General features: G+C 39.3%; 1 protein-coding gene across 8 annotated transcripts; it reads left to right on the top strand.

The window, feature by feature from the left end:
* Positions 1-47,767: 47,767 nt before the first annotated feature.
* Positions 47,768-122,379, top strand: st18 (ST18 C2H2C-type zinc finger transcription factor). 8 transcript variants are annotated; one of them, XM_034182508.1, is made up of 22 exons: positions 47,768-47,867; positions 59,377-59,492; positions 74,729-74,774; positions 75,562-75,592; positions 78,392-78,579; positions 82,545-83,258; positions 85,288-85,422; positions 86,060-86,150; positions 86,233-86,325; positions 89,254-89,462; positions 89,634-89,833; positions 94,398-94,640; positions 102,368-102,477; positions 103,079-103,141; positions 103,432-103,500; positions 103,731-103,793; positions 106,793-106,873; positions 113,973-114,194; positions 114,341-114,429; positions 118,798-118,901; positions 119,002-119,148; positions 119,248-122,379. In XM_034182508.1, exons 3-22 carry the CDS (start codon positions 74,729-74,731, stop codon positions 119,386-119,388), a joined length of 3,039 nt encoding a protein of 1,012 aa, XP_034038399.1. In that variant the 5' UTR covers positions 47,768-47,867; positions 59,377-59,492; the 3' UTR covers positions 119,389-122,379. The 8 variants fall into 8 exon arrangements, with proteins under 8 accessions (XP_034038399.1, XP_034038403.1, XP_034038402.1 ...); XM_034182512.1 differs by lacking the exon at positions 47,768-47,867 and adding an exon at positions 48,487-48,710 and having other exon boundaries at positions 89,670-89,833; XM_034182511.1 differs by lacking the exon at positions 47,768-47,867 and adding an exon at positions 48,487-48,710 and having other exon boundaries at positions 102,371-102,477; positions 119,005-119,148.
* The last annotated feature ends 5,404 nt before the right edge of the window (positions 122,380-127,783 follow it).

The raw sequence follows: 127,783 nt of genomic DNA, 5'->3' as shown, positions 1-127,783 counted from the left end.
CTCTCCGCCGAGCGCTCTCTACCATGTGGGTCTAGGGGTGTTTTAACAATGTTTAGCTCTATTTTCTCCATTTAGCATAAGCCTGTTGTCACATTTGGATGGCTCCTTCATAAATTGATGGTGTGATTCCTACAATTTCGGGACAGGCCTGAATGACAAAATATGCAACACAACATTCGATACCGAGGTGGCTGGCAAGCACCAGCCATGTGCACTGGACAGGCTCTTAGTGTAAATGTTTACAACCCCCCACTGAGCTCAGTGCTGCCGAGAGTCACTCTCATCCTGCTGAATGGATTTAAGATTTGCCATGTGTAGTCTCTAGCTTCTATCATTAAAACTACCTTTGAATTGAGAAACTTCTTTCTGCAAACACTTGCATGTTTAACTTAGCGCTTTATCACTGATTTTTCAAGTGATGCACTGTAATGTGCTTTGCATTGTTTTTTTCCCCCTTTTGCAACATTTTAAAAGAATAAATACAGATTGTAATAAGTGTTGATACAGTAGCTCCATAATATGACACATATCACAATTAGTGAATGTTTTAACTTTAAAGAAATTATTCTTTAGTATAAATTGAAATCTGTGATATGTTTCCTATTTTTACATGTTGTAAATTGTGGTTATATAAATTATGAAGAGGTTATTTCTTCAGTGCATTAGTAGACTTTTCATGGTTAAAAAATACGATTCGATACAAACTTCTCGATTCACGATGCATCATTAGACCCTTAGGATATAATGATACTCCACAGGATGTGTTGCAGTTATTTTCAGAATTGAGACCTTGTACCAGCTCATTAAAATCTCTTTGAACGCTATCATGCAAAAAGCTTCAAAAGTAGCTGTAACTTTTTTATGCTCCTTGCATGCTTTCAATGTAAATATACTGCGATAATTATGTAATGGCAGGTAATTTATTGCAGCTTTCAAATGGAAACCAGTGGAATTCAAAGAGACATTGTAATGGCTTTTCTTTGCTTGTCAACACATGCTGGAGGCTCTAAATCAAGGTTTAGACCAGTATATGTGAAATATCAAAATGGTGACAGCGATGACTCCCAAAGAATGGCATCCAGTCTCAGATCTTGCTCTTTGTTACCGATATCTTCTGTATTTGAAGATAACCCACAAGTTGTATTCGATTTCCCCCCCAGTATCAAAGATACTGAGGTGCCACAAATAAACAAGCATTATTTGTCGAGTTAATATATGCATGAACTTCAAGTGATGGATAAATGAAAATAAACAGGAGAAAGCCTTTAACATTTATATTTACAAAATCTAAATGGAATGAGTGTGTTGAAGAGCAGCCAAGAGGCATTAAGGCTGAAACTGCAAACCAAGGAGGAAATCGACTTAATGCCGTCACATTTCTTCCCTATTCATGCCAAAGAAAAGGGTTAGGAGAAGAGATTAGGTTATATATCTGCTGTCAGGCACTGAAGAGACCAAGCAGAGAACTTCACCTAAACAGAATGATGATCAAACAGACATGCTTTAACAGACATGCTTCATAATCTCATCCATTATTGTCCCCCCCCTCGTGCCTCGACTTCAGGTTCAGTCGAAAATCATAGACAGGGGCAGATTAAACGTGTGATGAAATGTCTGTGAAATATATGAGAATCCACAATAGGGAGGATGGTTGATTTTCTGCCCACATGACGTACATAATCACTATTAGTAACACATATTCACATAAATATGATCATTCGAAATTTAAACACATTTTTATCGGGTTCATATTGAAAATCTTTTGCCATCTGATGGCACAGTTTTATGGATAATTACCACCATAGAGATAATGCGGCGTATGAAAGAGAAGCTTTGAGGCTTCTCCGCTCACTGGGAGGAGAGTGCGTAGGTTTTGTTGTGCGGCTGAGCCGTACCCAAAAGGCAAATGTGTGGAAAGTTTGGTGACAAGCATCCAGGCGTGGGGTTAACAAGATTGCATCTGGTGGAGTAGAGAGTGCAGGATGGAGCTGAACCACTTATTTTCCAGGGCAAACTGTTTTCACAACACCCTCAGTAATCCTACCCCAAAAATAGATGCAACTATTTGATATAATTATTCAAATGGTCCAAATCCCTTTTTTTTGTTTGTTTTAACTGTAGCACATAACCACTATTTTTGAATTCAACACAAAATGGAAAAGAATCCAGTCGACATCTACACGTCGTCGTCTTATTTTGGTAATCTGGCTGCTTCCTGACAAGTAAATAATCAATAGAAATAGTTGTGAAGTGTCTGGAAATAGATGGACGATTTAAAGTGTAACCAACAGCCGTGTATTCTGCAGCTGCACTGCAGTGTTGGGGAAATGACACCAGCTTTGATGGGTTGTATAGCTTTTGAGATGAGCCTTTTTATGCCGCTTGCAGTTCCATTATGGCTTTGTTCGAAAGCTTGTTTACCTGCTGATAACATACACTGGTGGATTCAGGAGCACCGATCCAAAATCTGCTGCCAAAGTCACTCAAGTCTCATTGTACTGCAGGAGGGGAAGAATGAAATGTTTACGCGGAGAGGGGAATGCAAATGCTAAATGTGAAATCAAACTATGGGACCAATAAGGGATCAGAATAACTTTGCCAGGTTTTATTTTTAGCCCAGTTGCAATGCTAGATCTGTGGAACACTCTTCAGTTTAGCCTCTGTGCATCTGTTTGCTTCGATTTTGCTCGACAGAAGCTGAAAATGTACTTTTTTTGCAAATTCAAAGCAACTTCAGTGTAAACCTGCTTTACCGATACCTGTTAACGATACTAAAAGTCGATTCTAAAATGTGATTTATTGATTTATTTTATTTTTTAAAAACTGGTCTCAGGTCAAAGTAATAGCCCTTTGGTTTGGATATTGAAGAGGATTTGCTAGACCTCTGTTTAGCTGTGCATCCCTACGCAGGCAGGTCTCCAGGGGGCCAGCAGGGCCCCACAGACGGGCAACTAGGGGGCCAGGTGACCCTGTCTCTGAGGTTAGCAGGAAACACTAAAGAGGGATGGGCAGAGAGCTGAGGAGCCACTGAGTGCGAGTGTGCGAGGCTGGTGATGGCAGCTGTCAATGGTTTGGATGGAGAAGCAGACAGATTGTGCGTTCTGTTGGTGCAGCCAGTTCGCCACCTGGCAGGCTTTTCCTTGTTAGAACTTCTTGCTGTTTCTGTTCTCATCAGAGAAATGTTTTTCCTCTTATCCTCTGTGTTCCGGCAAAGTTAAATTTGTCAAACCGCTTAAGGATGTTTAGTGAAAATGCAATTGTTTAAAAAGTGCGTGCTGTTTTGCACCACTATGTGCAATACAAAACTCATTGAGAATAGCTAGAAAATACTTAATAAGAATTCATTTTTACTGCACGTAGAAAAGAGAGGCAACGCTTTGTGTGATACGGGTAACGGCTTACACCAAGTCTGCTTTTTGTGGACGTGCGTATATGTTTTAAGGGGCAGGATTTGCTTATATATATATATATATATATATATATATATATATATATATATATATATATATATATATATATATATATAAAATAATAATCTGTAACTTTGAAATCCCATCACAGCCGTAAATACTGCTCCATGTTGTTCAGTTGTTAAGAAAAATGCAAACCGTGAACAGCTTAAAAGTGCATTTAAAAATTACATTTGGCAGCCAGTGCTTGTTCCAACAGGATTAAAAAAAAAGTCTTTCATTTGATATAAATATATGCAAAGAGACTGGTGTGGTGATCTGTGTGCCAGAGGTGGCGTGTTACTCTGGATATTCTGGCTTCGGCCTGTAAGGGACATAAATTAACATGAATTAACACATGCATGCAATAAGAAATAATTAATTCAAGTTATCAGTCACCTCTTCCATTCCAGGAATCTGATTGACAAGATAAAGTAATGTGCAAACTGCTTTTCAAAGCTAACAGCCTGGAGCACCCCTCCTATTAGTTAGTCATTCCCTCAGTATCACACCCGGAATCTGTCATTTCACAATTTTCTCCTATAATGCATATGTGCCGCTCTCACCACTTCACTACGGCAACTGCCATCTAACAAGTTGACACAGAGAACGATACAATTCACGTCCAGTATTCGGTTCCATATACAGCAAGCATCTAAGGCAGACGGGTCAAGAATATGGTACATTCTGTTCTCGCATAAAAATTGCTTTTCCAGGACTGTAGTCAATGATAGAACTCCCGTGATATTGCTTGAATGTCTTCATAATTTAATATTCATGGGTATGTGGTGATAATTAATGTTTATTATCGAAATATTTTTAAAGCTTTTCTTCTTGTAGCTTCATAAAGAATACCAAAAAGTATCGTAGAAAATAACATTCTCAAATGTTGAAATTTGAGAAGCTGCGACAAAAAATATTTGTTTGTATGCATTTAACACAATTTCTAAGTATTAGCATGTATGCTGGTGGATTCCAAATTTGGGTATTAGTACTTATGCAATATAAGATTTGAAATTATGCACATTTGAAAGAAAATTTTACAGCAGTGTACTATGTGTTTTCTATCAACCTTCAGCAAAACTTTGGCATACAATTTCAAATAACTTGAACTACATGAAAATAAGTGACATAATTTCATGATTTTCATAACCGAGTGATAATTTGGTCACAAGATGATACACGGATGCGCAAGACATGCTTGTGTGAGGAATTTAAATGTACTTCTTTGAAATATCACAATGTGCAAGTAACACTATATCCTGAAATACCCATAAATCTAGTGTAGCAGGATGCTAGCTTCTGTTCTATGGCTGGTTTTGTTAACTTTTTTTCCTGATACATAGGAATTTTTAAAACTTTCATTTACTCCATCTGATTTTTTTTAATGTTTATATGGATTAAGAAATTCAAGTAAGCATTTACTTGCAGCAAACACTTGACAGCAAGATCTGCAGCGCTAGTTAGTGTCTGAATTTTGGCTAGCGTAAAGCTGAAAAGACAAGATGGCATTGTCACATGACCATATGTCAAGAAGAAGATTGTTGCCATTACCAAAAAGGACAAACTTAACCAACATTGTAAGAAAGAAAGAAAACACTGAAATAAGGTTTGTGTACTCGTATTTCATGAGGTATACATGTCTGTGTGTTTCAGCTGTAAACATGCTCCTCATGGGAACTTTGTCTTAACAGAAATATTATCATGTCATTTTTTTTCTGGCACTTTAAAAACATTGCATTGCCTTGCTTCTAACCCTCTTTAGTTGTTACCATAGTAGCAATATGTAGCCATATGTAATAAATAAATAAATAGCCTGATGCTACGCTTATTCTCTTTCGTGATACCTGTGTGTGTGTGTGTGTGTGTGTGTGTGTGTGTGTGTGTGTGTGTGTGTGTGTGTGTGTGTGTGTGTGTGTGTGTGTGTATATATATATATATAGCTTTGCTAAAGCAAAGTCTTAAGAACAAGTCCTACAATGTGTAAACTAGCATCTTGTTCAGTATAACCTGATGCTCTGTGCTAAGCTTATGTTCTCTTGTGTGCTTTTTCTGGGTTTTTTCTATGATACTTTTAAAATGTTAGTTTATTCCAAATGATTTTTTTTTCTTAATGTATTTGTTTTTAAAAGCTATTGTTCACTTAGATCAAACTCTTCAGAGCAAGCCCTGTAGCCCGTAAGCTAGTTAGCACATGGATTTTGGCTAGCATAGTGATAATGAGTTACATTTAGAGTTTTTTGAGAGATTTTTTTGTAGATTGAGAGAGTTTATACTTTATATTTTTTAACACTGGAAAAAACACACGTAATTCTGTCTGCTTTTGTGATGTTTTGCGTAAAAAAAAACAGGAAATGTTGCGTGTTAAGAAGTGCAACTCAATATACAATATATATGAGTCACCAAAGTCTCTCATTCTGACTATAAGCAACATTTTTATGTTCATAAATACTGAAATATTTATCAAAGTAGTCAGTCGATTGATTTGTTTTATGTTTCTATCAAAGGTGAAGTGTTGAGCTAAAAACATGATGTAATGAGTCTTCTGTTACAGTTTCATCAACTACAGATGTGCAGGTGTCATTGTTCTTATTTTAATCTGTAGTTTAGTTTTTTCCTTCTTCAATAGAATTTGATTGTGGAGTTCTGTTTTTAAAACTCCAACTTAGGAGACCAAACTGACTGGCCAAACTGAGGATATATATATATATATATATATATAATACAGGTGATGGGATGCCCAAGCCGGATATAGTAAGTGAACATACACTTTAAATGAATTCCCCAAACTTTATTGGTAAATTTGTTGTCCAAACCTGTTAAATCCATCAGATTTAAATCCGAATCAATAAATAACAACAATAAATAACAATTGCCTTAATATATTGACAACTGATAACGCTATGCTAGATCGTTTTATAACCTGCAACAAAGACATTTATTAAAAAAAAAAAATAAACATTTTTATTTTAAGAAAACAAAAGTCTGCCTTGTATTATGTTTCAAACCCAATAAATGTGAAGACTGAGTATTTTAACCACTGGAACACGGGCCAGTTTAGGATTTGGAAAATCAGTTATCTATATCTACCAAACAGTCATTGATTTTGCACCTTATTGATATTTTTTAAGCAGGAATACTTAAATTATAATGCACTGATTTTTATTTTTGTTTATTTATTTATTGATTACCTAGAATGGAATATAGATATTGCTACATGAGAACCCTCTCTTAAAAAAATTAATAAAAAAAAAATTAAACTAACTTTTTTAAAACATTGCAACATAAGTAATTTTTGCTCTTAGGAGAAGTACTATCTGTTCTAATGAGTTTCCATTTAGTTACTATGGCAAAATAGGTTTGCTTCATCCACACCGCTTTCTCCATTCATTGGTTATTTTGCTAGCAGGATTACTCAAAATATAATAAATGGATTTTCACGAAACAGTGTATACTCGTACTTTGAGCTTGGCCTGGAAATGTAGATAGTATTTCATGTTGCTGTCAATCCACTGGAATGGGCAAGGACTTTTAAAAATAAATCTTTAACATCGCATCGTAGGATGTTTTGGACTTTGGTAACCTTGGCGGAGGTTTTACCAATCATAAGTGTCCATCTATTTTTTCTCTGGCAAGTATGTTGTATATTTACCCACATTTTTTTTTTTTTTTTTTTTTTGTAAATAGGATTATACAAAATATAATCCTACTTAAAGAACAAACAAACAAACAAATCCCAAATATTCTGTGAAAAAAACGTGAATATGGCATGAAACAGATGTCATTTTAGGGTGGTTCAAAAAGGAACATGTTACTGCCACACCAGTAAAAGGAAAAATGCTCAGTATTATGTTGTAAATTGATAAGTATCATGTTTTAACACAATAATCAGCATCATGTTGTAATGTAATAAATCTGTATGTCATAATGACATGAGAATGTCTTGTATATAGAAGGCACTCAAAGAGCGCATACTTCCGCCAAATCCATATATTGATTAAAACCTCTTATGGATGCTTGATCCAAAATATCTGCCAGATCAAATTCAAAATAAAACCCCACATTTTCTGGGACATTATCCATCTGCTCACCAAATGTCCTCAACATTCTGTCAAAACTGTTTGAGTTAAATGTTGCTATCTGCCAAACATTCTTCTCTGTCTTCCAGAACTTATTCCAGATTACCTCCAAAACTGAATCACTTGGTTCCTGGAACATTATCTATATCATCTGCAAATTTCATCAATATCCTCTCACAATTTTTTTTTTAGTTAAATGTTGCTATCTGACAAACATTCTTCTCAGTCTTCCAGAATTTATTCCAGATTACCTCCAAAACTGAATCACTTGTTTCCTGGACCATTACCTAGCTCATCTCCAAATTTCATCAATATCCTCTCACAATTTTTTGAGTTAAATGTTGCTATCTGACAAACATTCTTCTCAGTTTTCCAGAATTTATTCCAGATTACCTCCAAAACTGAGTCACTTGTTTCCTGGACCATTATCTAGCTCATCTCCAAATTTCATCAATATCATCTCACAATTTCTTGAGTTAAATGTTGATATCTGCCAAACATTCTTCTCAGTTTTCCAGAATGTATTCCAGATTACCTCCAAAACCAAGTCACTTTTTTTCCTGGAACATTATTTATCTGCTCATCAAATTTCATAACCATCCTCTCACAATATTTTTGGAGCTAAATGTTGCTATCTGTCAAACATTCTTCTCAGTCTTCCAGAATATATTCAAGAGTACCCCCAAAACTGAGTTACCTTTTTTTCTGGAACATTATCCATTTGCTCAGTAAATTTCTTCAGCTTCCTCACAATATTTTTTGGAGTTAAATGTTGATATCTGCCAAACATTCTTCTCTGTTTTCAAGAAGATATTCCACATTGCCTCCAAAACCAAGTCACTTTTTTTCCTGGAACATTATTTATGTGCTCATCAAATTTCATCACCATCCTCTCACAATATTTTCAGAGCTAAATGTTGCTATCTATCAATCAATCAATCAATTTTATTTATATAGCGCCAAATCACAACAAACAGTTGCCCCAATGCGCTTTATATTGTAAGGCAAGGCCATACAATAATTATGTAAAAACCCCAATGGTCAAAACGACCCCCTGTGAGCAAGCACTTGGCGACAGTGGAAAGGAAAAACTCCCTTTTAACAGGAAGAAACCTCCAGCAGAACCAGGCTCAGGGAGGGGCAGTCTTCTGCTGGGACTGGTTGGGGCTGAGGGAGAGAACCAGGAAAAAGACATGCTGTGGAGGGGTGCAGAGATCAATCACTAATGATTAAATGCAGAGTGGTGCATACAGAGCAAAAAGAGAAAGAAACAGTGCATCATGGGAACTCCCCAGCAGTCTAAGTCTATAGCAGCATAACTAAGGGATGGTTCAGGGTCACCCGATCCAGCCCTAACTATAAGCTTTAGCAAAAAGGAAAGTTTTAAGCCTAATCTTAAAAGTAGAGAGGGTGTCTGTCTCCCTGATCTGAATTGGGAGCTGGTTCCACAGGAGAGGAGCCTGAAAGCTGAAGACTCTGCCTCCCATTCTACTCTTACAAACCCTAGGAACTACAAGTAAGCCTGCAGTCTGAGAGCGAAGCGCTCTATTGGGGTGATATGGTACTATGAGGTCCCTAAGATAAGATGGGACCTGATTATTCAAAACCTTATAACTAAGAAGAAGAATTTTAAATTCTATTCTAGAATTAACAGGAAGCCAATGAAGAGAGGCCAATATGGGTGAGATATGCTCTCTCCTTCTAGTCCCCGTCAGTACTCTAGCTGCAGCATTTTGAATTAACTGAAGGCTTTTCAGGGAACTTTTAGGACAACCTGATAATAATGAATTACAATAGTCCAGCCTAGAGGAAATAAATGCATGAATTAGTTTTTCAGCATCACTCTGAGACAAGACCTTTCTAATTTTAGAGATATTGCGTAAATGCAAAAAAGCAGTCTTACATATTTGTTTAATATGCGCTTTGAATGACATATCCTGATCAAAAATGACTCCAAGATTTCTCACAGTATTACTAGAGGTCAGGGTAATGCCATCCAGAGTAAGGATCTGGTTAGACACCATGTTTCTAAGATTTGTGGGGCCAAGTACAATAACTTCAGTTTTATCTGAGTTTAAAAGCAGGAAATTAGAGGTCATCCATGTCCTTATGTCTGTAAGACAATCCTGCAGTTTAGCTAATTGGTGTGTGTCCTCTGGCTTCATGGATAGATAAAGCTGGGTATCATCTGCGTAACAATGAAAATTTAAGCAATGCCGTCTAATAATACTGCCTAAGGGAAGCATGTATAAAGTGAATAAAATTGGTCCTAGCACAGAACCTTGTGGAACTCCATAATTAACCTTAGTCTGTGAAGAAGATTCCCCATTTACATGAACAAATTGTAATCTATTAGATAAATATGATTCAAACCACCGCAGCACAGTGCCTTTAATACCTATGGCATGCTCTAATCTCTGTAATAAAATTTTATGGCCAACAGTATCAAAAGCAGCACTGAGGTCTAACAGAACAAGCACAGAGATGAGTCCACTGTCTGAGGCCATAAGAAGATCATTTGTAACCTTCACTAATGCTGTTTCTGTACTATGATGAATTCTAAAACCTGACTGAAACTCTTCAAATAGACCATTCCTCTGCAGATGATCAGTTAGCTGTTTTACAACTACCCTTTCAAGAATTTTTGAGAGAAAAGGAAGGTTGGAGATTGGCCTATAATTAGCTAAGATAGCTGGGTCAAGTGATGGCTTTTTAAGTAATGGTTTAATTACTGCCACCTTAAAAGCCTGTGGTACATAGCCAACTAATAAAGATAGATTGATCATATCTATCAAACATTCTTGTCAGTCTTCCAGAATATATTCAAGAGTACCCCCAAAACTGAGTTACTTTTTCTCTGGAACATTATCCATTTGCTTAGTAAATATCTTCAGCATCCTCACAATATTTTTGAGCTAAATGTTGCTATCTGCCAAATATTCTTCTCAATCTTCGAGAATAGATTCAAGATTATCTCCAAAACTGAATCGCTTGTGTCCTGGAACATTATTTAGCTCATCTCCAAATTTCATCAATATCCTCTCACAATTTTTTTTAGTTAAATGTTGCTATCTGACAAACATTCTTCTCAGTTTTCCAGAATTTATTCCAGATTACCTCCAAAACTGAGTCACTTTTTTTCCTGGAACATTATCTGTCTGCTCATCAAATTTCATTACCATCCTCTCACACATTTTGAGTTAAATGTTGCTGTCTGACAAACATTCTTCTCAGTCTTCCAGAATATATTCCAGACCACCTCCAAATTTGAGTCATCTTTTTCCTGGAACGTTATCCATTTGCTCAGTAAATTTCTTCAGTTTCCTCACAACTTTTTGAGTTAAATTTTGCTATCTGCCAAATATTCTTCTCAATCTTCCAGAATATATTCCAGATTATCTCCAAAACTGAATCGCTTGTTTCCTGGACCATTATCTAGCTCATCTCCAAATTTCATCAATATCCTCTCACACATTTTTTGAGTTAAATGTTGCTATCTGACAAACATTCTTCTCAGTTTTCCAGAATTTATTCCAGATTACCTCCAAAACTGAGTCACTTGTTTCCTGGACCATTATCTAGCTCATCTCCAAATTTCATCAATATCATCTCACAATTTTTTGAGTTAAAAATCTCTATCTGTCAAACATTCTTCTCAGTTTTCCAGAATTTATTCCAGATTACCTCCAAAACTGAGTCACTTTTTTTCCTGGAACATTATCTGTCTGCTCATCAAATTTTATCACCATCATCTCACACATTTTTGAGTTAAATGTTGCTGTCTGACAAACATTCTTCTCAGTCTTCCAGAATATATTCCAGAACACCTCCAAATTTGAGTCACTTTTTTCCTGGAACATTATCCATTTGCTCAGTAAATTTCTTCAGCTTCCTCACAATATTTTTGGAGTTAAATGTTGATATCTGCCAAACATTCTTCTCTGTCTTCAAGAAGATATTCCACATTGCCTCCAAAACCGAGTCACTTTTTTCCTGGACCATTATTTATCTGCTCATCAAATTTCATAACCATCCTCTCACAATAATTTTGGAGCTAAATGTTGCTACCTGTCAAACATTCTTCTCAGTCTTCCAGAATATATTCAAGAGTACCCCCAAAACTGAGTTACCTTTTTTCTGGAACATTATCCATTTGCTCAGTAAATTTCTTCAGCTTCCTCACAATATTTTTGGAGTTAAATGTTGCTATCTGCCAAATATTCTTCTCAATATTCCAGAATAGATTCCAGATTATCTCCAAAACTGAATCGCTTGTTTCCTGGAACATTATTTAGCTCATCTCCAAATTTCATCAATATCCTCTCACATGTTTTTTGTGTTAAATGTTGCTATCTGACAAACATTCTTCTCAGTTTTCCAGAATTTATTCCAGATTACCTCCAAAATTGAGTCACTTTTTTTCCTGGAACGTTATCTGTCTGCTCATCAAATTTCATTACCATCCTCTCACACATTTTGAGTTAAATGTTGCTGTCTGACAAACATTCTTCTCAGTCTTCCAGAATATATTCCAGACCACCTCCAAATTTTAGTCACTTTTTTCCTGGAACATTATCCATTTGCTCAGTAAATTTCTTCAGTTTCCTCACAACTTTTTGAGTTAAATGTTGCTATCTGTCAAACATTCTTGTCAGTCTTCCAGAATATATTCAAGAGTATCCCCAAAACTGAGTTACTTTTTCTCTGGAACATTATCCATTTGCTTAGTAAATATCTTCAGCATCCTCACAATATTTGTTTGAGCTAAATGTTGCTAACTGCCAAATATTCTTCTCAGTCTTCCAGAATATATTCCAGATTATCTCCAAAACTGAATCACTTGTTTCCTGGAACATTATCTAGCTCATCTCCAAATTTCATCAATATCCTCTCACAATTTGTTTGTGTTAAATGTTGCTATCTATCAAACATTCTTCTCAGTCTTTCAGAATATATTCAAGAGTACCCCCAAAACTGAGTTACTTTTTTTTCTAGAACATTACCCATTTACTCAGTAAATTTGTTCAGCATCCTCACAGTATTTTTTTGAGCTAAATGTTGCTATCTGCCAAATATTCTTCTCAATCTTCCAGAATATATTCCAAATTATCTCTAAAACTGAATCGCTTATTTCCTGGAACATTATCTAGCTCATCTCCAAACTTCATCAATATCCTCTCAATTTTTTTAAGATAAATGTTGATATCTGCCAAATAATCTTCTCAATCTTCCAGAATATATTCCAGATTATCTCCAAAACTGAATCGCTTTTTTCCTGAAACATTATCTAGCTCATCTCCAAATTTCATCAATATCCTCTCACACATTTTTGAGTTAAATGTTGCTGTCTGACAAACATTCTTCTCAGTCTTCCAGAATATATTCCAGACCACCTCCAAATTTGAGCCACTTTTTTCCTGGAACATTATCCATTTGCTCAGTAAATTTCTTCCAGTCTTCCAGAATATATTCAAGAGTACCCCCAAAACTGAGTTACTTTTTCTCTGGAACATTATCCATTTGCTTAGTAAGTATCTTCAGCATCCTCACAATATTTTTTTGAGCTAAATGTTGCTATCTGACAAATATTCTTCTCAGTTTTCCAGAATTTATTCCAGATTACCTCCAAACCTGAGTCACTTTTTTCCTGGAACATTATCTGTCTGCTCATCAAATTTCATTACCATCCTCTCACACATTTTGAGTTAAATGTTGCTGTCTGACAAACATTCTTCTCAGTCTTCCAGAATATATTCCAGACCACCTCCAAATTTAAGTCACGTTTTTCCTGGAACATTATCCATTTGCTCAGTAAATTTCTTCAGTTTACTCACAACTTTTTGAGTTAAATGTTGCTCTGTCAAACATTCTTCTCAGTCTTCCAGAATATATTCAAGACTACCCCCAAAACTGAGTTACTTTTTTCTGGAACATTACCCATTTGCTCAGTAAATTTCTTCAGCATCCTCACAATATTTTATGAGCTAAATTTTGCTATCTGCCAAATATTCTTCTCAATCTTCCAGAATATATTCCAGATTATCTCCAAAACTGAATCGCTTGTTTCCTGGAACATTATCTAGCTCATCTCCAAATTTCATCAATATCCTCTCACAATGTTTTGAGCTAAATGTTGCTATCTGCCAAATATTCTTCTCAATCTTCCAGAATATATTCCAGATTATCTCCAAAACTGAATCGCTTTTTCCTGGAGCATTATCTAGCTCATCTTCAAATTTCATCAATATCCTCTCACAATTTGTTGAGTTAAATGTTGCTATCTGACAAACATTCTTCTCAGTTTTCCAGAATTTATTCCAGATTACCTCCAAAACTGAGTCACTTTTTTTCCTGGAACATTATCTGTCTGCTCATCAAATTTCATCACCATCCTCTCACACATTTTTGAGTTAAATGTTGCTGTCTGACAAACATTCTTCTCAGTCTTCCAGAATATATTCCAGACCACCTCCAAATCTGAGTCACTTTTTTCCTGGAACATTATCCATTTGCTCAGTAAATTTCCTCAGCTTCCTCACAATATTTTTGGAGTTTAATGTTGATATCTGCCAAACATTCTTCTCTGTCTTGAAGAAGATATTCCACATTGCCTCCAAAACCGAGTCACTTTTTTCCTGGAACATTATTTATCTGCTAATCAAATTTCATCACCATCCTCTCACAATATTTTCAGAGCTAAATGTTGCTATCTATCAAACATTCTTGTCAGCCTTCCAGAATATATTCAAGAGTACCCCCAAAACTGAGCTACTTTTTTCTGGAACATTACCCATTTGCTCAGTAAATTTCTTCAGCATCCTCACAATATTTTATGAGCTAAATGTTGCTATCTGCCAAATATTCTTCTCAATCTTCCAGAATATATTCCAGATTATCTCCAAAACTGAATCGCTTTTTTCCTGGAACATTATCTATCTCATCTCCAAATTTCATCAATATCCTCTCACAATTTTTTTAGTTAAATGTTGCTATCTGACAAACATTCTTCTCAGTTTTCCAGAATTTATTCCTGATTACCTCTAAAACTGAGTCACTTTTTTTCCCTGGAACATTATCTGTCTGCTCATCAAAGTTCATTACCATCCTCTCACACATTTGTGAGTTAAATGTTGCTGTCTGGCTAACATTCTTCTCAGTCTTCCAGAATATATTCCAGACCACCTCCAAATTTGAGTCACTTTTTTCTTGGAACATTATCCATTTGCTCAGTAAATTTCTTCAGCTTCCTCACCATATTTTTGGAGTTAAATGTTGATATCTGCCAAACATTCTTCTCTGTCTTCAAGAAGATATTCCAGATTGCTTCCAAAACCGAGTCACTTTTTTCCTAGAACATTATTTATCTGCTCATCAAATTTAATCACCATCCTCTCCCAATATTTTTGGAGTTAAATGTTGCTATCTATCAAACATTCTTCTCAGTCTTCCAGAATATATTCAAGAGTACCCCCAAAACTGAGTTACTTTTTTTCTGAAACATTATCCATTTGCTCAGTAAATATCTTCAGCATCCTCACAATATTTTTTGAGCTAAATGTTGCTATCTCCCAAATATTCTTCTCAATCTTCCAGAACATATTCCCGATTACCTCCAAAACGGAGTCACTTTTTTTTTTCCTGGAACAGTACCTGTCTGCTCACCAAATTGAATTGAAATCCATTTGTACATTTTTGAGTTATCCTGCTCACAGACAAACAAACGCTGATGAAAACATCACATCTTGGCAGAGGTGATAACATAAAGTTTCATCTTATAAGGAGATACTGAGCAATTTGTATTCTGATGTGGCAGCAATATGCCATGTAGACTGTAGGACTTTACAAAAAAAGGATTTAACAGGAAAATTGTGTTATGGTGCTATTATTCATTTAACTTTAAAAGGTATTCAATTGTCAAACCTCAAACTCCAATAAAAACTACCAAGATGTTTACAATATATGAGCATGCTATATCCAGAGTAACTCTAATTTGGCAGGAAAGAGAAAGAAAGAAAAAATAGGACCAAAGAGTTGGATAGTGTGCACAAAAGTTGTTCTGTTGCCTGTGAGTGCGGTGTCAGCCGGTCCCGGCCCCTGCGGCCCTCACCGGGTGCTGTGCAGGCCTGACTGCAGCCCAGGACATGGCCTCGTTTGTTCACGGTCCCCCCTCTCTGAAAAGAGTTATGCTGTGTGTTTTGAATAGACAGCGTTTTTCTTTGTGCGCCCGATCAAAACACAGGCCAAAGTTAGTCAGCAAGTTGCATAGCTCCTGCATTCTAATTCTTTGAGCTTCTTTTATACCAAGTTCGGTGCAATGTTTTACACAGTGTTCGAGCTGAATGGGACGCTGGAGGTAGGCACCTTTATTTTTGTTCCCTCCCTCCGGAGCTACAAAACAGAAGGAGGTCGAATTCAACATTGTAATCAGATATTAGTCATTCACGCCAATGTGTTGGGTTAAAAACTCGGCAATAACAAACAATGTGACAGAACACGGCGTGGTGAAATATTTATGTGCTTTTTATCTGATCTATTTCCTAACCACAAGGTGTTTTTGCCTGTGAATCCCTGGCACTTTTCAAATTACCTGAAGGCAAATGCTATATAGATTTATACAAGTTATTTACAACAACAGCCAAGCCATTCCTCTGCGAACTAGGCTGCAGATCAAAGGATTGTTTTGATCTCTACTTAGCATATTTGTTTAACCTAGTCAGTGATTCTGAAAAGTGCACAAGCTTTTCGGTGATATGCAGAGCACCCTTTATCCGTCTTTTTTCTTCTGTTAGCTGTGGATTTAAGTACTTTCTGTATTTAGGAGACAACTGGATTTGCCAGCTTTTGAAATTTAGTTGCCCACTGCTAGCAGTCTTGGCACTCAGAAATAGATAACTAGGTATGTTCCTCTGCTAATCCTTATCGGCCTTGTAATAGCATTTGCGGACTGTACAGCACTCAATTAGGGCATAATGTGCTATTTTTATTTCCTTTAAGTTGGATTAAATGTGAAAACGTGTTTTTTTTTGTTTTTTTTTTTGGTTTTGTTTTTTCGCTTTCCAGTTACAGTTCGCTGCAAAAAGTATTGTAAAGGTTTCAATCAGTAGCGGTCTCTCGCCGCAGGATTGCAAAGTGTCAGGAGGAAAACAATGTCCAAGCGCTTGGTAGAGAAAGATGCCAGGGCAATCAGGAAAAATTTTCTGGAATGCTTAAGAGAATGCATATGCACACAATGCCCTAATTCTCTCTTACTTTGGGTTTGGAAAAAGATGAGCCCAGGTTTTTTGAGAGCCAAGTAAAAAAAAAAAAAAAAAAAAGGGGGGGGGCAGATGGCTCACAAGAGGGATAAACCTGGGAAGTCATGCTGTAAATGTGTTTTACAGAAAACAATGAAAGGAGCGGACAAAGCGATTGTGGCAAAGTCCTTTGGATAATAGAAAAGCAGCTCTCTAAGGTCCAGGACCATGGAGAAGCCGGATGAGCCGTCCGAGGGGAGTAAGGAGCCGAGCTTTTCCAAGTGCACCTGTGACGCTGCCCCCCGACTCAGCAGGAAGCCACAAGGTAAAAAGCATTTTCTTACCGGAACTCCATTCATATTCGTCTTTTTGTATTTTTAAAAATGTTATTAATGCAGTGGACTGTTTTGTTTTTTGTTTGTTTTGGGTTTTGTATTTTTGTTTTTTCCATTTGACTCTCTGCCCTGCCATATCCGGTGAACAAACAAACCACATTGTTGGGCAGGAGAATTCCTATTGAGGGAAAGTGTGTCTCAGATGATACAGTGTTGCCAGAAAAAGACAAAGCAAAAAATAGCAAACACAAAAACAGTCACAGGTGCATGGGAAAAAGAGAGAAGCGAGTGAATGGTCACCGCGGCCCCCAGGAGGTCTTTCAGTGTTAGCCAGTGGGTGGACTTCTGACAAGGACGTTGGTGAGCAGCCAGGTGGAGCGTGTAACTGAGAATGCTCCTGTTTATTCTTTTCACATGCTAATGCAGCTCCTGTGTGACTTTAATGCTGCAAAACTTTTACTTGGAGTTTTTTTCGTTATTGTTTCAAATACTTGTTCTTATATCACATCAGTGCACTAATTCAAAGGCGGCACAGTTTTTGTTGTAGATGTTTGGGATGGTTCCAGAGGTAGAGATACGCTCACTTTACTTGACATAAAGAAAGATTTTACTCAGTGCCAGCACAAAGATTTGGCTTTTAAATTCTTGGATTGGACATATCAGTAAATTGTGTGTTATTGTGTAATTATCAAAACTGTTTTGCAAAATTAAAGTGGATGGTTGGTGTTGCTATAAGCATATGAAGGCTCCAGCCCAGTCTCATGTTTTTTTTTTTTTTTTTTGTGATACCATCAGGAAATGCGTCACATTTTCATGACACGGTTAGATTTCAGTCACTTTTTTTTAACCCTAACCATACAGTAGTGTTCAGAATAATAGTAGTGCTATGTGACTAAAAAGATTAATCCAGGTTTTGAGTATATTTCTTATTGTTACATGGGAAACAAGGTACCAGTAGATTCAGTAGATTCTCACAAATCCAACAAGACCAAGTATTCATGATATGCACACTCTTAAGGCTATGAAATTGGGCTATTAGTAAAAAAAAAAGTAGAAAAGGGGGTGTTCACAATAATAGTAGTGTGGCATTCAGTCAGTGAGTTCGTCAATTTTGTGGAACAAACAGGTGTGAATCAGGTGTCCCCTATTTAAGGATGAAGCCAGGACCTGTTGAACATGCTTTTCTCTTTGAAAGCCTGAGGAAAATGGGACGTTCAAGACACTGTTCAGAAGAACAGCGTAGTTTGATTAAAAAGTTGACTGGAGAGGGGAAAACCTATACGCAGGTGCAAAAAATTATAGGCTGTTCATCTACAATGATCTCCAATGCTTTAAAATGGACCAAAAAACCAGAGACGCATGGAAGAAAATGGAAAACAACCATCAAAATGGATAGAAGAATAACCAGAATGGCAAAGGCTCACCCATTGATCAGCTCCAGGATGATCAAAGACAGTCTGGAGTTACCTGTAAGTGCTGTGACAGTTAGAAGACGCCTGTGTGAAGCTAAATTATTTGCAAGAATCCCCCGCAGAGTCCCTCTGTTAAATAAAAGACATGTGCAGAAGAGGTTACAATTTGCCAAAGAACACATCAACTGGCCTAAAGAGAAATGGAGGAATATTTTGTGGACTGATGAGAGTAAAATTGTTCTTTTTGGGTCCAAGGGCTGCAGACAGTTTGTGAGACGACCCCCAAACTCTGAATTCAAGCCACAGTTCACAGTGAAGACAGTGAAGCATGGTGGTGCAAGCATCATGATATGGGCATGTTTCTCCTACTATGGTGTTGGGCCTATATATCGCATACCAGGTATCATGGATCAGTTTGGATATGTCAAAATACTTGAAGAGGTCATGTCGCCTTATGCTGAAGAGGACATGCCCTTGAAATGGGTGTTTCAACAAGACAATGACCCCAAGCACACTAGTAAACGAGCAAAATCTTGGTTCCAAACCAACAAAATTAATGCCTCGCAGATGTGAAGAAATCATGAAAAACTGTGGTTATACAACTAAATACTAGTTTAGTGATTCATGGGATTGCTAAAATAGCAGTTTGAACATAATAGCTTTGAGTTTGTAGCGTCAACAGCAGATGCTACTATTATTGTGAACACCCCCTTTTCTATTTTTTTTACTAATAGCCCAATTTCATAGCCTTAAGAGTGTGCATATCATGAATACTTGATCTTGTTGGATTTGTGAGAATCTACTGAATCTACTGGTACCTTGTTTCCCATGTAACAATAAGAAATATACTCAAAACCTGGATTAATCTTTTTAGTCACATAGCACTACTATTATTCTGAACACTACTGTATAACCCCAATGACCGCCCTCCTCCGTATCGCCCCAAATTTTGTGATACTATTGTGAAATAATTTCATGTAATATCAATTCAAAACTAATATTTAATTCAAAACTAATAGATTAAATCACTTTTTGTGATGCCATCACGAATTTGGCATGAGATCGGGTTGCAAAGTTCACACTGTGAGTCGAGGCGACAAATAAAATACTCCACAAAAACACGTATAGAACACTTTTTTGTTATAATTATGGTTTATTTATTTGACTTTTAGGTCATGTGAAGTCTATTAGTCTGCATCTCTTACAATTAAATGTGTGGTCTGTTTTGTTTCTTTTCCAAAATTCATCAAATTTTATTTGTGTTGATATTTTGTAATTATAATGTGCTTTTATTTCTAAGGTACATTGAAAATTACAGCTGATATTGCTAGCTGTTATTACTGGTAAAGTATTTATTTTGGATTTTGGATGATTCCATGATAGATATAACTACCGCGTTGCTTGTGGGGATCCATGAGTTATAGATTGGGTAGTGTGTATAAAATAGGTAGCTGACATTTTTCAAGGGTGGTAAGAAATCATGCACATTTTCTATAATGATTTTAACTGAAAGTGCAGGAAATTAAAATGAGAAAGTTTTGTGAATACCTGTATTTATTATGTGGCACATTTAGTTAATGTCATGTTTACAAATGGCAAATTTGAGATGTTCCTTTGCTCAGAGCTTGTCTGGTTACCATGGACTGATTAATGGTGATATCAATGTCCATTGTTCACTGTTGTTGTTGCTGTTAATATCCCTAATTTCTCCAAAAAAATATTAGTCCTATCAACTTTCTGTTTTTGTGGCATTCATCCTTGACCTAAAATACATAAGCATACCAAACAGCAAACGTCAGCTCTCCCCAGTTTCTCCACGATCAAAGTTATACTCACGTATACAGAGGCCACTTGGCTTTTAACATATAGATGAGTTTGCTCTGTGACATCTTGCAAATATGAAGGAGATATGTGTTATGCACAGTTTGTGAATGAGGAAAAACTTCATATATTATTCATATATTTTGATTTTTTTTTTTTTGCACTCTTGAATCTGACTGCCATTGCGCTCTTTCAGTGTTAGAATTAAACCTGATTTCTCAGATGCCCAGCAACCTTGCAAATTATATATATATATATATATATATATATTATATCCAGAGATCTTCCCAATATGATTTCTGGTGGCCTAACAGTCTGGTGGTTAACAGATACGTAGTCACTGTTAGTAAGGCAGGTGGATGAGTGGATAAGGAGTTGGCTTGCCAATTTGTAGACCAGGGTTTGAATCCCACTCCTGCTATCTATTTGTGTCCTTGGACAAGACATTTAATCTACAATGTCTCAGTCTCAGTCACGGACTGTCCATATCGAACACCATGCTCGAACATAAGGATGCTCATTAGTGTAGATGGTACCAGAGCACCCTAGGCCAAAGATCGATGATCGATTTTGTGAAAGTATCATCTGATCTGAGGCTGCATGTTCTGGATACTCAGGTGAAGAGAGGGGCAGAGCTGTCAACTGATCACCATCTGGTGGTGATTTGGATCACAGGGTGGGGGAGGACTTTGGACAGACCTGGTAACTCCAAACGGATAGTGTGGGCAAACTGGGAACATCTGGAGGAGCCCACTGCCGACAGATCTTTAACTCACACCTCTGGCAGAACTTTTCTAACATCCCTGTGGAGGTTGGGAGCATTGAACCACAATGGGCAATGTTCCACGCTTCCATTGCTGAAGCTGCAGTGGGGAGCTGTGGCCTGAAGGTCTTGGGTGCCTCCAGGGGAACCCTCGAACACCGTGGTGGACACCGGTGGTCAGGGAAGCCATCTGACAGAAGGAAGAGTCCTTCCAGGATATGTTATCTTAGAGGACTCCGGAGGCAGTTGTAAGGTCCAAAGGGCAGCAGTCTCTGCTGTGGGGGAGGCAAAGCAGCGGGTGTGGGACGAGTTCGGAGCAGCCATGGAGAAGGTGCTTCTGACCGTGAGGCACCTCAGGAGGGGAAAACGGGGAACCATCCAAGCTGTCTACAGTAAGGATGGGACTCTGTTGAACTCAACTGAGGATGCAATCCAGCTCTGGAAGGAACACTTTGAGGAACTCCTGCATCAGACCGGAGAGCCCTCTATAGTAGAGGCAGAGCTGGAAGCTGATGGAGGATTATCATCAGTTTCCCTGGTGGAAGTCACTGAGGTAGTCATACAACTCCACAGTGGCAAGGCCCTGGGGGTTGATGAGATCCATCCAGAAATGCTGAAGGCTCTGGGTGTGGAGGGACTGTCTTGGATGAGACGTCTCTTCAACATTGCACTGAGGTCTGGGACAGTGCCTAAGGAGTGGCAAACTGGACTGGTAATCCCCATATTTAAAAAGGGGGACCAGAAAGGGCAATCGATCTCTGTACTCACAAAGTGAGAGCTGTGTACGGGTGCTCAGCAGTACGTCGGACCCGTTTACGGTGGGGGTTGGCCTCTGCCAGGGCTGCGCCTTGTCACCAATCCTGTTTGTAATATTCGTGGACAGGATATCGAGGCATAGTCGGGGGGACTTGTTTCCAGTTTGGTGAGCTCAGGGTCTCATCACTGCTTTTTGCAGATGATGTGGTCCTATTGGCTTCACTGGCCTGTGACCTCCAACACTCACTGGTTCAGTTTGCTGAGTGTGAAGCGGCTGGGATGTGGATCAGCACCGATGGATTGCATACTCCGGGTAGGGAATGCGGTCTTACCCCAAGTGAAGGAGTTGAAGTACCTTGGGGTCTTGTTCATGAGTGAGGGGACAATGGAGCATGAGATTGGCCTGAGAATCGATGCAGCAGGAGCGGCATTGCATTCGCTCTACTGTATTTTTGTGAAGAAAAGGGAGCTGAGCCAAAAGGCAAAGCTCTCGATCTACTGGTCAGCCTTTTTCCTACTTTCACATATGGTCATGAGGGTTGGGTCACCTGTGTTAGGTTGCCAATCTGGCCACTCTACCATACAAGCCTGATTGGTAGATTGTTGCACAGATAGTTGTCATTATGGAAGGTTCTCTTCTCTCCATAGAGGAATGCTGGAGCCCTGACAGAGTGAACACTGGGTTTTTGGTCACCTTTCTGACTAAGGCTCTTCTCCCCTGATCGCTCACTTTAGACGGGTGGCCAGCTCTAGGAAGAGTCCTGGTGGATCTGAACATCTTCCAATTATGGATGATGGAGGCCACTGTGCTTATTGGGACCTTCAAAGCAGTAGAAATGTGTCTGTACCCTTCCCCAGATTTGTGCCTCAAGACAATCCTGTCTCGGAGGTCTACAGACAGTTGTGTGTGCCTTTCCAATTATGTCCAATCAACTGAATTTACCCCAGGTGGACTCCAGTTAAGCTGTAGAAACATCTCAAGGATGATCAGTGGAAACAGGAGGCACCTGAGCTCAATTTTACACTTCATGGTAAAGGCTTTGAAGACTTATATACATTTCTTACTTTATATATATATATATCATCGTTGTTTCATTGTGAGGAAATGGCGGAATGATTTGGGCTTTTTTTACATCAGAATTTTTTCAGAAACTGTTAGAGACAAGCAGCTGGAAAGCATTCGAAAAATTTATCTGGCTTTCGGTGAAAATTTTACGGGCTTCACAGAGAATAAGGACTGTTACTACAGCTTTAAGGATGCCCCACAATGGCACATGGCGCGCCACGCTCCAAGCCGCCATCGAGAGGCAGAAAACACCACATCATTTCTAAATGGATGGCTGTGTGGAGCTGGGACCGTCGTGAGCAATTTCTCTGGTTATCACAAGAGCTGGGCATCAGCCATTTTCCAGCAGATTTCACTTTTAACAAGAGATTTTGTCATGGAAAGCTGCGCGGAGGCTTCGTGCGTCAGGACCGATTCGCTGATCGAGCGAGACAAAGGAACACCTCCGTTTCGGAGTGCCAGGGGACAAGTTGGGACATGACCAGCTCTCCACAATTTCTCTTACAGTCACTGGGCTGGTAAGCATTGAAAGCCGAGATAGGCATGTCCCAAAACATATGAATCAAATCCATATGGTTTTTGGAAAAAATAATAAGGTCGGATACTTTTCTAATAGACCTTGTGTGTGTGTATATATATATATATATATATATATATATATATATATATATATATACAGTGAGGAAAATAAGTATTTGAACACCCTGCGGTTTTGCAAGTTCTCCCACTTAGAAATCATGGAGGGGTCTGAAATTTTCATCTTTGGTGCATGTCCACTGTGAGAGACATAATCTAAAAAAAAAATCCGGAAATCACAATGTATGATTGTTTAATAATTTATTTGTATGTTACTGCTACAAATAAGTATTTGAACGCCTGTGAAAATCAGTGTTAATATTTGTTACAGTAGCCTTTGTTTGCAATTACAGAGGTCAAACGTTTCCTGCAGTTTTTCACCAGGTTTGCACACACTGCAGCAGGGATTTTGATCCACTCCTCCATACAGATCTTCTCCAAATCTTTCAGGTTTGGAGTTTCAGGTCCCTCCAAAGATTTTCTATTGAAAAAAAAAAAAAATATATATATATATATATATATATATGTGTGTGTGTGTGTGTGTGTGTGTGTGTGTGTGTGTGTGTGTGTGTGTGTAAATTTGAAAAAAATCTAAAAAAAAAGTTTTTTCACATTGTCATTATGGGATATTATGTGTAGAATTCTGAGGAAAAAAAATTAATTTACTACATTTTTGAATAAGGCTGTAACATAAAAAAATGTGGAAAAAGTAAAGCGTTGTGAATACTTTCCAGATGCAACGTAGCATGTAGTCCCCCTGTGTGTACCTTCTTCCACTTTTATATATCATCTGTGCTGCTCCTCCTTCTTAAAATAAGTGTTTATGACCGTCATTTCCATCCTTTTTGCAAAATCTATCACCATCTGCCCTTCCACATTTCTCTTCTTGATACCATATCTACCCAATACCTTCTGATCACCTCTGTTCCCTTCACCAACATGTCCACTGAAGTCCATTCCAATCACCACTGTTTCACCTGTGGGTACAGTCACTACCACCTCATCTATCTCACTCCAGAAAACTTCTTTCTTCTTTATCTTACAGCCTATATGTGGGTCTTATGCACTGATGACATTCATTATCACCCCAACAATTTCAAACTTCTCACTCATTACCCTGTCAAAGACTAGATTATCCTCTGACACACTTTTAATGTTCTTGCCCTTCAGAATAATCCCAACATTTTTTCTCAATTTATCCACACCATGAAACAACAGTTGGAACCCACCTCTGCCGCTCCTGGCCTTGCTTTCCTTCCATTTTGTCTCTTGTCCACAGAGTATATCTACAATTCTCCTCCCCATCATATCAGCCAACTCTTTCCCTTTAGCAGTCATCCTGCCAATATTCAAAGCCCCGACTCTCACTCCCACACTTCTAACTTCCTCTCCCACTGCCTCCAGATACATTCTCAGTCTCTTCTTGTTACTCTCCAACCAGCGGTAGCCCAATATCTTCTTACCCTGTTGGACAACAGCACTGTTGGCCATTGTTAACCTTAGCCATGACCACTCCAGTATGGAAATTCAATTTGTGTGTGTGTGTGTGTGTGTATGTGTATATATATATATATATATATATATATATTAGGATGCAACACTTCAGTGTCATTTTTAATGACATAAACAATACTTTGAATTTGCGATTTGTTTGCTTGCGATATATATATATATATATATATATATATATATATATATATATATATATGTGTGTGTGTGTGTGTGTGTGTGTGTGTGTGTGTGTGTGTGTGTGTGTGTGCAAATAAAAATGAATTGTAAAATAATGTGTAGTATTAACCCCCCTAAAAAAAAAACAATGTGGAACCGTATATAAGGAGTTCACCCGAGTTAAGACTGAAAGTCTGGAAATTTAAAATCAATGTTTAATTCTTAAAGAAATTCATGCAGAATGTAGTTAAAAGGTTGAATCTAACTTTGTTTAGATTTGTAAAAGCAACCAAATGAGGACAAACAAACAAAAAAACCAAACGAAACCCATGGCAAAGGCACGTGCTCTAATGAGTGCCTCTTTTAATTCATAGGGTAGTTCAGGAAGCACACTTCAAAACACATCCTAAAGCTTTCATCAGCCGTTCATGAGCCAGCCAAAAGTGCAACTTGGGAGCACAAAAGAGCGATATGGCCTCCCGCGATGGGTCTTTCTATACCTTGTAGTATGCGATCTGTAAATAGCTTCAAAGCCAATGCATCTGCCATCTACACTTCCTAGGAACTCTTCTGCATAACCATTAAAACAAGCTGTCTCAGAGGACATCGCTCGTATTTCAGCCTCAACCCTGAATTACTGTGTGTTCATTATAATTATAGGGGAGGAGTGTTGCCAGGCTAGCCTGCAGAATGCCAGGTGCACACTTCCATAATCTACCATTTGAAACAACTCAGAGCATTAACAACAGTATCTACATGCTATTCAGCCATTAGTTCACTTTGGCTTTCATGCTCGAACTCGCATCAGTCATTCAAGCAGTTTGTGTGCCGCGGCAGCAGACGAAGAAAGTGAAATACTTTGTGTTCCATTTTCCTAAGCCTGCTTAGGTTATGTGACTGAGCCATGCCGCTGTGTGAAATTTTATCCCGATACTGGCACTGTATCCTTGTGAGGGAGTCTTGTAAAATAGGTTTACTTAGCGCCTTTGCTGGCATTTTCCGAAGATAGCAAATGCACAAACACTGTCCATGATCGGATTAACTGTTCAACAAAATGATGTAACTCTTTGTCTTTCTTGTGTGGCATAGGTTTCTCCGCTTAAGTTTAGTGGTCACCCGAAATAGAAGAGGAACGCCTGAAATCCTGGAGTCTAATCATTACAAACCGATAGACGAGCTGCGGCGAATCGTGTGGCCCCGGAGGCAAATCAAAAGCGAAATTCAACAGATTCCTCCAGATCAAACTGCGCAAAATCCAACTCTTAATTACCACACTTTCTCATTTGTTCTGTGTTTAATTTTGTACTTTACCTGATGTTCCTCTGCAGCGCTGAGGCTCGGGATTTAAATTGCATGTGATAAGTGTGAAAGATTTTTTTAAGCATCCATATAGAGTATAAAGTGCGCTTTGCCAAGTACACAGTGAACAGGAATTTGCACCTGAGGACATCTAGCTGTACATCCAGAGTCACAAGGTGTGTCAAGACAAAATGTTAATTACGCAATTTACGAGCGAGATCAGCTGAAATATCGCCACCGATCTCACTTATTTACATTTTAATTACTACTATTACTTATTCTTATTTGTTTGGATGTGACCACAGGAAGCCCATTTCCTCCCCTGCACTAGAAAGAAGCAAAATGACTGTTTTCCACTGGAGGTTTAGATGCTTGTTTATCACTTTTAAATACCATCATCTTTGCTGAAATCCCCTCTCAAAAGAACCTTTCACTTGCTGGAATAAATTCAAATTAAAATTTAAATCCCTCTTTGCATTTCTTCAGCCTTTTTTTAAAATAGCTGCCTCCTTTTAGAAAGCTGTTTATGTAGTGATCTGTTCATAATCCAGTTTGTTTCTCAACAGCGAAAAACACAGAAATCGTATTATCACTATCTTGGAGAGATGATGCGAGAAATCAGGAAGTATAAATGTCTGGATCTGTGCAAGTTTTCAGTTACCAAAAGCCTTTTTTTTTTTTTTTTGCTAAAGTCGGCACTACAATTTGACTTGCAAATGTGTGTAAAAATATAAAGCACATTGTGCAAAGGTAACTCAGAAACAGGGACTTTTAGCAAAGCTACAAATATACTTTAAGCGTGCAGCAGAGTGTACGTGAACAGCGTGCCATGTGTGCGATTGAAAGATTGCTCGTCAAAAATGACTGACATGCAGGTACTGAAGTGAGATTTGTGTGGTTTCATATATACAGTGAGGAAAATAAGTATTTGAACACCCTGCGATTTTGCAAGTTCTCCCACTTAGAAATCATGGAGGGGTCTGAAATTTTCATCTTAGGTGCATGTCCACTATGAAAGACATAATCTAAAATCACAATGTATGATTTTTTTAATACTTTATTTGTATGTTACTGCTGCAAATACGTATTTGATCACCTATCAACCAGCAAGAATTCTGGCTCACACAGACCTGTTAATTTTTCTTTAAGAAGCCCTCTTATTCTGCACTCTTTACCTGTATTAATTGCACCTGTTTGAACTTGTTACCTGTATAAAAGACACCTGTTCACACACTCAATCAATCACACTCCAACCTGTCCACCATAGCCAAGACCAAAGAGCTGTCTAAGGAGGACCTGGTCAATGACCTGAAGAGAGCTGGGACCACAGTCACAAAGATTACATTAGTAACACATGATGCTGTCATGGTTTAAAATCCTGCAGGGCAGCAAGATCCCCCTGCTCAAGCCAGCACATGTCCAGGCCCGTTTGAAGTTCACAGTTCAGATCTGGAGTGGACAAAAATCCTTGCTGCAGTGTGTGCAAACGTGGTGAAAAACTACAGGAAACGTTTGACCTCTGTAATTGCAAACAAAGGCTACTGTACCAAATATTAACATTGATTTTCACAGGTGTTCAAACACTTATTTGCAGCAGTAACATACAAATAAATTATTTAAAAAAATCATACATTGTGATTTCCGGATTTTTTTTTTAGATTATGTCTCTCACAGTGGACATCAATCAATCAATCAATTTTATTTATATAGCGCCAAATCACAACAAACAGTTGCCCCAAGGCGCTTTATATTGTAAGGCAAGGCCATACAATAATTACGTAAAAACCCCAACGGTCAAAACGGCCCCCTGTGAGCAAGCACTTGGCGACAGTGGGAAGGAAAAACTCCCTTTTAACAGGAAGAAACCTCCAGCAGAACCAGGCTCAGGGAGGGGCAGTCTTCTGCTGGGACTGGTTGGGGCTGAGGGAGAGAACCAGGAAAAAGACATGCTGTGGAGGGGAGCAGAGATCAATCACTAATGATTAAATGCAGAGTGGTGCATACAGAGCAAAAAGAGAAAGAAACAGTGCATCATGGGAACCCCCCAGCAGTCTAAGTCTATAGCAGCATAACTAAGGGATGGTTCAGGGTCACCTGATCCAGCCCTAACTATAAGCTGTAGCAAAAAGGAAAGTTTTAAGCCTAATCGTAAAAGTAGAGAGGGTGTCTGTCTCCCTGATCTGAATTGGGAGCTGGTTCCACAGGAGAGGAGCCTGAAAGCTGAAGGCTCTGCCTCCCATTCCACTCTTACAAACCCTAGGAACTACAAGTAAGCCTGCAGTCTGAGAGCGAAGCGCTCTATTGGGGTGATATGGTACTATCACCATACATGCACCTAAGATGAAAATTTCAGACCCCTCCATGATTTCTAAGTGGGAGAACTTGCAAAATCGCAGGGTGTTCAAATACTTATTTTCCTCACTGTATATATATATATATATATATATATATATATATATATATATATATATATATATATATATATATATATATATCAGAAGATAAATCAATTTTTCTAAAATATGCAGTGCTTTTGGAAAACAATCCATCTCAAATGTAAAACGGCGCAGAAGAGGCCTTAGGGGAATTTAATTTACTGGAGCAAGATTGGATTCATTGTTTGGAAACACATCATAAAAGATCGAAACAAAAGAAAATCAATAACCCCGCCCCGTTAATCACTCCAAGCCAGCTACTCGTGCTGAAGAAGCTTACTTCATAATCAATGTCTTTGTTTTGCACAAAGGGCATTTGTGTTTTAGTTCACGACAGCAAGTATCTGCCGCAATCAAAAATTCATCCAAATTATGGATGTTGGGGTTTTTTCTGCTTTTGATTTCAAGTGCATATGTCTGAATACTTGAGCAGATTTTGGATTTTTATGTAAACTACTCTGGTAACATTTTATCGAGGAGAAAAACACCTCGTGAGTGACACTGTCAACATTTCTGATATGTCGTTGTGAAATATTATGCCGATTTGCTTGAGGCTAAATCGTCTTTTTTCATTTAGTGTGACAATCACCGATATCTGTTCCTACACATCTTGCGTTTGAGCCCCGTTTTACTCCTGAGACCAGACTAAATGCCTCTTGTTAGTTGTGTCTAGACATGCTATTACAGCCACCAAGGTCATTATCAAAGCACACATTACACACACCTGTTACCATTGTGTTGATGCTTTTTTTGGCTCAACATCCGCGCTTCTATCTGCCCTCTTATGGGCATGTCTGCTTCATTGTCTGCCTGCTCTAGTTGAAAAAATGGGGAGAGGGCAACCCCCCCACCCACCCCAACCTCCTCGCTTCCCCCTCAATGCTGTCCCAGAGATGCCAAGATCTGGTCCTAACCTCACACATCACAATGGCCTGTGAACCAATCAAGAGGCTTTAAAAAAAAAAAACCCAATCACAGTCTGTCATTGGAGGATGGTGGCCACTCACATCTGTTGTTAAGGCAGTTCATAAGTTGCATTTAAATGAATGCATTTTAAATTGGTTACAATCATCACTACTTTTGTATTTCATTGCCATCTTGATTATCTTTGCTGTTTATCATCATCATCACTACTTGTTCAGGTTTCCAAATCTCACACCCATACAGTAAAACAGCAAGCACCAGGACCCTAAAGACCTGGACAATTGTTGTCCTGCAAAGGGTTGAGCATCACCAGACACCTCTATCCAGAACTTCACCACTTGTCCCATGGGCACTGGAGGAGGTGCAACAGGCAGAAATGCCAAGCAGGATATTCCATGTGCCTGTATGTTTACAGATCCACTTCTGACTGCCAAGTCCAGGACGTCCGTGAAAGCCTGGATCTTAGTCTTGATCCAGGACAATTACAAACCCAGGCAGTCCAAGTCCTTCTCAACTGTTGCAATCAGGGTGTCCATTGATTCAGTGAAGATCACGGCATCAGCCACAAAGTCAAGGTAAATAAACCTGTATTTGCCGACAGAGACACAGAGACAGTCTCTGATCTCCACCGCCCTACCAAACATTCAGCTAGAACATATCAATGAAGTGCCAGAGGTCACATAGGAAGAATTCAGAGTTTCTGCTCCCACTCCACACTTCAGTGATAGTACCTGTTTATAGACCAGCTATAATTTCTTGCAGCTTCTTGAGGATCTCACAAATTTACAGGATGTCCTAGAGAGCAGACTGCTAAACCCAATCAAACATGGGTTTAGCAGTGTGGAAATGAACATAGGACTGCTAATCTTCATGCGTGTCATCAATGAGGATGCGGTCAATAGTTGTTTTCTTGTTTGTGATGCCAGACTGCTCCGATAACTGACTGGAAAGAAGTCCGTAGTGATAATGTTGGTCTCTCAGATTCTCAGACTGAGACCAAGATTGTTTGCAATGTCAGGAAACAACATCTCCACCAACCTGAAGGAGTTCAGCTCCAATACTGCAGATTATCATTATCGATACCTTTGTTCTTCTTCATCACCGTCATCATCATCATCATCATCATCATTGTTCTTTTTCTCCATCATCATTGTTTTTTTATCATCATCATCATTGTTCTTTTTCTCCATCATCATCATCATTGTTTTTTATCATCATCATTGTTCTTTTTCTCCATCATTATCATCATTGTTTTTTATCATCATCATTGTTCTTTTTCTCCATCATTATCATCATCATTTTTATCATCATCATCATCATCATCATTGTTCTTTTTCTCCATCATCATCATTTTTATCATCATTTTCATCATCATTGTTTTTATCATCATTATTGTTCTTTTTCTCCATCATCATCATCATCATTTTTATCATCATTTTCATCATCATTGTTTTTATCATCATTATTGTTCTTTTTCTCCATCATCATCATCATTTTTATCATCATCATCACCCCTCTTGCTTGCCTCTACTGGTGGTTGGCTCTCACTGCGGTATTGTATCACTTCCTGTTCCGGAGCACAGCGGTGTTTTTCTGTATCTGTTAGCTGTTTAATCTGCGCAGTTAGATTGATCTAGTTATCTAGATTACGATTTGTTTCCCAGTGTAATCTTTACGTGCCTTAACTAAAGCACTCCTTCTGCTGAATCACCTCTAAATTATTTACACATTATTCACTTTGCGTGTTTTTAGGAATCCGCTAGCTTAGCGTAGCTACTAGCGCTTAGCTGATTTAGCATGGCGGCTTCTCCTGTCTCTCCCGCACTTTTCTGCTCTGGGTGTGAAATGTTTAGTTATTCCTTGGCCTCCTTTAGCAGTAACGGTACTTGTAATAAGTGTCGCTTATTCGTAGCTTTGGAGGCCAGGCTGGGCGAATTGGAGACTCGGCTCCGCACCGTGGAAAATTCTACAGCTAGCCAGGCCCCTGTAGTCGGTGCGGACCAAGGTAGCTTGCCGCCGTTAGTTACCCCCTGGCAGATCCCGAGCAGCCGGGAAAGCAGGCTGACTGGGTGACTGTGAGGAGGAAGCGTAGCCCTAAACAGAAGCCCCGTGTACACCGCCAACCCGTTCACATCTCTAACCGTTTTTCCCCACTCGACGACACACCCGCCGAGGATCAAACTCTGGTTATTGGCGACTCTGTTTTGCGAAATGTGAAGTTAGCGACACCAGCAACCATAGTCAATTGTCTTCCGGGGGCCAGAGCAGGCGACATTGAAGGAAATTTGAAACTGCTGGCTAAGGCTAAGCGTAAATTTGGTAAGATTGTAATTCACGTCGGCAGTAATGACACCCGGTTACGCCAATCGGAGGTCACTAAAATTAACATTAAATCGGTGTGTAACTTTGCAAAAACAATGTCGGACTCTGTAGTTTTCTCTGGGCCCCTCCCCAATCAGACCGGGAGTGACATGTTTAGCCGCATGTTCTCCTTGAATTGCTGGCTGTCTGAGTGGTGTCCAAAAAATGAGGTGGGCTTCATAGATAATTGGCAAAGCTTCTGGGGAAAACCTGGTCTTGTTAGGAGAGACGGCATCCATCCCACTTTGGATGGAGCAGCTCTCATTTCTAAAAATCTGGCCAATTTTCTTAAATCCTCCAAACCGTGACTATCCAGGGTTGGGACCAGGAAGCAGAGTTGTAGTCTTACACACCTCTCTGCAGCTTCTCTCCCCCTGCCATCCCCTCATTACCCCATCCCCGTAGAGACGGTGCCTGCTCCCAGACTACCAATAACCAGCAAAAATCTATTTAAGCATAAAAATTCAAAAAGAAAAAATAATATAGCACCTTCAACTGCACCACAGACTAAAACAGTTAAATGTGGTCTATTAAACATTAGGTCTCTCTCTTCTAAGTCCCTGTTGGTAAATGATATAATAATTGATCAACATATTGATTTATTCTGCCTTACAGAAACCTGGTTACAGCAGGATGAATATGTTAGTTTAAATGAGTCAACACCCCCGAGTCACACTAACAGTCAGAATGCTCGTAGCACGGGCTGGGGCGGAGGATTAGCAGCAATCTTCCATTCCAGCTTATTAATTAATCAAAAACCCAGACAGAGCTTTAATTCATTTGAAAGCTTGACTTTTAGTCTTGTCCATCCAAATTGGAAGTCCCAAAAAACAGTTTTATTTGTTATTATCTATCGTCCACCTGGTTGTTACTGTGAGTTTCTCTGTGAATTTTCAGACCTTTTGTCTGACTTAGTGCTTAGCTCAGATAAGATAATTATAGTGGGCGATTTTAACATCCACACAGATGCTGAGAATGACAGCCTCAGCACTGCATTTAATCTATTATTAGACTCTATTGGCTTTGCTCAAAAAGTAAATGAGTCCACCCACCACTTTAATCATATCTTAGATCTTGTTCTGACTTATGGTATGGAAATAGAAGACTTAACAGTATTCCCTGAAAACTCCATTCTGTCTGATCTTTTCTTAATAACATTTACATTTACTCTGATGGACTACCCAGCAGTGGGGAATAAGTTTCATTACACTAGAAGTCTTTCAGAAAGCGCTGTAACTAGGTTTAAGGATATGATTCCTTCTTTATGTTCTCTAATGCCATATACCAACACAGTGCAGAGTAGCTACCTAAACTCTGTAAGTGAGATAGAGTATCTCGTCAATAGTTTTACATCCTCATTGAAGACAACTTTGGATGCTGTAGCTCCTCTAAAAAAGAGAGCTTTAAATCAGAAGTGCCTGACTCCGTGGTATAACTCACAAACTCGTAGCTTAAAGCAGATAACCCGTAAGTTGGAGAGGAAATGGCGTCTCACTAATTTAGAAGATCTTCACTTAGCCTGGAAAAAGAGTCTGTTGCTCTATAAAAAAGCCCTCCGTAAAGCTAGGACATCTTTCTACTCATCACTAATTGAAGAAAATAAGAACAACCCCAGGTTTCTTTTCAGCACTGTAGCCAGGCTGACAAAGAGTCAGAGCTCTATTGAGCTGAGTATTCCATTAATGTTAACTAGTAATGACTTCATGACTTTCTTTGCTAACAAAATTTTAACTATTAGAGAAAAAATTACTCATAACCATCCCAAAGACGTATCGTTATCTTTGGCTGCTTTCAGTGATGCCGGTATTTGGTTAGACTCTTTCTCTCCGATTGTTCTGTCTGAGTTATTTTCATTAGTTACTTCATCCAAACCATCAACATGTTTATTAGACCCCATTCCTACCAGGCTGCTCAAGGAAGCCCTACCATTATTTAATGCTTCGATCTTAAATATGATCAATCTATCTTTGTTAGTTGGCTATGTACCACAGGCTTTTAAGGTGGCAGTAATTAAACCATTACTTAAAAAGCCATCACTTGACCCAGCTATCTTAGCTAATTATAGGCCAATCTCCAACCTTCCTTTTCTCTCAAAAATTCTTGAAAGGGTAGTTGTAAAACAGCTAACTGATCATCTGCAGAGGAATGGTCTATTTGAAGAGTTTCAGTCAGGTTTTAGAATTCATCATAGTACAGAAACAGCATTAGTGAAGGTTACAAATGATCTTCTTATGGCCTCGGACAGTGGACTCATCTCTGTGCTTGTTCTGTTAGACCTCAGTGCTGGTTTTGATACTGTTGACCATAAAATTTTATTACAGAGATTAGAGCATGCCATAGGTATTAAAGGCACTGCGCTGAGGTGGTTTGAATCATATTTGTCTAATAGATTACAATTTGTTCATGTAAATGGGGAATCTTCTTCACAGACTAAAGTTAATTATGAAGTTCCACAAGGTTCTGTGCTAGGACCAATTTTATTCACTTTATACATGCTTCCCTTAGGCAGTATTATTAGACGGTATTGCTTAAATTTTCATTGTTACGCAGATGATACCCAGCTTTATCTATCCATGAAGCCAGAGGACACACACCAATTAACTAAACTGCAGGATTGTCTTACAGACATAAAGACATGGATGACCTCTAATTTCCTGCTTTTAAACTCAGATAAAACTGAAGTTATTGTACTTGGCCCCACAAATCTTAGAAACATGGTGTCTAACCAGATCCTTACTCTGGATGGCATTACCCTGACCTCTAGTAATACTGTGAGAAATCTTGGAGTCATTTTTGATCAGGATATGTTATTCAATGTGCATATTAAACAAATATGTAGGACTGCTTTTTTGCATTTACGCAATATCTCTAAAATCAGAAAGGTCTTGTCTCAGAGTGATGCTGAAAAACTAATTCATGCATTTATTTCCTCTAGGCTGGACTATTGTAATTCATTATTATCAGGTTGTCCTAAAAGTTCCCTAAAAAGCATTCAGTTAATTCAAAATGCTGCAGCTAGAGTACTGACGGGGACTAGAAGGAGAGAGCATATCTCACCCATATTGGCCTCTCTTCATTGGCTTCCTGTTAATTCTAGAATAGAATTTAAAATTCTTCTTCTTACTTATAAGGTTTTGAATAATCAGGTCCCATCTTATCTTAGGGACCTCGTAGTACCATATCACCACAATAGAGCGCTTCGCTCTCAGACTGCAGGCTTACTTGTAGTTCCTAGGGTTTGTAAGAGTAGAATGGGAGGCAGAGCCTTCAGCTTTCAGGCTCCTCTCCTGTGGAACCAGCTCCCAATTCAGATCAGGGAGACAGACACCCTCTCTACTTTTAAGATTAGGCTTAAAACTTTCCTTTTTGCTAAAGCTTATAGTTAGGGCTGGATCAGGTGACCCTGAACCATCCCTTAGTTATGCTGCTATAGACGTAGACTGCTGGGGGGTTCCCATGATGCACTGTTTCTTTCTCTTTTTGCTCTGTATGCACCACTCTGCATTTAATCATTAGTGATCGATCTCTGCTCCCCTCCACAGCATGTCTTTTTCCTGGTTCTCTCCCTCAGCCCCAACCAGTCCCAGCAGAAGACTGCCCCTCCCTGAGCCTGGTTCTGCTGGAGGTTTCTTCCTGTTAAAAGGGAGTTTTTCCTTCCCACTGTAGCCAAGTGCTTGCTCACAGGGGGTCGTTTTGACCGTTGGGGTTTTACATAATTATTGTATGGCCTTGCCTTACAATATAAAGCGCCTTGGGGCAACTGTTTGTTGTGATTTGGCGCTATATAAAAAAATTGATTGATTGATTGGTCTTCATCATCATCATTGTTCTTTTTCTCCATCATCATCATTGTTCTTTTTCTCCATCATCTTCATCATCATCATCATCATCTTTGTTCTTTTTCTCCATCATCTTCATCATCATCTTTGTTTTTTATCATCATCTTCATCATCATCATCATCTTTGTTTTTTATCATCTTCATCATCATCATCATCATCATCATCATCACTGTCTTTCATCACTGTCATCACTGTGATTCATTATTACCATCCTTATCGTTGATGTGTTCTTTATCATCATCCTTATCGATGACTTTCATCATCATCATCATCATCTTAGTCTTCACTGTCATTGATGTTAGTCATTATAATCCTTTGTTCTTCTTCCTTATCATCATCCATCCCTTGTTTTTCATCATCATCATTGTCATCTTTATTACTATTTTTGTTGTGCTTAGTCATCATCATTGTTGTCTTCGTTACTATCTTTGTTGTGCTTAGTCATCATCATTGTTAAACAGCTCCCCCCACCCCCCACATACACCTTTTGCATTTAAATATTTTAGGGTTCCTTGTTTGTTGGTAGAGCCACACATTGAACTGCCATTTGTCCACTCTGTGTTCTGTGTAACATTTCCACCAGGGCCGTATCCAGAGCGGGGGGGGTTACAGATTAGGTGAGGACTTGGCAAATTTTGAAATACAGGAATTGAAATGGTGCATTCTGGTGGAATCTAGCAACATAGTAGGCATGTTTTGATGGATAAAATTTACAAGTATTTTTTCCCTTTTTTAAAATGAACATTTTGGCCTACTTTTGTTGTATTGTGCATGTGGAGCGAGAGCCTCATTGGCCTGGCCCAAAAGATGGTCCACAGGGACATTACCATTGACTTTGACCAAATAATCAGTGTTTGCTAGGTGGCATAAAAGGAGGATGTGCATAGCTAATATCCTACCTGATGACTAAACAGTGCTTTGTGTCATACTCATGGTCTGTGTAAAATGTTTGTTCAAATAAAGCCCAAACCTGTGTTAAAAATGTCATATTTTTCCGGATCATCAAGGTGGGTGAAGGGGGGGTTCCAGACACCCCAAATTCCCCAGATACTGCACTGCTCACAGAGAAGCTGAAAGAATGAAGATGCCCATTCTTTTGCCAAGGGAGGGCGTGGTCAAGAACAAACTGTACAACTGTCACAGAAATGGGAGCGAGAAGGTTGTGGGATCGCTTCCCACCTGATCCTTTCTGTGTGGAATCTGTATTTTCTCCCCCTGTTCAGATAGGTTCCCTCCGGGTCCTCTGGCGTTCTCTCACTCCCAAAGACATGCAGGTTAGGTGAATTGTAAACTTTAAATTCACCATAGGTGTGTGGTTATGTTTGTTTGTCTATATGTTGCCCTGCTGTCCTGTCCAAGGTGTACCCTGCCTCTTGCCCTATGACTGCTGGGATAGGTAGCAGTCCACCCCGTGATCACGTGTCGGAGTAAATGGACATTGAAAATGAATGAATGAACTTGTCAGTCAGTACAAAGTCCCAGGAATGACAGTAAAATGTATTTGAACCATTCCTGATGCAAACATAGACAAACAGTCACCGCGGTCAGTGTTTCAAACCTCTAAACACTGTTGATAAATAGAATAAAATGCTAACTCTTGCATTTGTTGAAGAACATGTAAACGTCCTAAGTAGTCACACTTCACTGTAGATTATGGGTACTGACCCAGAGACTCTCAGATGTGTGGCAATAAATCCTCCCAAATCCGAAGAGCGGATAGGGAGCCTTGAGTCCAAATTCCTGTACAACATCATATTCTGTACATTAAGTCTATTAAACAAAAGAATTGTACTTACTTGTCTAGCTGTGACACTCTAGTGAGAACAAATACTTGCGCATGCTCCTAGAATTGAATCAAATCGCTGATATGTATGATAAAACATTAATCAATTCTCTAACTGGTATTCCAATAGCCAATTTAAGATTAAACTGCTCCAGACTAGGTTAAGTTTGCAGCATATGTTACCACATTGATCAAACCCTAAAGATGGCTTTCGGCTTAACATATCCTGATAATCCCCTAACCTCGACTTCTCTGGCACAGAGAAGAAAATTCTTCACAGAAAATGTGAAATTTCAGCTAAAAAGTGTGCCAGAAGGCATATGGGAAACTCAAACCTATATTTGTTCTGTTTTTTTTTTGAAAATCCTTCTGTTCTACTCCTCCGTGAAGCTGTGACTGGCGGTGCAACAGACAAAATTTGCATGATGCAGAGTTTCTCCTATCACTGACACAAAGACTATAACTACTACTTCAGAGTTGTCATGTTATCTTACTGGCCCCTTCTTGCGCAGTCACTCAGTTTTAAAGAACTGCTTACTCCAGACAGATTTATCATAAAGAAACCAACAGTGGTTGAAATGTTCATCTATCCATCTCCTGACTTGTCTAAATAATAGTGGCTGATAAAGTGATCATTTGTATTAAATACGAGTATAATCCTTATACTTAGTTGTCTAATTCCTTACAGGCGGCACAGTGGCTTGGTGGTTAGCAGTGCTGCCTCAAGGTTTGCTTCCCACTTGGTCCTTTTTGTGTCCGTAGGTGTGAGTGAGCATGTGAATGTGTTTGTCTTTCTATATTGGTTGGCCCTGCGGTAAACTCGCGGCCTTTCCAGTGTGTACTCCACCTCTTGCCCAGTGACCACTGAGATGGGCAGCCACTCCCCCGTTCCCCTTAATTGGAATAAACAGATGTAGAAAATGAATGAGTAAATAAGTACTAGGGGGCACGGTGGCATAATGGTTAGCACTGTTGACTCACAGCAAGAAGGTCATAGGATTGCTTCCCACGTGGTCCTTTCTGTGTGGAGTTTGCATGTTCTTCTCATGTTCGTGTGGGTTCTCTCCAGGTACTTCCTCCTCCCATTTCAAAAGACACATTAGTTAGGTGAATTGGAAACTTTAAATTGACTATAGGTGTGTGCGTGGCTGTGGTTATGTGTCCATATGTGACCCTCCGATTGAATGGCGTCCTCACCGTATGATCGCTGAGATAGGCTCCAATGTGCGATGAAAATAAAGAGTGTATCCAGAAAGTATTCACAGAGCTTCACTCTTTCCACATTTTTTATGTTATAGCCTCATTCCAAAATGGATGAAATACTGTATTTTTTCCTCCAAATTCTGCCTACAACACCCCATAATGACAATGTAAAAAAGTTTTTTTTTAATTTTTCCAAATTTGTTAAAAATAAAAAAATCCCTAAGAAATCACATGAAAATTCACTAAAGTATGTCTTCTATAATACACTCCAATTCTAAGGTAGAACTCTACAAGTGTATTCTAAGGTATATCTAAATATCTAAAAAAAAAAAAAAGAAGAGAAGAATAGAGCAGAGTAGAACCACTTAGGTGTCTGGTCTTGAGAACCAGGGATGGTAGGTTGAAAAACTTTTTTATCCCATGGGAACTCTCCCTACCCACTCAAGTGGCTCAGGAAAATGCACATCATGTATATAAGTGATATTTATACAATAAGGGTAATAAACAACATATGCAAGAAATATAGTTACTACATGATATTACAGGAGTAAGCTTCTAAAACCTAAATATTAATACAGGAGAAGATTGTAGTATACATATACCTAGTCTGTAGACTAGTAGTAAAGTTAAATTATAGCTAGTAGGCTAAGCTATAAATATGATTATTTTATTATACAAACAGAAGCTATGATGTAATATGTTTTAGGTATGTACATACACATTCACAGTCTTTGCCATGAAGCTCAAAATTGAGCTCAGGTGCATCCTGTTTCCACTGATCATCCTTGAGCTGTTTCTACAGCTTAATTGGAGTCTACGTGGGGTAAATTCAGTTGATTGGACATGATTTGGAAAGACACACACCTGTTTACATATAAGGTCCCACATTTGACAGTGCATGTCAGAGCACAAACCAAGCATAAAGTCAAAGGAATTGTCTGTAGACCTCTGAGACAGGATTGTCTTGAGGCACAAATCTGCAGAAGGGTACAGAAACATTTCTGCTGCTTTGAAGGTCTCAATGAGCACAGTGGCCTTCATCATCCATAAATGGAAGAGGTTCAGATCCACCAGGACTCTTCCTAGAACTGGCCACCCGTCTAAAGTGAGCGATTGGGGGAGAAGGACCTTAGTCAGGGAGGTGACCAAAAACATGATGGTCACTCTGTTAGAGCTCCAGCATTCCTTTGTGGAGAGAGGAGAACCTTCCAGAAGGACAACCATCTGTGAAGCAATCCACCAATCAGCCCTGTATGGTAGAGTGGCCAGACGGAAGCCACTCCTTCGTAAAAGACACATGGCAGCCCACCTAGAGTTTGTCAAAAGGCACCTGAAGGACTCTCAGACCATGAGAAACAAAATTATCTGGTCTGATGAGATAAAGACTGAACTCTTTGGCATGAATGGTGTCATGTTTGGAGGAAACCAGGCACCATCCCTACAGTGAAGCATGGTGGTGGCAGCATCATGCTGTGGGGATGTTTTTCAGCAACAGCAACTGGGAGATTAGTCAGGATTGAGGGAAAGATGAATGCAGCAATGTACAGAGACATCCTGGATGAAAACCTGCTCCAGAGCGCTCTTGACCTCAGACTGGGGCAATGGTTCATCTTTCAGCAGGACAATGACCCTAAGCACACAGCCAAGATATCAAAAGAGTAGTTTCAGGACAACTCTGTGAATGTCCTTGAGTGGCCCAGCCAGAGCCCAGACCTGAATCTGATTGAACATCTCTGGAGAGATCTGAAAATGGCTGTGCACCGACACTCCTCATCCCTCCTGATGGAGCTTGAGAGGTGCTGCAAAGAGGAAAGCCCCGTTTGCACATAGACGGTAAGAGCTCCCGGAAGCGTCCCGGAAGAGTTTTTGGCCGTCTTAAGGATCACACGCCGTTGTTAACGCCGGCACTAGGGGGCGTGGCTTAGTTCCGGCTTTACCGGGAACCGTCGGAAAAATTATTCAACATGTGGAATAATTCTGGGAGCGCTCCCGGAGAATTCGCGTGACGACGGAGACAACGCGAACAACGGCGTTTGATACTTTTTAATCGCCGTTTCATCCTGCCCCTTCCTGCAGTGCAGCAGTTTACACCGCTGTAATTGGCGGCCGGCGTTGTATCCCTAATCAACAGTGTGTAAAACGGCGATAGAGCCCACATCGGCGTCCTCAAGGGCGTTTTAACCGGCGACAGAGGCAGACAAAAAACGGCGGCGCTAGCGGACAGTACGCCGTTCTAAACTCCACCTCCCGGTTAATGGCATTCCAAACGGCCGATAGGCGGCGGTCAATATAAAAACGCTAGCGCGCTGCATGCAGGCCTCTCACTCGCGGCCAGCTTCAAATATTTTTGCAGAGAAGCTCCAGTATGCCTCCTAAAAGAAAATTGGCAGCGGCAAGGACTTACCAAGAGGTCTGGTTCAGAAGCAGAGGGTAGCCGTGTGGTGGAGACGGAGCAACACGTTGAGGAGGGGAAAAAGAAAGGAGAAGAAAAGCCTGAGTATGATCTCCCTCCCCCTGCAGTGACAGAGGCTTCAGCCTATTATACTCTGGGGGTGGTGCCTATATGCAAAAGTTCCTGGAGTAACGCAGGATTTGCCTGGATAAATCCAGCGGTACACAGGGCATTATCGGCGGCAGCAGAGCACCGCCGTTCTCATGTGCATCTTGTAAAGGATAGAACTGGGTATTAACCCCCGTTGCCTGATGTGTGCCAGATGCTATGGCGTCAAAACGCCGCTTTATTCTGCGGATTTAGCGGCGTTTTATCCGCGTATTTGCGGATAGTACGGCAGCCAAAACGCCGGCAAAATGCTCCGCCCCTTTCCACCGCAAAAACAACCAGAACTACTGCGAACTTCGGTCTACGTACTGCCCGCCGACAAAACCGTCTATGTGTAAACTAGGCTGAATGGGCAAAACTGCCCAAAGATAGGTGCACCATCTTGTGGCATCATATTCAAGAAGACTTGAGGCTGTAATTGCTGTCAAAGGTGCATCAACAAAGTATGTAGCAAAAGCTGTAAATACTTATGTAGATGTGATGTCTTTGTTTTATTATTTTTAATAAATTTGCAAAAATAAAAAAAATCCTTTTTATGTTGTCATTATGGGGTATTGTGAGTAGATTTTTGATGGGAAAAAATGATTTACTCCATTTTGGAATAAGGCTGTAACATAAAATGTGGAAAAAGTGAAGTGTTGTGAATACTTTCCAGATGCACTATATAACCGTGACATTGACCTTTCAAGGTCACCCATGGTTAAAGATGATCTGACCAATAGAGCTGTTATCTGAACAAGCAGTGCTGCATAAAGAACAACAGTGAACCCAGAACAGAAACTTGAGCTACCCCATCTTTCACAGTTCATTAACATCACTTTGAGCAGATGGAATCAGTTAATCAGTGAAATCACCTGGTGGAGTGGGTGGTTGTAAAGCACCCTCTCGGCCCTTTCTGGAATGAATTGAAGACCTCTGTTCTCGAGTGTACTATTGGTTTCCTCCACCTGGCGAATGCTAACTGTACAAACAATATTAGATTAGATTATGTAGAACTTTATTGATCCCTTGGAAGACTCCCTCAGGGATATTGAGGTTCCAGCAAAATTGCATAGCAGCACACAGGGTAAGAAGCACACAGAGTATCAAAAGTGAAAGTAAAAAAGAAAAACAGTTTGCAATATAAATACGAGACATACTGCTCGCTACTGGTTTCGTAGCTACTACTGTTCCTCTCATTCCCATCCTCTGTCTTCCTGTTACTCCTCCTCCCCCTGAGTGAGGAGTTGTACAGTCTGATGGCCTGAGGGACAACGTTTTTCAGTATGTTGTCCTGCAATTGAGAAGGAGCAGTCTGTGGCTGAAGAGGCTCCTCTGGTTGCTGATGATGGTGTGCAGAGGGTGACTGGCATCATCCATAATGTCCAGCAGTTTGTCCAATGTTCTCTTCTTTGCCACCGTCACCAGAGAGTGAAGCATATGTGACAAGGCATGCTATGGACCATAATGTTCTTCTTGGCCACATCTGGGCCTTGGACTTCCTCACTGAGACTGTATGTGTGTTTCTGAAATGACAAAACTGTTTAACATCTCTAACATATTGTATATTCTTGTTTAATAGTTTGTTCAGAATAATAGTAGTGCTATGTGTCTAAAAAGATGAATCCAGGTTTTGAGTATATTTCTTATTGTTACATGGGAAACAAGGTACCAGTAGATTCAGTAGATTCTCACAAATCCAACAAGACCAAGCATTCATGATATGCACACTCTTAAGGCTATGAAATTGGGGTATTAGTAAAAAAAAAAGTAGAAAAGGGGGTGTTCACAATAATAGTAGTGTGGCATTCAGTCAGTGAGTTCTGCAATTTTGTGGAACAAACAGGTATGAATCAGGTGTCCCCTATTTAAGGATGAAGCCAGCACCTGTTGAACATGCTTTTGTCTTTGAAAGCCTGAGGAAAATGGGACGTTCAAGACACTGTTCAGAAGAACAGCGTAGTTTGATTAAAAAGTTGATTGGAAAACAACCATCAAAATGGATAGAAGAATAACCAGAATGGCAAAGCCTCACCCATTGATCAGCTCCAGGATGATCAAAGACAGTCTGGAGTTACCTGTAAGTGCTGTGACAGTTAGAAGATGCCTGTGTGAAGCTAATTTATTTGCAAGAATCCCCCACAAAGTCCCTCTGCTAAATAAAAGACGTGCAGAAGAGGTTACAATTTGCCAAAGAACACATCAACTGGCCTAAAGAGAAATGGAGGAATATTTTGTGGACTGATGAGAGTAAAAATGTTCTTTTTGGGTCCAAGGGCAGCAGACAGTTTGTGAGACAACCCCCAAACTCTGAATTCAAGCCACAGTTCACAGTGAAGACAGTGAAGCATAGTGGTGCAAGCATCATGATATGGGCATGTTTCTCCTACTATGGTGTTGGGCCTATATATCGCATACCAGGTATCATGGATCAGTTTGGATATGTCAAAATACTTGAAGAGGTCATGTTGCCTTATGCTGAAGAGGACATGCCCTTGACATGGGTGTTTCAACAAGACAATGACCCCAAACACACTAGTAACCGAGCAAATCAACAAAACCAACAAAATTAATGCCTCGCAGATGTGAAGAAATCATGAAAAACTGGTTATACAACTAAATACTAGTTTAGTGATTCACAGGATTGCTAAAAAAAAGCAGTTTGAACATAATAGTTTTGAGTTTGTAGCGTCAACAGCAGATGCTACTATTATTGTGAACACCCCCTTTTCTACTTTTTTTTACTAATAGCCCAATTTCATAGCCTTAAGAGTGTGCATATCATGAATGCTTGGTCTTGTTGGATTTGTGAGAATCTACTGAATCTACTGGTACCTTGTTTCCCATGTAACAATAAGAAATATACTCAAAACCTGGATTAATCTTTTTAGTCACATAGCACTACTATTATTCTGAACACTACTGTATGTGTGCTTTAGCTACTCGCCTTGGCCTTCAGAAATCTTGAAAGTGTCGCAAATTTATGAGATGTTTAGTGAGTTTGGACATAAAAAAAAACTACAGTACCACTAGTGCCCTACTTCCAAAGGCACCATTTCAAAGCGAAGATAGAAAAACCTATATTTGTCCATAAAACATTTGAAATGTATTAAAGCGTCTTCAAAGGACACTGAATAAACATATTGTAAGGTTGCCCACAGTCACACACAAAACGCCGCAAAGGGGATTGCTAGGAAGTAATCTAATCATTTCTTTTAACTGAGACACAGTGACATGTGGTGTAGATAATGATCCCCATGAAAAATATACTGCATTTTCAAAAGAATATTCCCTGTCTGCTGACATTAACATAAAGATAGTTCTAAATCCTGGAGCCACATCAACAACATGTACTTATGTTTGCTGGCTCGCATTTGCATATGCAAATACATTTTTTATCTATTTTTATTTAATTTGTTGCTTTTGTGTGACTTTGTGTGATGAACAAGCGGTATCAAGTGGCTGCACAATGAGGGTTCAGCACCACCACCAAGAAGCATTTGTGTCATTTTAGACCCAGCTTAAAGCATTATAGCTGAAACTCAACAAAAATATAAACGCAACACTTTTGGTTTTGCTCCCATTTTGTATGAGATGAACTCAAAGATCTAAAACTTTTTCCACATACACAATATCACCATTTCCCTCAAATATTGTTCACAAACCAGTCGAAATCTGTGATAGTGAGCACTTCTCCTTTGCTGAGATAATCCATCCCACCTCACAGGTGTGCCATATCAAAATGCTGATTAGACACCATGATTAGTGCACAGGTGTGCCTTAGACTGCCCACAATAAAAGGCCACTCTGAAAGGTGCAGTTTTGTTTTATTGGGGGGGGGATACCAGTCACTATCTGGTGTGACCACCATTTGCCTCATGCAGTGCAACACATCTCCTTCGCATCATCCGTGAAGAGAACACCTCTCCAACGTGCCAAATGCCAGCGAATGTGAGCATTTGACCACTCAAGTCGGTTACGACAACGAACTGGAGTCAGTTCGAGACCTCGAGGACGACGAGCATGCAGATGAGCTTCCCTGAGATGGTTTCTGACAGTTTGTGCAGAAATTCTTTGGTTATGCAAACCGATTGTTTCAGCAGCTGTCCGAGTGGCTGGTCTCAGATGATCTTGGAGGTGAACATGCTGGATGTGGAGGTCCTGGGCTGGTGTGGTTACACGTGGTCTGCAGTTGTGAGGCTGGTTGGATGTACTACCAAATTCTCTGAAACGACTTTGGAGACAGCTTATGGTAGAGACATGAACATTCAATACACGAGCAACAGCTCTGGTTGACATTCCTGCTGTCAGCATGCCAATTGCACGCTCCCTCAAATCTTGCAACATCTGTGGCATTGTGCTGTGTGATAAAACTGCACCTTTCAGAGTGACCTTTTATTGTGGGCAGTCTAAGGCACGCCTGTGCACTAATCATGGTGTCTAATCAGCATCTTGATATGGCACACCTGTGAGGTGGGATGGATTATCTCAGCAAAGGAGAAGTGCTCACTATCACAGATTTCGACTGGTTTGTGAACAATATTTGAGGGAAATGGTGATATTGTGTATGTGGAAAAAGTTTTAGATCTTTGAGTTCATCTCATACAAAATGGGAACAAAACCAAAAGTGTTGCGTTTATATTTTTGTTGAGTATATATATACTCTGTCTTGTTGAATGGTGCAGTTTGAATATGTGCATTGTCAGCTGCAGCGGCTGCCATGTGAAATTAGTCGTGTGGCTTTAGTCTAAATGAGCGGTCGGGTTTTCGTTGAAGTTATACTGGTGACATTTTGATCCTGCAGTGCATTAAAAGAATTCAGTTAAACATATTAAGCGTATTTATTGTATTTGTGTAGGTTTCATGGTGGTGGTGGTGGTGGTGGTGGGGGGGTGTATAGTGCTCAAAACAACAGGGTGCAGCGACACTTTGCTTTGCTTACATAATTTGCAGCAGAATGCAAAAAGCTTTTGGACACAGATGTGACCCATTGTAATACCTTTCTAAATGCAATCAAACACTTTCTACAAATACGAGCAGGACTTTTTAAACGTGAACCCTTGTTTGACATGTAATTTCGTCCAGCCCACTCCTCTTTCATTTCTCTCTTCAGCTATGCCCACTTTTTCAGTTGATGAAACAGCTCGACAAAACACTGGTTTCTGCTCCGCGCTGGCTCTGAATGAGCTCTTTTTGTTCACAGATGTTCCGGCCAAAAAAAGGAAAATATTACGTACATGCTGTAATGACAGTGCTGTAGCACTGAAAAAAAAATTCCTTCAATACGTCGCTCTCTCACAATTTGTCAAGATTGTTTTCCATGCAGTTTTATTGTTAATATTATTGCGCGTGTCTTTGCTGTGATCTTCACGTGTCTCATCCGGAACATGAAACAATCATCCCTTCAATAAGGCTTCATTTCTTTTTCATTTTTGCATTTTTTTTGATAAGATGCTTAGATAGGCGCCTCTGCTTTTATGCGCTTGTGTGATTATCACACACAAATGGCAAAAAGAAGGCAAAACAGGGCAGGTTGACGCTCTTTCAGTGCACAATCAATTGGCTCTTGAAGACAGTTAGGAATTAGACTTTCAAATGAGGCATTAAACAAGATGATGATCAACTGCCAAACCTTAAGTAATGATATTCTCCATCCTGAACTCCCCAGACTTGCATAACCAACTCTCTCTCTCTCTCTCTCTCTCTCTCTCTCACACACACACACACATGCACATGCACGCAAAAGAAGAGAAAACACATTATTATTACATATTGTGTTTACACCTCAGTCCCTGGAGACAGGAGGACTTCACTGACAGATAAGCATGTTTGGGTGGCCTCTAGCATCAGCTGGGGAAAGGCCACGCTCTATCCTGAAAGGGGGGGGGGGGCTCTTATGGGTGTCACTTATTTAAAATCCTGAGCCCCCCCCTCGCTCCTTTAACCCTCTCACCCTCAGGCTCCACCCAGAAGTGTGGTTGCTTTTGTCATTGTAATCTGGCCCTGTTTGCTAAACGCTTGCACTGTTTACTCTCTGCTATGGGGGCTTGTATGAACAGGAGTCAGCAGGACGCAGGGTGACATCACTTTGCCAAGGAAGGAGGGGGGGTGCTGGGGTGTATGGTGTTGGGGGGAGGAAGTGGGGAGCTGCAAACCCACGTTTGTGATTTCTGTCCCCTTTTGCTTCCTTTATTCTTCCCTGTTTCAACCCAGGGCCTGTCGAACGCATGAGGAGGCTAACATGGCCTACGGGGAGGAATTACACTTAATTACTCGAGTAACTGCGAGGCAGCAGCCTTCCGTCGTCACCAAAAATCATTTCCAGGTCTGTGCTTTTTACTGATAGGCAGACCTCCTTTTTGACAGAACATCTCGGACCAAGCTTTTATATGTTGGAGGGGGAAAAAAAGAAGGATGGGGAGAAATGACACAGACTGACAGGTACGAACACTAAAAGTGGGGAGGGGTGGTGGTGGGGGGGATCAAATTAACAGACAAGGATTTCATATCATCTATTTTTGTTGTCGCCATAGCGATAAAGTCACAGACTTTGAAACTGGTCTGTTGAGCCATTGTTATCATCCCTGGCCATCTGCTGCTGAGGAGTGACATTCCCTCTCATTTGCATGATGAGTGATGTATGAGGAGCTTGGGAGGGCATATGCCCCATTCTTATGACAAAGCAGGAACAAAGTTACATTTATTTTAGATTTTTTTTTTTTTAATTTAAAGATCAACGTGAAGGTTTTGCCTTTGTTGTTGTCTGTTTTTTGTTTAAATCACAATAAATCACTTGTATGTGAAAGTGACTCTATGTGCATCTTCACTGAGCGTACACAAATCTGCGTGCGCGTGCGCCAGTAGAGCCCAGTGCACGCGCATGGGGAGAAAGATGCGCGCGCCTCCTAGTGTGTTTTGTGGATGTGGGAGTAGAGCAGGAGGAGGAGGAGGAGGAGGCTGGTGGCTGTTGATGTGCAAATGTGCATCATGTTGAAGGGCTGTGAATGGGGAGGTGTGACGTAAAAAGGGACCCGAACGCAGGTGCTTATCTCGAGGCTGTCAAAGGCACAGTATGTCATATTCCTGGGGACTACCTTTCAAAGCTGCAGCACCGGCTCAGCTATCAAGAGACTGGGAGAAAATCAAACTTTCTGGATCACAGCACTAGGTTGGTGTCAAAGTTCTTTTTTCACTTAATATGTTGTCAGTTTTGGTCAGCGTTTATCCAGCCTGATTCTTGGTATTGGTTACGTGAATGGCATCCTTTTAGCTGGTAGATGCTGCCATGTGAAATCCAAAACAAGAGCTGAAATGTATCAAAGCCAGATTTCAATTTGCTCAGCTGCTAAAGTTTTGGATTCTACATGACTCTTTGAGACAGAAACAAAGCTGGTAGATATATGAAGCACTGAGAGAACATTGTTTGCATGATATATGTATATGTATTGTTGTGAAAATGCAGATTGTGTTCAGGATTCAGACAGTGGATTTTTTGTTTGTTTGTTTTGAAAATCATGACTTATTTTTGATCATCCAACCTAAATTAAATTTGCAGTGTTTGTGTGGCTCGTCTTAGAAGAACACATGTTTATATGGTGTACAGAGACAAAGCAGCTTGAACAGCTGTACATACAAAACACACTAAAACACACACACACACCCTATACAAATAAAATATTTGATGAATGTTGTCTGCCAGTGCACAGTTATTAATTGCAACTTTGTTGAAGTGCTGAAAATAATTATGGGTTTAAAAAAAAACCCTACAACTTTACTTTTGTGTAACATGCAGAAAACCTTTTTTTACATTAGTGTTTTGGTGAAGTTTAAAAAGTATTTGATAGTACTCTAATTATTAAAACAGTCTACAAGTTAACTTTTGTGTTATACGTATTCAAGTCTCATCTTTCCACAAATTCTGTGAAGCCAAAGCACTCAAGTGTCTCCAGAGCAACTATTGATTCAGGAGGATGGATGCTGGTTAAAAAAGTTCATCATTTACTAGTAAGCCGCAGCTCACTAATGGCTAAGAAGCTTTTTGCGTAACCCATATTTAAGTGGATGTTTTTCAAATAAGAAGAATTAAAAAATGCATTTAGGGGAATAATCTTGTTTTTATATCTATTGTCATGCATTATAAAGATGAATCCAAGGAGTTGTGATCATTTGGAGATGTTTGTAAAAAAAAAAAAATGCTTATTTTATTTTGTTGTGATGAAAAAGGCAATGGGAAAAAAAAACCCCAAAAACAAACAAATAATTTTTAAAGTTGTTGCTTTGAAACGTTATTTACAGAAGGAGCTGGGAGAATTAGTGTTGTTGTAAAGTTACACGACTAGATTTAGTTTTATTAAAGCAGTCCAAACTCTGGCACATGTGGTAAAGTGGTGATAAGAGGCATTATTCCTCGCTGCCCGCTGCTCGCAGTCCTTTTCAAAGCTTGAGTTGCTGCACAACACATTGTTTGCCAGGAACTGTCCGTGGTACCTGGTGCCCAGATTGTCCAATAGTGCTGCCATGAACCAAACTCTCATAAAACTTCAAACCTGACACAATCAGCATACACTGGACTTCTTTATATATATATATATATATGTGTGTGTGTGTGTGTGTGTGTGTGTGCGTACACACACACACACACAGTATATGATTTCAGTCTATTTTGAACTTATCTTAGAAACAAAGCAAATGTTTTTCTCCATCTAACTGCTTGGTTTAAGGTCTGATGTGGATGAAAGTCGCTGTCAAATACACATACACCTCACACATGTTGTGTTACCTGTTTCCCCTCCACAGCCAAACTTTAGTTAGTTAATCCAGGAAAATGAATTATGTGGATTTAATTCAGCAAGGTCTCAGAAATTATCCATCTGCTGTTGAGCAGCTGGCAAAGGATAAATGTAATTAATTACTTAACTTTTCAACAGTATTGCAGGAAAAACAGTGTTGTTTGTGGAACGAGCTGTCCTCTTTTATTTTTAATAGACAGAAAGACAGTGTGTATATATATATAAAAAATTTTATATGCTTTCTGATTTTGTGACATTTGCAATATATCATTTGAAAATGATATTTACATTAAAATTCTGCATATGATAATACATCATTTTGTACAGTTCAAGGTAATATAACAATAATTCTCTTAATATCAATTATCATGTTATTCTAATTATATTACAGTCCTGCAGGAGTGGACTGATCTCATATCAGAAAAAAATTGAAACAGGACTTTGTAACGGAAATGAATTAGTGAAATTGTGTGTCTAATATCAGTCAAATTTTTATACACCACACGGTAAAATTATATGAAATATTTGGTGATTTTTCTCTGTGATTTTTTTCCAGTTATATTTGCATGACACTTTTCAAGGCAGGGCAAAGACTATGAAATGTTTCCATTTAATATTACAAGGGATCCCTCCTCCCTCATTTCCTCTGGGGGGCTTTTCTTTTTTCTAAATATTTTTCAGAATTTACCTTGATTGTGGTGTACCTCATTGGCTGTGGTTTTGTTTGTTGGCCTAACTATAAAGGATCTGCTTATACCCTTGTGGGTTGGGAAGAATTAGGATTTATGAATTTATTTCCTCTGTTGTATTGTTTAAACAGCTTTGGTTTAGTTTTGATCCCTTCCTCTTGCCTTTGAGGCTGTTCCACGGTGTCAGCTGTTGACTGATAGTAAGAGAACTGCCTCACAGTGTGAATGAAAGAAAACTAGCGGTTGGTAAACACTGATAAGGGATAAATAGAAAGCGGTCAGGCAGAGATAGTTCTGTGGGAGCCCAGATTGTGTGCGGTCTGTTAAAATGAGATTCTGAGCCTGTCCTTTTTATTCTTCCTCCCCTCCCCTCCCCTCCCCTCCCCTGTGTGGCGTTTGTCTGGAAAATCTCCAGTGACCCGGCTCGGCAGTCCCAGGCTTCAGTATTCTCTTTTTGTATTTGTTTTGTTTTCTAACAAGGGTCAAGTTGGCAATAGACACGTCCCTGATGCTTATAGACAGCTGTCATGACTTCAAATACTTACAATAGTTACATTTTACATGGAACCAGGGGTCTGAACCAACAAACAGAGCATCAGAATTTTTTTTTTTGTTAACACTAAATCTGAAGATAATTTTATGTTTTGGTGCATGTTAATTGCATACCACTGGGTACTGCGTGACTAAAACTTTTAAAAATATATATTATTAAATGGGAGTATGAGCACATCCATCCATCCATCCATCCATCCATCCATCCATCCATCCATCCATCCATCCATCCATCCATCCATCCATCCATCCATCCATCCATCCATCCATCCATCCATCCATCCACATTGGAAAAAATGAAAGTTGAACATACTTTAAAAAATACTATAAATACTATTTGATAAAAAAAGTAAAAACAAAACAAATCATATATTCATACATTAAAGTTTCAATCATGAATATACTTTGAGAAAGCCAATGAATTTAGATATAGCAAATTAAAGCATTTTAAAAAGTTGATTCAATTTCTACTTTTTTCAGTCCATCCATCCATCCATCCATCCATCCATCCATCCATCCATCCATCCATCCATCCATCCATCCATCCATCCATCCATCCACATTGGAAAAAATGAAAGTTGAACATACTTTAAAAAATACTATAATTTGTTACACCTATGCCTATTAGTTTCTCTCAGTATATTCATAATTTAAGGCTATCTTAATTAAAGTTGAGTCAGGTTACACTTTTTTTGGTAAAAAAAAAAAAAGTAAAAACAAAACAAAACAAATCATATATTCATACATTAAAGTTTCAATCATGAATATACTTTGAGAAAGCCAATGAATTTAGATATAGCAAATTAAAGCATTTTAAAAAGTTGATTCAATTTCTACTTTTTTCAGTCCATCCATCCATCCATCCATCCATCCATCCATCCATCCATCCATCCATCCATCCATCCATCCATCCATCCATCCATCCATCCATCCATCCATCCATTCTTGTACTAAATTACACATCTATGTTAAAATTTCTCATCATTTCAATTTAATGGCATTTTCATCATTCAGTCAGCATCAGAAAAAAATTCTTTAAAAACTAAATCTGAACTTGATTTTATATTTTGGTGGATGCTAATTAGATACTGGCAATTATTTCTGAGTAAAATGGTTAATAAATATATATGTTTTCATTGGGAGTATGAGCACATTTGGACCCAGCATCCGTCCATCCATCCACTGATATATCTAATTGTCTTATCTAAGTATCATCAAATCAAGGCTGTGCTATTAATTGAAGCCAAATAATTACACATTTAGCCACAAAAGATTCTAAACAATATCAATCTCACTTCCCAACACAACATTTCTCATTCATTTTTTTCAGTGGCCTTCACTGCACCCCCCCACACCTCACCTATCTTTTATGTGATTAAAGAGACCTTCAGAGGTCTTACCTTGAGGATCACCATGTGGTGTATTTACACAGAAAATAATTCAGCCCATTGTAGCCCGGCAGCTAATGAGATTGGTTGTTACGTGAATGACACAAAGGCAACCAAAAAAAAAAAAAAAGGAAAAAAAGCTGAGCGTTTCGGTTGAATATCAGAGAGTCCCTGCACACTCATTCAGCAGTGAGACACTCTGGACTGTACCCCGTAACCCTCCTTGCTATCCTTCTGCTCCGTCTCCTTGGTGTCACTATGAGGTTCAAAACAAAGGCTGAAGGGGGCACGGTAAGTCCTGTCCGACATGTTGACACGAGTACATTGAGATGTTGAAGAGATGCATCTGTGCGTGAGGGTGTGCGCTTAGCCTCGGGCTCAGACTGAAGAGTCAGTACCAGCTGCCTGATGTGAGTCACAGTGAGATTTTTCAACACTGATTTTTGCAGGACTTACTTCTGAATTGTTGCTCAAACTTTGCCTTTTCTCTCTCTCTAAACCACTTTTCGCGCCTCACGCTCGAACGTCATGATAGATTGTAGCATTTGCAGAAGCTTTGTCAGAAATTATTATTTTTATTTTTTTTGGACTTGTGTTGCTGGTATGGTTGATGCCTCTGCATTCATCTTCAAAGCATGGCTTGTATGAAATGGCAGAAGAAGAAAGTATGACAGCATGAGACATTCAGGCGCAACACATAATTTTTTTAATCGATTGCTGAAATATTTGGGTACTCATTCCAAATTTATTTCTTTACATTTGGGTGTGGGGTTCCTGTTTGTGATCCCTGATTGGCAGCACTAACACTTGCACATGTAATACATAATTTTTGAGTGCATTAGTTTATCACGCCGCGCTTTCAGACTGTAAAAGTGGGTTAAAGTCCATCGTGTATATTAAACCCTGGACTTAAGTCAAATTTACATTTTGTTAAAGATTACTCCTTTTATTGATGCTTATAATCATATTCATGGACCATCTGCTGATTTGGCAAGCGTGGATCAAACTCACAAAACAGCTCCACTAACCTTTTAAGTACAAAATAGTCTGGCTTAACTCAGCCAGCATGAGTGTGCAATGTGTGTGTGCGACCGCCAGAGATTGTATGGATATTGGATAATACTTAATTTAGATCCTCCAGGCTGCTCGTGCCATATTTTATTTTATCGTGAATGGTTTGGTTGCAGAGCGCCACTTGTGTTTGAACAACTGAGCAAATAATCTTTGTCTGCCAGTAAGCAATGCAAAAAAAAAAAAAAAAGAAAAAAGAAAAAAGAAAAAAAAAAGTCTTGGTATATGAAATCTGATTAAACTCTTGACCAAAGACTTTATATGCATCGCCATGGTTACGTGAAGTCACAGGCGCAGTACTGCACACTTCCACCTGGTTGAGTGGAGATAGATGCAGCTTTCACCTCTTAACCTCTGCACTCTGATTTTTTTAAAAGAGATTAAAACTCTTTCCCAGCATGCAGTTCAGGAAAATGTAAATAAATGTATTTTAATAAAAGCAGAAATTCACCAGTGGGCATCCTGAGGGCGTGAAATACTTATGTTTGACTCATTCCAAACAAAGATTACGCAGATTGAGGATTCATATGCCAGAGGTAAATCCGAGTTAACATGGATTTACACTGGCATGAGTTAAAGGACTAGAGTTTGTAATCCATGTGGCCGAGGGATTTTACCCACACAGTGGCAAAAATCACTTAAAACTCCCCCCCCCAACATCCTGAGCCACTGAGCTCAGTAAGCAGCCAGATTGGTCCGAATCGATGACAACGCTGAACTCTTGCACGTATGTGCATGCACGCCTGTGTTTGCACGCGCGCATATGCAAACACGTCTGCCTCCTATACGTAGCTGTTTGGAATAAGGCTTCGACATCTTGGGATTATATTCCGATTGGCTTTCTATCTGCTGTGATGTCAGAAAGAGAAGCGTAAAGAAAAGGTTGATTCTGTTCGTTAATGAAATGCAAAAAAGTTGCAACCTTTTCCGAGCAATTTGTGTTTTATCTCGACGAGTGCGTAAATAGCGGAGGGGAGGGCAACAAAAGGTGGCGCGCCTATATGTGTGAACGTGTGTGTGTGTGTGTGGAGGACAGAGGAGCAGAGATAGAGTGGAGTTGTTTAATGACAGGAACAGCTGACTCATTTAGAGGGAGCAGTGAAAGGTAATTAACCCTGGGAAAACTACAGCTGCCATGCGAGCTGTTCACTTCAGTGCAATCTGATTAGGAATCACTGCTCCAGCCCCTGACTTCTTTCAGACCCTGTACGTGTGCTCGAGGTAAACTTTTCTGTTTGCACTCCCCTACCATCCCCCCCCCCCCCCCCCCCCCGCACCCCCACTGGCACCGGAGACCTGTCTTTTGTGACTGGGGTTTGTAGATTAACTGGAACGGTTACTACATTTCCTGCAAATTTCAGACCACCTGGTGGCATAAAACGTGACCTCCTCCGTGAAAAAGGCCTCCTGGGCCGGAACAATGAGCAGGATTATGCCGCTCATTGTTACACCGGGGCTGGAACTTCCAAACACCTGTCCTCAAAATTAGGTTTGAAAAACCCTGCGCCTACTACGGGATTCAGACATTCAAACCGCAGCGCCAGACTGGTTTGGCAGGTTAATGGGCGAGTTGTGCGCCGTTCGATCTCCACACGGTGGACGCGAGGAGGCACCAATTTTATCTCTCTCAATATTTGGCCGAACCCTAATTGGATTGAAATCCACAAATACAATATCATCTCGACCGCTTTCATACGATAAAGGAGACAAAAAGCAGCGGAAATTTGGTCAAAAACAGAAATTGGCTGTTTGATGTCAGAAGAAACAATCTGGTCTTGGTAGCTCCGTGTGGTCCTGCTCCAGATGAACTCAATTTAGAGGGAAGGCTTTGGGATGACTTTGGAAAGCGATGACAAGATTCATAAATCACCTCGGCAAAGGTGTCACCATCTGACTCTTTCATGGGACACTTGCTAACTCCGTCCAACAACAAGTTTCCTGTGTAGTTTTGCCATCAGAACAAATCATTGAAGCGCTAGCGGCTAGCCAGGCTCCTAATTGTCTGTTAAGAAATCTGTGAGCTCTGTTCTTTTATTGAAGCGTCTCTGTCTTGGAGAAGTGTTAGGGTGCCAATACGCTCCTCTATAAAAGTACTCTTTGGCAAAAGGCACAAACACTTTGCTTGGCCGTCAGGGTAGCTGTGAGGCTGTTATATCTCAAATCGCAGTTGACTTCAAGATTTTTGAGTGTGTGCGTGCATGTGCACAAATCCAGACTCGCTCTCACACAGAAGAATGCTCAGAAAGTGCTGCGAAGAGGGATCTTCTTTTGCATACATTTTCTATCACTTTTTTCCTGTTTATGTCAAAAAAACTATTGGTGCAGCACCTTTCATCTTGCTTTACATCATTTACATCAGGATTAAAGCGATTTAAAGTTATTACAGCAACGCCTACAGTAAAAATTCACTTAAATGTTAAAATGAAACACAGTCACTCTCACTGTATGAGTCACCTTTAGGCTCCCAGGGACACCATGGAGAGACAGGTACACCTGTAGTTTCTGCCACAGGTTTTGAATGATGTCTTGTAATATGTAATGTATCATGTATATAAAAGACAAGATTTCCTTTTGTTGGGTTTTTGCTTTATAAAGTTATATTAAACTTAAAACATATAATGGAGCAATTCCCCCTTTATGTATATCATTAAATTGATTTTTGCTTTCTTCAACACTGGGTAACCAACAAAGATGTTTTCGACTTAAATTTAATTTTAATTACAATATTTATTTATGCTGGAATTATGGTTTGATACTTTCTTTGTTTGAAAAACTGCTCATGGTTTTATTGATTGATTGATTTTGTCTTTCAAATTTGAAATGCTTGAACATTCCTATTCCTTTTTTATATTCAATTAAAGGAGCTTATCAGTGAATATGAATATATGTATGAATATCACAACGCCTCCTGTGCTGCAACCCCCCCCCCCCCATTTCATTATAGTTGTCCTGACTGAAACATGACAGAACAAAGATAGTTGCTGATGAACATGCAGTAATAAAATTGTCATTGAAAAATGGTTGCAAATCCTGCTTATTCACGTTCATTTAAAGAAAAGCATTTTCTCTCATTTTCAAAGGTTTTAGGTGTATTCTATGTGCCAAAATCCATAAACAGTATCATCAGTAATTAATTTAAAAATATTAATAATGCATTTTTTAAAAAGGATAGCCAGATAGACACTTTTAGGGCTCACGTTTTCCCCTCCACAAATGCTCACCCTAAACCAGTGACTATGATCTCACCTTTTAGGATCACACATTCCATGGAATTCTCAAAAGGTCCAACCTCCTCTACGCCAAACATAAATTACAATCACTTCCCTTTACCCTCAGACATTCATTACAAGGAAATATGAAAGTAAATGGCACAATCTTTTTAACATTTACTCTTTATTATTTGCAAACAGAAAACACTTAGTGTGTAAAATGAATGTGAAAATTATTCTCGGGGTAAACTATAAACACAGAAGTTACCCCGCAGATTTACCCGTCTTTTTTTCCTCCTTCCCCTAGATCAGAGTGTAATTGCCAGTAATCAGGTCTGTTTGCTGCTGATAAAACCACTCTGAATGCGAGGAACCCTCTTTGTGTGATGACTCAATTATGCCAGAAGTGGCTCATCAAACCTGGCCCATCAGCTGCTTTAATAAATAAGGAGGAAAACTTGCTGCAGGCGCATTATAATTCCATTCATTCCATAATTAAATCCATTCCAGTTTTAACCCCTTCACTGGGTGTGCTTCTGGAAGAGGAAACAAAAACAAGCGGGCAGGAAGGGGCGTGGGGGTGGGGCGGGGGTTGTCACACACCAGACAGTGACCTTGCACAGAGCATCCATCCGTTCCCTATAATTCAAAACGATACTGCTGGAGAAAGGTTAAGAGAAAAAAAAAGTCTGAGAGGAGAAAGGATGGGAATCAGTTAAGACGTACCTCTACTACTACTACTACTACTACTTTTTTGGTATGCATTGTGTCCACACACACGGCCTTCCACAGTAATTATATTAAAAGAGTAATCTAATCACAACAGTTGGTTGGTCGAGTGTGCAGCACTGACATTTTGAAATCTTATTTTTGTGTAATCTCATTTGCCTCTATCATCTCGCCTGTTACACCCCCCCCTATCTAAAGGAAATGTAAATAACGCAATTAATTTTATGGTCTCCAGAATCTTACTTTGCTGCTCTGGTCTGCTTTATTGGTTTGGAGATGAGTTATCAGCGCAGTGAGTTTTACTCCATCACAATAATGTCTGTGTTAATTACACGAGAGCGTCCCAAGTGCACGGATAAGCTGGCAACGCGGGGACACACAAAGACTCAAGGTCAGCAATGAATATCCACGGCAGCTGCACGGCATTAACAAAAGCATTAAAATAATAATAATAATAGCAACGCTTACAGCAAATAACACAAATGTAGTAAGAGTAATGTTAGGTGCACTGGGGTGTTTTGTTCTTTTTTTTTTTTAATATCCGCGCCGCCATCAGCTTCGATCCAGCCTGGCGATAATGGCGTGAGGCGATGGTTATTCATGCTTTCTGGACTGGGAAGGCCTCTCGCTCACTTCCACCCCCTGTCACAGCCCCTTTCTTTCTGCTCTGTGGTGGGAACGCTGGCAGATGGGGTTAGGGGGGAAATGGGCCGATCGCAAGGACGGCTCCAGCAGCCAGATTAACACATACAAAGTCTCTCAGCATCAGGCGGCCTCGTGTCCACCTGCCCCCCCTGAGAAATATGCCCCAAAGACGCAGAGAAGGATCCCAACCACGAGCATTATTCGTCTTGTGATCGTTGCATAAATATGATTCAGCAGATGACGAACCACCTCAAATAGTAGCGAGCCTTTTTTCATATGCTAATGAAAAGGAGTGAATGCCCTCCTTCTTCCCCCTCCCTCCCCGCCTCCCTCCTTCCTCCCCAGTTTTATTTCTTTTTTTTCCGGGGAAACGCTCTGCAAGCTATAATTAAGTCGATGTGTGTGTGTGTGTGTTTCCTTCCAAAGCTAACAGAAATAAATAATTCCATAATAAGATCTGTGAAGTGAAGAGGCTTAATGTACTCATTGTGTTCATCCTTGTTTTCCCTCTTGGATGTTTTGTATTAATTAGAACCAAGCAATTTGATCTCTGTCAAGCAATCAATTTGCATTCCTTATTCCATGTGTGCTATTAACATGTTCTTTCCATCATTTTTCCCCCTCCATCACGCGTGTTCACATCCATGTCTGTGTATGTTTATTAAAACCTTGTGAAAAGAGGTTTAGAGACACACACAGTTAATTTCCTGTAACCTAAGAAAAGCCTGTAACATGTGTGATCATTTTTGTTTTGTGTCACAGAGGATGAATTACACGATCACGTCCTGAGACGCAAAAAGTGTGACAGCATTAATCAGGTTGGACCGCGTGGATCCGTTGTGTTGTTCCACGGAGTATTTGGAAAACTGCAGTCAAAGGTAAATATCTTTACAGACAGGGTATGGAGAGCAACTTTAAAAATGCATTGTGGTACTTCTTAATTACCTGCTGAAGAAGACTAATCACATTATGATAAAGTTACAGGAACGTAATTTGATTACTTTGCGTTACTTTTGTATTAAAAAAGCATAGATATGACTTTTAATGAGGTGCATTCTGAAAAATAAATTAATTTTGGAAAGAAAAATGAAGAAATGAACAGCATTGCGATATTGTTTTCCTCCTCCATAATAAAACAAAGTAATGGCAAAACATCCAAGTGATGAACTCATGTAAATTGTAATCTTTTTACATGTCAATTCAACCGATTGCACATTATATACATTGTAATTTGCTTGTTTGTTATGTGAGTGCACAATGTGGCATTCATAAAAGATTTGTAAACAGTTCCAATTTCTCATCAAGTTTCATGACGTTTATCAGTGTAATATTGTTCTTGTAGAGTAATAATCTAACGTGATTATAGCCAGTAATCCAGAACATGTATGTTTATTTTGTCAACAAATGTGGTTTTAGTAAAATATTTTTAAAAAACTCTCTACGGATTTACAAACAGATTTTTAACAGCTCTGGTTAAATAATGGTTTGATGCTTTTTCTATTGTCTAACAAGTAGATAGATTTACCTGTGTTGTATGGACACAAACAGTGCTTAAATAAATGGTCTGATTAACTCATCCAGCTATGTAAGTTATCACGAAAAATTTGTAGTAAAATGTACAAAAAGTAATGCATCAAAATTCACGCATATCCACATATTCATCAACCGGGAGCATGTGGGCGGAAAAACAAAGGGGTGGATCTTGTGATAGGAAAAAAGGTAAATATCCCTCATATACTTATTGTTAATATTGTACCCCCAACCGTAATCCTCACGCTAAACCTAGTGTGTGCAATGCTGAACACTAAATGCAAAACACGTGTTGTGCACGTGTGTGGAAGTTCCCAGTATTACGCACAAAATATTGTGCTTAACTTTCTGTATGAAACAATTCACAAAAATACGTTGAGCTATGAAACAGAAAAAGGGAGCATTCAGGCTGCAGAGCTCATTAGAAACTATATCTGTAATCAGATTACATCCTTTTTCTCTGGACCTGCAATGGAATACAGTAATGCATTTTCTTGTATTGTGAATATGTAACCCTGGTACATGTAATCCATGACTCTACGCGCCGGCTTGTGGGGTGCAAAGACTGAACATACATTTTGTTATAGGGACAAAAAGTCTCACAGGGTTAATTAATTATGTAAGTGTTGTGGATAAGCAGCGTGCTAAGTGGTGCAGTGCCGCTGTTGCTTTGACCACGGTGGCTTGATGCAGAGCTGTGGGTGGTTTGTAGATAATATACTCTTTAAATGAGTTGCTGAGTCTGGGCTTTTTTTTTTCTTCTTTCCTCTAAAGCTCCTGGTTTTCACAGTTCATCTTCTACCTTATACAAGTTTCATCATCACAGACCCTGAAACTCATGATAAAGTTTTGAGAAGTGCAATACTGTGTTAAATCAGTGCCAAAACTTTTCATGGTAGTGAACATATCAGTGAGGCAAACTGACAGATTGTTCCTGAAAGTTAAATTTCAAATGGTCTAACCATTAGAGAAGCACTTATTCTAGTGGAGGCCAGGGCAAAAAATTCCATGTCTACAGATCCAGATCCATAGGCGGCACAAGAGCTCGATAGGCGCTTTAATGGGGCTACGGTCCCACCACAACAGTCACAAAATTATTTTAGATGAAGTAAATTAAATTGCCACTCAAAATCCTGTTTTCAGTTACCATTTTTCAAGTTCCTTAACTGATGTGGACCAACAGCAGCCCCGTTTCCACAGAGCGTATAACTATCAACTGTACAGCTGAACAACTTCACTGTCATAATGCACAATGTATTTATTTTTGATTAAGCTTGTTATTGATGTACTTTGCTTTGGTATGCTAATGTGATCAAAAATGCATAGTTTTTTGGCAAACATTCTCATCCAGAAATCAGAACCTGCCGAAATGGGATTAGAATCCAACAGTGAGAGAGAGAGAGAAAGAGAGAGAGAGAGAGAGAGAGAGAGAGAGAGAGAGAGAGAGAGAGAGAGAGAGAGAGAGAGAGAGAGAGAGAGAGCAAGAGAGAGAGAGTTCTATCTATTTTACGTTTGTGAGGTAACAGATGTGCATGATCCCTGTGCTGGTCACAACGTAGAGGTTGTACAGCAAAAATGTAGATGAGCAGGTGAATAAGAGAGTGAGTTTGTCCATGCCAGCAGTAACTAGACAATAACTCAAAAACAATAAATGTTATCATCTTGGAACTCATCAAATTAAAAACCACATAATGAGGACAAACTAATGAGTTCATGGTGAACTTTGATGCACCAAATCAGTCCCATGAATAACTTTGTTTCGCCCATGTAATATTCTATAGATGTGCCTGCTCCACCCCTCACATCAGCATCAGCTAACGAATGGCGTTAAGCTTTCAGCTGTGGGAAGAAACATGATGCTTAATATGTGGACAAATACAAGACAAAATATACAATAAAACTACAAAGAAAACCCAGAATTAAATAATAGATAGAACGTGTGGCTAGAGATGGTGCCATATGTTTTCATCTGTTCTGCAATTTAGTTACGGTTAATGTGAAACACTGTTTTGAGATGTTTTATAACCTTTGAAACACCTATGTTTTAAACTTTGTTTCAGTGTCTGCTTGAAAAAGAAAACATCACAATATTAGCCAAAATACACAACAGAATCGGAAAGTAAAACTTCAGCGAAATAGAGAATGTATGGCTCGAGATGCTGCCAAAACATTTAGTCTGTACTGTAAATTAAGTACGGCTAATTCAAAACACTGCTTTGAAATATTTGATTCTTTTTCATATTTAAGGGCTTCATTCACCCAGCATTTATATGTGCACTAGCATGTACATTGCTTGACTGTAGTAGGCATCTGAATTTTATCTAAAAATGCATATTTCCACGTTTGCTGTAAATATTGTCACACCGCTGTTACCTCAACTCCCTCGTGCTCCCCCACTCCTCAAATCATCCCTTCTCTGACACTAACATTGTCCAGACCACATTTGTAGACATTCAGTCATGCAGCACAAATACCTTCCATTTTTTACTAAGATATGACCCGAAAATGGTGAAAACATTGCAATGTCAAAAAAGTGATCATTAAAGGACAGGCATTGACTATTTTGCATGTTTGAGCCCCAAACTGGCAAACAGGTTCTAAACTCATGCAACTGGAACAGTGAAGTTAACATTTTCCCCTTTACTTTCTTGTGTGCCACTGAGCCACTTTTATTTTGGAACATTATGAAAATCAACTTCTTCATGACTGAAATATTTTTGAGACACGTAATCCAGCATCACAAGCATCATGTACATTAGCTTTTTATTTTAAAGTTCCATATTTTTCGAGTATATGTGATGATTTAACCAGAGAGATTCACATTCAGCTGCTGATGTTGAGAATTTTAACAAACTAAAATGTACTTTCTGTGTGAAAAATTTGTCTTAAATGTGCATGAATCCATGTTGGATTTTTTTTAATGTACTTGTATTACTTTGTACCCTTCCTTTTGGTTTTCTTGGAAAGATTTGATCCTTTTCCCCACTCTCATCTGGAAGGTTTGTCCCATGTGATTTTATGGGATTTCTGTGACTTTTTAATGGTGTATTTTGTGATGTGTGAAGTGTTTCCTTTGATTTTTGGGATATATGAACAAAGTAAGTTTTAATTCTACCTTTGATTACCAACATAATTATAATACAGGTGAATATAAACCTGCATTGTCAGACCTGTAACTCAGTGCATAAATGTCCCAACTTGAAAATATTTAATTGCACAAAAAATAATAAAAATATGCACTCTTTGAAAACATTATATATGGTGTTTTCTGTGTCCTATCCCATAAATTTGACAAAAATCAACAAGTTGATTTTTAACATCAGAATGACCCGAACCTAACAGAACACGGAAAGGTCAAATAAAATATTTTTTTTAACTTCACCTTTCTAAATGAATATTTTTGGGAAAATGTTGCTATTAATGTAATTAGGGGCAAGAATGTCACATCTTTGGCAAAAGTGGTGAATGGAAAAAATTCCAGAAAATTAAAATGAGAAAAATGATGGTTCAAACCATTTTGTCACAAATATTTTTATGTGACTACAATGACATGCACATAAAAAAAAATCCAGTGCCACACGGTGACCCACAATATAAATAAAATACAGTGCATCTGGAAATCATTAATTTTTTCCACATTTTGTTATTTTACAGTCTTATTGCAAAATGGAGTAAATTAATTTTTTCCCCATCCACATTCTTCTCACAACACCCCATAATGACAACATGAAAAAACTTTTTTGACATTTTTGCAAATTTATTAAAAATGAAACAACTAAGAAATCACGTATACATAAGTATTCACACCCTTTGTTCAATAATTTGTTAATGGACCTTTAGCAGCAATTACAGCCTCAGGTATTCTTGAATATGATGCCACAAGCTTGGTGCACCTATCTTTGGGCAGTTTTGCCCATTTCTGTTTGCAGCATCTCTCAAGTTCCATCCATGTTGGATGGGGAGTGTTGGTGCACAGCCATTTTCAGATCTCTCCAGAGATGGTCAATCGGATTCAGGTCTGGGCTCTGGCTGGACCACTCAAGGACATTCACAGAGTTGTCCTGAAGCCACTCCTTCGATATCTTGGCTGTGTGCTTAGGGTCATTGTCCTGCTGAAAGATGAACCCTCACCAACAGTCTGAGGTCAAGAGCACTCTGGAGCAGGTTTTCATCCAGGATGAGTCTGTACATTGCTGCATTCATCTTTCCCCCATCCTGACTAGTCTCCCAGTTCCTCTTGCTCAAAAACATCTCCACAGCATGATGCTACCACCACCATGCTTCACTGTAGGGATGGTGCCTGGTTTCCTCCAAACATGACGCCATTCATGCCAAAGAGTTCAATCTTTGTCTCATCAGACCAGAGAATATTGTTTCTCATGGTCCAAGAGTCCTTCAGGTGTCTTTTGGCAAACTCCAGGTGGACTGCCATGTGCCTTTTAGTAAGGAGTGGCTTCCGTCTGGCCACTCTACCATACAGGGCTGATTGGTGGATTGCTGCACAGATGGTTGTCTTCTGGAAGGTTCTCCTCTCTCCACTGAGGAATGCTGGAGCTCTGACCGATTGACCATCAGGTTTTCGGTCACCTCCCTGACTAAGGCCCTTCTCCCCTGATTGCTCAGTTTAGACAGGCAGCCAGCTCTAGGAAGAGTCCTGGTGGATCCGAACCTCTTCCATTTTTGGATGATGGAGGCCACTGTGCTCATTGAGACCTTCAAAGCAGCAGAAATGTTTCTGTATTGTTCCCCAGATTTGTCCATTGAGACAATCCTGTCTTGGAGGTCTACAGACAGTTCCTTTGACTTCATGCTTGGTTTGTGCTCTGACATGCACTGTCAACTAGGGCTGCAACAAACGATTTTTTGGATCATCAATGAATCAGATGGGGTTTCGACACGATTAATCGGATTAGCTGGAAATTTTTTAAAAATGTGCCAGGGAAACAATTTTTCTCTCCTGCTATCACTTTATTTAACAACAGAATATTATTTGAAAACTTAAAATACTTGAAAATCAACAAATCGTCAAATGTCCCTTGGCTGTTGAAATAAAAAAAGAATAAATAAAAATAAAAAAGAATAAAACAGTTTATAATAAAGAACAAAAATAATTATTTCAAATGGCATTGCTTTATCAAAGTGCTGAGTTGCCATAAAACAACACTGAAACATATAAATGTTATAAAATATATGGTGAAAAAAAGAAGTATTTTTGTTGCTGCAAATGAGCAATTAGCATAACCAGTTAACCATAAAACCTAAATCAAAAACTGTAGCCTGACTCATATGTGCAACATTCTCTGTATAACTTGTAAACTGTGGTCATTTCACAATGACACATGTGACTCATGTCTCTTTCTCTAAAATTGTATTGTAGCATTATTAGTTATTATTACTATTATTATTGTTGCTATTATTATTAATATTTATATTATAATATTATTATTAATATATAAATAAATAAATAAAAGAAATTTTAAAATATTATAATTTGTAATACATTTGACTCTTTTACGACAACAAACGCTGAGTCATTAATTATTATACAGAAAACAAATGCACAAATGTTAATGTTGAAATGCCAGCAGCTTAATGCTAACTTTAACATTGAAAACGCCATAGACATGCTATTGCATTAGCATCAGCGTTAGCATAAAATACATCTATCAACTGTTTCAGAAGACCATAACAGGTCAGTTTAACATAAAAAAGGTAAATATTCCTCACAGACATATGCTCTTTAGGGTTTTAGTGGGGAAAATTAAGATAAAGCAAAATAAAACAAATGAAACCAATGAAGCAGCAGCTTGAAGCACTCCTTCATTGGTTCAAGATTCGAAGCAAAGCTCGGTTGATTATATGGAAGAAACAAAACATTTGCGGTAAAACAAAGTTATTTAGCAACTAATCGATGACTAAATTAGTTTGCCAACAATTTTAATAATCGATTTTAATCGATTAACTCAATTAGTTGTTTCAGCTCTACTGTCAACTGTGGGACTTTATATGGAGACAGGTGTGTGTCTTTCCAAATCATATCCAGTCAACTGAATTTACCCCAGGTGGACTCCAGTTAAGCTGTAGAAACATCTCAAGGATGATCAGTGGAAACAGGATGCACCTGAGCTCAATTTTGAACTTCATGGCAAAGGCTATGAATACTTAAGTACTTGTGATTTCTTTGTTTTTTTATTTTTAATAAATATGCAAAAATCTACAAAAAAAAACTTTTCAACATTGTTATTATGGGGTATTGTGTGTAGAATTTTGAAAAAAAAGAGAATTCCATCCATTTTGGAATAAAGAACATAACCAATTCTGGAAAAAGTGAAGTGCTGTGAATACTTTCCAGATGCACCGTAGGTACATTTGAAAGAAACTTCATGCATTTCTGGGCTTTTCTTCTTGTTTTTTTTCAACGGTATAATTAAATTATACTGTTACTGTATGAAAACAATGTTGAGGACAGTCTAACCCAATAATACTGTGTATTAAAAAAATATTTACGTTTAAAGAAATGCAAAACGTAAATTCGTCACACAATAATAATATAAAGGAAACTTCTATGATGTTGTCAGCTCAATGGTGGAAAGGATGTCAAATAAAAGCTGCCATTTGACCCGGGATGTATCTATTTGTTCTGCTTTTGTAAACACTCGATGTCACACAGCCTGTCAGTGTCGCTATGCCAGGAGCATCCGTCAGCGCACTACGAGCTTCTGCTGCGGCCTTCCCTGCTGTCGCTTTATTTCACTGTCCTTGTTATGTAAACGGCACACAGGTTGTCCAAATCTTTGCCATCATTGTTGTTGGGACTAGTGGCGCCTTTTGGAAGCAGCTCGTGTAGAATGTAGAACTGGATATTGAGGGCCAAAAATCTACGGCACATCTTCAGAACCACATCCGTGTGTTTTGATATCAATTTTATTAGTTTGACGGCTGAAAAATGGAGCACACCTCAAATTTACTCAGAGAAAGTGCTAAAAATTACAGTGTGTAGTTATTCTTGGTTGGGGATGCAAATAACAGTTATTTTTTAAAATTATCAATTAAAATTATCAATTAATCCATCAATTTTTTTTCTTCTGTAATCAATTAGTTGTTTGGTTCATAAAATGTGAGTAAAAACTGGGAAAAATATTGTTCAGTGTTTCCGCAGATGTCTTGTTTTGTCCACAACCCAAAGATGTTTAGTTTATTATCACAAATGAGTATAGAAAATCATTTAAAAATCCCAGAAACTATCTTTATTTAAGAACCTGAAAGCTTAGACATTTATCATTTATCAAAAACATTCAGTAAGGAAATCATCCAGTGAGTCCTTTCTTTTTTATAATTTATTTTTTTATTTTAGTGAAGTTGGTGATTAATTTTAAAATCACTTAAGTTATTCAACAAGATTTATTATTCTCTGGTTCCAAATGTTTTAAATAAGAGTTTCTTTTTTTGCATTTTATTTCATAAAAGATGCCATATATTTTTTATTTGGACTGTTGATTGGCTTTAGGAAATTGGCATTATTAAAATCCTGACTTTAAGCAACAAATTCAAAACAAGAACAGAATAATGAATCTATAAAGGATATAATAGGTAAGCAAACTATTCTTTTATAATAAATTTGAAATAAATTTTATAATTCATTTTGAATTAAACAATTGCATTCAGTTGATATCTTTATTGTTCACAATTAATCCATAAAAGCTGTGTGATTAAAAAAAATCTGTTGTTTAAAGCATTTGTTTATGAGGGAAGAGGAGAATGAAGCACAGTGTTGAGTGCGCACGTGTGCGTCAGCTGTGATACTTAGCTCCACTGATACCATCATGTGAGCTGTGATTTATGTTCATGTTATAATCTCAAACTGCTGGATGTGACAGCAACATTTTGCCTTCAGAACATCGAATTTATCCAAAATGTCGGCGAGTGTCTGTATGGAAAAAGTGTTACAAACTAATGAGCTACATTCATTTTTACAGAATGTAATCTATAGTGTTTGGGAGTTGTTTGTCTCAATGGGCTGTAGTAATCAAAAGTAATGAACCTATTATGAGCAGGACCTCTGAGGGCCCGGCGTGGCATTAAGAGTGTGGCACATAAAAGGTTTATTAAAGGAAATTAAGGTCCATCACTGCCACACCTGCTCCCCTATTATAAATGTATGACAGGTCAGTGCCTTCAATCACAACAGCAAACGAGAGAGAGGAGTCATGTTTCCCATTACCAGAGAAAAGTAACAGCATATCCTGTGACTCACACATTTCACTGGCCTGTGACCACTATACGCCACCATCAGCCCAGAATAATTATGTTTAATAGGTTTTATTTGGGACCCACAAGCAACAGCCAGAAAAGAGTGGATGGATTTTACCAACTATTTCTGTCTAAAACATACTCTGATATGCTGCCTGTACTTTGATGTCATTATTTTTTGTCATTACATTTTTACTCCCCTTTCAAACTTTCTTCCCCCCTCCCAACATTATACTCTATGTGTTTGCATAGTGCTGGGTTTTGTGATTTCTCTTGCCGACACATTGATTGTAGCTGTCAGTCGGACAATAAAAACCTTTTCCCGAATAGAAAAAGGGCATAAAACCAGAATGGCACTCAGCAGAGTGTATTCCCTTGCCGCTGTACAAAAATAACAAAAAGGTCAAAGCATTTAGGCGTTACAAGCATTTGTACCTCTATTTTTGAAGGCCAAAAGTAAATGGACTTGTTATTCATACTAATCATCACTTTTGCAGCCACTTTTTTTTTTTAGACAAGTCGTGTGATGTATTCGTAAACATTCCCAAGTTGCTGAGTATGTCATGGACTTAGTAAATCATTAAAGAATACAAATGTACAATGGTACCGTATGCTGAATAAGCCTGGTGTAGGCAGTTCTGAAAAAGTGAGTGACTGAGCAAGGAGTCCATGAGAACACCGAAGGATTTATAGGATTTTTGTGGATGTAACTGGAGAAACTCTGCATCGTGTACATTTCTGTTGCACCAGCAGTCACAGCCTTGTGGTCAAGTGGAACAGAGAATGAATTTTACTCCTTCTACAGCATCAATTCATCACATAAGTTATCTCAAGGTCTCTTTTCAAAGCAAACAAATAATTTAAAAAAATATTAAAATTGATATATTTCTGACTCCACCATTTTATCCATATCTGCCCTTTAAAGTAATGACATATCAATCAATCAATCAATTTTTTTATATAGCGCCAAATCACAACAAACAGTTGCCCCAAGGCGCTTTATATTGTAAGGCAAGGCCATACAATAATTATGTAAAACCCCAACGGTCAAAACGACCCCCTGTGAGCAAGCACTTGGCTACAGTGGGAAGGAAAAACTCCCTTTTAACAGGAAGAAACCTCCAGCAGAACCAGGCTCAGGGAGGGGCAGTCTTCTGCTGGGACTGGTTGGGGCTGAGGGAGAGAACCAGGAAAAAGACATGCTGTGGAGGGGAGCAGAGATCGATCACTAATGATTAAATGCAGAGTGGTGCATACAGAGCAAAAAGAGAAAGAAACAGTGCATCATGGGAACCCCCCAGCAGTCTACGTCTATAGCAGCATAACTAAGGGATGGTTCAGAGTCACCTGATCCAGCCCTAACTATAAGCTTTAGCAAAAAGGAAAGTTTTAAGCCTAATCTTAAAAGTAGAGAGGGTGTCTGTCTCCCTGATCTGAATTGGGAGCTGGTTCCACAGGAGAGGAGCCTGAAAGCTGAAGGCTCTGCCTCCCATTCTACTCTTACAAACCCTAGGAACTACAAGTAAGCCTGCAGTCTGAGAGCGAAGCGCTCTATTGGGGTGATATGGTACTACGAGGTCCCTAAGATAAGATGGGACCTGATTATTCAAAACCTTATAAGTAAGAAGAAGAATTTTAAATTCTATTCTAGAATTAACAGGAAGCCAATGAAGAGAGGCCAATATGGGTGAGATATGCTCTCTCCTTCTAGTCCCCGTCAGTACTCTAGCTGCAGCATTTTGAATTAACTGAAGGCTTTTTAGGGAACTTTTAGGACAACCTGATAATAATGAATTACAATAGTCCAGCCTAGAGGAAATAAATGCATGAATTAGTTTTTCAGCATCACTCTGAGACAAGACCTTTCTGATTTTAGAGATATTGCGTAAATGCAAAAAAGCAGTCCTACATATTTGTTTAATATACGCTTTGAATGACATATCCTGATCAAAAATGACTCCAAGATTTCTCACAGTATTACTAGAGGTCAGGGTAATGCCATCCAGAGTAAGGATCTGGTTAGACACCATGTTTCTAAGATTTGTGGGGCCAAGTACAATAACTTCAGTTTTATCTGAGTTTAAAAGCAGGAAATTAGAGGTCATCCATGTCTTTATGTCTGTAAGACAATCCTGCAGTTTAGCTAATTGGTGTGTGTCCTCTGGCTTCATGGATAGATAAAGCTGGGTATCATCTGCGTAACAATGAAAATTTAAGCAATACCGTCTAATAATACTGCCTAAGGGAAGCATGTATAAAGTGAATAAAATTGGTCCTAGCACAGAACCTTGTGGAACTCCATAATTAACTTTAGTCTGTGAAGAAGATTCCCCATTTACATGAACAAATTGTAATCTATTAGACAAATATGATTCAAACCACCGCAGCGCAGTGCCTTTAATACCTATGGCATGCTCTAATCTCTGTAATAAAATTTTATGGTCAACAGTATCAAAAGCAGCACTGAGGTCCAACAGAACAAGCACAGAGACGAGTCCACTGTCCGAGGCCATAAGAAGATCATTTGTAACCTTCACTAATGCTGTTTCTGTACTATGAATTCTAAAACCTGACTGAAACTCTTCAAATAGACCATTCCTCTGCAGATGATCAGTTAGCTGTTTTACAACTACCCTTTCAAGAATTTTTGAGAGAAAAGGAAGGTTGGAGATTGGCCTATAATTAGCTAAGATAGCTGGGTCAAGTGATGGCTTTTTAAGTAATGGTTTAATTACTGCCACCTTAAAAGCCTGTGGTACATAGCCAACTAACAAAGATAGATTGATCATATTTAAGATCAAAGCATTAAATAATGGTAGGGCTTCCTTGAGCAGCCTGGTAGGAATGGGGTCTAATAAACATGTTGATGGTTTGGATGAAGTAACTAATGAAAATAACTCAGACAGAACAATCGGAGAGAAAGAGTCTAACCAAATACCGGCATCACTGAAAGCAGCCAAAGATAACGATACGTCTTTGGGATGGTTATGAGTAATTTTTTCTCTAATAGTTAAAATTTTGTTAGCAAAGAAAGTCATGAAGTCATTACTAGTTAAAGTTAATGGAATACTCAGCTCAATAGAGCTCTGACTCTTTGTCAGCCTGGCTACAGTGCTGAAAAGAAACCTGGGGTTGTTCTTATTTTCTTCAATTAGTGATGAGTAGAAAGATGTCCTAGCTTTACGGAGGGCTTTTTTATAGAGCAACAGACTCTTTTTCCAGGCTAAGTGAAGATCTTCTAAATTAGTGAGACGCCATTTCCTCTCCAACTTACGGGTTATCTGCTTTAAGCTGCGAGTTTGTGAGTTATACCACGGAGTCAGGCACTTCTGATTTAAAGCTCTCTTTTTCAGAGGAGCTACAGCATCCAAAGTTGTCTTCAATGAGGATGTAAAACTATTGACGAGATACTCTATCTCCCTTACAGAGTTTAGGTAGCTACTCTGCACTGTGTTGGTATATGGCATTAGAGAACATAAAGAAGGAATCATATCCTTAAACCTAGTTACAGCGCTTTCTGAAAGACTTCTAGTGTAATGAAACTTATTCCCCACTGCTGGGTAGTCCATCAGAGTAAATGTAAATGTTATTAAGAAATGATCAGACAGAAGGGAGTTTTCAGGGAATACTGTTAAGTCTTCAATTTCCATACCATAAGTCAGAACAAGATCTAAGATATGATTAAAGTGGTGGGTGGACTCATTTACTTTTTGAGCAAAGCCAATAGAGTCTAATAATAGATTAAATGCAATGTTGAGGCTGTCATTCTCAGCATCTGTGTGGATGTTAAAATCGCCCACTATAATTATCTTATCTGAGCTAAGCACTAAGTCAGACAAAAGGTCTGAAAATTCACAGAGAAACTCATATGTTCTAGGCCTGACTGCAACATTTCTCCACAATAGCAAATTTAATTTATTTCAATAGTTTCAATATTTTTTTGTTTCAGAGGTTAATGTAGCAGCCAAATACTATCTTCTATGTGAAGATTTTGTGATGTCATAGCATCCTGCACAAACAATGAAGCAACACTCCCTGTGAATGTGTATTAATTTGAGCTTTTCTCTTCCTTGTTTGCAAAGCTGCACTGGCAGTGTGTGCATATGTGCACATGAAACCTGCAATGTATGTAATCGGTGCTCCTCCCCACATATATGAAGAGATAGGAGTACTGACTGCATAGTTCTGGCCATTCAGGATGGCTGACAGTAGTGATTTTCCAGAAATTTGTACAAGAAGCCGTAGTCAGAGGCTAAAGGTCCTCTAACCAAGAATGTGGCTGAGTTAGAATCTGGCTTTTCCCACATGGATAGCCTTTTGACTTTTTAACTGGCTCCAACTGGTGTTCCTTCTTTCCTATCTTAAGGAGTGAGGGTTGGGGAGGAGTGGCAGAGGAGGGAAGCCCTATTTTGATCCAGAGATGCCTCTGCTAGTGTGACATCTAGTGGCAGGAAATCATATATAACACCTTTAAATTTCACTAAGGTTACCTTATCAAAGGTCTTTAATCGATATCGGAGTGTCAGCTTATGCCATATGCATACATGCTGCATTTGAAAACAGGTTGCTGATAATGTTTAGGTCTATTTTTAAGAAAGAACAGCTTTTAACAAGTGACGTCTGTTACTAGTCTAAAATACTTAATAGTGAAGCAGATTGAGGAAAAGTGCAGCAGCAGCTTTACTCAGCTTTACTTTCAGTGTGCCTCCCTGAAGCTCCCTTGCATGCGGCTGCTGGAAATTCACCACCAGCATATGGATTGTTGCATCTGACTGATCTCTGATACAACAAATAACATAGATATTGAAGCAATACCTACATAAATTTTAAATATAAAATTTTAAATACATAAAACAATATAATTTCTCTTTACAGTATGAACAATTAACCCCTTAAGTCCTAGAGCCTATTTCACCAAAATCACATACCCATACATTATGATTTATTTCTCAGCTTGTACAAGGTCAAAAATGCAAAAGTTTGGATCAGCTAAAAGATAGGTCCTAGGGGATGTTGTGGATGCAAAAAAATTGAAAGTAAATAATACTTGGTAGGAGTAAATTAGTTTTTTTTTTTCCCAAAAAAATGAATTCCAATTTACGTCTTTATTTGCTTGGCGTTTCAGCTGTGGTTAGTTGATATGTGATTGGAGTGGATACTTTTGTAGAGGGGACTTCGCTTGACATTTTGATGTATAATAAGTGTATGTTGGTGTCAGCATTGGTTGGTTATGAGTGGTCAAATGTTCCAAAACAGGGCAAGTCCCCAAATTTGGAGACTCTAGGGATTAAGAGGTTAAGTTTATTAATTTTGTACGATTACTTTTGGATTGTGCATTGTGCACTATTATTTATTTTGTTATGATGACAAATTAAAGTTTTTGTGTGTGTGGTTTTTTTTTTGTATTTGTTGTCATGAGTATATTTTTTAAGGTAAAAGGGGTAGGTTTATATACACTTTTGCTTCTGCCTACACCATTTTGGTCACATTGGCTAACTGAGAAATCAATTTTTTTGTGCCAAAGAGTTTTTTCTTTTGTGTGCCAAAATAAATATACTCATTCCATTCATTCATTCAAATTTTTGGCTCACTGCATCCTCAGTTACCAGACTGTCCTGTCATTTAAAGTTACAGTGTGTAGGATTTACTGTTATCTAGTGGTGAGGACAGATACAATCACGATTTTGTTTTTCTTCGTATTTTTGCTTCGTTGGCGATGGGGAATCACGCTCCCCTGCCTTCTTGTGTGTTACTCAATATGGATGATCCTCCATTTTACAAAAATGAGGGTTCTCAAACTTGTTAACCTACACTAGCAACCAGTTGTTCGTATATAGGGAAGCAACCATTGATTCTTTCTGGCTGCACTGCAAAAATGCAAAAGGCAAAGTAAATATGTCACTCTTGGGCTACTGTATCAATAAGGTGCTACAATATGGTGGCCTCCATGTGGTGGCCCACTCCCATGGAGATATGAAGTACTCATTCTAGGCTCATGAAAACACATTGATTCATTGCTGTAGGTAATTATATCCTAATGCATATGGTTAAGAATGCTACATTGCATTCATGCTAATAAACACCTAAATCCTACATACTGTTGCTTTAAAAATATGTACTTTCTTATTTTGTGGCTCAGCTTCAAAATAATTATGAAAAATGGAAATCAGTTTTTTAAACTTTTGAGTAATTCCAGTAACAAACCAAGAAATAAAAGCAAAATCATCGTAGCAGAGCTCGAAAATTGGCATAAAACGAAGAAAAAAGTGAATGCATGTGAAGTTATCAAGCAGTGCAGAAAAAATCACACTTGGACTGACTATTTCATTCACAGATGGATTCTGATGGCGAGGAGCAAAGTCTAAAAATGTGTAGCACAGGTGAGTACATCAGCTCCCACTTGGAGCTGGCGCTGAAACACAAGCACGCGTGCAAACGCACACAGATTCCACTTACCACTGTGAGTTCGGGGTATCGGTTCAACAGTCCAACTTTATAACTGTCAATTTTATGTATTATCTTACTGGTCTGAAGAGCACTGCACTGCCATTTCATTATTCAGAGGGGAATAACTTCATTAAATTGGAACACTGGCTCAAATTAGTTAAGGAGTGTGTGTATATATCGTGTGATTGAAAACCTCTAGACTTGATATGTCATTATGCAAGTGTTCAGGGCCTGTGAGGCCTGCCTGCTCGTGCCGGAGCCATTACCACATGTGGGAAAATTCATGAAAACTGCTATTATTATTGGTTGTGCTTCATGGGAGTAGCGCAGAAATTGTGAATGATATTTAAACAAGCCTGTGGGAAAATTGACTTCCACTTTTAGATCGTGCTGTCAAAGAAGGAGTCAAGGAGAACGAGGAACACACTGAGCACAAAATGCTCACTTCTTCGTGGTCTGATGGCACTGTAAAAAAAAAAGAAAAGAAAAGAAAAGCTGTGGTAAAAAAGATGGGTAAATTGCTTTTTGATCATGTGGGTTCATCCCGAAGACATTTGTTCAATATTAACTATAGAACAAATATTTGCTGTATATTGTAAAATTGCCTGGGCAATAGTGCAAAAGTACTGATCTGAAGCCGTGATGAAGACTGTGCCACTGAAGTGGAAATGTAAACATTATTACTATTTATGTGTCCTTTCTTGGCCTTTATTTTCACAGCGCTGGCTGAACGCATCTCCGGGAATCACAGGTAAAAATTGTAGGAAAAAAAAAAAATAAAAAAAATACTCTTTTCACTTTTTATAGCCTAACATCAAAAGAAATCTGTTTCTTTCTGACATTATATAGTGCTGTGCAAAGGTTTTATGAACCCATAACAGGGCCGTATTTGGGAGGGGGGGGGGGTTTAAAAAAAAATTGGGGGGGGGGGGTGGAGTTTCAGTTTTGAAGACATATATTTTTAATAGCTCAATAAATAAAATTACATAAAGTTTTCCTAATCAGGTCCACATATGTATGTATGGCAAAGATCCCTTTGTATTACACAACCAAGAAATGGAGCCATTTTTCATGAAAAATAATAAAATTAAAAAAACAACCAGCCCTCAAAAATTGATGATCTTTATGATCTTAAAAACATAAAAGGTTAATAAGAATATGGGGTGATTGACTGATTTTTTTCCTTTTTTGCTGTTGTTTTTATCTTATAGAGTGAGTCAACAACACAAGAAAAACAACTATAATTTTTTTATCAAACAAATTAATCGATTATCAAGTTGCAAAGTTCATTTAAAACAAACTTAATTTATCTGTGAGCGTGCTCACTTTAAAACCTGAAAATTTCACTCAAATGGTTTAAGGAAGCTGATCGCTTTAAACCATTTGTTAATTTCAGTCAAATGATTCAAACATGTAGCGTAAAAAAGCTAGCTGTACATTAGTGTTTTTTTTATTTTGATCACTTTAGTTATTTCAAATAAGTTGAAAATAATGCTATGATTAATTACAAAATGCTTTCAACTATGATGTTTATTTCTTTCAACAATTTACTGACTGATATGAGTTAGTTAACTTAGTTACAATTAATTACTTTTCTTTGGGTAACTGAACATAAATCATTTAATACAATCATTTCCTCAAACTTTTTGAGTTACGCTGTCGAGTATGTGACAAGATAAAAACAGTTGCTGCTGGTGATCACTCACAAACAAGATGATTAAATACAATCAGATTTTTCTTTTAAAGTGCAGGAGGTCACCAAAAAACAATGTATTTTAAATTGTGCAAACCTATTTTGCTTATTTACCACAATTTGATCTTTAGCAATTTTTTTATTTGTAAAAGCCTCAAATGCATTAAACGTGCCTAAAATACAACCCCTGGCAAAAATTATGGAATCACCGGCCTCGGAGGATGTTCATTCAGTTGTTTAATTTTGTGGGAAAAAAGCAGATCACAGACATGACACAAAACTAAAGTCATTTCAAATGGCAACTTTCTGGCTTTAAGAAACACTATAAGAAATTAAGAAAAAAAAGATTGTGACAGTCAGTAACGGTTACTTTTTTAGACCAAGCAGAGGAAAAAAATATGGAATCACTCAATTCTGAGGAATAAATTATGGAATCACCCTGTAAATTTCCATCCCCCAAACTAAAACCTGCATCAAATCAGATCTGCTCGTTGACATTGACCCTATGCCATGACATTGATCCTATGTGTCTTTTGCAAGGAACGTTTTCACAGTTTTTGCTCTATGGCAAGATGCATTATCATCTTGAAAAATGATTTCATCATCCCCAAACATCCTTTCAATTGTCCAAAATATCAACGTAAACTTGTGCATTTAGTGATGATGTAATGACAGCCATCTCCCCAGTGCCTTTACCTGACATGCAGCCCCATATCATCAATGACTGTGGAAATTTAGATGTTCTCTTCAGGCAATCATCTTTATAAATCTCATTGGAACGGCACCAAACAAAAGTTCCAGCATCATCACCTTGCCCAATGCAGATTTGAGATTCATCACTGAATATCACTTTCATCCAGTCATCCACAGTCTACGATTGCTTTTCCTTAGCCCATTGTAACCTTGTTTATTCTGTTTAGGTGTTAATGATGGCTTTCGTTTAGCTTTTCTGTATGTAAATCCCATTTCCTTTAGGCGGTTTCTTACAGTTCAGTCATAGACGTTGACTCCAGTTTCCTCCCATTCGTTCCTCATTTGTTTTGTTGTGCATTTTTGGATTTTTGAGACATATTGCTTTAAGTTTTCTGTCTTGATGCTTTGATGTCTTCCTTGGTCTACCAGTATGTTTGCCTTTAACAACCTTCCCATGTTTTTTGTATTTGGTCCTGAGTTTAGACACAGCTGACTGTGAACAACCAACATCTTTTTCAACATTGCATGATGATTTACTCTCTTTTAAGAGTTTGATAATCCTCTCCTTTGTTTCAACTGACATCTCTCGTGTTGGAGCCATGATTCATGTCAGTCCACTTGGTGCAACAGCTCTCCAAGGTGTGATCACTCCTTTTTAGATGCAGACTAATGAGCAGATCTGATATGATGCAGGTGTTAGTTTTGGGAATGAAAATTTACAGGGTGATTCCATAATTTTTTCCTCAGAATTGAGTGATTCCATATTTTTTTTCCTCTGCTTGGTCTAAAAAAGTAACCGTTACTGACTGCCACAATCTTTTTTTCTTGATTTCTTATAGTGTTTCTTAAAGCCAGAAAGTTGCCATTTGAAATGACTTTAGTTTTGTGTCATGTCTGTGATCTGCTTTTTTTCTACAAAATTAAACAACTGAATGAACATCCTCAGAGGCCGGTGATTCCATAATTTTTGCCAAGGGTTGTATTTGCACAGCACTGCAGTTCTGATTTAGAGGATTATTAAAAAAATAACATCTAAATAATGTGTGAAATTCTGTGTGTGTTGAATTCCACCGCAATATTTTGTTAACTAAATGTTTCAAATGAGCCTGTAAAGACTCCGTTGACCCCGGCGCTCTTTCCGTCCCGCTCCGCTCTCCCCTCCAGCCCATATGGGTGTGCGGCGAGGAAGAGGAGCGCTCAGGAAGGGGTGCAGGGCGCCCCAGTCAACAAGAGAAAGTCCCTGCTGATGAAGCCCCGCCACTACAGCCCAAACGAAGCATGTGAAGAGGAGAGCGAGGACCTGGCACCACCGCGGGACAAAGAAGAGCTGAGGAACATTGACACTCCAGCAGGTAAACAGATGTCCTGTTGTTTTGTCTGTTTTGATGAACAATTGACGCTGAATTTTAAAATCCCATCTGTTGCATTCATATTTGCCTCCCTGTGCCATCAGCCAGCAGCCGCCGTCATTGTGCAGTGGAAGTGAAAGACTACACGGCCTGGTCCACATTCGTTGTGTCTCACATCCGCAAATTGAAGTTTTGACAGCTGATCTGCCATGATATTTTTGGCGTGGCTCTAACCTTCTTTGATGAGGCCAGATTTCAGACAACTCATCTGTCCCTTCTCTCAATAGCCGTTTCAAAACCAGCGAATCCATAGAATGGGGGGAGCGCAGCGCCTCACTGTCATTTAAATTCAAGTTGTTCCATATATGATCCAAGCAGAATGTCGACTACATCACTGATGAAGACTCACTGATGTCTTTTACTGCTGCCCTCTGCAGAGGCAAAACTGTTGCTTTTTTAGTTCTTCTCCTTCTTAATGAATTGAATTTTGTGCATTTTGCCAACAATACTCGATGGTGTGCGTGTGCATTCTCCCCCACTATAATCGGCACTGATTTGGTATGTTTTTAACGATGTAACTAAGCAACAAACGTAATTGTCCCTTTCAAAAGCTTTTGTTAGGCCCTCTAACAGAGTCTAATACATAATTAGGCATAATGTCTACAGCTCATTATAGTACACGTGTGTAGTTTAATGGACCAGGAGAGTACTGCACTGTGTGGCTTTGCTGCAAAATAGAATTTATTTGTTATCTGGGTTCATGTTACATTACAATCATTCACTGTGCATCACCAGGTTGCGCATCGTAGATAGTTTTTTGCTTTTTTATTATTCAAAAACCCAATGACGAAGCTTCAACGCGAGCCAGAAACCCAAAGTGCGATGCGAGTCAAACAAACACCGATAATGATGCACATTTTCAGAAAATGTTTTGCTGTTATTGACAGATTTGGGAAGGTGGCTAATTCTTTGCAGGGAAAACAAAAAAACAAACAAAAAAAAATTGGTAAAAGGCGGTTTGGAGGCACCGGGAATCTCACAGCGGGAAGCCAGTCATATCTGCATTTTAACAAAAAAGGGAGAAAAATAAGCCCCTCGTTTTGGTCGAGCTTAACTCCAGCCAACTGCTGCAGAGTGCTGGTAATGTCTATTCTGGAGTACAAACTGTTCACCTGTTCCAACACACAAACCACCGGAGGGATCCAAGTTTTTTTCTTCCCTCTCTTTCCTTTTTTTTTTTTTTTTTTTGCTGCACTCGCCGTGTCTGACTGTGTGCGGCTGTGTCGGGCCTGGGAGTCCATCTGGACGGGAAACAAAACCCTCACTGCTCGCCTCATAAATGTAAATACGTGTAACTGGCTTTAGTTTGTAATTCAACAGTGTTTGTCTTTCGACGGCTTTTTTCAAATATTTTTCACAGCAGGGAGCTGATAGTAACACAGTGCCACAAACGCAACACGTCAAAGTCCAGCTTAACCTGCCATGTTGTATATTTACAAAGATCGTTCTATTTTTTAATTTTTTATTGGTGCCACAGATTTTAAAACTCTTTTGGGCGTGGATTAAGTTTTTGTGCTGCACCCATTAATAAGCCGTCTGTTAATGCCTGTATCTGTATCTGATTCCCACAATCCATCTCTGTCTATCTTCTCAGCCTATTGAATCCCACTTTAGGGTCGGTCAGGATGACGTCGAGCCACTTAAGAGGATCTACAGTCCTGAAAGTAAAAACCCTCACGGCCCAAAGAGCCTTAACAGAGCATAAGTTTGAATGGTTTTACCAGATCGGGAGAGATTTTGTTCAGTCAATCCAGATGATAGCTTTCCTTTGTTAATCACTGAGTGTGACTTAATGTAATCATTGGTGTTAATGAAGTCTTGTTTCAGATGCATTACCGGGGATAACCCTAACCCTCTCTGTACGCTCCACTAATCAGGCCTTCCACACATAAGGCCTCACACAGTCTTACAGCTTTTTAGCAGGTGACCTCGAGGACGACTGTTTTCCGATAACAAGTAACAGTGGCCTTCGTGGCCACAGCAACCCTGCGATTAGCAACAAGGGTTCAAAAATCACATGCGATCAAAAAGACGACTTCACACGTGCCTGCCAGAACAAGCCCAGGCGTGTCCCACTGCAACTCATGAAACAGTTTGTATGATATCAAACAATGTCCAAATGATATCCGCTCCCCTGTGCAGTCCTCTGCAATGCAGAACCGAGGGCTTTTCTTTTTAGAGTAACAGAATAAGAAGAATATCCGCCTTTAAAAAAAAAAACAGCTGGCAGGTTCCCAGCTAACAATTACTTTTTGTACATTTTTGTACAAACACATTCCTATTTAGACTAATATCTATCTATCTATCTATCTATCTATCTATCTATCTATCTATCTATCTATCTATCTATCTATCTATCTATCTATCTATCTATCTATCTATCTATCTATCTATCTATCTATCTATCTATCTATCTATCTATCTATCTATCTATCTATCTATCTATCTATCTATCTATCTATCCATCTACTGCTTATCTTAAAAGATGCCAATATGGCCAAAATAAGAAGCTGAATGGTCCTCATCTGTATTTATCAAAATCCACAATTTCAAAGCTAGTTCTAAGATAGTTTTTACAAAGTTACTGACAAACATTTTGTGGACCTACTCGTGCACTGATTCACTGATTCAGGAGCCTGAGATGGCCACTCCAGAGCCTTAATTTTATTCAGCTGTAGCCAATGACAGGTTGACTTGGCCTTGTGCTTTGGATCGTTGTCATGTTGGAACGTCCAAGTATGTCCATACGCAGCTTCTGGGCTGATAAGAGCAAATTTTCCACCCGTAGTTTCTGATAATATGCTCCATTCATCCTGCCATCAACTGTGATCAATTTTCCTGTGCCTCTGTAGCTCACACATCCCCAAAACAAATATCAAGACTATATATTCTGTTTTGTAGTTATATACAAAACAACATGTAGTTAAAGTCCATCACTGATGAGGTTTTATTAAAATGAAGCACTTTGAGGCAACTATATATATATATATATATATATATATATATATATATATATATATATATATATATATATATATATATATATGTGTGTGTGTGTGTGTGTGTGTGTGTGTGTGTGTGTGTGTGTGTGTGTGTGAAGAATCATTTATGAACAAACAATATTGCACACATAAAAGATAAATTCTTATAAAATGTAATGTCATTATTATTATTGTTTTATTGCTTATGTTTATTTTATTTTATTACTTATATAAAGAAAGCTTTTTATGACCAGGGTGTGTGGATGGTTGGCTTCCCCTGAATCAGCTTCTTCCACACACAGCAATAATAATGTTCTTAATTTCAGTGATGCTACACGGCAGATTTTCTTTTTTCATCTTTGTGTTTGTAGTTGTTCCATCTGTGTTTTCAGGAATCCTCTCCACTTTGTTGTGATCCCTTGGAAATACATAGATAGATAAAGAGTGACATGTTTTCAAATGAGTTTTGTGAAGCTGTTGGTGCTTAACTTCCATCTGACATCCAGATAAAGAATTAAAAACCAATGTGATCACTGCAGTATAAATCCCTCCATAATATTGTCCCAAATCTATAATGGTTGTTGTTTTTCCAATTGGAGACACAAAGGAGGAAGAATTATGTTGCTCATCTTCAGGTTAAACTCTGAGAAAGATCTCTCAAATACTCTTGAGGAATTGATTGGACATCTTGCAGCTGTTGACCTTATTTGAATCGCAGCATGTTCATCTTTTAAGTCCGCTTGCTGCTTCTAAAAACATGTTTTTCTAGAGATCTTAAATCTAAAAAAGTAACACAATCTAAAACCTTAAATGGATTTGCGGATTACAACTGACTGTGGGTGTGTTACAGAACATACAAAGACTCAGTCTAACCAGGCTTTAAAAAACATGGAATAATAAATGTTTCATTTTTTAATTTTTTTTTAGGTGGGAATTTGAATGCAATCATTGGCAGAAACGGTTGCCATGACATGGTGGCAAAGTCAAACGATTCACTTGGATGGTCTGAAGTTACATCTACTGGCTCTTCACAGTGTGAGGCCGACACGTCTGAAACTTTGGGTGATGACGATGAGGGGGAGCTTGTTAATAAGGATGAAGACGAAGACCAAAGTCAGGACAGGATGAGCATGACATGCACATCATCGCCGCAGAGCGCTTATGGAGACATGCGGGAAGCCGAGTGGGAGCCTCTAGCTCTTGCTGTGAAGGTTAACGGCTCCAACAGCAGCCCCTTGAGACTCTCAGGAGATCTTTCAGGCAGGAACGGCTACCTGAAAGAAGAGCCTCATTCAGACCTTGGCGATCCGATGGGGCGGATGGGCATTTTTCAGGTGGAAGCACTCAGGTACAGGCCGATCCCCGCGGAGGAAGACAGCGAGGGGGAGTCGGAGGTGGAGCGGCCACCTCGGCTGGACGCCTGGGCGCTGGGCCTCCATGAGAGAGGCCTGGAAATGAGCCGAGGTAGAGTGAACCTGAACCTGCTGGAGCAGGCCCTCGCCCTGCAGTCGGAGCAAAGACAGGTCCTCCACCACGCCTACAGGGAGATGGATCGCTTCCTCCTGGAGCAGATGACCAATGAGAGACGGCACCACAGAATGATGGACATGGACAGCAGACTCAGCTTTCACGGAGGAAAAGGTAACAAAAAGTTGACATAAGTATTGAATCTCATGAGAGATGATCCTGTGTGATTTTTAGGATTGGATGCTCAAAAAAACATTAAAACAAGAACCATATGCGGGTAGGATGAGAGGGAGGAAATCCTCTTAAGTATTAAACACGTTTTGGCACCAAGTGAAGTCATAAATAAACAGACTAAAATAAATAAGAAAATTTTCCGATGTATTCTACTACTTGGAATATTGGATTTTGATAGGAATCAACTGGATATTTAACCATGAACATAAGTCTGAAATCCTCCTAAAGTACCTCTCATGTTTTCCTCTGATTCTTCAAATGACTGTGGCTAAATGTGTAATCCTAGATGTAATCTTTCGATGGATAGGCATTAAGAAGTGAATACTCTGTGCCGAGCACAAGCCTTAACTAAAATGTCAGATTAATAGATGCATATTTTTAAGTGCCTTACATGATATTTAAATCTGTTCACTTATATATGGCATGGTGGAAATAGAAAGTCTACATATTATTGGGCTTTTACACATTTAAATTTCTTTATGCCATTTAGAAAGAAAAACAGACTTCTCTGTGTTAAAATTACTGAAATTATCCCCTTTAACCTCACACACTTCACCCTCTACACACCGTCATCAACAACCAGAGGAGCCTCTTCAGCCACAGACTGCTCCTTCCCAAGTGCAGGACCAACAGACCGAAAAACTCCTTTGTCTCCCAAGCCATCAGACTGTATAACTCCTCCTCACTCAGGGGGAGGAGGAGTAACAGGAAGACAGGGGACAGGAATGAGAGGAACAATAGTAGCCAGTAAACCAGTAGCAAGCAGTATTTCTGGTATTTATATTTGTGTATTTATATTTTGATTGTTTTTTACTTTCACTTTTGATACTCTGTGTGCTTCTTACCCTGTGTGCTGCTATACAATGCTGCTGGAACCTCAATTTCCATGAGGGAGTCTTCCCAAGTGATTAATAAAGTTCTTTGTTTCTTTCTTTGTTTCTATCTATCTATCTATCTATCTATCTATCTATCTATCTATCTATCTATCTATCTATCTATCTATCTATCTATCTATCTATCTATCTATCTATCTATCTATCTATCTATCTATCTATCTATCTATCTATCTATCTATCTATCTATCTATCTATCTATCTATCTATCTATCTATCTATCTATCTATCTATCTATCTATCTATCTATCTATCTATCTATCTATCTATCTACACTGAAAAGAGATCTTGACAACATGATATCAATGAAATGCAAAATATCAAAGCCAAATTAATGGGTTGCATACAGCAGATCATCATACCCTTGATTATAACACAAGGAAATCATTACTTTTACAGCCAGTTTTATTTACCCAAATCATGGGATAGATATATGAACATTTACAAGTAACTGAATATGCCTTGGATTTCAATGAAACCACTCACAAATAAATACAAACAGTACAGTAAATCTGTTTGGAGTAGGCAGTTCTCAGAAACTGAGGGAAAGTGCAAGAATGAGAGGGTGAGGGAAGCCACCAAGATGCCCATGACATGGCAACTATGGAGTTAGAGTTCTCGGCTTATGTGGTTTTGATTGCAAAAACTGTGATTAATGCAAGTTTTGCCTGTTTTGTAACCAGTCACAGAAGAACAACATTGCGAAAAAATATCAAATCTGGGCTCGAGTCTCTCACAAGCCTTCCGGCAAACAGTCGCTGAAGTTTCACATCTTTTAAAGAAAGTCCTCTGTGCCACTGCACAATGAAGCTGTGTAGCTGGTGATGCAATAGACAAAATTTATAGGCTCCGAAAATGGAGGCAGTATGTATACAAATGGCTGTAATTCCTAAATGGTTCATGCAATGTTTTTGGTAACCCCCCAAGAATTGTGTCATTGTCCAAATATTTATGACTAAAATGTATAATGTATGTAGATCTACTATGTCCACTATATAACCGACATCTCTACTCGATGGAATAGAAGTACTATATATGAATTTCTTGGTGAGAATCTCATTCTGTCTTACCCGCAGATTCTCCACGCACAGATAAAAAGGATATAAAGTGTCCCACTCCTGGCTGTGATGGCACGGGTCATGTGACCGGCTTGTACCCGCACCACAGGAGTTTGTCTGGGTGCCCTCATAAAGTCCGAGTTCCCCCAGAGAGTAAGAACAGAAAATACCTACTTTTGTTTTGTGCATTTGCAATCCTCACTTATACATTTAGTTCAATCAAAACATGGAGGATTTTTTTCCCCTCCCCTCTCTTTTGCTGCCTCGTAATGTGTGGTAATGTTTGAATATTGAATTCCCCCCATTGGTGATTGTTAAGTCATTTCAATATAACTCAACAAACATTCAACATTAAACAGTAGTATTACAAAAGGAACAGAAAAAGTAATTAACTTTTTCAAAAAGACGCATGCTCTTAGACTGCGGGCTGTATTTGCAAATCAAAGGGCCAGCTAACGCAGGATTCAAAAAATAAATAGACAACTCCGAAAAACTAATTGGAGAGTATGTACAGAAGAGAAGTTTCTAAGGATACAGCGCTGGACCTTTAACGGCGCGTTTTGTTTTGAAGAATATAATCAGCTGTCTTGTTAACGTTCCTCTTTGCACTAAGCTATTTACAATGAGAAAGCCTTTTGCTTTTTTCTCTCAAGGATCTTTACAGACGCCAGTGTACCAACTATAGCAACACAAATCATTTCTAACTGTGTAGAAAATGTGTGTTTGCTGATACATACCAGCGAGAATAATTCTGGACATACACCGCCTTTATGTATCCTTGCCTCCTCAGTCCTAGCCATGCACGAGAATGTCCTCAAGTGCCCTACGCCCGGGTGCACAGGAAGAGGCCATGTCAACAGCAACCGTAGCACCCACCGGAGGTACACCCACGCATTGTCACCACCTGCACCCACCGCGGTAGCCGAGTCACAGTGTTAACGTAACGTGTTTGACTTCCTGCAGCCTCTCGGGCTGCCCTATCGCTGCCGCTGTGAAGATCTCCAAACCTCAGGACGACGGTCTGAAATGCAGACAAACACCAGAGTGTTCACCAAGGTGAGATGACAGATTGTCACATATGCACACTTAAAAAAATGTTTCATGGAGTTAGTATGGTGGCCAATAAGGGCCTCGAATTAAGTCGCCAAGAGGAAGTGCAGAAAACACAAAACCAAAAATCTCCTGCCATTTAAAAAAAAAATCTTACAAATGTAAAAACATGTTTGCAGACATAGAGAACACAAACAAATAAGACTTGCAGCACATGAAGTAGTTTAATTTGGTACCATGTCTGCTGCAAATTCACACAATGCAGTCAAACACAGAAATACATTGCAAAGCTTCACAACAGAACAGAAGAACAGAAGTAGAAACAACAGGACATTAACTGATGGACCATTCCGTGCATCACACTCCAACCACACTCCATTCTTTATTTCAATCTGGTCTGCAGAGCTGACCAAGTTGAAATAAACCAGGTTATTGATGATTTTACTCTGACACTAGCTGTAGTGTTACATGTTATTATTATATTTGCAATGCATTGAACAGTTCAAGTCACTTAAAGTCCTCTGAGCACAAACTCCTTTTTGTGTTGTTAGTACTTCCATTGTGTTGTGCTTTGCAAAACCCTTTTGTATTTCTGTACATTTGTGTTGTGTGAATTTGCACCATACATCAAATTAAATTCTTACATGTGTTAAATATTATGTTTGTTTCTTTGTGTTTGCAAGCATTTTTCAATTTGCAAGACATTTTGTGATGTATGAACTTTTTGTTTAAATTGATGCAGATGTATTTCGTATTTGCTTATGTTATTTTAATCTGGAAGTGTTGTGGCTCCTATCAGCCACTGTAGGTTCATGGCAATACTGTATAAGTTCCGTTTTTCTAGTTTGGGAGGTCCTGCAACTTATGCTCTGGTGCAACATATGTACTGAAAAATAATACATTTGGTATTAATATTAACTAGAGCATTGCGCCCATAGAGTGCAAACCTCCGCCAACACTAGTTTCCAATTCCACAAATTTTTCCTTGGAAAAAATTTTCAAGGTCAAAGTCCTGTTAGAAGTGGCTTCTCTTAAGCTAAATAAAATATAACACAAAATATAGATCAAAATGGCTTTTCAATCTTAAAATCAAATATCCGCTAAATCACCTCACTGTCACAAATGAGAGTGATAGAGGCATGTTTTTCAATATTAAATTCAAATGTCCACAAAATCCACAGTCCAGATGAGATCCAGATCAACATTTTTCAGGTGATAGTGAGTGCCAGTCTGCACCTCACTTTCAAATATGATAGTGATTGGGGCATGTTTGATTAAGATATAAAATATACATTAAATGGGGTTTTCAGTGTTAAATTTAAATGGCTGCAAATCTGTAATCTGGATCAACTTTTGTCAGTCGATAAAGGATACAATCCTACTTAACACTCTCAAATATGAAAGAAATTTAATTTAAATGGCTGCAAATCTGTAATCTGGATCAGATCTGGATCAACTTTTGTCAGTCGATAAAGGATACAATCAATCCTACATAATACTCAAATATGAAAGAAATTTAATCCTTTTTGACAGAGTTATGAATTTTTGAAAATTTCTTCAATGATAGGGATTTTTCCCATTTGCCAAGATTTTTCCTGACTTTGCCCTTTGACTTATGACCTTGAAAATTGAATCAGTTCTTGTTTGTTCGGATATGAATCTTCAGTAAAAATGCCATTATGATATATGAAAAATTACAAGCCTCCAGGCTGTTCACAAACAAACAAACAAACAAACAAGGGTGAAAAAAATAACCTCCTCCGAGTTCGTCGGCAGAGGGAATGTCATGACTGTTTACACAGGGCTTTCTCAGGAGTTAAAGCAATAAACAAAACAAGCTAATAATAAAAGAACAAATTCCAGTAATAAAAAGAAACTGACAAGAATGCACAAAAAACTAAAATTAAAGAGCTGACAATCCAGAAAAAAGGTGTGACTCATACTTATTCTGCCTCTTCAAGAGGTATTTTTTAAACACATATACTCGACCTATACTCGAGAAAATATGGTAGTTCATCTTACTGTAGCTTGATTGTGATTCCTCATTTGTAAGTCGAGCTGGATAAATGTGCCATCTAAATTAATGTAATATAGATTGAAGAGCCTTTTCAGCATGAAAAAAAAATGTTTTTCTATGTACCCAATTGATTAAGTTGATAACATTTGAGAAAATATTGGAACAATATTGTTCACAGCTTAAAAACAGTTGGATATAGGTTGGCAATGGTTTTAAAATAAACTATTTGATCATAAAACTTGGATTTTTTTGTGTAATTTATTTCGACTTCACTGAAATAAGGTACTAATCCTAAAAAAATATATATAACAGTTTGCATTATGAGTTGAATGAAAGTAAAAGTAAAAAAGGTAGAATAATTTAAATGAGGTAAGTTGGTTCAAATTACTTAAACTACTTAATGCTTTACTAAACTTAAGTTAAATTGGAAAAGGCTCATGGTATTTATTCAGTAATGACTGAGTTGGAATTAGTTCAAAAGAGCCACAAAAATTGTTAGCTTTATTTTATTTTATTTGCGTGATAAACACTCTTATTGTTGAGCGGGGAGTGTGGATATTTTTATTCAGTGATCCCAGCAGAACCAAACAGCCCATTTCAAGCTTTCCAAGCAACGGTTGCTGGTCCTGTGAGCTCCTCTCTCTATTAGAGATGATAAAAGAGCAGAACTCTTTGTTCCCTGTGGATATATCACGGGCAGAGTGCCCACTCCCACTATATTAATTAGTCTGGCAACCTGGCTGTGGATCTACAACACACATCAGATCCCAGACTTTATGTGTACAAAAGTACTGGCATCAACGAGTGGCACCAAAACAATAATATGACACTTTAGTTCACCTTTTTTTCCTTTTCGACGGGGTGGGGGAATTTTACGCAAGCAAACATTAAATCTTTCACAATTTGTCTCCATACAGAGCCATCGGCTTGATAAAGAAGTTCGAGATGAACCAGTTAAACTACCGCCTCTCTCATCCAGTAGCAGCCTCGCAAATGAGCCTCACAAAAGACCTGGACAAGTACAGCAGAATCCGCTTTGATTACGCCAGCTTTGATGCACAGGTCTTCGGCAAACAGGCTTTGATGGGAACCAACCAGGAGCAGGAAATCTCACATTTCCCCGATTGTAAGTTTCATGTTTTATTGGAGGAAGAGTAAAAGAAAAAAAACAAAACAATCGTTAATGGAATACAAATGCTTCACCGCACTGTTAATATCAGTACAAACATATGTTTGTCAGTTTGACAAATATCACTACTTTTTTTCCTAAATGATTCTGTAATTATTCATCTTTTAGCACCTCAGCAGTATCCTGGCTTCTTTGGTGTTCCAGGTGGCAGCCTGCCCACCTCTGGTCAGCACAGCCCACCGAGTCAATTCAAAAAAGAAGACTGTCTCCAAACCTCAGCGGCGACGGCCGCCATCCTCAACCTCTCCACCCGCTACCGGAAAAACACAGAGGCTGTCGCCGACCGGCCCCTGGCAACCTCCACAAAGGTAAACAAATTAGACCCCTTGGAAAGTTATTTAATGTGGTCATTTTAAAGGAACTCCGATTTGTGTATAAAAAGGAGAGACATCAAAAGACCAAATCTGGCAAAGGGATTTTGGCACGACGGCAGCAGCAGTCAAACAAGGAGGTTTCCACTCTATAAAGCTGTAATATGCACAAATGAAAATTTGTGTAATCGTATGAAAAGATAAAACCAAACCAGCTTTTTTCCCTATTAAAAATGCTTTTTTTTTTTTTTTAAATAAATTGTGGTGTTGTATTTTCTTTCACCATCAGTTGGCATGTATCAAGCCGGGAGCTGCTGTCTGAGTTTGCATCTTGCATGCTGCAGATGGCAGAGGATATTTTGCTTAGTTATATGATCCAGCATAGGCTGTGTGTCTACACCAGAAAGTCTTTCAACACATTTCACTGGATTAAGCCAATCGGCTGAAAAGGAGTTAACATCTGAAAAGTTTAATTCGCGCCACCTCTTCTCGATGTCGGACACGATCACCGATCCAAAACCTCTTTTGCTGCAATTACTTCAGGCATTGTTTTCAACTTTTTCCTCAACTGGCATTATGATTAATAGCGATTACATTCTGTGGGTTATGTATATACACGCCACGCTGTGTGATTCAAGGTTTAGACACCTACACAGCACAGATCCCTGTCTCCCAGCTTGTTGAGCTGAGAACGTGGACCCGTACCAGGTATCAGCCCACTGAATGAATAAAACAGTGTTAGCAAGTTAATCATCTGTTCCCATTTATCTACAGCGGAGTTCTCCTGAAGAGATGTAGAGAATAAAGAATGCCTTTCAAGTCTTCAAAAACAAAGAAGGCATGTTTAGGGTGTTATATGTTGTCTGATGCATTTGCATCTTGCACTTGCAAATATCACACAGATAAAAAAGTGAATACGCGCTGCATTAATTGAAGCTGAAAACCCCCACAAACTTACTTTGGATTAACATTGTTGGTGTGTTTATGTTTCGCAATACAGCAACTTCAGTGCAAATGGATATTTCACTGTAACAGATCCAGAGCCTTACCCACAAAATCTGCACAATATTTCACTTATTATTATCTGCCTATATATATATATATATATATATATATATATATATATATATATATATATATATATAAAACTGATACACTGTATCAAGATCAGTGCTGTGAAAATGTCAAAAAAGTGTCTCATTTCACAATGTAAAAAGTTTTAAAAACAAAAAGCGACCAGCTGAAACTCATGTGAAAAATTGATCAGTTTATTGTCAAATGGACTATCTCGTACTCTTAAAAACAGAAGAAGGTTAAAAAATATGTATTCAAGAATCCACAACTGGTTCTAGAACACCATAATTTAATGGGGTTTTCTCCTGATTTCTCCTGAAAACTGATTATTTCATCAGATTTTGAGGCAATCAACTGAAAATATTTTGGAAAATTGATCAGATTGTTAAATCATACTGTTAAAAAAGTAAATAACAACAATGAAAAAATCTTCTAGAATCTACAACTGGAACCAGAGTAACAACCATTATTTAATGAGTTCTTCTCCTGCATACTAACAATGACCCTTTTGGCTTCTTCCTTGATTGCACTCGGGGTCGCCACAGCAGATCCAAGATCCAGTTTTACACCGGATGCCCTTCCTGATGCAACTCCACATTACACGGGGAAATGTGGCAGGGGTGGGGCTTGAACCAGGAACCTTCTGCACTGAAACCAAGCACACTAACTACTTGGCCACCCCCACTGCTAGGTCTTCTCCTGCATAACATTGATTATTCCAAATTTTGAGGAGATCAGCTGAAAGCCTTTTGTTTGTGAAATTAATCAGATTGTTAAAAATGGACCATTGTACTGTTAAAAAAAAGGCAAAGAAAAAGGCTCTACAATCCACAGCTGGGTCCAGAACAACACCATAATTTAATGGGTTTAATGGGTTCTTGTTAACATTGATCAGCTGTCATGTTTTAAGGAGATAAGCTGAAAACCTTTTGGGAATTTTTAAAAAAAATTAACAAATTTTTGCTTTTGCTCAATGAAGAAGGCTAAAAAAATCCACAAACCACAGAAGTATCCAGAGCAACATGTTATTGGGTTGTTCTTGATACAACTGATCTTTTCATTATGTTTTAAGTGGATCAACTGATAACCTTCTGAGAAATCATGTAAAATATCTAAAAACGCCCCATGTTGCTATGTAAAAAAAAGTTTTAAAAAGGAATGCAGAGCTCCATGCAGATGAGCAAAAATAAATGTGATATTTTTCCTGCTATGATTGATCATTTTTGAAATTGATGAAAAATATAAAAAACGGCCACTATCGTTAGATCCAGGTTCGGGTGCGGTATCCTGATCAGTACCATATCAATGTTAACCAAAATATTAATCAAAATAATTTAAAATTATTCCATTTTACTCTGTAAACAAAGAAAAAGATCCACAATCCACATCCAGATTCCTTCACCACTACAATTTAATTCTTTCTCTTCTTAACCAAAACCTTCCATCAAGTTTTGTAATCAGCAGAACCTCTTTGGAATAATCCTACCAACAAAAACAATAAAATAAAATAAAAATAAATAGCCTTCATGCTGATGGTAATTCTATAAAGGCCTAAAAATAATGATAATAAAACCCCCCCCCCAAAAAACAAACATCAAAATTCACTGAATTCTGAGTTTTGTCTTCAAGGTTTGGATGTAAGTATTGATGGAATAGAAATCAGCATGAATCACAGAAGGTCTGGCACATCACTGAGGTTTCCACTGGTCTTATTTTGATTAGGTACACACATCATCACATGGCTGGATAATTAAAGTGGACAGCCACATCCAATGTTCATGAAAATCACTCCCTTTAATTAATTTGAAAGGATTGCCTTTGTTACAAAAAATAATGATGCATAGCCTTTAATGAAACACTCGTGCTGAATAATTGGTTTCATTTATGGACAAGATTTCAACATTTAATGAGGTAAAAGTTTTAATGCCATAAAACAGCCATAAGTCATTGTGCTGTTGCACTTCAACACGAAACGACAAACACATCTGTCAACCAGGAAACTTATGCTACGTTAAGCTTTTTAATTTTTGCTATCATAATGATGAACTAAAACCAGCCTCCCCAGATGCCATCTTGGTTGTGTGTCCTAGAAAACAGATTACACAGCTGTCATGAAAAACACTACACACTGCTGATTATTTTTTGTGTGTGTATGCCAGAATTAATGCTTAGTTTGGCGTTTTGTCTGGTGTGAGATAACTGCTGGGTGGGTTAAATAAATAAATTTAATATATAATACAAATAATAATTTCATATCTATCTATCTATCTATCTATCTATCTATCTATCTATCTATCTATCTATCTATCTATCTATCTATCTATCTATCTATCTATCTATCTATATATATCTATATATATATATATATACACACTTACATAGCACTGTAGTAATATAATAATATATAATAATATAATAACATTTAATGCATTATAAAAGCATTAAAAGTTATGAAAACCTATGAATATTCCTAAATAAATGAAATTTGTGATGAATTTCAACTTTAATGATAATCAATATAAAAATTGGGCTCTATTTACATTTCAGTATAGAAGTCGTACCAGTGTATAAGTCGCAGGACTTCAAAAACTATTTTAAGAAAAATGAATAATTGTGTTTTACAATCATTTTAATGTTGCATAATCATTTGCAATTGTGTCTGTGTGGTATTATTTTTATTATTATTGAATAAAAAATATAAAAATAAAAATATAGTTCACATATTCACTTTTGTTGGAACTGATTTTGTGTTGACATGCCAATAAAAAGGGGGATGGGGTATCAAATGATACTTTTATTATAACTCTGGGATGCCTAAAACATTTGCTCATTACTGTATATATAAAATATTTTTAGTTTTTCATTCCTAAATTGTATAACTTATTATAATTGATACCTGTGTAATGTAGTTAAATGCCATAATCATTTTATATCTTTATGCTGCTATTACTGGATTTATTCTCCCTCTTATTCATTTATTTTTGCCATTTTAACAGTTTACCTCAATTTAAATGTCATTATATGCAGTGACAATAAAGAATCTATCTGTTTATCTTTTAATGTGTTGTTGTGTAATTTAAAGGGGTCATATCATGTAAAAGCAGTTTCTACCATCCTTTAACATCACAAGATAATTGTTTTTGTGTTAAATGTGCACAAAGTCCCACAATTCTAAAAACATACATTTAGAAATTTTCCTGTTTTAAGTAAAATTTAGGCCTGAAAAGGCTTGTTTTATACTTCTGTGACATATGTCAAGGAAGTCCTTATATGATTCTATATTTTTTCTGTGAGACACGGCACTGAGTTTGTCTGCTGTGAACACAACATTTCTGAGAGATTAACAATATTTTTATTTATTTATTTTTTTTTTAATTTCGTTTTATAATAAACGTATGGTAGTTTTGGGTACACGCACACACACCTATATTAGCTTGCTGAAACTGTAAGTAATATGACTGTGAGGCTCATACATCTTTATCCTTAGGACATGCTCATCGAGGTGGATGAAAACGGCACCCTGGACCTGAGTATGAAGAAAAGCAAAGACAATGCTAAAGTACCAACAAAGTCGCCTTCGGAAGACCCGCCACCGCCGGAGCCCACCGTGGCTAAGGGCGGCAGTTTGCTGATCAGCCCCACCTTTTACCAGCCACTGTGTGAGAGAGACAGCTGGGACAGCCCAGTCCCTGTCAACTTCAGTAAAGCCCACGCACTTCATGACAAAGAGGTAACAGCTCCAGCTGAGTTCATCAACAACTGCCGCTTTCAGTGCCGCCTTCAGGTGTTCTGTGAGAAATACAAATGACGAAGAGTGACAGCCAGGGGTCAAATGGTGCCATTTATGTAAAAAACAAACAAACAAACAAAATATTCTTTAAGATCAAAGCAGAGATCACTGAAATATGAATTTGCGTACATTTGCAAATAAATGCAAAACGAACAAACATTTTTTCCATAGCAGTAAATGAATATTGAAGATACTCAGTAGCTCTATTTTACGACTTATAAAAAGTTCTCTGCAAATAATATTTTGTATTTTGTTCACTCAGCTGCAGAAAAAGACCTGAATGCATTTTGTTTTCTTTGTTGTCTTGCATAAAAAAAAAATGAACTGCTCCTCAAGTTCTGGCTGCTGCCCCTCTGACTGGCCTGGATAGAACAAAAAGTCTTCCATAAAAACGTTGCTGATCTGAATCCTGGGAATGTTTGTCATTTTCATCAAAAATTGCCAGATAGGGCTTTAATTGCTATTATTATTATTATTATTATTATTATTATTATTATTATTATTATTATTATTATTATTCATAACAATAATAATAACAATAATAATATCAATAATAATTCTTATTCAGAATTATCTGAAATACTTGTTGTTAGAATGCATAATGCAAAGGATTAAAAAAATAATGCATTTACCATATTATAGGAGTTGGAGTATTGTTTGAAAAAGACTAAATACTGGCCATGAGTCCTGTCATTTATTTATTTATTTTTTTTTTTTGGTGAAAACAGTGGTTTTTGTCACCCTCTGTTCAGTACTCTGCTGAAGCATGTTGAAGAAATGAAAACGTCTGCAATCAAAATACATGTAAAATTAAAGCCAGTGGTATCATTTAAATATGTATTGATTTTCTTCCACACATCATCATCATGTTCACGCTTACCTTCGCTAAAGCCCAGTCATCCTAACACATTAGGGCCGTGGCCACTTTGAGCGACAGCTCATGTGTTGATACTGTGTGTGCCATGTTTGCGTAAAGTCAAATTATTGTGTAATGTATTTTGGGATGCTACTGGTGTTAACATCATTATTTAGCATCTATCGGTTGTTAATCTGCGATTACTGCGGAAATAAGCAGGTCAAAATTTTGAATGCCCAAACCAAAGCAAAACTATTAATAAAATATACCAGACTAAACAAACAAACAAAAAAAAGATGAAAGCTATACGTGACAGTTCGGTAATTAGGATCAAAGTAAGGTTCAAGATTAGTGCTCCATGATCATAATCAAAGGTTAGTAACATGATTGAAGATGAGCATTCAGGATCAAAATTCAGGTTCAAAGATGAGTAATCAAGATCAAAGATCCAGATTAAAGATGAGTAACCAGAATCATAGATCAAGATCAAAGATGAGTGATCAGTATGGCAGCTCAACAATTAGACTAAAAGGGTCAGACTCAGGTTCAAAAGTGAGAGATCAGGATCAAAGGTCAAAAACATGAAGATGAATTACCATGATCAAAATTCAGGATGAAGGATGAGTAATCAGAGTTCAGAATTGAAGATGAACCAGATTAAAGATGAAAATTAACAATAAGGACAATGATGAAAGATCAGTTGTTGGGAAAGTGTAAGTACACGGACCCACAACAGGGGGCGCAAATGAACGGACAATGGAATAGGTCAAATAACAACACTTTACTGTTGCGAACGTGCACAACAAACACAACAGATCACACAATAGATCAAAGGTCAAATTACAAGGTGTCGTGTGGGCAGGCTCGAGGATAGGAGACGCCTGTCCAAAGCAGAACCGGAACCACACGATTTCCTCCGCCACCAGACCCCGGGAATACTGGAGCCGCCAAGTCCCGAACTCCCAGGTGGCCACTGCCTCCGCGTGTCGGACCTGGTACTGCTGGCGAGGAACAAAAACACAGTTAAACGTGGGTGCGTCTGCACCCAGCAATCTGCACGGCAGGGAAACTACCTCCACCTCTCGTTGGAGAAAAAGTCTGTTATCACTCACAAAAATCACAAAAAGGGCTTTCTATCAAGCAGTCAGGCTGAGGATATTACCTTTCAGGTAGAACGATATCTCGGCAATGAGGTGGAGATGCCGTCTTGCGGATATACCACTGTAGATCTGATGATTGATGACAGCTGTCGTCGGTGATAAGTGACAGCTGTCACCCCGGCTGCTCCTGTGAGGCGGCAGCGCCCTCTGGTGCCTGGAGCCCGCACTCCAGGCAGGGTGCCCTCTGGTGGTGGTGGGCCAGCAGTACCTCCTCTTCAGCGGCCCACACAACAGGACCCCCCCCCTCAACGGGCGCCTCCTGGCGCCCGACCGGGCTTGTCCGGGTGGCGGCGGTAGAAGTCGGCCAGGAGGGCCGGGTCCAGGATGAAGCCCTTCTTCACCCAGGAGCGTTCTTCGGGGCCGTACCCCTCCCAGTCCACCAAATACTGGAAGCCCCGGCCCATCCGTCGGACATCCAAAAGCCGGCGCACTGTCCAAGCCGGCTCGCCATCGATGATCCGGGCAGGAGGTGGTGTCGGACCCGGAGTGCAGAGGGGTGAGGTGTGATGCGGTTTAATCCTGGACACGTGAAACACGGGATGGATCCGCAGTGAGGCCGGAAGCTGCAGCCTCACTGCGGCAGGACTGATGACCTTGAGAATCTTAAATGGACCTATGTACCGTTCCTGTAATTTTGGGGAGGCCACTTGCAGTGGAATGTCCTTGGTTGACAACCACACTTCCTGCCCAGGACGATACGTAGGAGCCGGGGTCTGCCGCCGGTCTGCATGGGCCTTTGTCCTCATCCGGGCCCTCAGCAAAGTAGAACGGGCGGCACGCCACACCCGACGGCACTTCCGCAGGTGGGCCTGGACTGAGGGCACACCGACCTCTCCCTCAACCACCGGGAACAACGGGGGCTGATACCCCAGACACACCTCAAAAGGGGAGAGGCCGGTGGCGGACGACACTTGGCTGTTGTGGGCGTACTCGATCCAGGCCAGATGGGTACTCCAGGCTGCCGGGTGCGCGGCTGTCACGCAACGCAGGGTCTGCTCCATCTCTTGATTGGCCCGTTCTGCTTGCCCGTTGGTTTGGGGATGATACCCGGATGAGAGACTGACCATGGCCCCCAGTTTCCGGCAGAAGCTCCTCCAGACGTGCAAGGAGAACTGGGGACCGTGATCGGAGATGATGTCTGTTGGGATCCCATGCAGCCGGACGACGTGGTGGACCAGGAGGTCCGCTGTCTCCTGGGCCGTTGGGAGCTTTGGGAGGGCCACGAAGTGGGCCGCCTTGGAGAATCGGTCCACTATCGTGAGGATGGTGGTGTTGCCCTGGGACGGCGGGAGGCCCGTGACAAAATCCAGGCCGATGTGGGACCAGGGGCGATGAGGCACGGGCAGCGGCTGTAGCAATCCCGAAGCCTTGCGATGGTCGGCCTTGCCCCTGGCGCAGGTGGTACAGGCCTGGATATAATCCTGGACGTCGGCCTCTAGGGACGCCCACCAGAAGCGCTGCCGGACAACTGCCACGGTTCTTCGCACCCCTGGATGACAGGAGAGCTTAGAGCCGTGACAGAAGTCCAGGACTGCAGCCCTGGTTTCTGGTGGGACGTAAAGTCTATTCTTCGGCCCAGTTCCGGGGTCCGGGCTTCGTGCCAGGGCCTCCCGGACGGTTCTCTCTACGTCCCAGGTGAGGGTGGCCACGATAGTGGACTCCGGGATGATGGGTTCCGGTGGATCCGACAACTCCGTTTTGACTTCATCTTCATGTACCCGGGACAAGGCATCCGATCTCTGGTTTTTGGTCCCGGGACGGTAGGTGATCCGGAAGTCAAAACGGCCGAAGAACAGTGACCAGCGGGCTTGCCTGGGATTCAGCCGCTTGGCGGTCCTGATATACTCCAGGTTCCGGTGGTCAGTGAAAACCGTGAATGGCACGGACGTTCCCTCCAACAGATGTCTCCACTCCTCAAGAGCCTCTTTCACCGCAAGGAGTTCTCGATTGCCGACGTCATAGTTCCGTTCGGCCGGGGTCAACCTGCGGGAAAAATAGGCACACGGGTGAAGGACCTTATCGGTCTTCCCGCTCTGGGACAGCACAGCTCCTATCCCTGAGTCTGAGGCGTCCACTTCAACCACTAACTGGCGACTAGGATCGGGCTGCACCAGAACGGGTGCAGACGAGAAGCGCCGTTTCAACTCCTTGAACGCGGCATCGCAACGATCCGACCAGGTGAAGGGGACTTTTGGTGAGGTCAGGGCTGTCAGGGGGCTAACTACCTGACTGTAGCCCTTAATGAACCTCCTGTAGAAATTGGCAAAGCTGAGGAACTGTTGCAGCTTCCTACGGCTTGTGGGTTGGGGCCAGTCTCTCACCGCCGCAACCTTGGCCGGATCAGGAGCGACGGAGTTGGAGGAGATGATGAACCCCAGGAAGGACAAAGATGTGCGGTGGAACTCACACTTCTCGCCCTTCACAAACAGCCGGTTCTCCAACAACCGCTGCAGGACCTGACGTACATGTCGGACATGGGTCTCAGGATCCGGAGAAAAGATGAGTATATCGTCTAGATATACGAAGATGAATCGGTGCAGGAAATCCCGCAAGACATCATTAACCAAAGCTTGGAACGTCGCGGGGGCATTTGTAAGCCCGAACGGCATGACCAGGTACTCAAAGTGACCTAAGGGGGTGTTAAATGCCGTGTTCCACTCGTCTCCCTTCCGGATCCGAACCAGGTGATACACATTTCTAAGATCTAGCTTGGTGAATATTCGGGCTCCATGCAGGGGCGTGAACACCGAATCCAACAGGGGCAACGGGTATCGATTATGAACCGTGATTTCGTTCAGTCCCCTGTAATCAATGCATGGACGAAGTCCGCCATCTTTTTTACCCACAAAAAAGAAACCTGCACCCATCGGGGAGGTGGAATTCCGGATCAACCCAGCGGCTAAAGAGTCCCGGATGTAGGTCTCCATTGATTCGCGCTCAGGCTGTGAGAGGTTGTACAGCCTGCTGGACGGGAACTCACCGCCTGGAACCAAATCAATGGCACAATCGTACGGACGGTGGGGGGGAAGGGTGAGCGCCAGATCCTTGCTGAACACATCAACAAGGTCGTGGTACTCCACCGGCACCGTCCCTAGATTGGGCGGGACTCTGACCTCCTCCTTAGCCTGGGAACCGGGAGGAACCGAGGAACCTAAACATACCCGATGGCAGGTCTCGCTCCACTGAACCACTACCCCGGACGGCCAATCGATCCGGGGATTGTGTTTTAACATCCAGGGAAACCCTAAAATCACACGGGAGGTAGCAGGAGTCACAAAAAACTCGATCTCCTCCCGGTGATTTCCTGACACCACCAGAGTTACAGGTGGTGTCTTATGCGTGATTGGAGGGAGTAGGGAGCCATCTAGTGCTCGCACCTGCACAGGCGAGGTAAGCGCCACCAGAGGGAGCCCTATCTCCCTGGCCCATCTGCTGTCTAACAGATTCCCTTCAGAGCCCGTGTCCACCAGTGCTGGGGCCTTCAGGGTTGAGTCCTCATAAAGGATCATAACTGGGAGTCGTGTGGCAATGTGGGTGTGTCCCACGTGAATGTCTCGGCCCACCCTTAGCCCAGTTTCTAGGGGCGGGCGTTGGTGTTTAACCGCTCGGGGCAGTCTCTTACCTGATGCTCTACTGAGCCACAAACAAAACACGCCCCGCGGGCCAGCCTCCTCTGTGTGGCTGGTGCCCTAAATGTGGCCCTGCTCGTGTCCATAGCTTCGTCAGCAGGGGGAGCTGTAACCACACGGAGCGCAGGGGCCGTGGAGCGTGGGGAGGGCGGAGCACGGTCGGAACCGGAAGGGAGAGGGACGGCGCGTGCCCAGCCACGCCCTTCGTCTCGTTCCCGACGGCGTTCTTCTAACCGATTGTCTAATCGTATGACGAGGTCAATAAGCCCATCTAAATCCCGTGGTTCGTCCTTAGCCACCAGGTGCTCCTTAAGAACCACTGACAGTCCGTTTACAAAGGCGGCGCGGAGGGCAGTGCTATTCCAGCCGGACCTCGCAGCCGCGATGCGGAAGTCGACTGCATAGGCAGCTGTGCTCCGGCGCCCCTGTCTCATTGACAGCAGCACGGCTGAAGCGGTCTCTCCTCTATTAGGGTGATCGAACACTGTTCTGAACTCCCTCACAAACCCATCATATGTCTGAAGGAGCTGTGAATTCTGCTCCCAGAGCGCTGTAGCCCAAGCGCGTGCCTCACCGCGAAGCAGGTTTATTACATAAGCTATTTTGCTGGCATCAGTCGCGTACATGACAGGACGTTGTGCGAAGACGAGCGAACACTGCATAAGGAAGTCCGTGCACGTCTCCACACAACCTCCGTACGGCTCTGGGGGGCTTATGTATGCTTCCGGGGAAGGTGGGAGGGGTCGTTGAATGACCTGTGGAACGTCACTGTTACGCACAGGGTCGACAGGAGGGAGAGCCGCAGCAGCGCCCTGAGGGCGCGCCTCCACCTGCGCGGCGAGAGCCTCCACCCTGCGGTTAAGGAGGACGTTCTGCTCGGTCATTAGATCCAACCGAGCTGTGAAAGTGGTGAGGATCCGCTGCAACTCACCAATCACTCCTCTTGCGGACGCCTGTGCGCCCTGTTCTTCCATTGGCCGTTCAACAGCTGGTTGACGCCCCTCGGGATCCATGACGTTGGCCGAGATATCCTGTTGGGAAAGTGTAAGTACACGGACCCACAACAGGGGGCGCAAATGAACGGACAATGGAATAGGTCAAATAACAACACTTTACTGTTGCGAACGTGCACAACAAACACAACAGATCACACAATAGATCAAAGGTCAAATTACAAGGTGTCGTGTGGGCAGGCTCGAGGATAGGAGACGCCTGTCCAAAGCAGAACCGGAACCACACGATTTCCTCCGCCACCAGACCCCGGGAATACTGGAGCCGCCAAGTCCCGAACTCCCAGGTGGCCACTGCCTCCGCGTGTCGGACCTGGTACTGCTGGCGAGGAACAAAAACACAGTTAAACGTGGGTGCGTCTGCACCCAGCAATCTGCACGGCAGGGAAGCTACCTCCACCTCTCGTTGGAGAAAAAGTCTGTTATCACTCACAAAAATCACAAAAAGGGCTTTCTATCAAGCAGTCAGGCTGAGGATATTACCTTTCAGGTAGAACGATATCTCGGCAATGAGGTGGAGATGCCGTCTTGCTGATATACCACTGTAGATCTGATGATTGATGACAGCTGTCGTCGGTGATAAGTGACAGCTGTCACCCCAGCTGCTCCTGTGAGGCGGCAGCGCCCTCTGGTGCCTGGAGCCCGCACTCCAGGCAGGGCGCCCTCTGGTGGTGGTGGGCCAGCAGTACCTCCTCTTCAGCGGCCCACACAACATCAGTATCACAATTCAGCAGCTGAGATCAAAGTTCAGGTTTGGATTCAAAGGTCGGTGATCCTGATCAAAGGTGAGTGTTCAGGATTGTGTATAGCATAGGTGTATTTTGGTCCAGATCCCGATAATGATCCTTATCTGATGTATTTTCTGGTGAGGCGGTCCACTTGAATGGACAATGAACTGGTATAATCTGTAGTTTAACTCTGACTGTGACTCCTTGATGAAGGTACAAGCTCTACTGAATGCCTTTCTAGTTTGCACGTGACCGTTAACACAACATTATGTACTGTTTCTCAGCAGGAGGACTTTGATCAGGTCTCCTTGGAGGATCAACACTATCAAGGAGACAACATGATGAGCCCCAAAAGCAAGCTGCAATTACGGGATTCAAAAAAGGAGCTTTTGAGGTATGTTACATGTCATATATACGACTACTTTTTAATGTTAAACACGAGGTTAAACATCCCCAAGTATCTTTATTTAATCGTATTGAAAAAACCAAAACACCTCGCCCCTTCGAAAGTGTAACTTTGCTGAAACAAGACAGTGAAACTTGCTGTCCACTCTCAAAAACGCTGTCCATCGAGACAGATCACATGTTGCTGTTACTGGTGTGTCTACAGGTTCACTGCGGAGACTAATTGAAAGTGAGTTTTTTTGTGTTACGTTCTACACAAGCCTACGACTCTTGACTCTTGTAGTTAGAGTGCATGCTCTGCTGGGTCTCCCCTTCAGACATCACAACATGCAAAAAGTAGTAGTTTTTGTTTTTTTGTTTGTTTGGTGGGGGGGGGACCTCAGGTTTCCCCTCAGGTATCCTTGATGACATTCAGCGACGTTCTCAAACTGAATTCTGTGCAGCACGATAATATCCTACTAAACTTCCAGCTGTACTAACTCTTTTCTCTTAATGCCCACGAAAAGGTGTCTGAGTGTAAATGATGGAGTGCCGGATCGGCACGTCTGTGAGAAGTAATCTGCCTATTAAACGCTTGTGTTCTCCTGCAGCTGTCCGACCCCGGGCTGTGATGGCAGCGGTCACGTGACAGGGAATTATGCATCACATCGAAGGTACTGTAATTAATTATACTTTCATTAGCACCAACTCGCAGATGTATGGATACATACAAAACTGATCTTTTTTATTTATTACATTTTTTTTTATTATTGAAATCTTGTCATTATACTGTGACACTTAGATATGAAATCCACAGTCACTTTTTTTTATATGTTGGCAAGTTTTGATTTGAGGAGCAGGTCGAATTGTTGTATAAATAAGCATTGAGAGACATTGTATTAAGGATATTTAATTGTGATCAAAGAGTGCGTTAAAATGACTGTTAGCTCTTTATCCTCTCTAGTGTGTCTGGATGTCCCCTGGCAGACAAAACACTCAAATCACTGATGGCAGCCAACTCTCAGGAACTAAAGTATGTGTTGTGAAAACTGTTATTGTTGTTAAAGGATTTTTTTTCACAAGAATCTAGGCAGCTTGTTGTTGCTTCATCTATGGGTCAATCCCTTCTTTTTTCCTTCATTTTATTTTCTGCAGCCTAAGCACGCATCATGAAATTGCTAGACATTTTTAATACTTTTGTGCACATTAGCATGCACTCGTTTGCTGTAAAAAGCACCTGGTCTCTTGTCTGTCACCCTGCAGGTGCCCAACACCTGGTTGTGATGGATCTGGACATGTGACTGGGAACTATGCATCGCACAGAAGGTAACAGGAAAAAAAAAATTCAAGTGAGGATGAGCTGCATTTGTCAGATTCGTGACATTCAAACAGATGGTGACAGTCTCACTTTGGCTACATTTACATTGCAGGTTGAACTGACCTGAATCAGATATGTAATTTATTTATTTATACATGGGAGCACAGATCTGATATTTCCTGAAGACTGTGCACATGCCAAGTTAGATTTTATATCAGAATTAATGTGCTTGCACATTAATATGTTTATATTGTTGGCTGAAGTCATCTGAATCTCATTTTTTTTCTTTATGAGCACTTGCAAACCCCAGCTCACCCTTCAGCCACCTATCACATGATGAGCTGCACTGCCACTATGGCTGTGTTCACATTACTGTCTGAAATAACCTGAACCTGATTTTTTTAAACAGTATTTCATTTATTTGGCGTCCATGTGTGTGGAGCAGGTAGCTCAGTGTGATAAGGAGTTGAACTGTCAAAATATGGATCTGGGTTTGATTCCCAGGCATGCTACTTGATTGTGTCACTGGACAAGGCACTTCACCTTCATTGTGCCAGTCCACCCAGATGTAAATGCCTACTGGTTTTGGCTATGGAAGTAACCTGCGTTAAAGTGGCCTTCTGTCCAAGAGGAGCCAATCACTCTCATTGGCTTCATGCTACAGAATCCGGGGATAAACACCAGCACCAAATGACATCAGAACCTATATAGGACTTCCTTCTTGCGGCAGACATCGGCCTGTGTGTGAACATGCCACATCTGTTTTTTTGTGGCTGCTATGACAATAACCAGACCAGCTACAAGCCAGTTATTGGGAAAAAAAATCCAGTACAAACTCACACTTAGCATGCACTTCCTTTCTCTCCTACCTTTCATTATCTTCTAAATTTTCACTGTTTTCATTCATTGGTTTGCATGTGTATGTAAAGATGATGTTCATAATTATGCTGTTATCTCCTTTAAGCCTCTGGAGTCCAGGGTATAATTGGCCGTTGTTGATTACTTTTGGTTTTTACCTTCATAATTTACCTCAAAAAACTGTTTGCTTTGCCTTGTTTGGTGTCATTTTTTCAGCATAACATCACCTGTGTGACTTTACAGTTTTTTTTCTTTCATTAACAAACAATGAACCTACATTCACACAAAAACATAAAATCCGAATAGAAAAAAGTTTGTTGTTTTTTTCACTGAGAAAACTACAAATATGTTTAAGAAACCATTTTTATAACTTAGAATGTAACTATAAATTGTAAATTTCGAAAACACGTGCAAATGTAGCAAACATCAAAGTTATATACAACTATTTACATTAAAATGCAGGAAATGCTTCAGGTGTTTTGTACAACTATTTACATAACAATAAGATGTCATACAAATGATTTGTGCCTCTCAAAAAACAATTCCTGTCCAAAACAAGACGGAGTGGGCACGGGCCTCACCCACAGGAGTGTCACTCCTCCTGTTGTCCACCTGGAGGCAGTGTTGGTACTTTTGTGTACCTTTGATGGCGTTTTGACTACCAACCCACATGGATTGGTGATCAGTCTACATGATTGGCTTAGGTTGTGCGGTTTTCCACCAGTGATAAAGGGGAAGGCATAGTTTTGTTATCTGTCTCTTCTCCAGCAAGACAGAGCTCACCCAGGAAATGAGACTCCCATTTGCTGCACCTTTCTTGAGCACCAAAAATGACCATAATATTCATGAAAAAACATTGCGGAAATTATTAATCATAATTCAAGTTGTACTTGGCCGATCAACAGAATTTAAAAACTGGTATATAGTTTGAAGTCTGCTAGACCTGTTCAAAATGTCAAATGTTACAAAATGTTTTGGGCCACATGTTCTTGTTCCAATAATAAATAAAATATCTGTGCCAAATTTTATTGTAATCGGACATTGTATAGGGGTCCCCCACAAAGCAACAATTTTCCCCAAACAAGCAATGTAGTAACCCAGCAATTCCAGTAATGTTCTCCTCTGGGTGACCAATCAACCACCACTTTTTGTGATTAGAAGCCATCATATGTACCTGTAAAAGAAAAATAATGGCATCAGAGTCTTTAGTCTCCCATTAGGGTGATGTTGCCTTGCCACCAGAGGGAGAGGAAGATGTGTCACTCTGGGGGACCTTTAAATCTTATCTGATTGAGTTCAAATTTGGTCTGCACCTATAAAACCCCAAGTGGAACAAAAACAATATGTGGCCCGAACTCTCTCACAACTTTTATTTTTTCACTATATAACAGGAACAGCCCTAACGTCCGCACTTTCAACACACATTCAACTGGACACTCAAAGTGTGGTGGATTTGATGGGAAAACCACTTAATTCGGTCATGTGACTTTTACGTGAAGACGTGTTAGACGACTCCAGAAGGTTAAACTGTAAAAATATAATTTGCTGTTAAAGTACATCTTCCAACTACAGCATAATTGTGATTTCACATTTGGACGTTGCTTTGGATAAAAGCATTAGCTAAATTAATGTGGTGAAAAATAAATAAGGTTTGGCATTTCAGGTCAACTTCATCTGTTAATGTGAACATATTCATATGTAACTAACCAGTAATAATAATAATAATAATCATTTCATGTATTCACATGACCCAGAAAATATATGATCAGCATGTTTAAAATAACCCTTGCATTTGGGTCAGTTCAACTAGTATTGTTAACATACTGATTTTTGTTTTCTGATCTCTGCCAGTGAGAACCACAAGATCCCTTACAAACATACATGTGAATCAAGACCAAAAAATCAGATTCAGCCCACTTCAGCCAGGAATGTGAATCTAGGCTTCATCGATTATATTATATATTATTTTCTAATTCCAGTTTTATCACAAAACCAACAGTTTGCTGTGTGTGAATGCAGCTTGATTAATAAAATTCATGGGTAACTCTCGAAAACTTAAAGAATTTCAAAACCTTTTGTATGATTTTAGTGTTTATTTTGTTTATAACATTCATTGATGTTACGCGTCCTATCTCTATCTCATTTTCAGCTTGTCAGGTTGTCCACGTGCCAGAAAGGGAGGTTTGAAACTCACACCAAACAAGGATGAAAAAGATGAGCAAGAGCTTAAGTAAGACATTTTCCTCACATCTCATGCTGTCAGATTGTGTGTTTTTTCTTTCTGTCTCGCTCTTTTAAATCCAAAAATAAACAAGGATCTATTGTTTAAATGCGTCATGCTTTTTGTGACTGGGACACGATACCTGGAGGCCATTAAGTTAAACAAAGAAAATAATACTTCTCTTGTCATAACATTAACAAATTATTCTCCGAGGATTAGCGGCGTGTTTTGTTTTTTCATTTTGTCCATTTTCTGAATATATCTGGCTTATCACTCTTTACTGATTGCTTTCTTCATAATTAAGAAAATGTTAAAATTATTCGCTCCCACGCCATTTCACTCATTAATCACCGCTGCCTCACAAAGTATTATGGGAAGCAAAAAAATATTAATGTAATTGATTTGCAGTTTAAATCCAAAGTCAGATACATGAAGGCTTGTTTACTTATACATCTGGTCACTGATTTTTTTTTTTCTTTTTAATTACTAATGCAAGGGTACAAGCTTAGGAATTAGACTGGAATAGATCTCACACACATTAAAAGAGGAATGGAGAGATTTGGGGGGTAGAAAATGTCCCCTAGATTATTGTAAACAGCGGGCCATATGGTGCCGCCGGTGTCGTCCCGCTGCCGTGCATCGACCTGCCTACCTGTGCTGGATGGATGTAATGGAGCCGATGTTGTTTTGTCCTCTAAGTGCTGCTGTTTCAGTGCTGTAACAAACTGCTGAAACAGGCTTTTTGCGGCACCACTCTGCACCGTACGTGCCATTTGTATCATCTCAGGTGACCTTTCACCTTTATCAATAAGGGAGAGGGTTAGAAACCTCCATATCAGGATGGGTGTGTGTGTGTGTGTGTGTGTGTGTTATACGTGACAATTATGTGTAATTCATGTCACTCCATTACTGACCTGCAGAAAACAGACCTGAAAATGCAACCGTTAAAAAAACCCCAAAAAACCAAACAAAAAAACCTCGTAATGATAGTCAGCGTAGATTTGTAAAAAAAAAAAAAAAAAAAAGCACAAATAACTCAAAAATGTACACACCAAACTGGCTGCTTCCTCGCCCTATGACTAAAGTTTCGACTGGATTAATAACTGATAGCTAATGTGATTATCTGAGTCCATTTCTAGTTTTTGGCCACTTCATTTTTAATCAGCATTTGGCTGGATTAATCAACTTAATGGTGAACAAATCTTCCGGTCTAGTTATTGAAAGAGTGATTTTTTTGGTGGTTTTTGTGCGATCTGAGAGAATGATTTGGTTTCATTATTATTGTTTATATGTTATCTGTACCTCAGCTCTAAAGTACTTGTTATTTTGTACAGTGAAATATTTTTTAATTCGTTGCACGGAAATATTATTTATTCTGTGTGCGTTTTTCATGCAAGTTAGTTTTGAGAAGATTTTTGTTTCCCCTAAATAAATATACATAATGCTACATACCCATAATGTTACATTATTTACCGCTTGTTTACAGTATTGTCCACCGGGTTTTGTGGCTTGGTGCTGTGCAAAAATTATAGGCACCCCAAAATGTGATTCGAAAGTAGTGTTTGATTCCTCCATTAACCAGTGTGTCAATATAGGAAATAAATAAATAAATAAAATAAACATCTGCATCCTGTATGCAATTTGGACCAAACCCGTTGCACTTAAAAAAATTAAATTCAAAAAATGTACATTCTATAGACATATTCTGATCATGTGCAAGTGATGTACATATTTATGTTTCCTTTTTTTCCCATTGTGGAATGATTTGGGGTCCACCAAGAATAAAGTGATTTGTATTTGAGAAAAAAAAATGTGAAAGGTCAAGGTTACAGGCTAAGGTCAAAATGTCAGCTGATTGTTTATACAGTGTATGGGGGCATTTAGAATGGTGACTCTGAGGAATTGGTTACAGATACACCTATACTGAACAAAGGGAACACAACCTTTTTGTTTCCATGTATTGCTGCTTATTCAGCACTCATATTGTGTCATATATGACCTTTCTGTTGGTCACATGACCTTTGATCTTGGTTTTCTCGACAGGTCAAACTCAATGTCATATCTGTTTACCTTAAACAGTTTTGGGCAATTCAGGTGTTCACATTTGTGGTCACATGACCACACAGAACCACATTTTATGGTCTTAATGAATCACAAAGAATGAATTTGCATGAATCGTGTCAAGCAAGTGTTGGTCTCTCTGAGTGCCCCTTCTTGTTTGTTCAGTTTCATAAAAGAAACTAGTCAGTTGTCAAGTTACTTTCTGTGTAGGCCAGAAAAGCAGGTGTCAGGTGGGTGGATCACTGATACATTGCACACCACGGGCTTGATTCCAGGTGTGTGCTTTAGACAACCTGTCTGTGTCCTTAAACAAGACACTTCATCTGCATTTTCTCAGTACACTCAGCTGTAAATGGGCACCAGCCTTTGCTGGGGGAGTGCCGTGTGTTAGACAGGCGTCCCGTCCACGGGGAGTCATAGACTGAGGCCAAGGTATCTGGGGATAAGCACTGCTCCGATGGGCCTTGGGACCTGTATAAGACTTTTGCCGCACTCAGTGCATGACAACACAGAGACAGTTGAAAGCCAATCACTCACTAATAAAATGATTCTGAAAATCACATTAATTACAACCAGATTTTCTTATAAATAACAGGATACAACCTAAAAAATATGGATTTTTATCACCTTCACAAATGTGTTTTTCTTGTTGAAAGTAGTTACCAATTTTACTTATTTGCATTTCAATTTCAATTTTCAATTTATTTTCATTTATATAGCGCCAAATCACAACAGAGTTGCCTCAAAGCGCTTCACACAGGTAAGGTACCAACCCCCAGAGCAACAGTGGTAAGGAAAAACTCCCTCTGAGGAAGAAACCTCAAGCAGACCAGACTCAAAGGGGTGACCCTCTGCTTGGGCCATGCTACAAACATAAATTACAGAACAATTCACGGACGAATATACAAGAAATGCTGTTGGCGCACAGGACAGGAGGGTCGCCAACACAAATACAACTCCCATCTCTGGATGGAGCTGCACCTTAATCAGAGAAAAAAACAGAATCAGGCATCAGAAAGACAAAAAATACTGTATAATTTGCCAGCATTAAACAACAAGAAAAACAGAAGAAATACTAAGGTGATTGCTGGCAACTACAACCCCTGGAAAAAATTATGGAATCACCGGCCTCGGAGGATGTTCATTCAGTTGTTTAATTTTGTAGAATAAAAGCAGATCACAGACATGACACAAAACTAAAGTAATTTCAAATGGTAACTTTCTGGCTTTAAGAAACACTATAAGAAATCAAGAAAAAAAATTCTGGCAGTCAGTAATGGTTACTTTTTTAGACCAAGCAGAGGGAAAAAAATATGGACTCACTCAATTCTGAGGAATAAATTATGGAATCACCCTGTAAATTTTCATCCCCAAAACTAACATCTGCATCAAATCAGATCTGCTCGTTAGTCTGCATGTAAAAAGCAGTGGTCACACCTTGGAGAGCTGTTGCACCAAGTGGACTGACATGAATCATGGCTCCAACACGAGAGATGTCAATTGAAACAAAGGAGAGGATTATCAAACTCTTAAAAGAGGGTAAATCATCACGCAATGTTGCAAAAGATGTTGGTTGTTCACAGTCAGCTGTGTCTAAACTCTGGACCAAATACAAACAACACGGGAAGGTTGTTAAAGGCAAACATACTGGTAGACAAAGGAAGACTTCAAAGCGTCAAGACAGAAAACTTAAAGCAATATGTCTCAAAAATCGAAAATGCACAACAAAACAAATGAGGAACGAATGGGAGGAAACTGGAGTCAACGTCTGTGACCGAACTGTAAGAAACCGCCTAAAGGAAATGGGATTTACATACAGAAAAGCTAAACGAAAGCCATCATTAACACCTAAACAGAAAAAAACAAGGTTACAATGGGCTAAGGAAAAGCAATCGTGAACTGTGGATGACTGGATGAAAGTCATATTCAGTGATGAATCTCGAATCTGCATTGGGCAAGGTGATGATGCTGGAACTTTTGTTTGGTGCTGTTCCAATGAGATTTATAAATCTCATTGGAAATTTGAAATTGAAATTTATAAATTTCCACAGTTATTGATGATATGGGGCTGCATGTCAGGTAAAGGCACTGGGGAGATGGCTGTCATTACATCATCAATAAACGCACAGGTTTACGTTGATATTTTGGACACTTTTCTTATACCATCAATTTAAAGGATGTTTGGGGATGATGAAATCATTTTTCAAGATGATAATGCATCTTGCCATAGACCACAAACTGTGAAAACATTCCTTGCAAAAAGACACATAGGGTCAATGTCATGGCCTGCAAATAGTCCGGATCTTAATCCAATTGAAAATGTTTGGTGGAAGTTGAAGAAAATGGTCCATGACAAGGCTCCAACCTGCAAAGCTGATCTGGCAACAGCAATCAGAGAAAGTTGGAGCCAGATTGATGAAGAGTACTGTTTGTCACTCATTAAGTCCATGCCTCAGAGACTGCAAGCTGTTATAAAAGCCAGAGGTGGTGCAACAAAATACTAGTGATGTGTTGGAGCGTTCTTTTGTTTTTCATGATTCCATAATTTATTCCTCAGAATTAAGTGATTCCATATTTTTTTCCCTCTGCTTGGTCTAAAAAAGTAACCGTTACTGACTGCCACAATTTTTTTCCCTGATTTCTTATAGTGTTTCTTAAAGCCAGAAAATTGCCATTTGAAATGGCTTTAGTTTTGTGTCATGTCTGTGATCTGCTTTTTTTCTACAAAATTAAACAACTGAATGAACATCCTCCAAGGCCGGTGATTCCATAATTTTTGCCAGGGGTTGTAGCCCTAAACTTCACTAAAAGACCCAGAATTTAGGTAAAATTGAGGCTGTTGCCCACTCCAATTGCTACTAAAATGAATTAAAGGAGTAAAAAGTGTAAAACAAAACTATACCAGTATTGTAGCCATATGAAAGGGAAAATAAGTGCGTCTTAAGTCTGGACTTGAAAGTCTCCACAGAATCTGACTGTTTTATTGACGCAGGGAGATCATTCCAGAGACCAGGGGCACGATAAGAGAAAGCTCTATGACCCACAGACTTCTTATTCACCCTAGGGACACAAAGTAGTCCTGCACCATGAGAACGTAAAGCCCGGGCCGGTATGTAAGGTTTAATTAGGTCAGCTAGGTAGGGAGGTGCCAGTCCATGAATAATTTTATAGGTTAGTAGCAGAACCTTAAAATCTGATCTCACTGGGACAGGAAGCCAGTGAAGGGATGCCAAAATGGGTGTAATGTGGTTGTACTTTCTGCTTCGTGTCAAAAGTCTGGCTGCAGCATTTTGAACCAATTGGAGAGCCCCAATGCTAGACTGCAGTAAACCAGAAAATCGAACATTGCAGTAGTCCAATCTAGAAGAGATAAATGCATGGATCAGGTCAAAATGTGGGCTGTGAGCATTAATCTATAATTATTGCAAGGTTGGTGGCCAAGCGGTTAAGTGCACCTGTTTCCAAAGTAGAAGGTTCCCTTTTCAAGGCTACTGCCCATTCTCCATGTGGAGTTGCATCAGGAATGGCATCCAGCATAAAACTTGTGGCAAATCAACATGCAAATTCACCTCAGATCTGCTGTGTTGACCTTGAGTGAAACAAGGAAGAAGCCATCAAGACTTATTATATTCATCTGGCATTATTCTGCAGTATATTCTATGTGCTGTAAACACAATTCGTTTTGTGAGCTGGGAAATGGGGTGTACAGCCACAGCATTCTGAGTGCCAAATCCAAATGAGTAGAGTTGCACCAGTATGGGCATCTGGTGTAAATTTTTCCAAACCCAATATACAGCTTGCATGTCAAACTTCCATCCCAGATCAGTTGAGGCAGGGGTTAATAATGTTGGCAAACTGGCTGCCGATGGAAATTGGGCTACTGTTGGGTGGTCAAGTAAATGAATGTCTGCATGTCTGGAGGCAGAGGGAGAGGGGGAAGTTAAAGTGTGCAAGTGAGAGTCTGGACTTGGACTGAGACAGCACAGGTAGGACAGTTTGGAGACAAGGTCAGAGAGGTGAGATTGAGAAGGCTTGGCCTTGTACAGAGGAAGGACCTGGGGTACATAACTGACAATGGTTTTCTGAAGTGTTCCTGAGCCCACGCAGTAAGATCCTTTACACAATGATGTCAGTTTTTAATGCAGTGCCACATGAAGGATCAAAGGCCACGGGCATTCAGTGTTGGTTTTTGGCCTTGCCGCTTACATGTAGAAAGTTCTCCAGATTCTCTGAATCTTCTGATTATATTATGGACTTTAGATGATGGAATCCCTAAATTCCTTGCAACTGAACGAGAAACATTGTTCTTAAACTGTTGGAACATTTTTTTCATGCATTTGTTCACAAAGTAGTAATCCCCACCCCATCTTTGCTTGTGAACGGTTGAGCCTTTTGGGGATGCTCCTTTTATACCCAATCATGACACTCACCTGTTTCCAATTAGGTGTTCTTTGAGCATTCATCAACTTTCCCAGACTTTTGTTGCCCCATTCCAACTTTTTTGAAATTTGTTGCAGGCATCCATTTCAAAATGAACAAATATTTGCACAAAAACAACAAAGTCTATCAGTTTGAACATTGAATATCTTGTCTTTGTGGTGTATTCAATTGAATATTGGTTGAAGAGGATTTGCATATCATTGTATTCGGTTTTTATTTACATTTCACACAACGTCCCAACTTCACTGGAATTGAGGTTGTATATGGTGCCACAACAGTGGCCTGATGGGTCTCAAGACCTGTGTCGAACTTACTTCTTCAGTCAAAAACCTACTTTTGGACACCAAGATAATCCAAACTGGCCCACGTGGTGGGATTCTGTACAATTCAATATGCTACAATGGTAGTCAGTTTTCATCTTTGATTTTTTTTTTTTTTTTTACCTGAAAAATTCAAGTAGTCCTTCAGCTTTTTCAAGAGCATATTGTCCATGGAGGATTCTTCCCAAATTTGATGCTTGTACCATCATTTAAAAGATTGATCAGTTACCTGCAGCAAGCACTAATAGAGCTAGTATATGGTGTAAAGGACTGTGTTTCACTGCTAGGTGTCCAGTAATTGGATGTGCCGGACAGGGCCATATATCGGGAAAATACACGTCCCACCGCAGTGCAGGCAGTTGTCCACTTGCTGCCAAAAGACAGAAGGAATCGTCCATCAACGGGCTGCCCTTTGCCTGGAAAGCCAACAAACAGGAGCTGCCCCATTGTCCCCTGCCTGGCTGCAACGGCCTCGGACATGCCAATAATGTGTTTGCCACTCACAGAAGGTGAGCGCCTCCATTTTGTTTCCAAACAATGCTGGAGGTTGGCATGCTGCCCTCCCACAATACAGTATCTCCTTTATTCTGTCACAGTTTGCTACTTGTGTTGCATTCTCTTATCCAAAACTATCACTTATGACCTGCTGAACTAGTTTGTCCGGCTGCCCGCTGAATGCACAGAGCATCAAGAAGAAGCACTCCGAAGAAGAAATGATGACTATCAAAGTGAAAGCCAGCAGTGGTGAGACCTCCTGGCACACAATGTTTCACAGTCAGCATAGTTGAAATGTAGTGGTGGGAACAGTTCAGCTAATCAGCTAACAGCTAATTGTCAAAGTAACTAACAGATTAGCTTTTCAGATAACGCTGAAAATCGTTAGTGAACCATTTAACTTTCATTAAATTTAGTTTGGCTCACATTTTTACAGAAGGCCAAAATATGGCCATCGTGTAATACGAAGGATTTTCATCCGTCTGTCTGTGCTCAGCATAAGTCCAGTCCTATTACCGCCAGGGGCTTCAAATTCACAGGAAATATTCTTGGGACACAGACCTTGGACAAGTTCAAAGACAGCAAACCTTGGCCTATTTTAAGAAGTGAGAAGGTCTCATTCTGTTCCCTGTTTTTATGCTCACACGGCAAGGGTATTTTAGCATTGCGTTATATTTTAAAATAAAGTTTAAAGTTCAAAAACATTTGTAAACCCTAAAATAATCTATATATTAATAGCCAAGTTGCCTCTGTGTGCGTGTGTATGCATGCCTGCATGTGTTTGGCCAAGATCATAGAGAAACGGAAGCGCTGGCATTTGCCGTTTGGTATGCGTATGTTTTTTGGGTAAAGAATGAAGGCTGTGAAAACGGCAAGTTGATAGAACTAATATTTTTAGAGAAATGACCTATAATAACTAACAACAGTGAACAATGGACATTGTGCTGCAATGCACCATGGGAGTTCAGGCTTTTAAAATGTTGTTATTGTGGTTCATGTTACTTTAACAGTGTTGTTAGTGTTATTGATTTAGTGTGTTTTTGTATTGGTTTAGTCAGTGTAGTTAAGTGTCATGCTACAATTACCTTGAGTGAGTTAAGTGTCATGTTGCCATTACCATGATTGAAAACTGTAGTGTGTTTGATGTCTTCTGCCACAGTCTCTGTTGGTGGGTATGTAAAATTAAAAGTAGCTGCTTGCAGCAGAATGCATAAAAGACAAAAAAAAGGTCTGTGTGTGTGTGTGTGTGTGTGTGTGTGTGTGTGTGTGTGTGTGTGTGTGTGTGTGTGTGTGTGTGTGTGTGTGTGTGTGTGTGTGTGTGTGCGTGCGTGCAGCAGCTTTGATCACAGAGAAACTGTGAAGAGCTGACTTTTGCTGTGTGGTGTGGTATGTATTTTGTGTAAAGGATCAATGCCTCCAAAACAAAAAGTTGATAGGACTAATATTTTTGGTGAAATTAGCAATATGAGATAACGACAGTGAACAATGTGATAATTACATTCTGGACTCACACGCCATTCTAGCAGGGGGCGGTAAATCGTCTATATATTAAAATGTTCGTGCATGATTTTATTTAGTAAGTTCAATGTAAGTACATAATATAATTGTAAATATGTTAAAAATACATGGATGGCACAAGAAAGTGAAAACCTTATTTCCATTGTTGTCCAGACTAAATGCATTATTTCTGTTGTGAAAGTGTAGTAACACGGACCCACAACAGGGGGCGTAAATGAATGGACAATGAATGAGCCAAAATACAACACTTTACTGTTGTGAATGTGCACAACGAAATACAGACGATTACGGAATTTATATGTAGTCAATCCACAGAGGTGACGTGTGGGCAGGCTCGAGGATAGAAGACATCTGTCCAGACAGGAACCGGATCCCACACGATTTTTACTGCCACCGAACCCGGAAGATACTGGAGCCGCCAAGTCCCGAGTCCCCAGGTGGCCACCGTCTCCGGCTGTCGGATCTGGTACTGCTGGCAGGAAGCAGAAACAGTTAGGTGTGGGTGTGTGTACACCCAGTAACAGTCAGCAATCCAGGTGGGAATTACTCCTCCACCTCCGCAATTACGAACACACAGTCTTTTACAGAACCTGAAACAGACACTTGTCTCACTGATCGTGAAGGGTGCGATCCATCACCCTGCCGTCACCGACCAGCTCAGCCTCCAGCTGACACAAGCTGAGGATTATTACCTCCAATGGTAGGTGATATCTCGGCAGCGGGGTGGAGATGTCATCCGGCCTTTATGGAGTGGTTGATGAGATGGTGATAGGTGACAGCTGTCAGGAATTGATGAATGACAGCTGTCACCCCCAGCTGTTCCTGTGAGGCGGCAGCGCCCTCTCGTGCCTGAAGCCCGCACTTCAGGCAGGCCGCCCTCTGGTGGTGGGCCAGCAGTACCTCCTCTTCAGCGGCCCACACAACAATTTCAATTGTTAAAGTTATTATCTATGTCCATTTTTATTTCTTAATATTTCTTATTTGTTTATTACTTTCTGTATTGTGAAAAACGGTATGTTGAATGAAAATTTTTTTAATTTAATTTATTTAATTATTTACGAGGGCTGTCCATAAAGTATAGGTCCTTTTTATTTTTTTCAAAAACTATATGGATTTCATTCATATGTTTTTACGTCAGACATGCTTGAACCCTCGTGCGCATGCGTGAGTTTTTCCACGCCTGTCGGTGACGTCATTCGCCTGTGAGCACTCCTTGTGGGAGGAGTCGTCCAGCCCCTCGTCGGAATTCCTTTGTCTGAGAAGTTGCTGAGAGACTGGCGCTTTGTTTGATCAAAATTTTTTCTAAACCTGTGAGACACATCGAAGTGGACACGGTTCGAAAAATTAAGCTGGTTTTCGGTGAAAATTTTAACGGCTGATGAGAGATTTTGAGGTGATACTGTCGCTTTAAGGACTTCCCATGGAGCGAGACGTCGTGCAGCACTCCCAGGCGCCGTTGTCAGCCTGTTTCAAGCTGAAAACCTCCACATTTCAGGCTCTATTGATCCAGGACGTCGTGAGAGAACAGAGAAGTTTCAGAAGAAGTCGGTTTCAGCATTTTATCTGGATATTCCACTGTTAAAGGAGATTTTTTTAATGAAAGACGTGCGGACGGGTCCGCGCGTCGGGACGCAGCCGGCGCGGTGTGGCGGCACAGGAAAAACACCTCCGTGTTGATAACCATTTGTAAAATCCAGGCGGCTTTTGATGGCTTTCAGTGGAGTGAGTATATGAGAAATTGTTTAACAGCTGGACATGTTCCAACTTGTCCTTAAGGCTTCCAACGGAGGTGTTTTTCCTGAAATCCATGTAGTTTTTGAAAAAAATAAAAAGGACCTATACTTTATGGACAGCCCTCGTATATATATCTTGATCATCTTCTGATCTTGATATGCTCAATCTTCTTGGGAACCTCCATATTTATGCTTAAATATATTAAAATTTCAAGTCTTTAGGTCTGTTTTTCAGGGTTTTAGAGCCAAAGCACTAACCTACATTGTTAAGCTTACCATCGACAAATGAAGCTTTTCTACAGAAGCCTTAAGCAGTGTACAGTTCTGAAATTTCCACCTTTTGACCCAAAACCAATAGGCTTCTTGGGGTCACTATGGCTAACAAACATACCAAGTTTGATGACAATCTGACATTTAAGAAAGACGATATTGTGCTCACAATATTTTTTACAAAGTACGCTCCAGTGATCTTGTCTTTTCACTACAAAGACAACAGGCTTCTTGGGGTCAATATACCTAACACACCTTCCAAGTTATTGGGCAGTTAAAAAAAGTTACTGTGCTCATAATTTTAATTGAATTCAGTTTTATTTATATTGTCAAATCACCACGCGTTGCTCCAAGGCATTTCACAAGGAGGGCAAGGTCCAAAACAGTAGACCAGGCCCAGTAAGGTGACCAGTCCTCAGGCCATTCCAACCCACAGTAAAACAGTTAAAAAAAGAAGACAATTTAAAATGATGAAGACAATAAAGATCTTCACAAAGTACACTCCAGTCACCTTGACCTTTAACCCTTTAACCCCAAAAACCAGTAAGCTTCTTGGGGTCACTATGTGTAATGCTTATACTACATTTGGTGACTAACAGGCTAGTACAACAAAAATCTCTGCCACAAGTGAAATGTTGAGTGAGTGAGTGAGTGACTAATTGACTGATTGAGTGACTGACTAACAGACTGACTGACTAAGACTGACTGACTGACTGAGTGAATGACTGATTAACAGACTGACTAAAAGACTGACTGACTAACAGACTGACTTACTAACTGACTGACTAACAGACTGACTGAGTGACTGAGTTACTAACTTCTCATATGTCTAGGCCACTGGCTGTACTGTGGTAGATTACAAACAACAACAAAAAAAGCCACAGCTAAATTCATTTCATAAAACTTACCGCTTAGCAGTTAATGGTAGCTTCAACAAAATGTTGTAGCGGTTTATCAGTTTTGTGTTACTACAGTTAACTTTCCAGTTAGCATATTAGCGGTATCGAAGCTAACTATTAGGTTTGCTGTGCCCACCACTACTAAAGTGTCCATTTTACCACCAGAAATGTCATTCAGAGCATTTCCTCTGACTCAGGTGTAGAAAATAAAGATGACATCCAACACCTAGACCACGAGATAAACGAGCTGAATGAATCCAACATGAAAATTGAGGCAGATATGATGCAACTCCAAACCCAGGTAAGTATTTACTCCAGTCAGTTTTGGGGGGTTTTGGGGGCGGTTGGCTGAGAGCGCTGTGAGATCTGGCTCGCTCAACTTTACGGAGTTTCTCTCCTAGCAGATTTCATCTATGGAATGTAACCTGAAGAGCATCGAAGAGGAGAACAAGATGATCGAACAGCACAACGACAGCCTCCTGAAGGAGCTCGCTCGCCTTAGCCAAGCTCTCATTAGCAGTCTAACAGATATTCATCTGCCTCAAATGGTACAGTAAGCTTTGAGCACCAATCCTGGAAGGAATCTATCTCTGACGTTTGTCGCTTTTTTGCCATTTTACTAATAGTCAAACGTGTTTTTGTTGCAGGGGCCCATCAGTGAGCATAATTTTGAAGCCTATGTGAACACATTAACTGATATGTACAACAACTCCGAGCATGAATACTCTCCAGAGTGCAAGGCCCTCTTGGATAATATCAAACAGGCTATTAAGGGCATCCATGTTTAATCTGCACAGCTACCAGGATGTTTCTTTGACTGCGAATAATGGCACTAGATAGCTCTATTTTACTGAAGAGTGCTGGCTCGGCCGCGTGGAGACGACGAGGCTTTTGGAAATGCGTTGGGCATTTCCCGGTAAATATACTGCACTGAGAAAATTACCAGCCACATTTTGTAACGCTTTTACTGTTTCTGCATTCTCTTGTTTACCCCGGTGAGATTTTTAACCCTGTTGCACTTAATTATTTTGTATGGTTTGCTTGATTTTTCATTTGTGTTCACATCATTCTTATATAATCGCTATTTATGCTATTTGTTTGCAAATGTATTTATTTCCTGAGTTTGTATTTATTTCCACAAATGTAAATGCTTAATACTGGGGGGAAAAAAATCTGTTGACTTTCTGCACATTGTAAATGATAGAGCACATTCCAATTTCATGGCATCCTTGCGCCATCTAGTGTTGAAAGACGTGTGTTAGACAATAAGTTGGATCTCCCTACCAAATCATAAATATTTAAAACACTGCTTTTGCTCTCTTTATTGGAAACTGAATGTATAAGACAAACTGAGCACTGAGATTAAAAAAACCCTACTGTACTGTATTTTTCTGAAACAACAATTTTAGTGCGCAAATTGCAAAACAGTTAAGAGTGAATTTCAGTGAACTGAATGTCAGATTCTGCTTTGCATAGAATAAAATCAAAATCCACTTTGACAGGATGTATTTCTTTTTTCTTTTTTTCCCAAAAATATACTTATTAAACTGCCTTTTGTGCACACAGGTGGGAGTGTGCATATAGTATGTGCCTAAATGTATATGAATCCATAAAAATACACGAGTACTATGTTTTGTGGTAGGACAGTATTACGTGGATGGTGTCTGATTTATTATACAGTACCATTATTTTCATAGGAGGAAATGTTCCAGGTGACTGTTTGTTTCTCGGTAGCTCTAATCTCACAGATTTTGAAATATCACATCTGAGATAGACAAAAAAATAAAATAAAAATCCGGTGTTCATTTTGAGTTTTGCTGTCATGGAGAGAAAATGAAAAGGAATAGTGAATTATAAGAAAATATTTTGTTTTATTACATCCTAAACTGATTTCCAAACTTTAAAGCTACAGTGTGTAGGATTTAGTGTCATCTAGTGGTGAGGTTACAAATTGCATCAGTCCGTTGCTGGTCACGTTTTTGTTTCAGTTCACAGTTTTAGTTCTTTGGTGACAGTGACTCATACTCGTCTTCTTTTGTCGTAAGCAATAAGTATGATCCCCCGTTTAACAAAAACGAGGGTTCTCAAACTTGTTAGCCTACACTATCAACTAGTACATAGTGTATAGGGGAGCAACCACTCATCTCTCACCTCTTTTCTTTGGTCTTCCGACCACTCTGCAAAAATACAAAAGACAGAGCAAAGTGTTTACCTTCTGAGCTACTGTATAAACATGGCAATGCAATATGGCGGTCTTCATCAGGGGGCATGCTCCCATGTAGATATGACGGCTCATTCTAAGCTTGCGAAAACGCATCGATTCATTTTAGTAGGTAATTACACACTAATGAACAGATGGTTACGAATGCTATACTCCATTTCTGTTAAAAGACACCTTTATATCCTACACATTGTAGCTTTAATATTTAAACAAGTTTTTAAAATTTGATTGTTATTCAGTGTTTGGGGCTGATTTGAATTGTAGCTTTTTCAAAACTGAGCTGACTACCACAATTTGCATTTCCGTTTCAATCATTCCATCAAAAAAGTTTGTTTTTTTTAAGATATTGAAATATGATGGTATTCATTAGCTAACTGTTTGTTTGCATCAATTGCACTTTTGTATTTGAATTATTATTTTTGTTTGTTTTGTTCACACTGGTCCTTATATCATTTTTTTTAAGGAAAATGGGGCGGTGTCATCATGCACATGTTTAAATTTGGCATGAAGTTACTTTTAAAGGGGCCATATTGTGCAAGGTCAGTTTTTTCTCGAAGATTTGCAGTTAGGTTGAAATTTCATATTAAATATCCTCAAAAATCCCACAGTTTAGTGGATTTTTTGAGAATATTTGCCTTATAACTCCTTTGTTATAAGACAAATTTAAACCTAAAATGGCTGATTTTAGATTTCTGTTACGTGTGTCACAGATGCCCATATCTGGTCTCCTGTTCACTGTGTGAGACACGCCTACTTACCCTCAGCACCCTCACGCCCACACAGTTTAGAGGACCAACACAGTAAGATGGCCACAGTTTTAGGAGAAAGGGAGTGTAGTGAGCAGCAGCTCCTTTCCATTTAAAGCAACAGGCAGAGAAATGTTGAGAAAATCAAATACTTGATTCAGCTTGAATGCATCACTTAAGTGTCTATGGGATAGTTTAGGTAAAAATATTCAGTTTTTAAGACAGTGGGTGACTTAAATTAGATTACTTAAAGTCTGCATTGTGTGGCTCTTTTAAGAGAGAAATAATGTTATTGTGTGATTCATTTAAGTAATGCATTTTTAATTTCTGCAAAGGAAGTCACAGTCATGTAGCCTAGTACATTTCCAAGAAGAAAAATGTAACAGCAAATGAGCCAAATTAGAAAATGAAGTAAGACCCTATTTTATCCAAATACTCAGTATGTTTTAAAGAATTTTAATCTTTTAAAATTGCATCACACTGTTTAAACCTAACAATCCTTTATTCCCAGTTTCTTATATTTTATTCCTATTACCACACATTGGTTGCTCAGGAAGTTTTGTGAATAATATTTATTTTTCTCCCTGTTAGTATTTGATGTTTTGTAATGTGAAATGCTTTTTTTGTGGAAAATATTAGTATGATATGAAACTGTATTGTATTTTATTTTCTTTTACATTAAAATGTAATGCTTTTTTCAGTTTAAGTAGTTTGTAAATGGATACTTCCTATTACTTTTACTATTTCATAATAAACAGATATGCGCTGTGTTGTACAGTTTGTGTATGGTAGAAATAAACTTTTCAAATGCTTCTGTGATTTTTTCTTTCCGCCAGTGAACACAGAAATGTCACTTTCTTGTGATATTAGCGACACCTCGTGTGCAAAAGTAGGCATTACACCAAGAACAACAGCGTATACTACAAAATAGCAAATCTGAAAGTTACACAAAACGTGTTTTAGCACGTGTGCTAATATTTTGGTACAAGTTAATTTATGTAATAAGGAGAAAAGCAGATGTTTTTAACCAAAACAAAACATGATGACACTAATGTAACATTAAATTTATATATGCAGATACAGTATTTCACAATAAGTTTAAATTATGTGAATTTTACCTCAACTAATCATCCTGAATTGTGTTTACTAGCACGGATCGATATACTTTAAAACTATTCATAATATAATCATGATTAATTCCTGTGTGTTACGCAAGAAGAAAGCACTTTAATGGTAGAACACAATTTTTTTAATGAATTTAAGTAAATTTGTAGTTCTAGCTGGTTCAAAATGAGTCAAATCAATGTTTTAAACCATGTTTAATTTGTTAGCTGATAGTCAAAATTAGATATCTACACATAATGAATAAGTTGTTATTGCTTCAACCTCAGTTTATCTATTTGCTTGTTTGTTTGTTTTTAGTTATTAGTGATAAATTATGAGTGCACTTCCATAAAAAATGGTGAAAATACTGAATGAAATTGGAAGAACAAATATTATTTTGATGATAAGATCTGAGTGGAGAAATGTTGTTGTTAAATTAAAGCTATAGTGTGTAGGATTTAGTGTCATCTAGTGGTGAGGGTAAAGATTGCATCATGTCTTCAGGCTGTGCTGCAAAATACTAAAGGCAGAGGAAGTATGTCCTTTTTGAGCTACTGTATCAACATGGGCGTGCAACATGGCGGCCTCTGTGAGGAAGCCCGCTTTCCTGCAGATATGACGGGCTCATTCAAAGCTCATGAAAACATGTTTCATTGTTGCAGGTAATTACACATTATATAATGGCTGAGTAGACCTTTGTCGTTTGATTGGTGGCTTGTATGTCACGTGACAAATTATTCGTACCAATTGCCATTGTGTTTCATTTACTGTGCGACAGTGCTTTTTAACATGCAATTTTGGGACTATATGAAATATGCTATTGCATGCTGCGATCACCATGCACACTCACACTACCGGAGACGGCGTTTAGCTAAACATGGCGGCGTTTGTTTTGCTGATAAGACGACGATTTGAAGGAGCTAATTGACAATGTTAATTCTTCCAACACACACACACACACAAAACAACAAATCCATTACACCGTAAGCCATCTGGAGGCATGAAGAGCTGTTAGGATGACGTTAGGATGAAGAACTTGACGAATTTCTGGCATGATTTTTCGCTGGACTGAGGAAGTATACAAATTCAGTGCACGGAATCACAGACTACACCGTCAGAATTGGTTTTGAAATATCTGACTGTTTTTACAAGTTGCCTGAGAACAATTTTGGACTCCTATTTAAAGTTTGTGTTGGACTGTTGATGTCAAACCACCAGAACACCAAAATGTAAGTCCCTTTTCTCTTGTTAATCAATTAATAAAATATCAAATGACAAGGATCTATTTTAGCCTTTATATAAAACAAATAATGAATGTTCTTTCATTCATTCAATGGAACGAATATATAATTCAGTGAATCACCTCATGAAATATTTGAACCATTGAACTCATAAACATTCATTATTTGTATACTAATTGTCATGGTTCACAGTTCCGGTGTTGTCGTTTTGATTCTTGCGGTTCTACTTATTACGTACCATCTCCTTGTGTAGTTTTCCTACATGTCAGTTATTCCTCATTCTCCATTATTCTCTGAGTTGTTCCATGGTGTTATCTTCTGTATTGGTCTCATTCCCTCAGTGTTATTCTCTTCCATGCTTGTTGTTCTCTGCTCTCTGTGTATTTTCAGTGGATTTATTTCCTGATTGCTAGCTTCCAGGTTCAGATGTGTTTTGGTTTCTTTCGTAATTGGTGTCGGTATTCACATAACCATCACTTTTGTGTCACTCCACTGCCAGATTGTTAGTGCTCCTATCCCTGCTCTCACGCATTGTTTTCCTGTGCTTGCCTCATCGTTGCCTCTGTGTTCCTCGAATTGAGCCCGCTGTCACTTTTGTATGTTGATTAACTGTGCGTTGACACTCTGCCTGTTTTTCTGTTTGCCTCCCGAAGAACTGTTTTCCTGTGCCCTCGCTTGCCGTCAAAAAGGCTTCTTGTGCTAACTCTGACTTTGTTTACAGAAGTCACTGTGAGTAATAAATCCAGCCTTTTCTTCCCAGCCTTGCCGTTCTCAGCTTTGTGAACCAGACGTGACGGTAGTGAACAGATGATTAGAAATGCTACATTCCATTTCTGCTCAATCACCCCTAAAGTATGCATACTGTAGCTTTAAAAATGAATAATAAAAAATAAAAAATGGACTGTGTTGTCACATGACCAGCTGCCCCTGAATGCAGTTTTTTCTGGATCAAGATTAGAGCTCCAGATCTGATGAATCGGATCAGGGTCACATATCTGTGACTTTTGGCTCTTCAGAGGTCTACACACTTTAATGAGTGCTACTCCAGTTACCTTCAGCCCACCTACAGGTGAGACGAGATCACAATCAGACTGATCTCCAATTTGGTCCAAGTTGGTCAGGAATTATAAAAGTTCATCTGTCTGTATTTGTTATCTATCCAGAGATCTTTTTTTCTAAATAAAGTAATAAAAAAACATAACGTCTGCAGTCTGTGTGCACGCTTGCAGGTCTGACTCTGCAGCTCAAAGTTGCGCAATCAAGCCACAAAGTTGCAAGGAAGTAAACAAATTATTCATTTGTAAGAGAGAGGAGACATCCTCCAGAGAGAAGAGCAGGTACCCACGCAGAGCGTCTTCACTGTGACACATTACATGAGAATACTTTTCGACTTCACTGCACACTCAAGTAAATACAAGTCCTGGCAAATATAAACAAACAAACGAATAAATAAATAATGAAATCAGCACTACACCTAGAGGATGTCAATCCAGTTTTCTCATTTTTGTTCAATATCTCAACACTTTGGCTTTACACAAATCAAACAAAATAACTTGTTATGAAACACTTATGTATTTCCAGATCAAGCAGAGGAAAAAAAAATGAAATCACTCATTGATATAATAATAATAATGATGATGACAATAATGATAATAATGATGATGATGATGATAATAATAATAATAATAATAATAATAATAATAATAATAATAATAATAATAATAATAACAATAATTCCTATTTTATTTCGTATGTTTGCGATCCAAAATAGCAGGCTCACTTGTCCTCATCTTTTTTTAATCACAGCCCAAAATGTCAGAGCTGAATACTATTTGCTTACACATATTTTGTGGACCCACTCAGTGACTGTGTTTACATGAACAGCACAAATCTGATTATTGACTTTATTCTGAATAAAGTTGTATTTCTATTATGGCATTTAAAAAAGTTGTTTGAGGAATATTCCTGTGATTTATGTCTTGCAAATTATGCTGTTAAAACTCCCATAAAACGTCAAAGTCTGATGGTGTTTATATGTCTGTGATGCACTTCAGTAATCAGACTAAGACTTGAATACTCCATGTCTTAATCAGATTATTGCTTACTCTGTTTATGATTGATTACTCTGATTAATGGCAGTGGAAACAGCCTTTAGAAAAAGGTCTTAATCAGGTTAAGATGGGAATATTACTGTTGATGTAAACACAGCTACTGACTCACTGATTTCATTAATCCTATGCTTGACCTGCTAATAGATGTCTAGTCTGGTCTAAAGTAACAGCTTTAAACCACCTGGAGCCTGGGATGCCTTCAGGATAAATCAGAATCAGAATTGAGCTTTTGCCAAGTAAGTTCGCACACACAAGGAATTTGATCTGCCGTTATTGGTGCATAAACAATAAGAAAAGAAAAGAAAAAAACACTTCTGTCTTAGTCTAGCTGCGGATGGAAAGAAGCTGTTTGTGTCTTGAGGTTTTGGTCCTGATGGACCTCAGCCGCCTGCTAGAGGGGAGGGTGACAAAACATTTGTGAACTGTGTGAGAGGGATCACCCACTATCTTCCTTGCTCGGCCCAGGGCCCTCAAGGTGTACATGTCCTGTAGGGATGGCAGACTTCGGTCGATAATCTTCTCTGCTGCGTGGATGATATACTGCAGTCTACTCCTGTCCTTAGCAGTAGTGTACCAGACGGTGATAGAGGAGGAGATGATGGACTCAGTGATGGCAGCGTAGAAATTCACCATCATTGTTTTTGGCAGAAAGTATATCCTCTGTTGTGCTCTCTTGATGAGAGAGCTGTAATGAGTCCTGGTTGCACAGTTACGACATTTTAACAATCTTTATGAAATGAAAATGTGGGTTTGCATAAAGTTCCCTCCTACAGAAGAAAGGATCAGATCCTCTTCAACAAAACCAGTTTAGAGAAAGATGACCCAAGATGAGTGCTGCTGCTTCCTTAAGGAACCTGCTGAGCCATTCCCAATCTTCACTGCAAACCAGCTGCAGGCTAAATTTAGGCTGCGTGTCTGTGGGGAGCTCTGTGAGGTTACAAGGTGGGTTGAGCTCTGTGGGATCTTTCCAAATTCATATTTGCTTTTTAAAAGACTCCAATAGTGGGAAAGCTTTTCACAGCAGGACAACTGTATTATTCCTGAACTTTTCCTTTTTGTGTTTCCTCTCCACTGTGTAACTACTGCCAGTGACCATCAAGGATGGATGGATAGATAGATAGATAGATAGATAGATAGATAGATAGATAGATAGATAGATAGATAGATAGATAGATAGATAGATAGATAGATAGATAGATAGATAGATAGATAGATAGATAGATAGATAGATAGATAGATAGATAGATAGATAGATAGATAGATAGATAGATAGATAGATAGATAGATAGATAATAAAATAGTTGTTTGAATCATGCATTTTTGCAAAGTCAATAACCTTTAAGGCTGACTTTTTCTATCATATATAAGCTGCATAGTACACATTATTTTTGAGTTTAAACTTTTGAAGTATGCATTTCCTAAGCACACTAGTGTTTCTGTAAAAATGTGTTTTTTCAAAAATGGGTCAAACACTAAATAAAAATGTCCAAATTTAAGTTTTAAATCTAAACATAAATTGTACCTATTTTATAATAGACATAAGTATTTCTAATTATTATTATTATTATTATTATTATTATTATTATTACATATTTAATTTAAAGTCACTTATGACAATTTTTATGATTCTGATAATTTAAAATTCTATATATATATATATATATATATATATATATATATATATATATATATATATATATATATATATATATATATGATAAGTTTTATATTTCTGACAATTATATTTCTGACAATTTTTA

The sequence above is a fragment of the Thalassophryne amazonica genome, chromosome 12 (genome assembly GCF_902500255.1).
Source record: "Thalassophryne amazonica chromosome 12, fThaAma1.1, whole genome shotgun sequence".
Classification (NCBI taxonomy): Eukaryota; Metazoa; Chordata; class Actinopteri; order Batrachoidiformes; family Batrachoididae; genus Thalassophryne; species Thalassophryne amazonica.
Note: the sequence above shows the minus strand (reverse complement) of the source record. Positions and strands in the feature narration are given on the sequence as shown.

What these genes read in the sequence shown, in the direction of transcription:
- st18 (XM_034182508.1), top strand. Translation starts at nt 74,729, where the DNA reads ATGGATTCTGATGGCGAGGAGCAAAGTCTAAAAATGTGTAGCACAG. An exon ending in AGTCCGAGTTCCCCCAGAGA is followed by an intron (nt 85,423 to 86,059) that starts GTAAGAACAGAA and finishes TTGCCTCCTCAG; the next exon opens with TCCTAGCCATGCACGAGAAT. An exon ending in AACTATGCATCGCACAGAAG is followed by an intron (nt 103,794 to 106,792) that starts GTAACAGGAAAA and finishes TCTCATTTTCAG; the next exon opens with CTTGTCAGGTTGTCCACGTG.